Source organism: Delphinus delphis, chromosome 5 (assembly GCF_949987515.2).
Source record: "Delphinus delphis chromosome 5, mDelDel1.2, whole genome shotgun sequence".
NCBI lineage: Eukaryota > Metazoa > Chordata > Mammalia > Artiodactyla > Delphinidae > Delphinus > Delphinus delphis.
The window spans coordinates 76,054,504-76,198,682 of NC_082687.1; the positions used below are offsets into that span (position 1 = coordinate 76,054,504).

The 144,179-nt window shown below is 40.6% G+C and overlaps 4 protein-coding genes across 7 annotated transcripts; 3 read left to right on the forward strand and 1 right to left on the reverse strand.

Moving 5' to 3' along the window:
• Positions 1-8,926: 8,926 nt before the first annotated feature.
• Positions 8,927-74,736, reverse strand: FAM114A1 (family with sequence similarity 114 member A1). Of its 2 annotated transcripts, none has more exons than XM_060012695.1 (15): positions 74,684-74,736; positions 73,969-74,120; positions 65,852-66,207; positions 55,779-55,866; positions 42,877-42,990; positions 42,651-42,754; positions 39,697-39,831; positions 34,777-34,929; positions 28,135-28,258; positions 24,503-24,594; positions 22,088-22,249; positions 21,104-21,243; positions 18,485-18,557; positions 14,255-14,308; positions 8,927-13,038 (listed from the first exon to the last, which is right to left on the reverse strand). In XM_060012695.1, the coding sequence occupies exons 3-15, from the start codon at positions 66,197-66,199 to the stop codon at positions 12,937-12,939; spliced, it is 1,689 nt and encodes a 562-aa protein (XP_059868678.1). In that variant the 5' UTR covers positions 66,200-66,207; positions 73,969-74,120; positions 74,684-74,736; the 3' UTR covers positions 8,927-12,936. The 2 variants fall into 2 exon arrangements, with proteins under 2 accessions (XP_059868678.1, XP_059868677.1); XM_060012694.1 differs by having other exon boundaries at positions 42,651-42,757.
• Positions 74,737-75,013: 277 nt separating this feature from the next.
• TLR1 (toll like receptor 1) lies at positions 75,014-118,442 on the forward strand. Of its 3 annotated transcripts, XM_060012697.1 has the most exons (3): positions 75,014-75,094; positions 107,323-107,421; positions 115,850-118,442. In XM_060012697.1, exon 3 carries the CDS (start codon positions 115,917-115,919, stop codon positions 118,305-118,307), a length of 2,391 nt encoding a protein of 796 aa, XP_059868680.1. In that variant the 5' UTR covers positions 75,014-75,094; positions 107,323-107,421; positions 115,850-115,916; the 3' UTR covers positions 118,308-118,442. The 3 variants fall into 3 exon arrangements, with proteins under 3 accessions (XP_059868680.1, XP_059868681.1, XP_059868682.1); XM_060012698.1 differs by lacking the exon at positions 107,323-107,421 and having other exon boundaries at positions 75,054-75,094; XM_060012699.1 differs by lacking the exons at positions 75,014-75,094; positions 107,323-107,421 and adding an exon at positions 84,747-84,785.
• Positions 75,054-101,875, forward strand: TLR6 (toll like receptor 6). Its single transcript, XM_060012696.1, has 2 exons — positions 75,054-75,094; positions 98,884-101,875. The coding sequence occupies exon 2, from the start codon at positions 98,953-98,955 to the stop codon at positions 101,344-101,346; it is 2,394 nt and encodes a 797-aa protein (XP_059868679.1). The 5' UTR covers positions 75,054-75,094; positions 98,884-98,952; the 3' UTR covers positions 101,347-101,875.
• Positions 118,443-133,939: 15,497 nt separating the features above from the next.
• On the forward strand, positions 133,940-140,304 carry TLR10 (toll like receptor 10). Its single transcript, XM_060011764.1, has 2 exons — positions 133,940-134,018; positions 137,294-140,304. The coding sequence occupies exon 2, from the start codon at positions 137,382-137,384 to the stop codon at positions 139,815-139,817; it is 2,436 nt and encodes an 811-aa protein (XP_059867747.1). The 5' UTR covers positions 133,940-134,018; positions 137,294-137,381; the 3' UTR covers positions 139,818-140,304.
• The last annotated feature ends 3,875 nt before the right edge of the window (positions 140,305-144,179 follow it).

Genomic DNA, 144,179 nt, shown 5'->3' on the forward strand with positions numbered 1-144,179 from the left:
CGAAAAGACAACCCTCAGAATGGGAGAAAATATTTGCAAATGAAGCAACTGACAAAGGATTAATCGCCACAATTTACAAGCAGCTCAATATCAAAAAAACAAACAACCCAATCCAAAAATGGGCAGAAGACCTAAATAGACATTTCCCCAAAGAAGATAAACAGAGTGCCAAAAAACACACAAAAGAATGCTCAACATCACTAATCATTAGAGAAATGAAAATCAAAACTACAATGAGGTATCACCTCACACCAGTCAGAATGGACATCATCAAAAAATCTACAAACAATAAATGCTGGAGAGGGTGTGGAGGAAAGGGAACCCTCTTGAACTCTTGGTGCGAATGTAAGTTGATACAGCCACTATGGACAATGGTATGGAGGTTCCTTAAAAAACTAAAAGTAGAACTACCATAGACCCAGCAATCTGACTACTGGGCACATACCCAGAGAAAACCATAATTCAAAAAGAGTCATGTTCCACAGTGTTCATTGCAGCTTATTTACAATAGCCAGGACATGGAAGCAACCTAACTGTCTATCGACAGATGAGTGGATAAAGAAGATGTGGCACATAGATACAATGGAATATTACTCAGCCATAAAAAGAAACAAAATTGAGTTATTTGTAGTGAGGTGGATGGACCTAGAGTGTGTCCTACAGAGTGAAGTAAGTCAGAAAGAGAAAAACAAATACCGTATGCTAACACATATATATGGAATCTAAAAAAAAAAAAAAAAGCTTATGAAGAACCTAGGGGCAGGACAGGAATAAAGATGCAGACGTAGAGAATGGACTTGAGGACACGGGGAGGGGGAAGGGTAAGCTGGGATGAAGTGAGAGTGGCATGGACCTATATCTACTACGAAATGTAAAATAGATAGCTACTGGGAAGCACCCACATAGCACAGGGAGATCAGCTCGGTGCTTTGTGACCACCTAGAGGGGTGGGATAGGGAGGGTGGGAGGGAGACGTAAGAGGGAGGAGATATGTTTATATGTGTATATGTATAGCTGATTCACTTTGTTATAAAGCAGAAACTAACAAAACATTGTAAGGCAATTATACTCCAATAAAGATGTTAAAAAAAAAAAGAGTGCTTAATGATTATATCACAGTGAGATTTCTTTTTCTTACATTATTCTTTATTCAGAGTGAAAAATTCAATAGAAAAAGAGGTACTTTAAAAATTGTCTATTTTATTCCAGCTATCTAAATAACAGACTAATACTAGACAAAATATTTATTATTCAGTAGTAGTTGTTGCTTTTTTATCAGAATAATTAGATCAATGTGAGCAAAAATGATCTCTTTCAATGGCATGTGTTACTGACAGAAATGTCATCAGAGACAGAATTCACACAGGCTGTATTCCTGAGAAACTGCTGGTATGCATGGGATGGGTAGGGGTGGAGGAGCAGTAGGGAGGAGAGAGGAAGAGGAGGTAGGAGGCTTCCTACCTCCCTTGGGAACTGGTTGTATGAGCCCTGGGCGTGTAGGCCTCCCCTCCCTGGGGACCCAGGTTGGCCTACCTGTGCCCCCAACAAGCTAGTGTCTGAGCGCCAGTAACTAATACTGGTATCTGATATAGAAATTACCCATTAAGTGTTTGTGGACTTAATGAATGGAGTGCTATGGGAGCCCAGACAAGGGGAACCTAAATCAAGGAGGAAGAAGTGAAGGAAAACTTCCTGGAGGAGGGGACACAATCTGAGATTGAAAGGAGAAGTTGGCCAGGGTGTAAAGAACACATATGAAGGCACTTGGGCAGTTGTGTACAGAAAAGTGGGGGCCTAAATTAAGATCTATGTGTCTAACACACACACACACACACACACACACACACACACACACACACACGTGAGCTCCTGTCATGCAGGAGACAGAAGCATGCTCTCTTTGAAATAGTAATAACCATGCTATTCTCTTTCAAGGACATTGTCGTAATTAATGTGGGAGAGGATGGGCTTTGTTAAACTTGATAATGTCAGGGTTCTGCAGGGGAAAACTGACAATACTGTGATCTATTGTGATATTCTTCACACTCTATAATTTGAGCTTGTAACTGCTTAACCAATTAAAGATTAAGCAGGCAGGCCTTAAATGCTACTGCACAACTGAAAGAATGATTTATTACTCACAAGGTTATTGGAAGGGAGGGAAGCCAGATTGCATTCAGAGGAACACCACTGGAGGTGGCTGTTAATTGGGGCTCCAGATCTAGGCTTCCCTGTTCAACCTGGAGAGACGCTGCACCTTCAGTCCACCTTTTGGAGAGTTTCAATACACAATAATAAACAGAAAGGTTTGGGAATTCACTATAGTTAAAAAAAAAAAAAGGTTTATTAATGGTTAACACTCTTCTCAGGAAAATTCTTTTTTTTCCTTCCCAATTATCCCTGACTACCAGTTTTTGAATCATTGCAGTAAGAGAAGATTGAGACACTGGAAGAAATTTCATCCCTCTTTTGGGGTTATATTATAGCCAGATTTTTAAAAATCCAGTCTAAGATAAATTCCATGAAAGCACAGTTTGTGCTAATGATGCTATGCTGACTTTAGGAATGCCTATTTGCTGTTTTTCAAGTGCCTACAACTCAAAGTAATCAACATACCAAAGCAGCATATTTGGGGATGGCATGTCCCGAACTCCTACAGTTATATACTGCAGTGGCATATGCTGCAACCCTTCAGTATCTATTACACCAGTTCACAGGAATGATGAGAAGAAAGGGAAACAAGACTGAGGCAATGGGATTGAGGAAGATATACAAAGTAACTGATAGCATTTGGAAACTGATTGGGTGTTGAGGGTGTAGAAAAGAAAGAGCCTAGGGTGACAGCTAGGTTTCTGGTAGAAGTAACACTGTGCATCCAACTAAGACAGAGAATGTAGGAGGAGGGGGAAAGGTGATGAATTCAATTCAGACATGTTCAGATTAAATTTACTAGGACACCCAAATATTGATGTACAGGTGTCTGGTAGGAAGCTGACTCTATGGCTAGAATCCAGGAGTGATATCAGGGCTCCAGGTAGAAATTTGGGTGTCATTAACATATAGGTGGGTGGTTGTAGAAACCATGGATATACCTAGTGGATTTTTTTGCACAAACAGATTTATATAATTTTGGATAAAAGAACTGCAAAGTCAGTTTCAGTTTGAATTTCAAATTGAACCCTATTTTAATTACTAGAGGGTAAAACAGTTGCAATAAATGTTATGCACTGACTGGATGAATATATGGATGAATGGATAATTGAATGAATGAAGGGTAGAGCTTCATGAAAATCAATAGATGTTTTCCTTTTTTACTTTAGCTCATGATTTGTTTCAGTTTTAGCTCTGGAAAGAAGAAAAATATGACTATCTCAAAGATGCAAGAAGGCCACAATGGATGGGTTGTTTAGATGCAATACATGGAAGACTGCATTCCTGCTCTTAAAAGCCAATGAGCCTTTCATTTTTATGCCAACTAAGTTCAGACCATTGATGTATATTATTCCCATTAGGTATTGATGCCCTAGCAGTGACTGATCGACTGCTGCCTTTGCAGCAAATCCAGATGGAGATGACCAGTCAAGTGACAGACTTGTTACTGTTCAGTAAGCAAACATGTTATTTTGCACATGACTTTCTTTGAGTAAATGTGAGTCTTCACTCTATATTCCTTGCCAGAGATCAACTGGCTTTAAAAGAAAGAGATGTGGGATACCAAGCATTGGATTGTGATGCCCATATCTTATATAAATGGCCATACTATGGTCCCAGGGGGCTGAAGAATAGTCCAAGACTCCTTAATAATCAACCACACTGCCGTCAAGGCGATAGACAGGGCAGGTTGGAAACAAGTCTTCCATTACCACTGATGGATGACTTTTACTTTTCCATGGAAAGGTAGTTCTGACTCTTCATGAATCATCAAGGAAATACTTAAAATGCATGGTCCTGGCCCCGAATGGTCAAAATGTTTTCACACCTCACTACAGGCACCAAATGGTTTGGGCAATGCCAAGAAAATCCATTTTATTGTTCAGGAAGGTCATTAGGACTCAAATTCATTACCTGCTGAGACTTATGTTTCCCATTCATTACTGTCCTTTGAGTGAAATGGAGCTATAGGAACAGAGCACAGACCTCAGTTCACTCATCCCTGACACATTATTCATGTCTACAATTTCGCCATAAATTTGGAGAGGGAGAGACAGAAATTGCAAATGCAGGGATTTAAATCCCCTTGTGCTACATTTGTCAAGATGAGCAGATTGTAAACTGCCTCTTGCAAACATGATATGCATTTGGGCATCAAACTAATAATTGTGAACCACAGACTCATTCATTTGTGTGGTGTTTCCCTCCAGAAGTTTCTGAAATTGCTTTTGTAGTCATTACATAGACGTAGAATTGTTCAGGTTTAGTAGGAAGATTAGAGAGACTATCCAGCTAAAGAAGTTGGCTTTTTCCAATGAGATAGAAATGACAAATTTTTCTGTTTACATCATCACAGTCTTTACAAACTATGCATTTGGAATACTTGGTTTTGGGCTTTTTTGAGGAAAGGAAGGAGAGATTTGTATAGTCCTCAAATTTGTCTTAGAACTTTATAGGAACATTGATGACAAAGAAATCCAAATCATTTAGATGCTCTCACTCACACATTTGGCCCTTCTGTTGAAAAATAACCTGTGTATTTTATACTTTAAGGCTCTGGCAGGGCCCTATCCTCTCCTCTCTCTCATCAGAAGCTATGTTCTTTTGCTTCTTGTTTTGATTTTAAAATTTTCATTATATAAGTCATCCATTAATATATTTTCATTATAAAAATATTTAAATATTACGAACAACACTGGAGTTTCCTTTGATTACTATGTCAAATTCTGATGTTCTCCCCACCCTATTGCAACCTTTTCCACCCCTGATCACAAGCATTGTTAATAGTTTTGTGTGTATCTTTGCAGATTTTCTTCTAGGAATGTGTGCGTGTGTGTGTGTGTGTAGTATATTTTTGTGTGTGCACATGTTATTTGAGAGAAAATATACTAGAAGTACCATACTGTAGCTTTCTTTTTTCACTCAGTGATACATTTTGGATCTCCATTAGTACAGAGATCTCTTCCACCTTGCTATGGACTGAATGTCTGTATCCTCCCCAAATTCATGTGTTGAAGCCTAATCCCCAATGTGATGGTATTTGGAGGCAGGGCTTTGAGGAAGTAATTAGGTCATAAGTGTGGAGCCCTCATGAATGAGATTAGTGAACTTATAAGAAGAGACATAAGAGAGCTTGCTTCCTCTCTCTCTTCGCTCTCTGCTGTGTAAGAATGCAATGAGAAGACAGCCATCTGCAAACCAAGAAGTGGGCTCTTACCAGACACTGGATCTGCCAGCACCTAGATCTTAGACTTCCCAGCCTCCAGAATTGGAGAAATAAATGTTTATTGTTTAAGCCACCTAGTCTATGGTATATTTATTACAGCAGCTCAAAGAGATCAGGACACATTCTTTCCATTCTTTTTAACTGTTGCATAATATTTCACAGTATTGGTATACCATAGTTACTTATTAAGGTGGTTCTAATTTCTCACTATAGTCTACCCTGGCCTGATGAAGAGTCCTGAAAAATCCCTTACAGAGTGAATTCTTCTAAGTAAAAAAATGTAAATTCCATTCACTTTAATGGAAAAAATGTTTATGTACTTCTTTTTTGCAGTACGCGGGCCTCTCACTGCCGTGGCCTCTTCCGCCGCGGAGCACAGGCTCCGGACGCGCAGGCCCAGTGGCCACGGCCCACGAGCCCAGCCGCTCCGTGGCACGCGGGATCCTCCTGAACCGGGGCGCGAACCCATGGCCCCCGCATCCCCAGGCGGACCCCCAACCACTGTGCCACCAGGGAAGCCCGTTTATGTACTTCTAAGCCCTCAAATCATGCCCATTTACGTTACAACACCAAATACCATTAAAATGGACACAAGGACTTCTATAGTTAACATTAACTCGATCAGATATTCTCCATCATTAATTACTCCATAATATGGCTGTTCCCATTCTCTTATTCAGTGTTTACAGATTGCACCCTTAAGACTTTGATGTATTTGTTCATTCAACAAATCATTACTGAGCCCCTACTATGAGCCAAACACTGGTATGCATGCAGGGAATATGTTAACAGACAAAAAAATCCCTGTCTTATGGAAATTACATCCCAGTGCAAGAGATAAATAATAGACAAGTAAGATGTAAAGGATGGTAGATAGTGATATATCCTAAGGAGAAAAAAACAAAGCAGGGAAAGGGAATATTAGGAGGGTTGCAATTTGACCCGGAGGTACCTCACCAAGAAGGTGTGCTTTTGAATAAAGACCTAAAAGAAGTGAGGGAGGGATGTGTGAAGCTGTCTGGAAGAAAATTATCCTATGTATCCCTGACTAAGACGCCCTCTAGGACCAAATAATTCTTTCTGACAGAAATGACCAGTCTTTTTGCCCTGCAGTGCATCATTGGTTTCTCATCCTTTATCACATTTCCTAGCATCGGATTTTTCCCCAAAGAGAGTAGACTAGAGCTTTCTTGCAGAAGCGTTAAGAGGCAATCACAGTTTTCAGTGAGAAATGGACCACTCAGCATGAGATTTATAACATGAGGGAGAATGGTATACACAGGCTACCCACTTTCTCTTGGGATCAGAAGCATGAGCAGGAAAAATGTGGTTAGCCTTCTAACAGGGAGATTTGTGGAGCAATTTGTCTCTGCCTGAGGCCACAGGGTAGAGAGAGGAGAGCCCAGATATTAGCTGGAAGAAAAGAACTCAACCTAAGGGAAAATGAGCAACTTTTCCTTTTTATGACCAGGTATCTGCTTGTCTGTGGGCTCTGACTAGCATTTTATACACTGCCTGGATATAAGTCCTATCTCTTGCGAGTATCAGTTGGATAACCTCAGGCAGATTATTTAATCTCTCTGTGTTTCGCTTTTCATCTGTAAAATGAGTATGATAATAGTCGCTATCTCATAAGGTTGACATTGGGAATTAAATTGAGATCATGGAGATAGTGTCTGGGACATAGTAAGTACTTGTGAATAAGTTCATCATCACCATCACCATCACCATCATCTCTATCACCACCACCACCATAATTTCTTGGGCTTAACAGGGAACAGCAGCAAGTTCAGGGACAAGCAGGTATTATTGAGTGCATCCTTAAAACACTTATCTGTATCTCACAGCACCTGGTATTGAAGATTCAGCAGAGAGGCTGCCTAAAGTCAGTAATCTTCTAGGCAAGGGAAGCATAAAACAAGCCCAAGCTTCAGGCAAATAGTAGAGGGTTAAGGATTTTCAGGAAGGGTGGTGATATGAAAATGGGCTTCCTTGGCACCAGTGAAGGGGGAGGGGGAGGGGGAAGTAGAGCCATTTTAGGACAAAGGCACCTGTGAGACAGGCTGCTGTGCTGAATTTGACCAGGAAGCTACTTGATGTAAATGTCTGTGAAGCGGTGAAGAGGCCTGCGGTGAGAACCATCCAGGGGGTCCATAACCTCGCCTGGCTTCATTCTGTGTCTCTTTGGCCCCAGTGTGTCCTCAGTTGTGTGGAAACAACCCAAGCTGACGACCAAATCTTTCAGCTACAAATCCACCTCACGGCGTAAAGAGAACTAAACACGTAAGTGTTCAGACGTCTCTAAAATAACGTGTTACTTTTCTCTTTTGTTGGGAAGTTCTACATAATAGTTTATAATGTTAGCTGGTCAGGACGAACTGCTGACATGGATTTGAATCCTGGCTCTGTTTTACTAGTTGTGTAAGATTGGATGAGTTCCATAATTCCTTGGGTCTAAATGTTCTCATTTAGACACTGGAAATTGTAATCATATCTACCCAATAGGGTACTTATGGAGATTAAATGGGATAATGCATATAAAACACTCAGCACAGTGCCCAGCAAACAGTAAATACATATGATGATCATTATAGAAATCTTTTGGCTGGATTGTTTTCTGGTGAGGTAAATGGGGAAAGGAGAGTATAAATGTAGAGAAAGAGAAAGGATAGAAGAGGAGACATGAAAAGGAGAGGCAGGATGTGAAAAGCTGATCCTGGAAGAGAGGCACTTAACGACTGTCAAAAAAGTCCTGAGAGAGAAAAAGGATAAAGATGGCAGGGACTCGAGGCAGAGAATTAGCTTTGCTTTTTTGCCAAGGTTTCATCCATCTGGTCTTGGCTTCTATGCTTGCTTTTTCCTCCAAATGCAGCTCTAGAAACCTAGTGGTGAAACCCAGGGCAAGGAGACAGACCATTTCTGAATTACCCTAAACTTCTGTTCTCAGGGAAGGCATATATGAAATGTACATATTAGTCTTTTGCAGTACGTAATTCCTTTGAGACTAATAGAAGAGACAGGCCTGTCAAGTGAGTCAGCAGTGACCAAAGGCAGACATAAGCCTTTTGCTTTTTGGCTGACAGCTCATGCAGAGAAAAATATTCTCTGGTTCAGACAAAGGTAAATGTAGCTTCAATTCCAACACAAAATTCTTTTTTTTTTTGCGGTACGCGGGCCTCTCACTGCTGTGGCCTCTCCTGTTGCGGAGCACAGGCTCCGGACACGCAGGCTCAGCGGCCATGGCTCACGGGCCCAGCCGCTCCGCGGCATGTGGGATCTTCCCGGACCGGGGCACGAACCCGTGTCCCCTGCATCGGCAGGCGGACTCTCAACCACTGCGCCACCAGGGAAGCCCCCAACACAAAATTCTTACCCTCCATAATCAGCTTCTATTCCCAGTCTACGATGACAGGAGACACTAGAAATATCAGAAACACCACTGATTTCTTACTGTTGGGTTGTAATAAGTTAATCATTGCTAAAGGTAAAATGCCCAAACGATAGAATAACTCAGATTATTTTCAGGATCTAAGCGTGCACACACACACAAAGAATTTAGATTTGTTTAATAGCAGATATTGTAGTGGAGCATCTATTTATAGGTAAATATACATAAATGAACACAAACCTGAATAAGTTATGAGATACCTAGAAAAATACAACAAATGGTTAACTTTCTTTAATGTGAAGAATGGCTGGTCTGAATCCACTCCTAGACTAGATTTTTGAATTCTAATCAACTACAAAATCAAGGCAGAATTGCAGTTCTGAACTGAATTTTCATTATGATCTCTTCTGATGTGCCTTTACAAACACAATAATTTAAGAAGCCAAGTTGAAGCCTGGATCTGAATATCAGAACGTAGGGCACACTTAAGAGGAAGACCAAAGGGTAATTTTTACATTACAAAATTTACCTTGACCTTGAAGAATAACTGCTTTTATAAAATTAAATACGGATTGAAGTCATGTGTTATGATCCACCCCATCTGTTCAGCATACATACATACATTTTTTTTTTTAGGAAAAAAGAGAAATATGCTTATTTCACATTTTTGCTGAATTACTTCATAAGATGTTATATCCTGGACCTCTGAGATGGCTGTGACTGGAATCTGCCTGCTTTTGTTTCTAGCTTAAGTGCAGCCTGGCTGGCCTGTGCAGAAGGTAATTTCCCAGACATGCAAGCCCCTAGGGGCAGCTGACTTCTACAAAGCACTGGAGACACTCTCATTTCTCGGTTGGGACTTCTACCATGTAATTCGCACTTTCCTTTGCCTTCCCAAGGCTGGTGCTTCTTCGCCTTTGAGTTCTGCAGCTGAGGTCCATGGTTCCTTTGTGGGTGCAGCTGAAGCAGCTCATTCCTGGCACTGCCCCAGTGAGCCACACTGCTCATTTAACCACAGGCTTGATGTACAGCCCAGTGTGAGACCCAGAGGAAAGAGAGGCTTCTGTCCTCGGTGGGACAGAATATTTACGCTTAGGCCTTTGCTTTAGGATTTGGGATTTTGCCCTTCAGAGCTGTATGTATCAATACCCCAAAGCAATTTTTCTTGGATGCATTTTGCTTTGAATTTGAAATATGCTTTTTATTTAATAAGGCACAGGCACAGGACTACATTCATTATTTAGACTAGAACATCTTTTGCACCTGATGTAAGGAAAAAATAAAAAACTGGCATGCATGTTCAGGGTAATTGCATAGAGTAAAATGAACCCAATTTATGTAAAGGATTATTGAAGGAATACAAAACCTACAAAGTAAGCCTGCTAAATCATTCATTCAGTAACGGATTGACATGTGCCCAGATCTGGATCCTGTGCTTTGCTAGCTTTTAAAGCAAAGCAAAGAAGCAGTTATTTAAAAGTGATGGTGGGGGCTTCCCTGGTGGCGCAGTGGTTAAGACTCCGCCTGCCAATGCAGGGGACACGGGTTCAAGCCCTGGCCCGGGAGGATCCCACATGCCGCGGAGCCACTAAGCCTGTGCACCACAACTACTGAGCCTGTGCTCTAGAGCTCATGGGCCACAGCTGCTGAGCCAGTGTGCCACAACTACTGAAGCCCACACGCCTGGAGCCTGTGCTCCACAGCAAAAGAGGCCGTTGCAATGAGAAGCCCACGCACCGCAACGAAGAGTGGTCCCCGCTCACCGCAACCAGAGAAAGCCCGCGCACAGCAACGAAGACTCAACGCAGCCAAAGATAAAAAAATAAAAAAAATAAAAGTGATGGTGCAAAACAGTATTGAAAGAGAGCAATCCTGGAGAGTGGATACATTTTAAGTGATGATTCTCTCTTAAATAATATAATTCACAGACCATGGAGCTAGGCCCCAGGAATCATCTCTTGGCCTACGTTTCCATTTGGCAACCCTTGACATTCTATCATTAAAAGATATATAAATGCAATGTAAATAATGTCAACCACTTTTAAACAAATAATTATCTCTCTTGTTCTTTCGCAGATTTCTATTTCATTTTATGATTAAAATTTTTGCTATGCACTAAATGGGTGCAGTTAGGCTTAAAGTCTAATTTTGGGAATCTAGCCCCTTTGAAACTATTGGTTTCTTTTACATTTCCAGTTATCGTCTATAAATCCATCTGATGCTAAAACATCTGATGTGAAGAAATTGTAAATCTAAACCCTTTCTTCTGCTCTATACACAAAACGTCTAAAATTTATGATGAGGCAAATGGAACACTTTCATGAGTTAACTGTTCTCTAGACTGAATAGCAGAAACATTTCAGGCAATCAAAAAGCAAGTAGGGGGACTTCCCTGGTGGCTCAGTGGTTAAGAATCTGCCTGGCAATGCGGGGGACACGGATTTGATCCCTGGTCTGGGAAGATCCCACATGCCGCAGAGCGACTAAGTCCGTGTGCCACAATGACCGAAGCCCGCATACTCTAGGGCCCGCGAGCCACAACTACCAAGCCCACGTGCCACAACTACTGAAGCCTGCGTGCCTAGAGCCCATGCTCCGCAACAAGAGAAGCCACTGCAATGAGAAGCCTGTGAACCACAATGAAGAGTAGCCCCCGCTCGCCACAACTAGAGGAAGCCCACGCACAGCAACAAAGACCCAAAGCAGCCAAAAAAAAAAAAAAAGCAAGTAGGAAAACCCAGCTTTAATTGATTCCTCAGAGAATTTTTTTTCCAGATTATAAATTCTTATATTTTCCATTTTGTTGTTTCAGGAGATACACAAATGAAATGCAGGATATTGGAAAATAAAATGCTGAGAAGTAGGATGATACAAAAATATACCTACTTTGCCTGTATGGAACTCTATCAGGGGAATAAAACCAAAAGTGAACGAGGGATTTTTTCACCCTGGCAAAAGTATAGGCTTCATCTGGCCTGGAGAGAGCCACTGTGCAAGACACCTTGTGACAGTACCTGGAGGGATGTCAGTGGGGCTCCCAGATAGGAACATTGTACAGACCCCTACCCAGAGTGACTATATGGGGCTCGGGGGGAGAAATGCCCATTGACAAGGCCTCTCCTGGCCGCAGGGTCTTCTGTGCAGCTTCCTGGATTGTGACCAATTAGTCATCCACACATCAGCATTTTCTGTCTTTAGAAGCAATCATTACATTTGCCATTGGCGAGTGTGATCTGTGTATTCGTGGAACAGCTTGACTCAACTGTAGTAGATTTAGAAATGCAGTCCTGGGGGTCTACTCTGTTGTAATTCCCTTAATTTTCTATCTGAATACTTACAAGCTTTATGATTGTGCTATTATGTACTTATAGTCATAAGAATTCAATTTTAAACAAAATATTCTTTAGTATCCTTTTTCATATGTATTTTCATCCCATATGTAAAGCTTGGGATAAAAAAGTACAATCAGTTGAAGGGTAGAACATTTTAAAAAACACTAATTTACCTTGTTCTTCAAATTTTTTAAGGTTTAAACTATTAGTATTTTAAAGCATTTTAAGAATTATTATAAATCCCCTCTCAGAATATCTGTCTCTACTGGGGTGAGATCATGTTCCTCTATTGTGAGCACACAGTAGGAACTCAATAAATGCTTGTTCTGAGAGTACATGACTATAAACAGATACTTACGTTTCTCTTTCACCATAATAGGTAATGTCTATGAGTAGTGTTATCTCTGACAGTGGCATTAATATAACAAAACTAAGTTTAGGATAAGAATTGATTTTAAGTCATACTAGAAGAATGGGAAATTTAAAAGTGGAAATATAAAGTCTAGGGTCTGTCCATGAATTTCCAAATATAACATGCTTGACCAGGAAAATAGAAATGAATATTTTGAGTGAACTCCAGATAAAGGAAATTATCAATACAAAGCCATGTAAATTTAAATTAACATAAAGGAAACATAATTACTTGTAAAAACAACCGTATACATTAAGAGAAATGATACTGTCTTTGAACTTGCATTCTCAATCTGTCTGTGCAAAATTGCTTGTAGTGTCTCCAAACAGGCATCTGTGGTCAGATGCGTCGAAAACATTCCATGAAATGGTATATGTCAGAGCAACAGAGCCTGCTGTTTCCTTTAACTAGATGGAGTCTGGCCAGGTCATGGCTGTGCTTTGGAACGACTCGTCTGGATGTGTGAAACCTGCAGGACAGGCAGCAGCAGCTGGAAGGCATCCTGTATGTATGTGGTGCTATTGCAGCCCTATGAAGGGAGAAAATTGTGGTTGGAGGGTTATTGTCAGAGTTCCAGCTTGACAATTCCTCCCATTTGATAATGTTCCTTCTCCTCATACCCCACACTATTTTAGAATATTTTTCTTTTAATGTTGGTGCTTAAAAAAGATATAAACACATTTCTTTGGATGTTTCTATTCTGTCTCTGACTGCCTGGGTTTCCTTTTAGCTGCGTCCTCCAGAACCTGCCTCTATGGTTCCTTGTCTCTTCTTGTCAACTCCATCCCCCTCTGTGGCTTTGTCTTAAACGATAACATTTGTTGTCACCACATTGTTATTCTTGTACCTTGGTAGTTTCCCTTAACGATAACACCCAATTCCTAAACGCATTGCTATAAATACATAGGTAGCCCTCCCTGACTTTTGTAATTTCCAAATTTTGCATTTGACAGGTACTTCAGACAGCAAGAAACTACTGTATATGCATTGCCCATGTTCAAACTCAACTTGTCAACACCTTGTGGCTTCAGTGGGGTGCCCTGGGGCTACAGATGTGCCAGTTCCTTAGAGATGGTCCCTAATAGAAGGTTTTCCCCACTAATTACAGGTGGAACACAGTGCCTCTAAGTCAAGAATGAGGCCTCCTGGGCTTCTCTTCTTCGATCTTACATCGTTACTTCTGGCAAAGCCACAGCTGTACGGGGCAGCTGCATGTCCATGTTACAATGTCCTGGTGGGTGGGCAGGCCACGGAGTGAGCGGTCACAGAGGGTCTTGCCTCTGGTCACTGAACGGGCAGATGATAAACATTCTACTTGTCATTTTTGCCAGTCTGGAGCTTAGACCTAGCTAAACTCAAGGTTATGTAAATGGAGGGAAGTCCCCATTTTTATGAAAATCACCACTGAGCAAGAATACCTCATTGCAGCCAGTTATCACAGTGTTAAATCTGGTGTCAAACTTGGCAGCAGAAATGTGCTTCTGTCGGGGGGAAACAGCAACAGAAATAACATGCGAGCTTAGCGTTTCTCTTTATAATCAGAATTCTTGAAAATGAGGTATTGCTGCTTCACCCGAGGGTTTACAGCTGGTTTAACTACACAAATGTACTCAGAAAAGACTGCAGACGATAAAATTTAGAATTGCAATAACACTTGCTGCCTGGGAGAAATACACACACAAAAAAAATGTAGCTCTAACATTTGCTTTGATTCAGAAGCACTTTCGCTCCAGGAGGCCACTTACCTCTAACAGTACACTATTGATCATGGGGTTAAGGACCTCAGCCTTCTTGTTGCTCTGTGGAATCAAAAGGATGAAATTGACAGATTAGGTGCTCATACTCCAAGGCTTTCCCAGAAAATGCAGATGCTGGCTTTGTTGAGGAATCTCTTAGAGAAGAAGGGGAGAAGTGGAATGCTTACTACAGACAAGGCTTCATATTTGGTGCTTCCCCTACACGATCATTTAATTTTGACAGAAATCTTAGGAGGTAGGTAGGTACCATGATAACCCCGATTTAAAGATGAGAAAATAGGGGACGTCCCTGGCGGTCCAGTGGTTAAGACTTCGCCTGCCAGTGCAGGGGGTGCGTGTTCAATCCCTAGTTGGGGAGTTGGGGAGCTAAGATCCCACATGCCTTGCTGCCAAGGAACCAAAACATAAAACAGAAGCAATATTGTAACAAATTCAATAAAGACTTTAAAAATGGTCCACATCAAAAAAAATCTTAATAAAAAAATTTAAAAAAATAAAGATGAGAAAATAGTAATCAGGAAGGTTGAGTAACTTGCTTAAGGTCATGTAGCTAGAAATTTACACTCAGACCTTTTAAACTACTTAAAGCTCGTAGCAGGTCTGGGATTAGGGGGAGGTGAGTGAGGCTGAGTTGTACAGGGTCGGATTCAGTCTTTATTTAAATTTTTGATATTTTGTTCATCATGATTTTTTGGTGTTAATTTTGATTTTTAAAATACTGCATTAAAATATTTATCTAGATGACTGAGGTTGTTTCTTTGTCTCTTTTTGTGGGGGGGGGAGTCCCCTTAAATTTGGTAGACATGTTATGTACTTTTACTTGCCTACCCTAGTTCCAGACCTGGTCTGTAGTCTTTTTTCTTTTAAATGCAAACACGGGTACTTGATTATAGGGTGTGTCTTCAAGGTTGGCAGTAAAGTTAAAACACTCTTAAATATAACTTGCAAACAGGTCAGCATATCCCAGTTTGCAAAACATGGAAAACGCAGAATACAGAACCTGATATTAAGTAGGTGTTCAAAAAGTGGGAGTCAGTGTTCATGTCGCCGTTATTATTATGTCCAGTCTTCTCTATCTAAAATGTTCAATCCACTCTTAGACAATAAATAATTACAGGGACTAGAAAGAAGAGGGCAGTCTTAATAGGCTGCTTTCCCTCACTGTACTTGAAAGACTTTATGACAAACAAAAGTATATAAATGAACTATTTCTTCCCAGAGCAGCCCACTTTCACTGACATTACTCTACCGAGGGTTAAGTAATGTCCTACTGGGGAAACCAGAATGGAGTCTTGGGAAAAACTCTTTAAAAACCCAGTCATTTTAGTAAGTAACCAGAAAATCCATTATGGTTTGCTTTCATGTTTATTTGATTATCAATAAACCTCTAAAATATAATCAAAATGAGGGCAATAAAATGGCATCGGTTTTCAGAATCAATGAGATGTGCAAGCAATTTAAATAGAGTCTGGAGAGCAATATATACTCATTAACTTCAAGTTATGAATAATGGTTCTTTTAGAGAATACAAACAATGACGATGTGAATGATTCATCACAGCACAAGATGAGAGGTACTGTTGTCGTGAGATGGTATTTCAGTAAACTCCATTTAGACTTGGCTTTTTCTTTCTCCAAACGATAATCTGTGTGTTCCTGATTGTGTTCATACAAACATTTGGACACAAGTGTGTGTGTGTGTATTTTTTTTCTTTTTTCTTTCTTTTGCGGTACGCAGGCCTCTCACTGTTGTGGCCTCTCCCGCTGTGGAGCACAGGCTCCGGACGCGCAGGCTCAGCGGCCGTGGCTCACGGGCCCAGCCGCTCCGCGGCATGTGGGATCTTCCCGGACCGGGGCAGGAACCCGTGTCCCCTGCATCGGCAGGTGGACTCTCAACCACTGTGCCACCAGGAAAGCCCTGTGTGTGTGTATTTTATGTGTGTGTATTTATTCAAGTACACATTTATCTGCTAGAGCTTTGCTACTCAAAATGTAGGATATGAATTAGGAGCACTGTTACCACTTGGGAGTTTGTTAGAAATGCAGAATCTCAGTCCTCATCCTAGACCCACTGAATCAAAATCTGCATTTAATAAGCTCTCTAGGTTATTTGCTTGCACATTAAGGTTTGAGAAGCACTGTGCTGGAATACAATACATTAAACGGAATAGAAAGCAATACCATGAATATCACCCACTAACATAAATCAATTAATGTTTAACATGAATCATATAAAACATATAACACACATAGACACAGACATATACATCCTCATCACTAGGCAACCGTAGAGAACCAAACAGTTAGCTGTCTGTCTGCTGTGTCTGATGGGCAGCCAACTGGGAGTTGAGTCAACTGGGTGAATCGTTCACCCTTCTGAGACTCAGTTTCTCAGGTAGTAAACTGGAAAGAGCGAGAAGAGGGTACAGTAGAGCCTTGGGAAGCTGAGTCGCCAAGGTCATTCCATCCTGATTAAGAGCTCACACCTCTCTGTAAATCTAGCAGTTACACCAAAGTCCATGGGCATCAGTTAACTTAGATGATGCCAATCACATAAATGTATTTTATCAAGCCTATCCTATCAATGAGCTTCTACCCTCCCCCTTCACTCTGCCTGTTTACAGTGAAGCTCTATTGCTGAAGGCCTGAAATTAGACAAATATAAAAGCTGGTCTTTTACAAAATAGGAGAAGCAAACCATATGCTTTGACAGCAGAATGAATAGTTGGTATGTAACTCATCCTTTATCAACTAAGCCACTTACAGAAGTCTGAGAGGCACACAAATCGGACAGCCCAGTCCACAATCATTTTTGCTTCTTTTGAGACCTGCTCTTTGCCTGGGGTGGGGGTGCGAAGAGGTGTACCCCAGCAGCAAAGTAGGTCTACATGATACGACCCTGTCCTCATCACTACTGGAGACACCAAGATGCATATCTGAGCCTTTCAAACCTTCTCACCCAGGATCCTGGAATTTGAATGAAGAGAACCAGGAACTGCTGTAGTTGAGTCACATTAATAACAACACTTCAGAGAGAAGGTACATGAGCTCTGGTGATGGGTCCCCCACGGCTGCTCATATACCTCCACTACCTTTAATAAGCTCCCCTTTCTGTCTAAATTATTTAGTGCTTGTTTCTGTTACTTTGTGCTAGGAAGAGATATGTTGAAGTCCTAACCTCCAGTATATCAGACTGTGACCTTATTTGGAGATAGGGTGTTGCAGATTCAATTAGATAAGATGAGGTTGTACTGGTCATACCTTAATCCAATATGACCACTGTCCTTATAAGAAGAGGGAAATGTGGGCACAGACACACACACAGGGAGGATGATGTGAAGATAGAGAAAGAAATGGGGGTTACACTGCTGCAAGCTAAAGAATGCCTGGGAAGCTGGAAGAGGCAGAGAAGGGTCCTTCCCTAGTGGCTTCAGAAGAAGCATGGCCCTGCCAATACCCTACTTTCAGACTTCTAGCCTCCAGAATGGTGAGACAATACATTTCTGTTGTTGAAGTCACCCAGTCTGTGGTACTTGTCAAGGCAGCCCTAGGAAACTAATTCATTTGTAACCCAAACACCCTAGCTAAAACAGGAAGTGAAACTTGCTGTTTCTCTTGTAAAGAATCATCTGCCTTTGCATCCAGGGCCTTAAAAGGAAAAGAAGAAAGGTTGAAAAGGAATAATTGCCACTGTCTTCTCCAATCCCATTAGGTTGAGTTACAAAACATGACTGATTTCTAAAGAAAAGAACCAGAAGCCACAGCTCCAAATGAATGCCGAACCTTTCAAAATTGTTGCCTTGGGAACAGAAACACTTCTACAGATTGGTGAAATTTTTTTCTTTTGGTCAAAGTTGAAGTGTAACAATAAAGCAGAATTATTTTACTAGAGATTGTGGAATTATATATCGCAGATGTTAAATAATAGAAGGAACCTTAGTGAACAAATAAAGGAAATGAGGCCCAGAGAGGTTTGAAAATCCACCCAATACCCTGTATGTCTGATATGGTCGCATCAGGGCTAGAACTCAGTCAGATGAGAGCCTTAAGCTGCCTATAGCTAAAGAAGATGCTCAGGTCTCATTTTAGCAAATGTCCCGGCAGAGCTTCTGCTCTGTGGAGCTATCAAAGAAGGTACTATGTCCTCCACTTCATATCACAGCCCCATGTAGGCCTTCCCCTCAAAAAGGTGAAAAAAGAACCAGTATCATAATCTTACCCCAACAGTGGTTAAAGAATTTGTGAACTTCTTTGATAAGGAGGCCACTTCCTTGCACATTGCAGTAGTTAATCTGAAAGAAGAAAAAAAGAGATTTGGGTATTTTTAATAAAGAAAAATAATTGTATTGTTAATACAATTATTGATATTAATACAGTATTCCCTTTAAAAGAAGGGCACTCAAGTTTGAAGATGCTCTGTAGAAATATTTTCCTCAGTATTCTTCCATGATTCACAATCACAGTTTAATCTAATTCTCACCCTACCTCTTTATCGAAGCAAAGGCATATGCAGGAAAATACCAGGCTTGAGCTCCACAAGGGGTATAAAACTCTTGCCAAGGGACTTTTCTCCAGCATTGTTCATTTGAAAATAATAATGAACATTCACTGAGATACTATGTTAAATACTTTGATATGCATAATCACATTTAATCTGCATAATGACCTGATTAGGGTCCATTATTATTCCCATTTTATAGATGAAGAAATTCAAACTCAGATGTCTCTTCATATCTTGATTATGGGTTTTTTTTTTTTTTTTTTTCGGTACGCGGGCCTCTCACTGTTGTGGCCGCTCCCATTGCAGAGCACGGGCTCTGGATGCGCAGGCCCAGCGGCCATGGCTCACAGACCCAGCTGCTCCGCGGCATGTGGGATCTTCCCGGACTGGGGCATGAACCCGTGTCCCCTGCACTGGCAGGCAGACTCTCAACCACTGCGCCACCAGGGAAGCCCTTGATTATGTTTTTATGAGATGCCGCAAAATAAAGATCCTGTAGAATATGTTTTTTAAGACTTACATCAAATACATCAAAACTTTACCCCAATGTTTATTCCAGCCATCACGCCTAGGACTTTACCCCAAGAAAATAATGCAAGATAGATACAAATATTTAACAAAGCAATGTTTGTCATAACATTATAGATGATGACAAAAGCTGAAAACAATCTACCTAACAATGGTGCATTTTGCCTGATTTTTTTAAACAATAAGTATGTAAGACTTTTATGAAGTGATTAAAATGCTATTGGCAAAACAATAACTCCAAGTTAAGAATCTTACATGTTAAAAGATCTAGTGATGTCAGTAGAGGCAAGTTTTGTTCTGATAAATAGGGGTTCTGTCTAAGCTATGTATTCAGGTTTGTTGAGCTATATCCATCTATCCCTCCTTCCACTCATCTATCCATCCAACTACTCATCCATCCACCCAACCATCCAAAACTTATCTGCAGGAAGGGTCAGGAGTAAGGCCAAGAGATAGCAAAGAGCAGTTCTGCCTATGTTCTTGGGCAGGTGGGTGGAAAGGCACTTACTGTACAGACATATATGAGGCCTTATTACATTTTGCTTGGAGTAGCTTGGTAAGGTTGGGACAATCAGGGGCTGAGAATCAGACAGGAGCTAAGGGTAAGGTTCTGCTTTCCATACTCAGAAACTTCTGACTTCAGCCCTCCTCTTTCCAATCAGCATGCTAATATAAAACAGTACTCAGATGTTTTCCTCAATACTTGAAACTTTTCCTATGTCGCCCTTTCCTCTTCCTTCTTTACGTCGAGACAAGTACATATTCTTTGCAGGCATTTTAAGGGCAGGATTGTGCAGTGCTTATAATATCTTGGATTTTCACATGTTTAGATAGGAAAATCTACACTAGATCACAAATCTGTACAAGTGAGGAAAAATGCCATCAGAGACACTAATAATGACTTTTTGGAAGGTCCTTCCACCAAAAATTTGCTCCCCAACCTACAATGCCAAATGTAGTAGTAAGTGAAGACTAGTTAGCTAGCAAGTGAGTGAATGTGTTGAGATGTGTGTGTGTGTGTGTCTGTGTGTGTGTCCCCATATATTTTTAGGAGGCTCTTATTTGGGCTCCTGTGTCTATATAATAATGAGAGGGCGTTTGGACCTGTGCTGATTTTCTATACCATAGCTTACAGTCATATGTGTAAAAGTTAATGGCTTATTCTTCAGCTCCATAATCAATTATTTTAATGAACGCTCCATACCAGCTATTTTCATGTGTATAACATTATATATATATACACGTTTTTATTTCACTAAACTAATAATAGTAGCTTACTGAAGAATAAACATATGATAGCAAATATGCACGCAAAAGCAATCCACGGTGAACTGGCTTATGTTAGTGACCATCATTGCCAGAATTCAGAACATGCAGAGCTTGTGTAAGTCCCTCGGAACAGTGGGGGTGTGTTTGCATATTTCTGTGAAACTAGTTGAGAAGGTCCATTAAGGTGTCTTTTATCTGTGTGGCATGTTGAAAATGTAATTATATTCAAAGGTCTGTACTTTCAAGATTCTGATCTATTAAAAGAAACACTTAGCTCTGAATGATTTAGGGTGTCTTCCCTCAAATCTCTTCATAAATAATTCCTGGAATGTCTAGCTAATTATTACTGTTCTCGCTAACTTGGCTCATTTCTTAAGAGAGTTCTTAATTCTTAAGATGACCACAGAACAATGGAATTAGTTGACATAAAATCTGAATCTTTAGTAGCTGAGGGTGTATGCGTGTGTGTGCGTGTGTGTGTGCATTTGAATGGCACGTATACATAAAATTGGAAAAATAAGAATTAAAAGTAACATTTACTTTATCAGAACTTTTGCTTGGTCGTGAGCTGGTTTTTCCTCTTCTTGTCCATGAAGAATTAATTCTGCTACTTTATGAAGCTGCTCAATACAGCGAGCTGTTACTTCTGCCAGGCTTTCGATGGACTGCATGTATGCTTCCTGAAAGCAAAAAGTACAAGTCAGAAAATTATTCATGGAGAAGATGCTTTCTAAAAAACTCCTGTGACATTAAAACAATTACATAATTCCTGGAAAAAATCCCCCAAAACAAATATGACCTGAAAAAATTTACCCAAAGATTAATGGGTGTACCTAAGACTTTTCTAAGTGGAAATACTACCATAAAACAGAAGTGTCACCAGGTCCCAGGGACATAACAAGCCTTCTTCACAGCTGGGTCCCCAGTTCTCAGAGCAGTGCTGGGCACACAACAGACATGAAAGCGTGTGGAAGGGTGGCTGAATTGAACAGACCTCAGTGGACATTTTTCTTTAGAGCGATCTAATTTGAAATTTTCCTTCTCTAAAATTAAAATTCAACGTAAAATGAAGTTATTACAAACTCATTTGTGAACATAGGCAGATTATAAATTATGCACATATAAATTTATTAAACTACAGAATAAAAACTGTGGCAATGAAATTCTTTTTTGGAAAAAGCTTCAATTACCTCATTAGTTATGGGGCATAAGGACATGTTATGGTTACAAATTTGATATGATGGAATTTTACCCTAAAGATAAATCAACTATGTTCTTAAATATCTTTTTTCCTTTAAATTATAACTGTAACGCTATGGAGGAAAGCTACAATATCTATGCTAAATCATGAAATGTCCTGGTATAGAGAAATTTTAGTGTTTATTACGTTAATACTCATATTTCTATAGTGTAGAATAGGGTATAAATGAAAATGAAATGGCTTTGCCTCACTTAAAATTAGGCTGCTAATAAAATGAACATAATATTACTGCTCTTTAGGCAGACGATCTGTAATGCGTTTACCTCAACTGTCTTAGTTTTCCTTTCTTCCTTCTTGTCTTCTTCGGGGTTTTCAGGTTTCTCTTCCTTTTCTTCCTTCTCTGTTGTGTCCTCTGACTCTTCGGCCACGTCTACTGGCACCACAGTTTGATCCTCTTCCACCCAGTCATGAGCTTTTTTCATGGCCTGCAAAGGCCCCCAACCAAAGCAATACGTTTATTGTACAAATATGGAGACACAAAAGCCAATCCCACGACTTGGATCAAACCCTAAACCGCCAAGGGTGGTTCTCTGTACATTTAAAGAGTGATGGGGCAATTCCTCAACTTCCTTAAAAACACCTTGTTATTGCTTTCTGGTAAAAAATACAGTAAGAAAAAGGGACAGAGTAGAAAGAATGTATGGAGAGAAAACTGCAGGGCCTGAAGAATTTTTGGTAAAGCATTCTAAAATGATACTCAGGGCTTCCCTGGTGGCGTAGTGGTTAAGAATCCACCTGCCAATGCAGGGAACACGGGTTCGAGCCCTGGTCCGGGAAGATCCCACATGCCGCAGAGCAACTAAGCCCGTGCGCCACAACTACTGAGCCTGCGCTCTAGAGCCCGCGAGCCACAACTACTGAGCCCGTGTGCCACAACTACTGAAGCCTGTGCGCCTAGAGCCTGTGTTCTGCAACAAGAGAAGCCACTGCAATGAGAAGCCCTCTCACCGCAACAAAGAGTAGCCCCTGCTCACCGCAACTAGAGAAACTCTGTGCACAGCAACAGAAGACCCAATGCCGCCAAAAGATAAATAAATAAAATCTTAAAATAAAAATAAAATGATACTCAGATAGGAATAAAAATGACCGTCACTTTGGAAAAGCCATAGTATATTTTTCACTTTTTGTGACCAACTGTAAAATTTCATATATATATATATATATATATATGAAATTTAGCCAGGGTCATTGCTAAAGCCAATTTCCTCATCTGCTATGTCTCATGAAGCCCTTAATATTTCATGAACCTAATAATGTATCGCACCGGAAGATGAAGGATGGCTCTGCTCCTCTCCAGCCATGCCAGAACCTCGCAGGGCGGGGTCGGGGGGTGGGAACAAGAGAAGAACTGTGATGAATTTCACTTCACATGAGTGCAGTTTGAGCAACTTGTGGCCTTAAAAGTTTTTGAACAAGCAGACACCACCTTCCCTATCTGTTACTCCCTGAATTTTGAAAGGGCGGACTTATCAGCTTTTATATTATAGTTTAAGCTGTTTGCTTAAGTTGCGTCTGAGCTTATGCAAAACTTACTTCTCATTTGAAAGCCTGCATGTCAAAGTTTAATGTGTCATGGTGTTGATGGCAAGTTAATGGGGAGAAGATTAGGGGAGACAAAACCTAACAAACCATGCTTGGTGTGTCCTCTTTTAGGGACAAAGGTTTACCTACGTAAATAAGCCAGTGAGACCTCGGAGGCACCACACACACTCTCTGAGCTGCTGCAGGTGCTGTGTGGAGATGAACGAGGCAATTTCCCTGCTGTGTTCAAGTCACTGGCCTGCCAGAATCAGTGACCTCTATCAGAGATAAAGAAATTGCTCATCTCTCCACCTCACTGCCTCAGTCTGCCCTTTCCTCACCCACCTTGATGAGTGAGGACCTGTGTCAACCACCGATCGCTAAAGAGAAGAAAGAGAGCGGGTGGTGGTGGGATGAACTGGGAGACTGGGATTGACATGTATACACTGATGTGTATAAAATGGAGGACTCATAAGAACCTGCTGTATAAAAAACTAAATAAAATAAATTCAAAAAAAAAAAGAGAAGAAAGAGAGAATGGGAAAAATGACAGTTTTAAGTAATTAATGATCAGTGACCTCATTAAGAAATGCCATCGCAAGACCTTGTAGGAACTTGCAAAACATCCAGTGTTACTCTCAGAGGAAGCCAGACAGCGAAAACTCAGATGGTCTTAGACACGACGAAGCACCGGCTTTCCCGTGGGAGGGGTTGTGTGAGTGGCCTGGCTCTGGCAGATGTGCTTTCTCTGCCTAATGCTGGCATGTCACTTTCGAGGGGAGGGGAGATGGAATTTGAAAAAGCCCTTTGGTGATTCTGCACCTTCTTTCCTCCTCTAGGCTGAGGGTAACCACTGATCTGATCTAAGACCCTATCTTAAGGAGAAATGACTTGTTCAAGGTCACAAGGTAATTACCAGTGAAACTGCAACTAAAATGCAGGTCTCGCGACACAGCCTAGCAGGTTCTCCGCAGCCACATTTCATGATGTTGCCTCCTCGAATCTTAATTACTGACCTGGGACTCCCCTCCCGCTATGTGCCATTGGGACTTGGGGTTTTTCTATTTCAGGTGGATTTCTGGATTTTACAACCGAGACCTTTAAAAAAAAACAAAAAAAAACCAACGAGCAAAAACTGAGATTCATATGGTGCTGACCTTATTGAGTTTGTCAGGCGTGGCCGCAACATGCAATTCAAAGAGAAGCTCTGTAAGCATGCTAGCAAATTCTTCTCCCTCTTCTTCTATCCCTGGAAATAGAAAATGACAGAAGTAAGAAGCATGATTTATTTTTCATCCTTCAGAATGTGGCAGCTCCCCCAACCTTACAGCCCACAGTCAGAGTATAAGTGGGGGCAGCAGCAGCCCGCCCTCCAGCCGCTGGGCAAAGACGAGTTGTGCCCATGTATGAGCACAGAGGCGAGGCAGCAGGCTGCAGCTGGGCGAGGGGCTGGTGGAGCCTTGCTGCTCGCAGCTCTAGCTGGGGCACCCCTGGGCTGGCCCGAAGGGCACGTGAGGGCAGGGAGGGACCTACTGGTCTTGTTCACAGCTGTAGGTGGTCAGTAGCTGTTTGCTAAATGACTGAATGAACAAATGAATGACCCTTCTCAGGCTTGAGAGCCCTGGGACAACACTGTGTTTATGACTTACAGTACTGTTATGCTTAGCATTGCAACCCTTAATGATACTCAGGGTACCCTTTTAGGTCCACAAAGCCACAGTACTGAGCAAGCAGAATTTTGTAAACACTAGAGTCTTATATAAACTATATTGTTAAGTGTTACAAAGATATAAACATAGGGAGATTAAAAATATTTGAGAGTAATCAACACTAAATTAGGATACACGTACTCTCTGTAGCTCCAGCTTTTAAATGTGCATTCGTTCTATAGGACAGAGAAATACACCAATAACTTGTAGCAAATGTTTTAGGAAAATCATCACAGAGAAAAATGGATATAAATAAAAAACAGATGTTAAAGAATGTTGCAACAAAGAATACCTATGACTACAATTCTTGGTCTGTATGTGTGGCCGAGAAGATCTGCACCAAGTCAATAAAAAGAGAAAATATCTTTTAAAAATCTTTTCACAATAGTGGTAAACCAAATTAGAGACCCACGGCAGTGTGATAAAATTACACTCTGCTGGTAGGACAAACATGCAAATCATTAGCTAATGTTATTAAACGCAGAGGAGCCCAATATTAAATTTATCTAAAAATGATAGTTCACTACATTTTCTAAGACTACCAAATAAATTATTTAGGTGTTAGGGGGCTTTTAGGAATGCAAGTGCTTACAAGAAAAAATATGATGAGAATGCTGTGGTTTCTCCCAGAATTTTGCTCCTGGATTGTCTGCTCTCCCTCACTAATGAGATTGCTCTCGACAGCTTTTAGTTAATCCCTCACCTTTCTGGAGTTGTAACACTCCATCATATTGGATTGATTTAATGACAACCCTGCTATTCTTCTCTCCTATTCTTCTTTAGGTGTCTAAATGACATTTATTTATTAAATTAAGTTAATTAAAAGTAATTGTGTTTTGATAATCTGGAACTGCCCTTTAGGAAAATGGACATATTATGGGAGGTAACACGGTTCCATCACTTAAAGAGAGATTAATCTACCATTTCTTTCTTTTTTTTTTTTTTGTGGTACGTGGGCCTCTCACTGTTGTATCCTCTCCCGTTGCGGAGCACAGGCTCCGGATGCGCAGGCTCAGCAGCCATGGCTCACAGGCCCAGCCGCTCCGCAGCATGTGGGATCTTCCCGGACCGGGGCACGAACCCGTGTCCCCTGCATCGGCAGGCGGACTCTGAACCACTGTGCCACCAGGGAAGCCCAATCTACCATTTCTTAAGCATGCTGTTCAGGACTTCAATTTTTTTTTTTTTTTGGTCATATTAAAAAATCTCCATTTACTGAAGCTCTATATTAACACCGGAACATAACACATATAGTAACATTTTCTATTTAACAGTATTGAATCAAGTTTTCTCTCCAAGAAATTGCACTAGTTGGGGATGCCATACTGCATTCACTTACACTGGAAACAATATTTCTTTGATGTTAGGGAGAATTTGGGATCCTGTTTTTATCCGTTCTGAATGACACCCCCAGTAAGGCAAAGGTCTACCTCAGGTATCATAAACTGAAGAAAAATAGCCTGTATCTTTTTGGTGATTGTTACTCTGGAAAAGAGGCATCTACATTAGCTCATCTTGGGTTCAGAATACTAGTTGCATGACCTTTGACAGCTAGTATCTTAGTTTCTTCATTATTAAAGCAAAGACAAGATTGTCATCCTTTGTGACTTTGTAGAAACACACAAATGCTCAAAACCATTGTTCTCCATCTGTCTCTTTGATCTTGACCTTTTCCTATGCTTCAGTATAATTGATTCTTCTATTTTGATGCAGTGAGCATATCTCATTAAACTGAAGGCACATGAGGTCAGCATGCGGGGCTAAAGCGGGAGATAGTATTTAAAAGACAGTTTGCAAATGCTTAGAACAATTTTGCCCCGAGCATCTAGGCTGAAGCATTTGAGCTCTTGTGTTTGAGCTTTGATTAAAGATATGTAACACGTCTGGGCACAAAATGCTTCCAGAGAGTGATGTACATGCTATGCATGTACACTATCACAAGTACAATTGTAAATAAAAGTTGTAACTTATTGCATCTTTACTATTTTCCTGGAATTGTGTTAGCACTTTTAATAATAATAACAGCTAACACTTCGAGCAGTTCTGTGTGCCAGGCTCTGTAATATGTTTTTGCATATATTATCTAATTTGATCCTTACAATAGCCCTTAGGAATAGGTATCACTGTCTCCATTTTACAGGTAAGATACTGAATTTCAGAAAGGTTATATAACTTGTTCAAGGACAAATAGCAAGTAAGTAGTGAAAATGTTGCAAATAAGACCCTTCAGATGATCCCAGGAGAAGCCAGCCTTGTGTGTCCAAGGTTGCTTAAGTTTTCAGCGTAACCTACGTGAAACAACTGTCTAGTGCCTGGTGATGACGTCAATCACTCTCCATGTACACAACAAATGCTTTACTATATTCTGCTCCCAAATGGACAACTTCATCATTAAGCACGTCCAACTTTGGGAACCTCTTCTCCTCTCTCAAGGAAGCCTTGCTTCTCACAAAATACGTTCTAGTCTCCTTGGGGTCATGTCATCGTCTGGCTGGAAGAGCGTGTACCTGGCTCACTTTAGTGATTGACTAAATCAATCAAACCTGACAAATCATGCCTTGATGCACCCTGTGCCTTTGTATTTTTTGGGTGACGTGTAGGCCACTTACAAATACACCCTAACTCCTACACACAGAAATTAAAAGGAAGAAGAAAAATATGAAAAGAAATCCATTGAAAGACCTGCCCACCATCAAGATCAACCACATTCAACAACTTCCACGTGCAGGTAAAAAATCAGACACTGGAGCATAAACTCCAGTCATCAGGGCCCTGTTGAGTGCACTGTGCTCTTTGTTCACTTGACCAGATGCATTTGCTGTGTGCCTGTGACATGACAGGGACACCAGAGAAATAAAGGTGCCTCACTCAGCAGTTCCCACCCAAAGGACAGGAGGGCTATAGGTCAATGTGACCAGCTCCTGTAAAAAGAGCAGATGCACAGAGAATTTGGAAGTGAGCAGGAGAAGCACCTGAATTAAGTAATTCTCTCCTGTTCAAAGGGCTATGCTTATTAACAGCAGTTTCTAAGGACGGCACCAATCGTTTGTCTTGTTATTTAACTGGCTACTTTCCTTTACCTTGCACTTCTTGATTCTCTTCATTCTCTAATTCTTTGGCTGCAAAGATGTCTTTAATGGAAATTAGGTCATTTTTTAAGACTTCCAGCTTCTCTCCATCAAGTGATGCTAAAAATGACTGAACCTGAAAAAAAGAAATAGGTCAGCATAACTCTCATCTTTTCTTCTCATTAATGATGTTTACGTACAGCTGTGCCCAGTTCTCCCAGGTGATTCATGGTGTGGGAGTTAACACTGGGTTGAACGTTGGATTTAACTGCCTAGTAACTGTGCAACTTTGGGTAAGTTACATAAGCTCCTTGGGCCTCAGTTTTCCCATGTTTTTAATTGAATATATTTGACAGATAACATAGTGTAAATTTAAGGTGTATAACGTGTTAATTTGATACATGTGTATATTGTAATATGATTGCCACTGTAGCGATATTTAGCACCTCTATCACATTACATAATTATACTTTCTTTTTAGTGGCTGAGACAATTAAAATTGTAGTCTCTTAGCAAGTTTGATGATTATAGTACAATACTGTTGTCCGTATGCCTCATACTACACATTAGATCTCTATGGCTTATTTACTACTTTTGCAAGTTTGTACCCCTAAGTAACATCTATCTTATCCTCCCCCCAGTCCCCTGCTAATCACCATTTCACTGATTTTTATGAGTTTGACTGTTTTGAGATTCCACATAGAAGTGATATCATGCTTATCTCACTTAGCGTAAGGTGCTCAAGGTCCAACCATGTTGTTGCAAATGGCAGGATGTCCTCCTTTCTCATGGCTGAATAACACTCTATTGTGTATATATCTCACACCTTTTTTAATCCATTCATCTGTTGATGGGCATTTAGGATGTTTCCATATTTTGGCTATTGTGACTAACACAATAAACATGGGAGTGCATATATCTCTTCAAGATCCTGTTTTTGGCTTCCTCACAAAATTAAAAATAGATCTACCATGTGATCCAGCAATTCCACTTCTGGGTATACACCCAAAGGAAATTTTATGTTTTAAACGGAGAGCCACACTTCATTGTGATCCTTTGTGGGATAAATGAAACAACGAATGTGAAAAACATTGCATAAGTGCAAACAGCAGATGCTAAGTAAATGTTGCTGGTAGCTCTTCTGTCATAGTGGCTGAAAACATACCTTGGTGTCAACCCTGGATTCAAATATCAGCTCTTCGCTTATTAATTATGTGACTTTGGGTAATTTGCTTAACCTTTCTGTGACTCAGTTCTCTTATCTCTAAAATGAGAACTTATACCATCTACCTTATAAGACTGTTTTGAAGGTTAAATGAAATGATGTACTCAGGAGTATTTATCGTGATGGTCAATAAATTATATATATAATGTAAACAAACATATATGTAAGACAGAAAACAAACTTATGGTTACCAAAGGGGAGAGGGAGGGAGGAGTACGGGATTAACAGATACAAACTACTACATATAAAATAGATGAGCAACAAAGATTTACTATACAGCACAGGGAATTATACTTACTATCTTATAATAACTTATAATGGAATATAATCTGAAAAAAAAACTGAGTCACTTTGCTGTACACCTGAAACTAACAAACTAACAAACAAACTTTAACAATATTGTAAAGCAACCATACTTCAATAAAAAAGTGTATGTAAACAAAATATAAATAAATATATAAACAAATATATAAATAAAAAAGTGTATGTAAACAAATATATAAATAAATAAACAAACAAACAAATAAATAAATATATAAATAAAAAACAAATATATAAATAAATATATAAATATATAAATAAATAATATAAATAAAAACAAATATATAAATAAATAGTATGTATATTACAGACATACATACAAATACACTTGCTAGATGTTTTATTGTACTGGGGTTACAAAAGCGTACAAGATACATTTTTCTTCTCAGAGATCTTACAGTCTCAAGGAGGGAGGCCCATGTGAACAGATAACAGCCACACCAGGTGTGAGTGTAGTGACAGTAGGGGGTTCCCAGCAAGGGGGCTGCAAGGCTCCTTGGGGAGGCGAGAGGGTGGGCAGGGATACTGCACAGAGGATGATGCTTAAACTGGTGTGCTCCCTGTTCACTGTCTTCAGAACCCCTCTTTTGAAACTGTCCTTCATAAGCACTTAAAAATTATTTGTACAGATGGTCAGTCAACCTCTGTGAACCTGAAGACCATTTGAATTTCCAAAATGGTCACAGTGCATGGAGAACCATATAAAAAGTGAAGTCTGACTATAAAGTAGTAAAGTTTTAAATTTTCATTCTGCAGGTCAAACACTTGCTCTGGAGGGAGAGCCAGCAGAGAAGCTGCCATACTCTTTGGATTGTGTTTTCATATTGATTATGGCAGTAGACTTGCAGTCCAGACGAGTGAGAGAGTTAAAGAGGGCATCACCGAGGCCTGACACCATTTCCCTAAAAGTTGCCAATGCACATCATCAGGACATAATGCAACTGGCATCAAGGCTCTGAGAGGAAGTTCAGGGGGAAGTCTTCAACACAAAACCCATTAGGCGCCGAGTTCAGCAGGTGGAAGTGATGCTCCCTGCATGCTGGCCGCCCCCACTCCCTTCTGCCCTGACCTCTTCAGAGTCTTCATTTCAGTTCATACACTCATGTTTAGGGCTCGCGGTCCTAGATATGCCCACATCATATCTTTATGCTTCAGATATATTTTCTGAACAGCACTTTTCTCAGAGTAAAGAAAAATGGGTAATTGAATAAATGTTAAAGTACAACGCTTAGTGAAAAAGTATACACACATGTAGGGCCTCTTGGTTTCTCTGTGTCTTCTGCGGGTAGCTATCCTCCAGGAGTGAATGCATTGGGGTTTTAAGATTAGGGCATCTCCCAGGAAGGGTTCTTTTTAGTGAAGTACTCTTTGGTCAGCATCTTTCTATTACAGCATCTCTTTTGCTTCCTCTAGTTCATTCCATTATGCTAGCACGATGTGCATTAAATCTTTACTTCAGTCTGATAATAAATAATAAATAATCATGCACTCCTCAATATTTATGGAATGCTGACTATATGCTTGGCACTGTGCTTAAGCGTTGTCAGGGACACAAGGGTAAACAGTCTGCCTTGTAAATCTTTTCCCTGAAAGGGGGTGTGGGGTGTCATTTTGAGGATTCTTGTTTACTGTTTTGGTTAAGTATTGAGTATAATGACAATAAAAATATCAGTTTTTCCTTAAGATTTATAGTACAGCACGTTGCCATGCCTGTTGCCATCCTAGAATCAATCTAGTAGGTAGTAATGATTCCTTATAATTCTGTACACCCTGTCTAAGTTTCAGCCAGTGGAATGTTAGCAGACGAGATGTGTACCATTTCTGGGTTAAAGTTTTTAACAAATGGGAACGTCCCCTCTATATTCTCTCTCCTTATGCTGGTGGGATGAAGAAGACAACAAGGCCCTAGAGGAGAGTGAAATCCAATACATTAGACTTGGTCATAGGGGAGTCCACAGGGCCAAAGGGATGTGCCCACCGAGAACCCACACTCCCACTTCTAGATCACTCTCCAGGTGACTGAAGTTTCCCTTTCATGATCTGTATGGACCTCTTCCCCAGGCTGTATTCCCTATGGCGGGACCATCCACTGGAGCGTGCACTCCTAGGCCCAAGGGATGGACAAAGGTGGCCGTTTGCAGGGGATGTGGATGGTGCTTGAACTGGGGCATCCTCACTCGTGCCAATGAGGGTCCTTGAAGCAACAGACAGCTGGAGATAAAGGGAAGAGAGCAGGCAGGAAGGTGATATGAAAATTTGAGGAGTCTGAGAATTCTAAATGGAAACCTGGCCTTCCAGGCCATTATGAAAGTACATTTGTCAAGGAAGGATGACAGAATATGTTTTCTTTAACAGTTTGTTTCCAAAACTCTTTAACTTTGAAATAGTTGGTATGTGCAGGGTTGCCAGATAAAATATAGGATGTCTGACTGAATTTGAATTCCAGATAAACAATGAGTGTTTTCTTGGTATAAGTGTGTATCTCAAATATTGCACAGGACATATTTATACTAAGAAAGTATTCATTGTTTATCTAAAGTTAAAATTTTATTAGTCATCCAGTATTTTTATTTGCTAAATCTGACAACCCCAGTAGGGTCTCCATTTGTATTCTTGCCAGGAGCCTGTGAATATTAGGATGGGACTAGTGGAGCCATAAGATGGACAGAGCCCGGCTTCTGGATCCCTAAATGCTGGAAAGCTGCCTGCTGACCAGACACTCATATCTTGGGCTGTCACAGGAGTGAGCAGAACTCTTACTGGTTTTGACCCATATATTTTTAGGACTATTTATTATAACACCCAGTAACTATTATTACTAAGCCAGGAAAAAGTTCTGCATTTCTCACTATAAAAACTACGAAAATCTCCAGGCTGGGGAAAGAAAGCAGAGCTTGTGGGAGCAGTATGCCAACAGAGGGAAATGCCCCCCTCCAGGGACCAAACTGCCTTCCTGGCAACATCAGTCCTTTGGGGCTCTTTTCTAGAGGACTGGGGCTGTTTTACAGCTAGACCTGCATTGGAACCAGCCAGAGTGGAATGTCTCTCTACCACCGTGATAGATTCAAGGGGCCATGCTCCCCTGTAATGTTTTCAACAATAATAACATGTATATATAAGAATGCAGATAAAAATAAAATGTCATCAACATTATATATGCATATGCACGTGTATGTAAAAATGGCAGCTAACGTTTATTGACCACTTATTATGTATTAGGCATGCTGCAACTAGCTTCACATGGATTATCTCATTTAATTCTTTTAATAATTTTACGAAGTTGGTTATCATTCCCATTTCATCGATAAGGAGATTGAGGTAAGACAGGTCCAAAACCATACAGCTACTGAGTGGCATTTGATCACAAAATGTCTGACCCCAAACCCTGATTTTGTAGGGAAAAGTTTGTTTTTTAGTGGAAAACTACATTTTCCAGATCACACTTTACCAGATTATTGGATTCTGATTCCATGGGAGTAATTTTATAACTCCGTAAAATGTAGATAGCTGATAGCAGTGCAAAACAATAACGAATTTTGCCCAGTGGAGGGACAACCTCTCCTTCTATGGAAAAACCAGGTTTGTGTCCACTTGTACATTCATTTCAAAATTGCTTTATTTCATATGAATTTGTGCTTCTTTGGCTTTTCCTCTGAACCAGTTATAACATCTGTCTGGTTCTTTCATTTAATTAATGAGGTAAGTAAATTCTTTGATTTGTGTTCACTTGGTATCTGCATGAGTCATGATTTTGCTTTAAAAAAATGATCCGTTAACAGCTTAACCACAAGACTGTCAGTGATGGCTGATGGATAACGAAAAAGGAAATAAACACAGAGTAACTTGTAATTCTGTAATCTTGTATGTGTGTGTGTGTCCATCCTGTTTGGTTCTTCGTTACCTGTTATATGGCAGAGGTCATCTTTCCCTGACTAGGTGGGCTTCAAGAATGTCTCAACCCCCCAAAGTCCAAATGTAAGAAGACAAGGCCAACAGAGAGTTAAAAATCACTGTTCGCTTCTAAGGCTTACTTCCAAGTTCAGCCTCCTGTCTGAGGACCTGCCTCTCCCCCAAGTAAATGTCACTGGGATGGCCCATGGCCCCTCCCAGCAAGTCCAGAGGGTACTGCCCTGTGGCCTTCACTGCAAAAACACCCCAGACTACAGTAAGTCTGACTCACAAAAAGAGCAGTATATACAATTAAATGAGTTAATAGTTTTAAAGTGCTTAGATTAGTGATTATATAAATGACATATAAGTGTTTGTTAAATAAAAACACACACATTTGGGGACGGACACACACACACACACACACACACACACACACACACATCCTTTTAAAAAAAAAGAAATCACCAACAACCCTGCTGACTTCCACTATTCATGTTTGTTTTCTTGGGATCAGACAGTGTGAATGTGCAGGGCTGTTAGGTAATTTCCCAGAGCTCTGTTCAGGAGCATCACTAAATAGAGCTTTAATGCCCAGTAAGATAATCCTGCCCTTTGTGGCCCAGGCATTCTAACACATGGGTGAATAAATAACTATATCACCCATGAAACTAAATATATTAGAACCCTGCAGTCTGGGAGAAATACCAGCTGCTCTGTCTCCGCTGGGTAGGAATGAAGACATGGCCTGGCAGGGCACCTCTGATCTGGGTACTACATCGAATGGAGGCACAGGCCAGGTGCTGACAGCCAGGGTTTGCAAGGCCTTTTGGGCCGTGAGTTGGGGGTGGTGATGACTCCTATCATGCTGGCCCTCCTGGGGCTGGTGAGGGGGAACAGCTAGGCACAGGATAGAGAGAAAATAATATGGAGCCTGAGGGGGGTCATCAGGCTGGACAGTATCTGTGACCTCAGCACAGTAATGAGGCTCTAGAAAGGAGGCTTTCTTTCGTGTTTAAGAAGACGTATTCACTCCAGGTACTTCTAATGTAGTAGACAGTCCTCAGACCCCAAATGTGGGAGATGAGTACAGGGACCCTGTTTGTGTGTGTGCGTGTGTGTGTGTGTGTTTTTAATAATTTTTTTTTTAACATTTAAAAAAAAAAAAAAAGAAGACGTATTCATGAGCATACTACTTCAAATGACCAGGACAGACATACCTTGCTTTCGCTTTCATTGGACAGAATTTCCAGGGCTTCCAGGTGTGACAAACCCTGATACTCATCAAACAGCATCCCGTAGTGTGCGGTCCTCTCGGCCGTGAGCTGCTGTGCCAGCCTCTGCTTCTCCTTCTCCTTGGCTTCCCGCAACATCTGCACAAATACACAGTGTTTGTACATTAGGTGTACGCTTAAAAGCCGCATTTCCTGCGGAAGATGTTGGGGGAGATGAGCACTGACTTGGTACTTGTGAAGAGTAGGTTTTAGTCACTGTGGAATTTCTAAAAAAATGACTTTTTGCATTGATTTTACTCACAAGTTTTTACATAATATTCCACTTTGAACTTTTCATGTTCATATGTACACAGCAAAACAAAGCAAAAATTCTACACCCAGGAAGAGGATTGAAAAGAAGCAAAACAAAAGCTGAACAGTGGTTTCTACTGAAGTGTTTTCCATGTGTGTGATTAATCTTATTTTTAAAATGTCCAGATTTTCTATAACGAGCAAATTTTACTTACACTGGGAAAGTTGAATCTATTGTGCCAGGATTAATTGCAACTTGTGCACCTAGGCACTTCAAAGCAAAAATAAGCTGGTCTGATTTTATTTGAGTTATTTAAAAATTTTGTGTGTGTGGTTATTAAACATCTTTGATGAAAATGATTAATAAAATATAAACTCATAGTGTATTCCTCACCAGATACTTAATATTAATATAAATAAGAATGTTAGCTTATCAGTTCTTTGATAAGATTGGTTTCTAGAAATACTGTGAACCGAGTTCCTCTCCAGGTTGATCATTTTTCTCCAGTTATTTTTCTGCTGATTAAATAATAAGACAGTAAAATAAACGCAAGTCCACCAGTTACTCCTAATTTCCTGCCTTTGTTTTCTTCGATTCTAAGCATCTTTTATTTGATTCCTCATCAAGGTGACAGTGGCATTTAGTTTATAGGGTTCTTTAATATCTGTGAAGAGCACCATAAATGCACTGGCCACCACAAGGTCACAAGGGGAAGATCATGAAATAATAGATTTTGGTTTTTATTATGTGTCAATAAACAATCAGCTTCACTCTCCTTTTTGGTTCTTGAGGTTGTTAACCCCAAACCCACCAGGCTGCAGACAGAATTCTCCCTCCTGCCTGTCTTTAAGACTAAATAAGTATAAGATCTGAAAGTTTTCAAAACAGCCCCATCAAATCATCCCTGGGAATTGTTAACATTTACAATAAAACCCAGCTACTCCCACGGATCTCACTGGCTTGGTGGTGGTGAAATAAAGTAACAAAGTGACACTGAAATTGCTTTCTTTCCTACACCAACTTCCATCTCTAAATTCTGATTCAGGTTAGAGGGAAAAAGGGATGCAATAAAAGGTAAAGGGAAATTGTCACTTTGGAACGATGTGGATTCACCCAAGAAATGAAGAGTGAAATTAAAGTGGCCTAAAGAAGAATTAACTGGCTTTCGGGGTGCTGCTGCTACATTCCTTCCGGAGAAGAAAAGGAGATTGGTTTAAATAGCAGTGAGTGATTCTGGCGTGGAAGACTTTGGGACAGAAGGGCAGCTTTGGAAACTTACACCAGTGGGATCTGAGAATCACCCTGTCCCCACGTTATTCAAAGAGTAAGATAGAATGCATGAGAAACTTAGGGAGGGCATGCATGAACATTTCTGATGTCTAGAGTTATTTAGTGTGGATTAGGAAAAACGTAACAGATGTCCCTCTCTCAGTTGATGGCAGCTTCATCCTTGTAGCTGCTCAGGCAAAAACCCTGGAATCATCCGTGCCTCTTCCTTTTATGTCATACTCCATACTCAGTCCACCAGGAACTCTGGATTGACCTTCAAACTACACCCAGAACCAGCCTTCATCACCACCTTCATGGCTTCACACTGCTCTGAGCCACCATTATCCTTTGTTTAGATACGTGCAAATGCCTCCTGAGGAGGCTGTGAGAGGGGAGCATAAATGACCAAGAGCCCCGAGGGTGCGCTTTGAAACCCACTCTTCATTTTCACTGAGGTCATGCCTCTTACCACCTCCCCCTGCCAATCACTGGTGCAGCAGGGATGTTAGGGCAGACCTTCTCCTGAGAGACGGAAACTCCTGTCAGTGGACTTTGGCTGAAGGACTCTCCCATGGCTTTGCCAAACCTTCCTTAGACTGCACAGCAGTCTAGGATGATTGCACCCAGTCTCCTTTCTTGTTCCCCTCCACTGGGATCAGACTTGCATTGTGGTCTTATGGCTCTCCCCCAACTCCCACAATTTTCTCTCACATTGTCATTTCTACCAATAAAATCCTTGCACGTTTAAACTTACCTTGGCATCTGCTTCCGGGAGGATGTAGGCTGATACACACTCTAACTGGCCTCCCTGCCCTTCACCCTCCCCCCAACCTAGTCTGTTTTCAACACCATAACTAGAGTGATACTTTTAAAATCAGATCTTGTCACTCCAAAACGTTGCAATGGTCTCCCTTTTTCACTAATAGTGAAGTCAAAGGTTCTTACAAACGCCCTCCACAATCTTCCATCACCTGCTCCCCATGACCACACTGGCCTCATCTTCAGCAACTCTCATCCTGGCTCACTCCTCTCCCACCACACAGCATCCTTACGCTTCCTTGTTCATACCAGACACTCCTGCCTCAGGGCCTTTGCACAAGCTGCTCTTTCTGCTTGAAATGCGCCTCACCCAGATTCTGCATAGTCAAGTCTTCATCTCCTTCAAGTATTTGCTCAAACGTCATTCATCTATCTTCATGAAGTTCTCCCTCACAATCTGACTTAATACTTAACCTGCCCCTCACTCCCATATTCCTGATTACCCTCTTTCTGCTCTACTTTTTCTATTTTTTTGACAGCACTCATCATCTTCTAAAATATGAGATACTGTTTATTGTTTGTTTGTCCCTCCTCACTAGAGCAAATCTCCATAATGCAGGGATATTTACTCATTTCGACCACTGATGTATCTCAGGTGCTTAGAACAGTGCCTAGCACATAGCGGACATTCAGAATGCATTGTGGAGTGAATGACCGAATGAAAAATTACTGTTCGGAAGGAAGCTGAAGTGGGCAGTGGCCCCCCACGTATTTTTCTCCCCTTTCTATGAGGCTGGAAGTAAAGGATTTTAAGATGGTGGAGCCACAAGACGTGGGCTGCCCACGAACGCTAACGCTATAGGAATGAAAGATAAAACGTCTTCATTTTAAGCCACATTGATACTTGGGTTATTATTATTATTTTTGGTTTTGTTTTGTATTTGTACAACATCTAGTGTTAATGTCCTGATTAATACAAAATCTATTTTCTTCTTTAAGGATCAGGAGGGTGATGGTCTAGCTGATCCTACCAAGTCCCTACCTGGGCTATAATATCACAGTGGTTATATGTGGGTTATTCTGGAAGAGCCAAGAAGAAATAACCTAAAAATCAAACTTTTCAGGAGCTGCCACTCACCTGTTGCCAGTGATAGCTCTTTCGTGGCTTCCCAGCACTGAGCCATGGGAAGATGTGTTTGTCCTGCCTGTGAAATTTGTAAGATCCTGCATCTGCTGCTCCTGATTTTGATAAGACATAGAGAGACCTGGTGTATCAGACTCTTAAGGGGGAAGGGGAAAAGGGGCATGATTGACACTATGGGGTCTGAGCTGGTCATGTGTCAACTGAAAGAGCAAGTTCAGTATTAGAGTTTTGTATTTGGAAAATAAGATAAACATTATTTTTAATTTTACTGACTACTGTAAGTAAGCAAAACATAGATTAAATTCTTCATACCATATTTCTCAAGGAGGAACACTTTAGAGCTGGAAGTATGAGAGGAGAAGTCTAGCCTTGCACATAGTAAGAGAAATATAAATTAAAATTCCAATGAGATACCATTTCTACCTATCATCTTGATACATAAAAAAGACAATGACCACAACTAACATTCTTGGGTGCTAACTATGAGTCAGGTTCTATTCTAACTCATTTCATCCTCACAACAAAGCTATCAGTAGGTATTGATGTTCCCAGTGTACAGATGAGTACTCTGAGGCACAGAAGGGTTAAGTCGTCTGCTCAAGGTCATGTAGCTAGAACGTGGTAGAGCTGGAATATAATCGTAATATAGACTGAATGTTTGTGTTTGCCCAAAATTCTTATGTTGACACATAATCCCCAGTGTGATGATATTTGGAGGTGGGGTCTTGGGGAGGTGATTCAGTCATGAGGGTGGAACCCTTACGAACAGGATTCATGTCCTTATAAAAGAGACCCAGAGAGCTCCTTTGCCTTCTTCTACCATGCGAAGAAACTGTGTGAAAACGTCTGTCTATGAATCAGAAAGCAGGCCCTTACCAGACACTGAATCTGCTGCTATTCTGATCTTGAACTTCCCAGACTCCAGAAGTTTGAGAAATAACTGTTTGTTGTTTATTAGCCCCCCAGTCTGCAGTATTCTGTTATAGCAGCCCGAATGGACTAAGACAAATGGCATCAATGGAATCATCCTCAAGAAATTATTAAGTATAATTTATACTTAATAAAGCAAGGTACAAAGGAGCATGGTTAGTTTGCTAACATTTGGTTGAAAAAGTTGGTATGTATATATGTGCACATGTATATATATGTATATGTTTAGCTACATCTATCTATATAGTCATATCTATATCCATATCTATAGCTATATCTAAATCTGTCTGTATAATGTCTCTGATAGAATCCGTAAGAAGTTGTTAACAATGGTTGTCTCCCATGATGTGTGGCTGGGGAAAGGGGTGTATTAGAAACTCAATTTTCACTCCCTGATATTTTGTGTCATTTGAATTTGACATGTGCTTTAAAACATCTATTTAAAAAGGTAAATAAAAATGTATTCACTTTATTGACTGAAAGAACGAATCACAAAAGTACATAATCCCACCTGAGATAAGGAAACGGTTCTCTCCATGAGTGTCTTGGTCCGCTTAAAACCTGGGTCACTTTCTGCAAGGACGTTCATAGTTTTCTTGCCAATGAATTCCAGAGCATCAAGACCACCTGTTAAGACGCTTTTACCCTGCCAATGAGATAATTGCATGAGATTAGGTTTTCATGTTTTGCTGTTCCGAGGCAGTCAGCACCTCCTAGACTGCACTATCTTCAAATATGAAAAGCAATATAAAGTCACAGTTTTTTCTCATCAGATGTATCATCCATTTAATCCTATTTTCTTTTCCGTGGAAGAGCGTATGTCATATAACTTTGTAGGACATGCAATGTTATTAAATAAGGATGCTTAAGAAAACCAAAGCACATTAGGGATTAATTTTATTGGCTGTGTGTATGAATAGATATGTTCCTAAGACAAAAAATTAATAGGTGACCCAATTGCTGTTTTTGTTTGAAAAAATTTTAACCCAAGTAGCAGAATCATTTGGAACAGTCTATAAAAATGTCAAATACTCTTGCCAGTTTAGGGAATTCTTTAATATAGGGCCCTAGAGTGTAGGACCCTCAGGCTGTTTCAGTGGCTCTTGCATACTTTCAGAAAGTAGCAATAACCGCCTATAATTAGTATTTTCATGAAATAAGACAGGTTGATTCCATGTGCTTCTGGCTTTAGAAATTGTTCTATTATGTAGTTAACCACTGCAAATTCCTTTGCCAGTCACTGTTTCTCTTTCTAAAAAAAAGAGTAAAACAACCAAGATTTACTCACATAAACTTACATACACATACACATACACATACACATAACATACACATACACATAAACATACAAACAGAACTGCTTACATTTCTTTGCAACATCTTCTTTGCCTATACCCCAACTATACAACTACAATTACAATATGCATATATCTGTGTTTTTTTCTCACCTTACATGAGTTTGCATAGGTTATATTTATTATTACATTATTCTTTATATGCATTATCCATTTTCATAATTGTCACTTCAACAGCAATATTTGATTTCACTGATTAATATGCTTTATTAGTCATCTCCATCTTGAACATTTAGACTGTTTTCCGATTTGGGAGCCAATCAATAATCACACTACAAAACAGATTATTATTATTATTATTTTTGGCGGTACGCGGGCCTCTCACTGTTGTGGCCTCTCCCGTTGCGGAGCACAGGCTCCGGACGCGCAGGCTCAGCGGCCATGGTTCACAGGCCCAGCCGCTCCGCGGCATGTGGGATCTTGCCAGACCGGGGCACGAACCCGCGTCCCCCACATCGGCAGGCAGACTCTCAACCACTGCGCCACCAGGGAAGCCCCAAAACAGATTTTTAAATGCACATATTTTGGGAGGACTAGGGGATATCAGCAATTCACACTTTTGCATAATTTGATTTACTTTCTCCTAACATCCTGTGAGGGATTACTTCAGTAGAGAATAAGATGGGAGAAGGAAGGATGAAGGGACTTTGAGTAAGGGCAGACTTGGTGGGGGAGCGTCTGGAGCTTGGGTAAAGGGAGAACCGGAAGGTTGGAGAGCGCACAGAAAGGAATGTGAGGATGCTGAGAACAAACTCAGAGGGCCCTGCCTCGTAGCTCAGGGAGACCATGGATTTACTTCCTTTTTTTTTTTCTTTTCTTTTTTTTTGGCCGTGCCTTTGTAGCATGAGGCATGTGGGATCTTAGTTCCCTGACCAGGGATCAAACTCTCTTCCCTTGCATTGGGAGCGTGCAGTCTTAGCCACTAGACCACCAGGGAAGTCCCCACGAATTCACTTCTTACGCCAGAGGTAATGAAAGTGCTCTGCCCCATCCCCAGCCCTACAACCCTCCCCACACACCTGCCGTGGGCATACTGGACTTGTACTGCTATCCGACTCCTAAAACATACTTGCTGACCCCCCTTCTCCCTGCTTAGTCTAGAGGACCTCAAGTATCAAGGAAAGGAACAGTCATTTCCTATTTCTGGCATACCCTGACCTGAAGTCTGGCTAAGACACCCCCATACGTGTGTCCACAGCCCCCTCTTCTTCCCATACAGCATTGCATTTGATAACTGTTAAGTTGCCTCCACCTTCCAGGATGTTATGCCCTCTTCCAGCTTATGCCCAGCATCTAGCATAGCTCTTGGGATATAATGAAAGCTAATTACCTTTTTTTTTTAAATGAATGAATGAATAAATTGGATGTGAGCCATATTTCTTAAAAAACTAGTTATTTGGTTTCACATAGCAGAAAGTAAATCTTTTCCTTCTGATCCTGAAGACCAGCTAACTGCCTTATCTCAGTTGGGGTGCATCCCCCTTTTTTCATTATTCATTAGTGTTTTGTTGTCAATAACAAGCTTCTTAAGCTTCTTTAAAAGGAAGGGGCCTGGGAAGGAGGGATGTGTATTAGGGCTATTCAAGGAAAGAGGAGAGTGGGAATTGGGAGGTAGGGATGGAGGAAGAATGTTGGTCTTAGTTATCTGGAAACACTTTAGTAACATGTTGGGGAATGTTCCTGATTCTTTACTGATATATATATATATATATATATATATATATATACCTGAATCACTTTATAATTTTTCAAATTGAAGGTTAAGAAACATAGAGCATCTCAGAAAAACAGCTCTAAGAAAGAGCCCTCTCTCCCCGCAAGCAGAGGCTGTCCTTGCAGCCATTGGAAAGGACACTGTTATATCAGACTGAACAATGTTCCTTCTAAGCAGCTCCCTTCTTTTAAACATAAAATATATTTCATTTTGTTCTTATCATTTTGGTTCCAAGGTCACGCCTACTCCGTGGGAGAAAGCATAACAAAATCATAATCCAAAGTTATGAGCAAGACCATCTTTTCTCTGATGTATCTAGGTCACTGGTAAATAGAAATATCAAAAAAAGGCACTGGCAGACCTCAGGGAAAACAGAGGAAGCAGCCAACGACTCACTGTGTTCTGAACCGCATTGGTGATGGCTGACAGCATGCCCCGAGACCCCGATGAAGGAGAAGTGAGCGGGCTTTCTGCAGGCCTCTGATCTGCGGCTGCAACTGCTACTAAAGAGAAAAACACCCTTTTAGAGTTCGTTTTGCTGATGTGAACTTGGAACTCTATTTGTGCACGTGGTGTAATGCAGCCCAAGTCCAAGAAATCCCCAAATAAATGCGCCACTCACTGTGAGGGATTTCATTTGCAGTATCAGGTTGGGCCCCTTCGGAAGAGGCAGAATTCACACTATGAATCCGGAGGGTGGCCCCTGCTTTTTCCTTGACCGCTGTCAACCCATGACCTGTCAGGAAATAAAATATGGCTCATAGATACAATAGAAGCCCACGGTCTGCAGGTTCCACAGCTCATCTCCCAGAGCTCTTCTTGTAAGCTGTAGGTGTATATCCTGACTGTGAGAGAACGTGGTGATTAACAGCACAGACTTTGCGAGCCCTCAGATGTGGGTTCCAGTTCGAGCTCAGTTTCACCATCACCCAGCTGGGTGACTTTTGAGAAGTTACCACCTCTCTGTGACTCAATTTCTCCACTGTGTTGTTGTGAGGAGCAAATAAGTGCGTGTACAGGGCTCCCAGATGCTTTATTAGTCCCTCTTACTTCTCACACTATCTAACTAGCAACCTGGGGTTTCCAACCCAAGGTATTATCTGTGAATGGTATCCCTGTCTTACCCTCTTTCCTCTTTTCTAAGCTTCTCAAGGCAGGTACGTGTCATTCATTTTTTGATTCCTTGTAGGCCTATCCTATTGTAGGTACTCAATTACTACTTGTTGAATAGAAATCAGCTGAGCCTTAACAAAGTGTCAGTCATTCCTTTAGTATGGTCTGTATGTGTGAGAGCAGGGTCTGGAGATGACATGTCATGATCCAAAGGCAAGCCAGTGGGAAAACCAGAAAGGGCACTCAACAGCTCTGATAGTTATCTTAAGCAGTAACAGTCCAAACACAAGATGTAAGAATAGTCGGCCAGGATGAGGGGCACTGATTTTACTCTATCTGAGCCGGGACAATCCCTATAATTCCCTGGAGCCCAGCACAGTGTGCATTCAATATCAATAACTGTTTAGTGAATACAGAGCTGACCTTCTCATTCACTACCCCCGCCCCGCCACTGACACATACACACAAACAAACTTTGGCTTGACAGAGAAATAGCTCTGTCTACATTTTATTTTGGAGCCATTTTTTTCTCCTTAGAAAACTAATAGTCTAGTGATGTCCTAAGTGGCTGTTTGAATTCTTGGAGAAGCAGCCTGGGCTGCCATCGTCACAGCACTCACCTCTCCCTTAGTGCTCGGGGAGAAAATGAAAGATTCACTCAGGACCCTAGGCAACCTCAGGATGTTAAAACCCAAGGCAGCAGCAATATTAATATCTGGGGGAAAAAGGCCCAAGTCACAGCAGGATTTGAGAGCCAAAGAGAACCATCTAGTTGTAGAGGGCACCATTCAAATGACTGACCGTCCATCTCCTGAATAAGAGAAAGACATGGATGAACCCCAAACCCAAAGAGTCATATTTCATCAATCGTAAGCTTGCTTATCAGAGGGGTCTTAACTTAATCACGGCACCGAAATTTGCCAAACTGATAGAGGACTAATTAAATCCAGTGGGAATCACCTGTTATTATACACTATCTAGAAAACACTGAAACTTAGGAAACAATATTTACAATGTTTACAACATTAATTACATACAGAAACATATGACTATATTCATGTGTAGATCATTAGACACAGTCCAAATTCATTACTGAGTTACTATTTTTGTTTGTTTGTTTGTTTTGTTTTTTTTGCGGTACGCGGGCCTCTCAGTGTTGTGGCCTCTCCCGTTGCAGAGCACAGGCTCCGGACGTGCAGGCTCAGCAGCCACGGCTCACGGGCCTAGCCGCTCCGTGGCAGGTGGGATCTTCCTGGACCGGGGCACGAACCCGTGTCCCCTGCATCAGCAGGCAGACTCTCAACCACTGCACCACCAGGGAAGCCTTATTGAGTTACTTTTAAAAAAAGATGCACTATAACTGCTAAAAGTAAGACTTGATTCTCTCTAGCTTCCAATTAATTCAAAGCATTTCAACGGAAACTCACTGAAGTTTCAGTAACACATGTAAATTATGGGATATAATTATCTAACTTTATTATATACTGAGCTCATATTCCTCGACATCCTTTAAAAGCACAAATATTTTCAAAAAGGAAATAATGTACATCCAAATCTCCATCCATGATTCTCATTTAGATTTCTGAGAGCTAAAATCAAGGGATAAATGAGTTTCAGAAGGCTGGTAGGCATCTGCTATATCTTCTTTGTGTAAACTGTACAAGAGAGATGATTCCATATCCTTCCCTGAGACCATTCAGGGTTTAATGAACTTCACTGTCATTACCTCCTCTTTCACCTCCTCCATCCCTTTGCAGGTTAGAGCCATGTCTGAATCTTTTCCCGGGGAAGAACAGCTTCTCACCATCTCAGCTTCTCACAAATGACTGTGGATATGTATGCACTACCTGCCTCTAGAAAAATCGCTTTGTTTCTGGAAGGAAATATCATTTTACGTGTATAATAAGTAGAATGTGTCTTTTTAACAGACATGACAATAGGCTGCTACTCCACCTACACACACACACACACACACACACACACACACATACACACACATACACACACAAACATACACACACTATTGAGGTATCATGGATGTACAAGGATTTGCACATATTTAAGATTCCTCCAATTATATTTTCTAATTAACAGTTCTTTTTTTCTGAGTTCTTCTGTTAGTGAAAGTACATCTTTAACTACATTCTACTAGAAATATAAAGCTATGGTTTTTCATAGCTAAGGTTTAGACTCTATGCCACACCCTACTTTGAAGAATAACTTCTAAAATTTTACTTAGTGTGACATCTAGTGCCCAGACAAGGAAGTAATTATACGGAGCCACTGCTGCCTTTTGACTGAGAGCGATTCATTCTCAGAGATACTGATTTTGTTCTACCAATAACAGAGAAAAACAACCAATATGAATAGTACTACAGGGTAGAGTTCATGGATTCATTTCTTCACATGTCGTCATGAACTCTAAGTATCCCCAAGAAATGAACCCATCCAAATTCTATCGTTCTAAAGACGGAATATCCTCTACTCTTTGACTTACTGCAGTAAAAAGGTGAGTACTGCAAAGAAAGTAAGATAATACATGCCGTGATACTGTATCATTTAAAAACAAATGTTAAATGATTGGCTGGTGTTTAATTTATCATCCATACTCTAGTGGAAAACACCCTAAACTTAGGAGTCAGGAGTCTTGTGGAGGAATTTTGGTTCCATCAGTTATTAGCCATGTGGTCTTGGTGACCTTTCTGAGTCTCTGCTGCTGTGTCTTCTCTGAAAGGAGGTTTATAACATCTACCTCCCAGGGTTTTATAAGGTCACTGAGAAGAAATATGTGAAACCTTTGGTACTGGTCAACATTATTGAGCACTTACTATGTCCCAGGCACTGGACTAAATATTTTCAGTGTAGTAAATTATCTTATTTAATCTTTTCATTATGAAGTAAGAGATACTATTATGCCCATTTCACCATTGATAAAACTGAGACCTGGTGATGTGAAATTACTTGCTGAAGGTCCCCAAACCAATAAGTGGCAGAGGCAGGATTTGAACCCCATATTTCTGACTCTAAAACTCACTTGCTCAATCACTATGTTATGTTAAGAAAGTCTTACATGCCATTTGTAGTTGATTAAATGTCATTTTAGTCCCATTTCTATAACTCCTTGGAGATCAGATACTTAATCAGGAGCTTCTTCATCTTTAAAATATTGGTTTATGTTAAAATTAGCTTGAGTTACCTTACCTTGACCAAACAGCCAGGTGAAGGTCACCCCTGCAGTGAAACCTTCCTCTAACCCTGGCCCTCCCAGCTGTGCCTTGGGTTGGCACAGCTTAATGTTTTTAGGATAATCCCTGTGCTGTGCAGGCACGGATCCCAAGACACTGTGTGGTGCTGTCTTCTACCTCCAGTTTAATTTTTTCTCAAAAATTATTTACCAACCTCGCTTCTTGTTGAGAAGATCAAAACCCCATTGAAGGGAGGTCTCCCCTCTCTCTGGAGGATGAAAATAATCTGTTGTTGGTGGGAGGGTCTCTCTGACCAAGTGGTAACTTAGGGGAGCAAGAGTAGTTCTACACAGCACCCTGGATGACTGGGTAGCCTTATGGGTACTTTCTGCTGGTCCCTTATGATAAAGGACCCCCCAGGAGGGCAGCAGCTAACTTGTTCAGAGGGTTCTCCCCTTTTAGGTTGCTTTAATCTTTAATATACCGTTTCCTTCTTTTTCATTTCTTTCTTTTTCTTTTTAAAAGGTGGATATATAGAAAAGAAACTTTAAAAAAATCCCATAATCTCATTTCTCTATATGGTTGATTTCTAAAAATAAACATTTATTAGGTTAATCTATATCAAGGTACTGTGAGAGTTCATTATAACATTTTTGCAACTCTTCTGTAGGTCTGAATATTTTTCAAAACAAAACTTTTAATTAAAGTGATAAAAAATGTAAAATTAAATAAATAAGTAAAAATAAACATTTATAATGTTAGCAAAATCAGAGTATAGAAACATAGACAACAGAAGGTGGGCCAGCCTCTTTCTCCCTAAACAGCGCCTATTGACCTAACAGTCAATACAGTCTATGAGCTTACAGGGGCCTATGGAATGATTTAAGACCTGAAAAGAAGTATTGGTTCTAAAAGACAAAAAAGAAAATTTGTAAATTAGAAATTAAATAATATTTACTTAAATGTATTCAAAAATGTAATACTTGGTCAACTGGTCAACTATAGTTCAAGTAAATTCAACTCTTCCACAGTTATATACAAATTACATATTTAATGAGGGATGTGGGTGCATTTTATTATATTTGTTGTGATATGAGGGGGACTTCCAAAAGGAGAGGGCTCTTAAAAGACTTAAAGGGGCCCTGCCTTCCTTCCAGTCCCACCCCCTACACCCCATTTCCTTCTAAGGATAACAAGTCTGATTTGTTTCTTGTTGATTCCTTTCAGGGAAAAGTTCTGAAAAGCACATCCCTACATATAAGTGTCTTGGACCTGGCTTCACCATATACAGTGGAGGTCTCAGCATGTGTAGGTGGTGGTGGAGGCTGTGTGTGCTGCCTGGGAGCCCAGTGCTCCTTCACCCCTGCTGACAGCTAGCTCTCAGCTAAACGCCTCCCTTTGAAATGCCCTTCACCAAAGGGAATTGGCTCCTTCAAGACTGTACTGTAATGACTGGTCAGTGGGGAAGTTGGTGATACAAAAGCCTGGTCCTGTGCCTTATGCCCTGGGACAGCTCTGAAGAGTCATCCCAACCCCCAAGCTCCCTGTGGGATGGGCTGTGGCCTCTGACGCAACTGCATTGCAGCCCAGTTCTTGCAAGGCTTGCTCCTGAGGGTCCTTCCTAATAAAACTCCAGGACACTCATCCCTGCCTCAGTTTCTCCCCGGGCATCCGACCTAGGACACTGATCTACCTCATTCTTTTTAATGGTTGCATAGAATCAGAATTCCACTGAATGGCTCTGTCATGTTTCACATTCTCTGTGGATGGATACTTGGGTTGTTTCCAGTTTCTCATATATGCCTGGTGAACTCCCTCAGCTCTTTCAGGTCTCTGCTCAAATACCATTTCATTAAGATCTACCCCACACCACCTTTTTTAAAAGCTTAACCTGTACTCCTGGCACTACCTTATATTTTTCATAGACTTAACACTTTATAACCCTCTCTATAATCTTCCTACTCATTATGTGTATTGTTTAATTTTTAAAAATTTTAATTTTTTTGGAGTATAGTTGATTTACAATGTTGTGTTAGTTTCAGGTGTACAGCAAAGTGATTCAGTTATAAATATGCATATAATCATTCTTTTTTAGATTCTTTTCTCATATAGGTTATCCCAGAATATTGAATAGAGTTCCCTGTGCTATACAGTAGGTCCTTGTTGGTTATCTATCTTATATATAGTAGCGTGTGTACGTTCATTCCAAGCTCCTGATTTATCCCTCCCCCCAACATTTCCCCTTTGGTAACCATAACTTTGTTTTTGATATCTGTAAGCCTGTTTCTGTTTTTGCAAACAAGTTCATTTGTTTCAGCCTTTTTAAAAATTAGATTCCACATATGAGTGCTATCATAAGATATTTGTCTTTGTCTGACTTACTTCACTTAGTACGATAATCTCTAGGTCCATCCATGTTGCTGCAAATGACATTATTCCATTCTCTTTCATGGCTGAGTAATATTCCATTATATAAATATATACCACATCTTCTTTATCTATTCCTCTGTCAATAGACACTTAGGTTCCTTCCATGTCTTGGCTATTGTAAATAGTGCTGCAATGAACATTGGGGTGCATGTATCCTTTCGAATTATGGTTTTTTTCTGGGTATATAACCAGGAGTGGGATTGCTGGATGTATATTGTTTATTGTCTGCATCCTTCCACAAGTCTGTAAACTCTACTACAAGGTCTTCATCTTGTTTACTCACTGCTTTACCTCAAGTGCCTAGAATAGGGCCTGGTAAGATATGTCTTTGCTGAGTGAATTCCATATTGAACATATACATTAATGAACGTTTGCAAAGAATCAACAGTGGCACTTCTAGACAGAGGACACATGCATCTAAAATTTTATAGATAGTGTTAATTGTTCTTCTGAAGGTTGTGCCAATTTCTACTCTTCTTTGGGTGAATTTTTGAGAAATAGAACCATTTAAAAATATTGGCTGTAAAACCGATAGCTAGTGGGAAGCAGCTGCATAGCACAGGGAGATCAGCTCTGTGCTTTGTGACCACCTAGAGAGGTGGGATAGGGAGGGTGGGAGGGAGGGAGACACAAGAAGGAGGAGATATGGGGATATATGTATATGTATAGCTGATTCACTTTGTTAATACAGCAGAAACTAACACACCATTGTAAAGCAATTATACTCCAATAAAGATGTTAAAATAAATAAAAATAAAAATATTGGCTGCATTTCAGACTCTACTATCAATGAATTCAAGATATTATAGTTGTGAGAAGTAGTTATTTAGAAAAACACATAGATGGTGTTGCTGTGCTCAACTAAAGCCAACTTCAGGGCAGCAGAACCTGCAGCCAATCAACCTTCCTTTTGGAAAAGTCTTCTCTCTCCGTAATGATGGTTGATGCCCACTCTGTAATCAGATACTCACTTCTCTTCAGGTTCAAAATTGACAAGAAGAGTTTCTCAACTCATAGTGTTTGCCTTGCCATCACATAGGAATTCATTAACTTATTCATAGATTGTAAAGGATTGTGAACAAACTCCAAGCATTAATCCTATTATCTTTTGTATCAATGATCCTTGAGAATTTTCACATCATCGGCAATGCCACCTTCAAAAATAAACCCATGTGATATTGATACTGAAATACCTAGTTAAGAGTTCTTACTGTAGTATCATTCTGACAAGTTTGCCGTTCTCTGTGATAAAAAGACATTGTCATTATTTCTGACAGTGCTGGTAGAAGACTTTCATTAAAATGTGCTGAAGGAAAAAATTGTGTAACTCAGGAGAGGATGGGGAAGGAGAACAATGGTAACTCTGAAAAGGTAAATATGCAGATCAGATCTCCCTCCCCCCCCTCAGGTGCTCTTATACAAGGTGTTGAGCTCATAAAACTGTCAAAACTAGAATTTTAAATAAACATGTAGGTCATTTGTAGTATCTGGAAATAAGTTGATCTATTCTACTGTAGAATTTTTACCTTGGTATATTTGTATATATCTCAGCATTGTTGACTTTCATTTTGATTACTGGTCCATCACTTAACTTAGCAATATATTCTATGATTAAGTCAGGTCTCTAAGGTGCTTGTGGGAAATCACATCTGGTTCTCACAACAGTACTTTGAAATTATCATCAAAATTGCTTTTTCTTTTTTTTTTTACATTTTCCTTTCCCACTCAGGTTTCTTCCTGGATCTTAAACAACAACCGTTTTCATTGTATCTTACGAACTTGTCCAAAGGCATGAATGGCAGCTGATCAAGTCTTCTTAGAATGTGATAATAGCATGGCTGTCAACGAAACTAATGCAGGAGATATGGCTTCTCCAAAAACAATTGTTGGCTGAGAAATGTTGGATTTTATATAAGCATTGGAAAGGTTGCTTTTTCTCATTTTCCCTTAACCTTGGGGGTCAAAGTAGTGAGGCAAAAGATAAAATATAAAAATACAGTGTAGCAAAAAGTCAATCAATTTTCTATATTTTTCTACTTAGCACAGTGGTTACAAATATCTTTCTCCTGCTATATACAGCCACAAACTATGGAATCATCATATTCTGGAAGTTGGAGGGAATCTTAGAATTTCTCAAGTTCTTCCACCCATACTTTCCCAAGTAAGGAGCTGAGTCTGGAGAGGTTCAGTGCATAGTGTAGCTAGGTAGTGACAATCCTTTGTGATCACAAGTTAGTAGCAGTTGGGACCGGGTCTCAGGTCTTATGACTTCTGATACAGTGTTCTTTCCAGGACAGAATCATCTTCTAAATCTTTCCATTCTCCAGTTACTCTCCTGCCAACTCTAAACAGTTCTAATGATTGTGACTGCAGTTTTTCAACAACTGTAAGAAGTATTGGTTTCTGTTTCTAGTGCTCAATTGACAGCTCTGAGTTTTGTTATAGATGCTGTCTTGCATAGAATTCCATCTGCAACTGGAATTACCCCGGGGGTAACATGAGGTTTCTGAGTGGGAATTAATTGCAATAGAATATATGGTTATTTTCTTTCTTTACTTTCCACAGGCAATTTATAAACCTTCAAGAGCTTGTCTGCTGCTGTGAGTGCTCTGTTTTCCAATAAGTTTTTTCACCCTGTGATAATAAACTGTTAATGCTGCAAAGCCCTGGATGGATATTATTTGCCTGTACATAATGGAAGGTCTGCCTTGCTTGCCTCTCTCAATCCAAAGATAGTAGCTCAAGATAGACCACAACCCAGGACGGTGCCCATAACTTTTTCAAGCTTCTGTAAACAGGTGGTTGAACCCTATTCTAACCGTCTATTTCAGGCTGTGAGCCTGGCTGTGACACTTCTCCATTTGTGGCACACTTGTGATCCCTGTTATGTTTTGGGAGTCAAATTCCCAATCACCACCACTGCCTGTTTCCAGCCTTGGAACCTAAGCCTCCCCTTATGCTTCAAGTCTTAGTTCTCTATCAGGTCCACCAAAATACTTATCTCGTTTTCAAGTATATACTGCTATTAGTTTAGCTACTATTACTTTGTAAAGTTAAAGCCCATCCTGACCAAAAATCTCCAAAATGTACCTGGAGAACAACTTAGGGATGGCATTCAGCTATCTTGTTATTGCATTTATTGGGGTTGTGATGACCAGCGGTGATGAACATATTTAGTCTCTACATCTCTAAATATAGCTCCAATTTTTCCAAAGGGATTCTTAGAATGAGTATCAATATTTCAAACTTTCTTTGCTCTCCCTCATGTGCCCTTTGGTCATTGTGGGTGCAAATAAGAGAAAAATGCCAAGATTAAAATGCTTTTCAAACTTCCAACATATATCAGGGAGATAGTGTTTTGGGAAGGATCCCTGGTGTTCTCCTTACTTACTGCAAGTAATAATAAATCCTTCCTTCTCCTGAAAAAAAAATTCCAACATGTAGCCAGAGCCCTTAAAAAATACTAAGTTTCTGGCATTGGTGGTATAACTGATGAGGTTTTCAAACGGAAAAGGGAGGTCTGTTAGGGAGAATTGAAAGATCACCCTAAGATTCTCAACCCTGGCATATACAACATGCAATCCCCCACTTTTTTTTTTTTTTTTTTTTTTTTTTTGCGGTACGCGGGCCTCTCACTGTTGTGGCCTCTCCTGTTGCGGAGCACAGGCTCCAGACGCGCAGGCTCAGCGACCATGGCTCACGAGCCCAGCCGCTCCGCGGCATATGGGATCCTCCCGGACCGGGGCACAAACCTGTGTCCCCTGCATCGGCAGGCAGACTCTCAACCACTGCGCCACCAGGGAAGCCCAATCCCCCCACTTCGAGTGTGGACAGGATTGTGAATATGATGGGATTCATTCCCATGATTAGGTTACATTATATAGTAAAGGTGAAGGGACTTTTCAGAAGTAATTAAGGTCATTAATCAGTTGAATTTGAGTTAATCAAAAGAGAGATCCTGGATGAGCCTGAACTAATCAGGTGGGCTTTAAAAGGGATTTGGGCCCTTCCTAAAGGGAGAGATTTGAAGCATGGGAGAAATTATTCTGCTGGCTTTGAAAAAGGATCGGAGGGCAGCCTCTAGGAGTTGAGCGACCCTGGCCAATAACCAGCAAGAAAACAGGGGTGTCAGCCCTACAACCGCAAGGAACTAATTTTGCCAACAAATTGAATAACCTTGAAACTGACCCTGAATGTCAGATGACAATGCAGCTAGCTGACACCTTGATTTCAGCCTGGCAAGTCACTAAGCAGAGAACCCAGTTATCTTGGACCTGAATTCCTGATCCATAGAAACTGTGAGATAATCACTGTATGTTGTTTTAAGCCTCCACATGTGTGGTAACTCGTTACATAGCAATAGAAGTGAATACAAGAGGGTCTACTTGAACTTCATTCTGATATTTGATGGGGCAATGTGTGACTGTCAGATCATCTCAGAGGAGCCCTGTCTCCACCAACCATAAGAGGGAAATGGCAGTAGTGATGGCACAATGATCCTGCTGGTCCACAGGCAGTTATCTCCCCAGGTTCTTCTGGATCAGTTACTGCACAGAGCCAGGTGAGAAGCACCACAAGTTTTAAGTGGTTGCAACATTAACAAGACGCAACATTTATTCGGGGTGCCTTAGGGAAACCTCAAGAGTAACCCCAAACCCAAGCACAGGCTAAAGATTAAGACACTGACTTGAGGTCAAATTAAAAGATGAGTGCCTACCAGTATGGGCTGGGACCTGCCATCGGAGTCACAGCCTGATTTTTAAGCAGTAAAGCCAGCATCATCTACTGGTTATACCTGAATCAGGTAACAAAATCTAGAGGTCTTGGAGCACAGTCCACCAGAAGAAGGCTGCACTAGGCTGTATATGTGCAAAGGTCAGATTACAACAGGACACTGAAAAAGATAATGCACAGTAAATTCAACAGGTAAGCCGCCAGTTGATGGATGGAAAACTTTATAAAGGTCCAGCAAAGCCCAAAGTCAAATGGTGAGGTGTAGTCGCTGACTGATAAGAAACAATAGCAAAGAGTCAGACCTACGAGGAGCAAAGCAGTCACAGGTGAGTGCACCTGTAAGTGTACCAAAAACACCTGCACATGACACCCACAGGGCGGCTGATAGCTGTCTTTACCGTGGAAGGAGCTTATATTTAAATTTTTAACGAGAAAGTAAATCCTTTGTCTATAATAGAACCTTCTGAAGCACCAAGTTCATTATAAGCCAGGGCAGTTCTGGACACCATTATAACTGGAAGCACCCAAAACACTGTACTGTTTTATGACATAAACCATGAGGAGAGCCGTATAATTTGGTGACCATATAATTTACTGTTCCATGACTTATCACAACTTCAGAAACTTTTAGACTGCACATTTTTAATTTTGGTTCAGAAAGCTGGCAATCCTGAGTGTTGCCAGAGGCAAGATGCATTTGAGAGCCACTAAATCTCAAACATTTTCCCTAGGAAGTAGGATGCCTTCAGGTTCCTGTCCTCACTCTTATGAAAAGACTCTGTCCTGTTCAAAAAACAAAACAGGCTCTTCTACTTTAATCTGATTAATTTTTCCATCTGCATATGTAATATTCATGGCATACCTGGCCTTTCAATTAGCAATAGAAAAAAATTTGCTTTCCAGGCTCTCATGCAGAGGGCAACGTTTATTTGACCACCATCTACTTCTTGCCAGAGCTCTCCTGATACTTGACAGACATGGAATTAGGAGAATGCAATCTATCCATTCTTCCAGGGAGTCTAAGTTCTATCAGATTAGGTATCTGGCCCTTCAACTGTTTGTGACCATGGTCCATTAGAGTGGGGTCAAAGACCTCAGCCCTGCTGGTTTTAGGAGTAACAGTGAATTGGACCAATTCATGGCCCATCACAAGATCCTCATGCCACAGAGATACCTTGAGAACACCTGAGTTAGATGATCTGCAAGCTGTGTTACCTGTGACTTCCCCTGTCCTGCTCTTCACTCTCTACCCTCAAGATGAAATGCTACGGCTACATTATCATAGACACGTTTAGGTTGTACCTTCAGTTTTCATGAAGAGTGGATATAAGAAATGGTCACATGAAGAATATTCTGACAAACCTTCACTGATGAAGACATTGTCTATTATATTTTCTCTTTGTATATGAGCCAATATGGGACATTTCTTCAAAAGTTTAATACAAGGAAAATAAATTTATCTAAATAAACTAAGTCTTGTTTTATCACTCAGTGAGATAGATAATCTACTGGTAGCCAAGAATCTCAGAGTTAAGGTCAATGTTCAATTATATTATCCTTGATATATATCTCCTCCCTACCTGCATATTTCTTTTTGTATTTGTATTTTAATACCCTGTGATGAATGCCTTTTATTGAGATACCTCAAATCCTTTTAGGGAGTAGGCTATTTATATAGTTTAAAATGTTCATGCGGGATGATAAACACAAAGCATTAAGGATATATTATAAAAGCCTAAATCTTATATTCTAAGATGCAATATAATATAATGGTTAAAAGCCAATTCAGCCACTCCTGACTTTGGATAATGTTTAACCTCTCTGTGATTCAGCTTCCTTACCTCTAAAATGGAGAAAATAAGAGTGCCTCCTCATAGGGTTATTTTGAAGAATAAATATATTAATATACAGGAAGTACTTAGAACAGCAAACACGAAAAACAATTTGCTCTTATTATGTCATGAGCTAATGTTAAACTCTATCAGTACATGGTATGATCAAAATGTCATATCCTATTTGGCTCCTGAACTTTATCCATTCAAACGCAATGTGTAATGCTTACCTACTGTGGCAGATGCTGATGAGAGCAGAGATTTGCCCCAGGAGCCCCAGCCTGCCCAGCCCCCTCCACGTGGAGAGGAATCCACGGCCTGCAAAAAACCAGATTACCCACAAGGTCAGCAATTTCATTCATCCCTGAATGGAAAAACACCCATTCATTTGAAACAAAGAGAAGATTTAAAAAAAATCACCAACAACCATATCTCATTGGCTTATAGTTTATAAGGGCCATAAAATATACCAGTCTACATTGCAATGTGTACTTTGGAACCAAATTGGTTTGTAGTGGTGTCGGCTTCTGAGGGCTTAGCTTGAGGTGAGAAGGGAATTTGATGTCAACTAAGACCCAAATCTCCCATTATCTGGAAGACAGGGATAGGGCTGTGGAGGAGAGGGAGAGATTTAGTATTTTAGGGTACACAGTGATTTGTTAAAACTCCAAAACAACCTTGACTCATGCAATTTTTACAGAACTAAAATAATGTGCTCTTCAAGGTAGGGTTAACTTTCAAAAATCTGGGGTGGTAGGAGGGAGCTTTGGCATGGATGGTAGTAGGCAAAGTGTCTAGAAAAGCATCAAGAAGCTTGGAGATGGCGAATAGCAACAGGAAGCCTTTTGAGGTAGGCAACTTTCAAGGTGTCCACTCCACTCACAACGACCCCCTGTAACTATATCTCTCACTGTCCCTGGGCTCACTTGATTCAAATTCTTTTTCCTAGGTATTTTGATTGGGACTGAGAGATTCTGGTTCAGCTTGAATAGAAGATAAAAACTCAGACAATGTGGGGTGACCATATTCTACCCACCATGCAGACTAAGAATTAAGAGAAAGCATAGTGAGCAGAATCCTCTCTGAGATACGCTCAGAGAAACTGTTTGGATTCCAGAAAGCTTCTCAGCCTCTGCTTCCTGTCCCTCTTCAAGGCCCTACCGCATTCCTACTTTTGGGTTTTATGAGATTCCAGCACAGTGTTTCTCTCTCCTTTAATGTTTTGTTCACTGTTATGTCCACAGAGCATAGAATTCATGGCGTATAATGAGTGCTTAATAAATTTAGTTGTTAAATAAATGACTGAAATTCATCCATTTTCTTAGGTGTGCTTAGTTTCTGTTACTTGCAACCAATGCATCCTGACTCGGTGGAACCACAGCTTTCCCTTAATATCCAGGAATGCATTATAGAAAATGAGGCAAGAACACATTAGGAGATGAAGAATAACAGCTCTTTCACTCCAAGAAAAGAACGGAAGAAGTTAAGAAGGAAATGAAAAATTCCTACAGAGTTTCTAGATTCTATAACTTTTGACTCAAGGCTGGTCCATCATCATCCCCAACTTCCTTCTGCGTGCAGTCTTCCACTCTTATCTTCCACTCTTGCAGATAAGGGTGGCCATGTGAAACAGTTTTGACAAGTGAGATATAAATGGGAAAGGTTTTGCTTTCATGATAAAATACACAGTTTTGTCTGGTGCCGACTCTCCCCTCTCCTTTTTTCCTACCCTGAATGTGGACCTGATGCTTGAAACTGAAGCAGCCATTTTTGCTGCCATGAGGGAAAGGCCAGGGAATCACAGAGTCACTGGTCCTGGTACTGCTAAGCTACTAAACAAATGTGAGTTGTTGCATATCTCCATTCTTTCTGTTAAGTGAGAAAAAATTAATTGCTATTTTGTAAGCTAATATATGTTGGGTTTTAGTTACTTGCACCCAAATGCATTCCTAAGCGATTCACCGCGTAAATATCAAACATCATCCATGAGCATAGACTACTGGTCAAGAGTAAAGGTTATGGAATTAAATTGCTTGGGTTTGACTCCAGGCTCTGCCACTTGGACATGTTAGTTACTCAAGTCTTCTAGCTATCACTGACTCATTACAAAAATGCAACCATAAGTATAAGAACCAATAACCTCACAGGGTTATTGTGAAAGTTAAAAGAAATAATTCGCTTAAAGCTGTAAGCATAGTGCCTAGCACATAATAAATACTCCAGAAATGTTAACTAGTAATAATAATAATAATAAGTAACTACATTTTTAACACTAAGAAGCAAAAAGTTTTGAAAGTTGGCTGACATTATTTTTCTGTTTGGAAACAATGAGAAGCTTGTTAACATGAATGGAAATACTCAAGATTCATGACAGTCTGCTTTCATTTTTGGTGTCTACATTGATTTACTTCACTTCAGCAATGAAGCCAGTGGCCATTTTATACCATCATGAAGACATATGTAAGTTGGTGATTAATATAGTTCTTTCATGGGACCAATCTCTACCTATGTGATTAGGGAGAGTTAATACACTTAGGGGTGACAGCTTCTGACTCACATTTACAATACGTAATATGCCGTGACAGCTGGTAATTTGACTAGCAAATGGAAATTAATGTTAAATGAGTCTAGAACTTTTTGCAGTGTGACTACTTCAATTGCTTTATTAATAAAGCTCCTTTGACATTGAGCTGTGACTTCCTGATCAGCTAAAAAGAATATTTGTTATCAATGGCAAATACTCAAATAACTAAATGTGCACATTTAATATAAAACCACAAAAACTAAATGTTTGACATGAATTATAAATATATCTCATCTTGAGTATTGTCTCCACTTTAAATAGCTTTAATGTCACATGCTTATGAGACTACAAATTAGGCAGCATGGATCTATTCAGATCTCCCATTTTCATATATGGATATTTTAAAGCTTTTTTCTCACCCTCACCCATGTAACCCCCACCTCCTTTACCAGAGAACTTCACATCCTAATTTACAGAGAAAACAGAAGCCATCAGATAAGAACTCTCTCAACTTCCTGTCCCTTCCTCATAAACTCACAGAAGAGTGACCGCATATTGTAACAGCAAATCAGACTTGGTTTGATCAAGAGGGATCTCCAAAACTCAACTGGAGATCATTTAAACATCTATAACTGTTGTGTGGTCCTAAGAACATGAAAGAGTGCAAGATTCTATCAAGTTCGAAGTTCTTTAAATATAAAAGACATTTATTTATTTTTAGGCTATCAAGTTCAAAGGTATCATTAGATAGAAAAATATGCACAAATCTTAGAATTCCATCAAATTCAAAGGCCTTTAACATTTAGATAGAAGATATATGTACCTCTCTTAAAGGATAAAGACCAACCTGGTTGTCCTATTTCCTTGGGTAGATCAAGAATCAGATATTGTGTATAACTTTGGTCTTGGGATGTGGACAGTAGGAGTTATGAGACCAAAGCCTTTTTAAGTTTTGTAACTTGTGACACAGCTGTTCTAAAAAGGGCCCAGTGTGACATTTGGGAGGATGTAAATTACTCTGGAGGCCTGCAGCTCTGTCGAAATATTTGCTTGAAAATGGCCTCAGTTATTCCCAGGTAATCTTCTTCCTTGGTGAGTATGCATCACTCAACTCTAGGAAGATTTAACATCAAATATGGAAAGGTTTAAAGCGTGAAATATGCTATTAATCATTTTGTGCATATTTGGTCTTTTCTATACTACTGATGTTTAAGGAATTTGACTGATTAGAGTGACAATTTTTTGAAAATCAATTTAAAATGAATAATTGAATTATTAGACTTCTGATTTTTAAGTTGAAATCTTCCTAAGTTTATGCATAATGTTATGCCACCTAAGGGGTTGTTTAGTCTACTCTATAAATTTAAGATTTACAACAATTTTTAAGTACTCAGCAAGATTTTGTTTAAGTAGATAAATGAGGTACTTAAAATGTATATTAAGTTTATAGATGTAGTTTAAAAATATTTGACAGTGTTTAAGTTGGCAAAAAGGACCAAGCATTAATCAAAAGCCCCTTGAAAGTGACTGTTCAATTATGTTAGGCTTCTAAATACAGTAAGATTTGTGAGATGAATGTAAATACTAGGGAGAATTGACATTGTGAATCTGTAACCTTAATATATTGAACACTAATTGTTTAAACCAAATTAAAAGTCTGAGTAGCTTTTTCTTATGGACAAAACACAGACTAGCCTACACCAAAAACCTATCTCAATACAAATCTAACTTTACTGCATCCCCAGTCACAATTACTTCCTCCCCTTCTATCATAACGGAAATGATATCTTCGTCTTAGTTGTAATTATCACCTCCATCTGAACTCCTCTGGGCCTGGGAAGGTTGGTTCTCCCTTTTTTCCTGGTTTTTCAACCTTTCTCTCTGGCTGCTTCCCACATTTAATGATGTGCACGATTCCTCCATCTTAAAACCAGCAAATGAAAATCACGATGACAAAATGTTTCTTTCGAACTTCTCTGGCTTCTGCTCCATGTCCTTCTTTCTTCTTCAACTCTTAAAAAAGATGCCTGCCTTCTGTATCCACCCCCTCCACTCCTCTACCCACCATGGTGACTCTCCCATGGTCACTATTTCATGAAACCATTCTCACCAAGATCACAATGGCTTCCTCATTGTCAAAGCCATGGACTCATTTTAGTCATTTTATTTCTTGACCTCTCAGTAGCATCAGAAGCTTAAGCACTTTTCAATTCTTAAAAGACTCTTCTCATGGCTTTCATGACCTATCTTTTGACTCTTGCTTTTTTTGTCCATCCCTTATTATGATGATTTCAGTTTACTTTAGAAAGTTTCCACATGCATATTGTGATATTATGGAAGCTCCTTAGATTAAGATACAACCCAACTGCATTCCAATAAAATACACACAGTCCAGGTGGTCAGCTGGCATCCTAATCAGGAAAGCCATACCTCAAAGGCAGCTATAATGAACACTTCTATTATTTGCATCTGTATTAACGTATGATGCTTTGCTAATTAGCATACTGAATTACAGAAATGGGCTTTAACTGGTAAACATGGTGGACTGTTGACTAGCATTTTAAATATCTGAAAGGGGTTCTCGATGGTGAAATTAAAGGTATTAAACACTTGTAGATGGTTAAATATATTTTAGAGCCTCTTCCTACCTTTACATGAATAGGGTGCAAGAAAGGGTTTTTCCCTGTACTAAATGATCTTCTATCCATCTCTGAACTCTGGAGAATTCTGGTTTCTGATGCCAGGTATAAGGGAAGAAACCCCTGCCCCTAGAATTCTAGACATTTGTGTTGAATGCACCTTTCACGCAGGGTAGTGGTCAAAGCACCTGAAAGTCCAAAACAATGGCACATTCTCAAGCCTACATGAGTTCTCACAAGCTATCTTCAACTTTCTTGTCAATTAATGTTTAATTTTAAAACGTCAGTGTAGTATAATGTGATTTGAGATTTGATTTCATTTATAGAATGAACTTTGCTGGCAATCACAACTTATCAAAGAGCGGTCCATGACCAAAGTGGCTTAGAGACAGGAGACTTCAGGGCCAGGTCCTTGGCCTCTGTTCTTTATTTATATATAACACCTGGGCAATCTTACCCACTCCCATTACTTAAATAACATCCAGTTGCTGCTGGCCTCCAAATCTCTCTCTATCCCCTGGGCTCCAGACCACTATAACCAACTGCCCACAAAATATCTTCACTTGGATGTCTCATCTCATGTTCAATATGGAACTCACCATCTTCTCAATTGTACATGATTCCCGTATTAGTGGTTCCCAAACACGGGTCCACAGACTGACTGCAAGAGTATTATCTGGGGGAACTTATTAAAAATACAGAGTTTTGGCTTCTACTGTGATCTTTTGAATAAAAATCTCTCGGGCTTCCCTGGTGGCGCAGTGGTTGAGAGTCCGCCTGCCGATGCAGGGGACATGGGTTCGTGCCCCGGTCCGGGAGGATCCTGCATGTCGCGGAGCGGCTGCACCCATGGGCCGTGGCCGCTGAGCCTGTGTGGCCGGAGCCTGTGCTCCGCAACGGGAGAGGCCACAATGGTGAGAGGCCCGTGTACCGCAAAAACAAAAAACAAAACAAAACGAAAATCTCTCAGCAGGCTTCCCTGGTGGCACAGTGGTTAAGAATCCGCCTGCCAATGCAGGGGACACGGGTTCCTGCCCTGGTCCGGGAAGATCCCACATGCCGTGGAGCAACTAAGCCCGTGCACCACAGCTACTAAGCCTGCGCTCTAGAGCCCGTGCTCTGCAACAAGAGAAGCCACCGCAATGAGAAGCCCCACACACCACTATGAAGAGTAGCCCCCGCTCACCGCAACTAGAGAAAGCCCGTGCACAGCAACGAAGACACAACGCTGCCAAAAATAAATAAAGTAAATAAATTTTTAAAAAAGAATCTCTCAGGGTTTCTACCCTGAGAATCTGAATTTCTAACAAGCTTCCCAGGTAATTCTAATATACCACCAGATTTAGGACGCACTGCCCAATATAGCCATAAGGCAACAGCATCCACCTGGTTGCCCAAGTCAAAAATCAGGTGCCATGATGGAGAGAGGCTTAAAAGGAGAAAAACTCCAACAGAATTGGAGCAAACTCTACTCACTCATTTAAGAGGCAAAAATCTATCATCAGCATGTCTTGGCCTATGTTCTCTCATCTTTGTCTCTGTTGATAGCAATTTTATTGCCCTTAAACACCCTGCTTTTCCTTTTCCAGGGACAGAACTATTGAGTGGTAGTCTATGTTTTCCTTTGAGAGTACTTTTAGTTGTAACATTGCATTCTTTACCTTCTTCATAATTGGTCTTATGCACTGGTGTAGGACAGTAGGGATGAAATTTTTTTTACTCTGGGAAATATTTCTTGGTGCTAAGAATTTAGAGAAATTTTATCTAGATTAGATCTTTTAGGGGCTGATAGACTAGTACATAATAAGGTCCCACAAGATCTCTGGGAATAAATGTCGCTCCAGGCTAGCACTCAAGACAAACATCTCTGAATGGAAGCTTAGGACTTCACTGACTCCTTAAGATTGATTTGAGTGCTCTATCTAAGGCTACCTTGTGCCTGTCCTATCTAGTACTATAAGACATGCTATAGTTGCTTTTATGCAACACTGCCTTACCCATCTAGGTGGTAGGCGTCCTGAAGATAGTTGTACTACTCAGATTCTGGGGCATAACTCATGTATCCTGAGGCTGGTTGAGGCCTTAAAGGATCTAGTACAACCTTCAAAGTTCAAGGGAGGCTGGGGACCATCTCTTATGGATGTGGTAGAGTGGAGTCCTGAAGGAAGCCTTAACTCAATGGCTTCTGAGTCTGTACATCAGAATGGATGAGAAAGGGGCCCTAAAGACAGAAATAGCTTCTCTGAGTGCATCAACTGTGAACGGTGTGATCCTTCAAGGTAGAGGTGCCAGCTGAGTAGCTGGCAGAACCGCTGGCCCCAGGCTCCCTCCTTGTCACACCGCCCTACCTGCCAAGTTATGGCCCCCATGCTGGCTCAGGCAAAGGTGAAGCTAATAATGTGGATTTTAAGGGAACTCAGACCACTTATAGAAAAATATATACATTTAAACCCATTATCACAAAATCTAGTGTGTCCTAGATTATATAAGTTTACGTCTTCAAAGACTATTCTGCCAGGTTTTTTTTAAGCAGGCATTTTCCCTTAGAAACGTTTTTTAAAGGTGATGAGATTCTTTTAGGCTCAGATACACCTGGAATCAGATAGGTTTTGGAGCTTGACTACACCTATAGGACTTGACATCCCTCAGGGGATCTGTGTTCAAGATCCAAACAGCCAACTTGTAAAAGAACTTTTCATTGAAGATTTTTTGTAGAATTCATTATCTGCTGGATCAACAGAAAAATGGTTGTTTTCATCACTGCAAAAGGACTTCTTATCAGTGTCCAACAAACAGCAAATAAAACAGCAAACGAACAATGCTTGAAGACGAAGCACAAAACCGAATTCTTCTATATTAACCTAAGATACAAGGATAGGCTGCCACGAGAGATAGCAGAACCCCCTTTTCTGGTAATTATTTAAAGGAGACTATATTTGTACCTATTTAGAAGGGTTTAAATGGAACCTGGGTGAAAGAGATATATCCCTTCCCTTCAAGGCCCTTCCAGCCACCCATATCAGCTTTCTGCCTTCTTAGAACCAATATACTCACAAGAATTCCTCCTACACCCCATTTCTATCTGAGCTCCTGATGCAATGCCACACACACACATGCAGAGCCATGGCCCCAACTCTGTGGCTAATATTTGTATTTCCATCCAGGTACTTTTGTGATGCTTCATTATGAGGAAATGCTCACCTTTTCAAAGTCCTTGAAAGCTATCAGTGGTGCTGGGAGAGGAGGGGAGTACCTGTCTGCCAGTTGGCTCTCTCCCTGTAGCACTAAGGAGGTTTATAAAGTGCTTGCAAGAGCAGGATTCATTCGATTTGCTCAAAATTTAGGAAGATGGATGTGTAGGAGCATACTGAATTTTTTTGTGCTATCTTTATTGGCAATCTTGTTATAACTTTCAGAAGTCTGAAATTGGAATGTATAATCTAGCCTTCATGAGCTCACGTATTTTGAATCAGTGGAGCTTTTGTAGTTTCTTTAAGTCGTCTTCGGTCAAAATGGTGTGGCTAAGACATAGTGTCTTAATATGTATCAATAGTAGCCCTTACAATAACAATTGGGAACCAATGGTCCCCCAATAGAAAGACAGCATGGAGGGAACCCAGGTTCCAGAGTCAGGCATATAGGTAAATACAAGAATAGGGTATATCCTATTGGTTCTGTTTCTCTGAGAATTCAGGCTAATATACATCCTGGCATCATTATTTCTTAAAGCTCTCTCAGTGGTTGAAATGTTCAGCTAGGGTCGAGACCCTCTGGTCTAGGAGTTCCCACAGGGGGGTCCATGGATGGCTTTAAAGGGTCTGTGATATCATGGAACTTGTAAACAAAATTTTACACGTATGTTTACATATCTGATCCAAACTCCCATCTGGTCCTCAAATGCCTTCCATGACGTTCCTGCAGAATGATTGTTTGCTTTTGTTTAAACATCTCCAGTGATGGGAACCCCCCTCTTCCCTGAGGAAGCTCATATCATCTTAGAATAATTCTAAGAGTCGCTTTGAGGAAACTGTGGCTAAGAAGCTTGATTCTGAATAAAAGAATCACAAAACATTAGTTGGAAGGATACCTCGTGGTCTTCGTGTGCAAAGTCCTCATTTTACAGAGGAAAAACTGAAGCACAGAGAAATTAGGTGTCTTGCTCAAACTAACAAAGTTAACGATAGATGGAGGATGAAAACCAGGCCCCCCCGACCCCCTGCTTCATTCCCGTCCCTCACTGCTTGGAGCAGAGTCACCTCAAGGCGGTGATCTGTGTGGTACACTCCAGGAGAGCAGGGCTGGGCCTGGCAGAGGGAAGACTCTCATTTCCCCTATACCGTAGCATCCTTCTAGAAGGGAGGATTGGAGGACAGGGCCTCCCCACCCTTTCCAGTCCCCACAAGGATGGAGGGGAAAGTGTCAGGAAAACCCAGCTTGATGGTCATACTGATGTGGAACCAGGTACCACCTGGGAGACACTGGTCTGTCTTATCGCCCAGAGAGACAGGTGCAGGCACTGAAGGGAAGCATGAACGTGTTCTGCCTCTGGTCCCCTGGACGGTGGTATGTGATAATAAATGAGTGATCTGAATGTTTAAGATCTTCACAGTAGATTTGTAAATATGTATTAAAATTTGAGTGATGTTAAAGAAACATTGACTTGTTTAGGGTGGAATCAGGTTCATTAATAATTTGGACTCATTACGTTCAATATTACAATATCTTCCATATACTACTGAGTAGCTTAATCTTACTGGGTTGCTTAATATCTCTGAGCCTGGTTGCCTCATCTATAACTTGAGGTCAATAATATCCAGCTTAGAACCTCAAAGAACTGTTGTATAGAGTGAATTACATAACATATAGAGTAGCTAGCAGAGTGCCTGGCACACAGGATGTGCCCAATAATTGGTGATTGTTATTATTAATAATAAAACAATTATCAAAATGCAAATATTATAATGACCAATTACTCTCATATATGCCTTTTCTCACCACACAACACATCTTTGACGACAGAGGTAATGTCACAGTATATACTGAACTTCTAATCCCTACCCAAAGAGCCTGGCACAAATCTATGGCCATGGTAGTATCAGTAAGAACTTAGGTTGAACTGAGTCAAGTGAACCACTCCTACCGGATTACTCTGCTCTTTCAGGAGTATTTCGGATCCAAGTTCTGCCTCGAGGTTGACGGAGTCAATGCATTCAACAAGGGTATCCTCAGTCACTTCTCCATTGCGGGGGTGCTCCATGGGACAGGGGTCTTTGGGCTGCTCAGTGAGTCCAGTGTCAGCAGTCTCTGCACCCTGAACAGCCGCATTTTCATGTACATCTCCTCCGGGGTCAGCTGGCGTTGGCTCATTTGAAATCGTAGCTGAATCACAGTGCGCTTCTGCATCTTTGGGTAAGGTATCACTATTGGGCATGTTGGTGATTTCTGCTTTGTCTCCAGTGGCTAAGGTATCGTCACCATCATCAGACATTTTAATATCTGTCAACATGATTACAAACAAACATCTTATGCTTTAATCCGAATTGTTAAACGTTAATTCAAAGCCCTGAATAATTAAGTTAAATCTGGTGGGGGTAACCTTTCTTCTACCAAGAAGAAAGTTTATGTAACCTTGGGGTAGGCTGAATAATGGCCCCCCAGAATATCCATGTCATAATCCTTGGAAGCTGTGAATGTTACCTTATATGGCCAAAAGGACTTTGAAGATATGATTAAATTAAGAAGCTTGGATTATCTGGGTGAGCCCTAAATGAAATCACAAGTGTCCTTATCAGAGAGAGGCAGAGGGAGATTTGACTACAAAGAGGAAAAGGTGATGTGATGATAGAAGCAGAGACTGGAGTGATGCATTCTGAAGATGAAGGAAGGGGCCACAAGCCAAGGTACACTGGTGGCCACTAGAAGCTGAAAAAGTCAAGGAAACCATTCTCCCCTCAGAGACTCCAGAATTATAAGAGAATACATGTGTATTATTATAAACCACCATGTTGGTTGTACTTTGTTACAACAGCAATAAAAAACTAATACAAGCCAACCGTGCTCTCTTTAAACTTTCATGGATCTCTTACTTGGCATGAAGAAATAAATATGCATATGGGAACTAAGAGCATTATCTGTATCTGTGAAAGTACTTATTTAATATGACTTTATTAATTATATTTTTAGCCATAATGAGAATAAGCATGGAAAATACCTGAGAGCTTATAAAAAATATTTGACATTTGGCTTTGCAGTGTGGTCTGAAATTCAAATTGAGAGAGACATACATACACATAAGTGTGCCTTGTTGGGTACCAGCCCATGAAGGCCTGGGCTATATTTGGACAATAGTTTAGATGGAAAAACACAAGGATGAAACAGAAAAAAAAGAAGCCAATATTAAGCCAAATAAGGAATGTAGCCATTACAAAATAATCTACGAAGTAGAAAACTCTTTATGAAGCTTGCAAGTTATTGCTATCATATCGAACAGTGCAGTTCAACAGAACTTTCAGTGATGATGAAAATGTTCTGTATCTGCACTGGCCAATATGGTAGCTAACAGTCACCTGTGGCTATTGAGCACTTAAAACGTGGCTAGTGCAACTGAGGAACTAAGTTTTAATTTTAATTTTAGGGAATTCCCTGGTGGTCCAGTGGTTAGGACTTGGCGCTTTCAGGGCTGTGGGCCTGGGTTCGATCCCTGGTTGGGGAACTAAGATCCCACAAGCTATGCGGTGCAGCCAAAAAAAAATATTAATCTTAAATAATGTAAACTTAAATTTACACAGGTATGTGTGGCTAGTGGCTATCTTACTGAATAACACATATCTAGAAGGCTTATTCAAGATGATAATTTTCTTAGTCTAAAATAAAGACACAGTGTTCTCACTATACAGGAAGCCAAGTCTCAGGAAAATCAGTGGGTATTTTTGTTGACCTCAGTGTTTACCAGTTGGTCAAATCTCTGGTCACTGCTAAAACCACAGTATATGGGAAGCCATTTAACATACTGGCCACATGATGGCACAGACTTAGAACTCACGTGCCTATGCCAACCCTCTTGTCCCCTCAAATAGCCATTCCCTAAAGTTGTCTAGCTATTTTCTTTTCTCTTGCTACCTTCTCTCCCTTGGTGAATCACATTCCTTTCTCACAGTTTTACACACTTGTATGTTGTGACTCTCAAATATCTACCTCCATTCTATAGAGACAGAAAGTAAATTAGTGGCTTCTAGGGGCTGAAGGGAGGGGAAATGAGTAATGGCTGCTAATGGGTATAGATTTCTTTTGTGGGTGATGAAAATGTCCTAAAACTAGATAGTGGTAATGGCTGTACAATTCTGTGAACATGTTAAAAACCACTGAACTGCACATTTAAAAAGAGTGAAGTTTTAGTATGTGAACTTTGTTATGTATGAATTATATCTCAATACACTGCCATAGAAAAAATTCCACCATTGGATAAGCAGTTCTAATCGTCAGCTGAACATCTCTTTCTATCCCAAAGGAAACCTGTTGTCTTGCCATTAATTCTAGATCTTCACTTTGACCTTTGTGTTTCTTTTAATGGCACCTAGATTTCTCCAATAACCCAGGCTTAAAATCTCAGAGCTGTCATTGACCAAACCTTCACTTTCTCAAGAATATATAATATCAATAGCTATCATTTACTGAGTGCCTATTAAATCCAAGCTCTTTAAATGTGCTATCTCCTGTGAGTTAGCTACGACGAGCTTCATTTTACAGATGAGGCAACTGATGCTCAGAGGTCACACTTTAAGAAACAGTGGCAGATTTGAGATCTGAACCCACGTCTGACTTTGAGATTGAGCCACGTCGGAGCCCTATCTGCAATGCCACTTGCCTCTTCTCTTACATTCAACCAGTGCTCAAATCCTAGAGGCTCTTTATTCAGAATCCATATCCTTTCTTTGACTTCTATTTTCCCTGCCATCACCTTCAGTCAGGTCCTCAATTTGGTTCATGTTGATGATTTCAATATTGGGGTTACCTCTCCACTGTTCTCCCTTTCACTTCCCCATCCTTCCCCACCCTTTACCTCACTGCTTTAATTACATCACCTCCTGCTCAGACATCCTCAGGGGCTTCCCACTTCCTATTGAGATGAAGCTACATCCTTCAGCTGCCATCCAAGGACCTCTGTGCTCTGATCCCACTAGGTTTACCTCCCATGATGCCCTTCCAAATCCTTAAGTGAGACAACATAAGTATGTGAAAAATGCCTGACATTCACAAAAGAACCTCAGATGGCTGTTGGTTCAGTATGTTGTTTTAACATATTTAAGGCCCATTTAAAATAACCGCCTCCTCTATTTTTGTTCTTCCCAACTGGATATAACTTTTCTTCCTCTGAACTTCCCAGAGTGCTTTGCATCTGTCTCACTTTGGAGGGTTACAATCATCTTTGATCAGTCATTTGAGTGTTTTCCTACTATACTGTAAATTCTATGAAGACAAGGATCTTCCTTGTTTTGTCTTCATATTTTATATAGCACTTAACATGGTTTCTTGAACATAGTGGGAAGCTCAAGAAATATGTGTGTTGAGTTGTATTAATATTTTTGTGGAGATTTAAAATTAAAGTGTAATTTGGAATGAAAGCAAGCAGAAAATGTCTTTACCCCATTCACTACTCAGGAGTTATCTTACAGCAAGTGGTTCCAAATGACCCATATTGTCTTTCCTTTGTTCCTTCACCTCCCAGATAACTGAGTTAGAATGTCTCTTTTTAAACAAAAATACTTGAATTCTCTGATAACACACCTGTAAACAAGTCTACAGATGGGAAAGGCAAATAATGCATATTTCCTTTTAGGTGGGATATTAAATTTCAGATATTCAAGGTTGGATATGGTCTGTCAATGAGTATGGTCAATGCCTAGATGAAATAGTAAAGAGTGAAAAAGGCCACTGTACAGAAAAGGAGTAGTTACTGTGGTTCATGGGAGGGGGATGAGATTGAGGGAGGGTACTTGAAAAGCTATCATCACATGGAAACTTATAAAATCTTTATGAAAACCTTGAGTCAGGACTGGCCTAGGAGAGGGGCTGCCAAACTACAGCCTGCTGGCTAAATTTGCCTTCCCTCTGTTTTGGTAAATAAAATTTTATTGGAACACAGACATGCTCATTTTGTTTATGTACTGTCTATGGCTTCTCTAGTACACCAGCGGAGTTGAATAGCTGCAACAGAGACCATATGGCCCACAAAATTGCAAAGCCTAAAATATTTATTAGCTGGCCGTTTATAGAAAATGTTTGCTAACCCATGGTCTAGGACATTGCTTGACGGCCATGGCCTAGAGTTCTCTGTCCTAATTTGCCCTAACCCCGCCTGGGTCCTAGGGGCACAACCATAAGGAGAATGGGTCCATATTGGACATCACTTATATTCCCATTTTTTTGTTCATCAACAGCTGGTCATAGGCACTGTCTGATATCTTAATTTCTTTGTAAGATAATTTGAAAATCCTTATTAACCTGGATTATTAAGAAGTTCCAAGTTATTTCACTTCTCTATAAGCAGGAACATGAGAATAAACCTGGTTATGATAAACATTCATGGGTGAATAAAAAGCATTATAAACACTTTGTTGTATCTGCTTCACCCTCAATTATTGTGATACTGTTCCCAGTGCTAAAATATTTCAGCACATACCATGTGACATCTATGTGAGTTAGCTGGATTTTATGCCCTGAGGGTGGCTGGTTAACATTTGAAGCGCCCTATTCAGGAATATACTCTCCAGGGTCTTTACTTACTTAGCATTTCAGATTCTGTAATGAAGTGTTCACCTTTTGAGAGGGTTCAATTATCCCTCTCTCTGATCGCTATTTATCAGGGGGTACTACTTATCCTAAGGGGTATTAAAAGCATTTTTCACTGATAAAATGGAAATAGTGCTTAAAGTGGATTGGCAAGAAATTATGCACAAGTGCTTTCAGCTCTTCCATTTCCAGGGCAGAAGATTATATTCAGTCCAGCAGCTATTGAACTTTGCAGTAGAGTTTTTCTAGTTCTTCTGCTAATTGCAGGAGAACATCAAAGCCTGATTAGAAGGTTAGCTGAGTCCTGCCACCAGAGCAGTCCTAAAAGCAAAGAGAGCTAGGACTTCATCAACCTACAAGAACAAGCTACACAACTGAGCCTGGTCGCTAATATACATGTGGGTGTGAGGCAGAACTCCATCTGAGAGGTGGATTCATAGTACAATCAGTCTTGGTAGGGATGTTGCACAGAGGAGCCCTACAGCCCTCATCCATCTCTGATGGCCAAACTGCCCTAAGTCAGCTCACCTCAATTGTGGAAAAATTATCGAACAAAACCTCTCTTCCCTGCAGCTGCTCTGTATTCAAGCAACAACATGAAGCCATTCCTTCAGAAACACGCCCAAAGTTCATCTATCAGGTGCTGAACCAATACTGTTAGGAAATATTTATAGACAACTTATAAATTTCAGAAATACTATATTTTTACATCTGTTCAAATAATGAAAATGGTCACCATAATATTCAGCCCTACTTTAACTTCTAATTGTACATGAACTTCTGCCTGTTACAGGTCCACATTTTCCCTAAACCAAAACCAAAAAAGAATCCCCTCCCAAACCTTTTTTGTCCTGGTAGATCTTTGTCTACTCTGGATGTTATTATGACAGGAGATATGTAATCTTTTTTAAGGCGGTGCCCTTTTGTCTGAAGCCATTAGAAATTGTGTTCTAAAGACACAGCTGTTTCTATGCAGTGACTGTTGGTGTCCAGAAGGACCACAGCTGTGATACATGCTCTTTCCTGGGACAGCCCCCACCTCTGCCTGGATGCCCCAGAAGCAGTCAGACTTAAAATCTCCCGATTTATGGTTTGGAATGTTGATCGCTGCAGCCATGTCCTGTGGCTTTGATGCTAGGGAGCCTCAACCCACAGAAACAAGGAGGCTTCTTCAGTAGATTCCAAGGAGAGGAAGAGTGGCATATAAAGAAGCCTTTATGGGCTGGGAATAAGTTAGTTTTTCATGAGTAAATTCATTCATCACCTAGAATGCTCCCAGAACTATACTAGGTATTGGAGCAGCAACATCATAGCTCCAAAAATAAGTTTAAAACGGAAGACATGGTTACTATCCTTCAGAAAACAAATAATCTGTTTTCATTTTATTCCTGGTCAGTGAAGGCCCAGGAAACTATTGCATCTAACATGAAATGGTTAAGTGATGATGCAAAACAGCACATCAAAGCAGGGAAAGATGTGCCTGAACAAGACTGATCTCATACATGGGAGAACCTTGATAGCGGCTTTGATAGTTATTCAGGCATGATGGGATAAGAGTATGTGCAAATGCCCAAGAATGAATGTAGATATTCAGAACAGATGCTGTGTGGCTGGACCAAGAGCGATATGGAGGAATAGCGAGGGATGGGAGGGATGGACGCTGAGGCGCAAAGAGCCATGCTCTGGTCCCACCATCCCTCTGTGGGCGTACAGCTCATTCTTGTTGTTGTTCCTCACTCCCTCCTACGTAGAGTAAGGCTGGACAAAGTGATCTGGATACTTTGTTCCCCAACACCAGACTGCAGGACTGGAACCAGTCCATGATGACAGAGGAAAATGAGGACAAGATAGCGAGTTTTTCATCAATCTAAATTTATTAAATGTAAAGCACTGCCTTCATCTTGCAAGTTTAGCCTTCGTGCTTTTCCTGGTATTAAAATGTCTTTCATTTTACGAAATAGTGGTGTAGTGCATGGATTTTTTTTTAATGATCTCACTTGGCAAAATAAGAATTTGGTAATACCATACCCTGTGTGAAATCACTGCTCCCAATTTCAAAAAGTGCCAGTAAGTGAAAGACCAGGAACAAAAACTGTGGATGACAGGCTCTTAACCAGGCTGCAAGAGTTTCTACGGTGCTTGACAAGTACACGTGCCCAGAGCCCAGTCTCTTTATCCTCCCGTCCGGCCTCCACGTGTCTGCCAGGTAATTTTATGAAACACGGAGAGGACCTACCTGCTCCCCTGTTTAAAAACCATTAGGTTTAAACACCTTTGCATGGCATCCCTGGCCCCGCACAATCCAGCTCCAATCTCTCTATCCGCTTCTGTAACTCTCAACACACCCAACACTCTTCCCTCACCAGATGCTCCATCACTGCTGGCACAGCTCATAAACATCCCCACCTCCGCTTATGCTGGTTTCTCTGCCCAGGATGCCCTGTCTCCAACTGCCTGGCAAGTTCCTATTTGTTTCTCAATGTGTAATGTCACTGTTTACTTTGAAATTTTCCTGAATTTGTCCCACTCCTTCCAAAGAATGAATTACTCTCTCTTCCATGTTTTTCATGATACCTTGCATGGACTTCTATGGCATTTATAAGGAATATTTATTTCTCTGTCATTCTCTCCTCCAGAACTGTGACCAACAAGCACATAGTTTGTCTTTGGACCCTCTAATATTTACTGAACTGAAATATATTGTTTGATATTGATTAAAAAGAAACAACGTTCCATATAAGCCTGGTCTTATTATTATTTTTTTCAAACTGAATCCTGCTTTAATTGAAGCTTGTGGAGTATAAAGTCCTACAGAAACATTACAGAGAATCTTCTGGAAAACAGGAGTGATGACAACCCCTGTGGAGAGGCAGATGAGAGTAATTCATAGCTCACCAAGGCCTCCCTGTATCGAGATCCCAGAGTACCCAGAAGATCTCTTCACCATCTCAGTCCTGTAAGCCTGGTCTTATAAATAAATGGCTGCTTATATGGTCTGAATCCCTGAGATTCAGCAAGGTCCCTTCCTACCCTCAAATTCCTTCTGGACTGGCTCCGTGGAGCCTCAAATTCCACCCTGAAAGTTTCCTTCTTTTGCTTAAAGCTTATGATGTAAGGAGTTTATCAGTCTTTCCTGAGCTCAGGTTTTGATGGAGAAAGGAAGGAGAGAGCAGGGAATGGATATGGGTGAGGTAGGAAAGGAGCACTAGGTGGAAAAGAAAGCAGAGAGAGGCCTCTGAGGAGTAAGCCTGCCTCATTCTCAGTTTCCTCAGGTTGGCTGAGGTCTTCTGGAGTTCAAGAGACATTGATTTTAAAAAGCTACCTGCCTGCCTCTCTCCGTGTTTAGGATGGGAATTGATAGGATCGGTAGGACAGAGATCACTCTTAAGATGATACAGAGAGGTCTCCTACTCTAGGAAAGGGCAGTGAAGTTTAGGCGCCTGATCTGAGATGGCTGGAAATACTCACCAGATTCCAGGGAAGAAGATGAGCCAACTGGGTGGGCAGGTTGGGGGGCTGGGGAGCTGGCGTAGGGAGTAGGACTCAACCTGGGAGCTGTGAATGGAGGTGCTGCTGGCTTAGAGTGTTGGCTGGGGTGGAAGAGCCAACACGGCCGGCGTCTGCAGGGGGAGAGATGATGAGCTTGGGTGGGAGGTCAAGGCCTGAGCTCAGTTTTCCGAGGCCAAGGGCAGCGAACCCCGGGATGGGACTTGTTTCCTCTGTGTCCCCCGCTGCGGAGACCCCGCAGCCTACCTCTCAGTCGAACCTAGGACCTTGGGGAAACTTTTTCCGACTTGCATGGTGCTGGACCGGATACTTCGGGAGCACAAGACAGGCTCCGCAGAGGTTCTCGCCGGCCGAGGGGGCAGAGCCAGAGTGCGGGCGTGTGGGTGTGTGCATGAGCGTGGACCCGGAGCGACACACACTCACACACACACACTCACACGCCCGCACCCACGCAGGGCCCTCGGCCGCAACGCTCGCGCCGCCCGGGACCCTCACCCAAGGCCGGTCCTCTGGGTCCTGCGCCCCGTGCCAAGCCCCTGCCGACTCCGGGAACAGGACAAGCAGCGACGACAGGGTCTCCCCACCACCCCGCGGCGGCTGTCCCCGCATCCACCCCCCCCCCCCATCTGCCCGCCCGGGGAAGGGGATGACGGCGAGAGTTACCCAGGGCTCTTACCGCTCAGGCGGCCGAGTGCGCGCGGGAGCGCCCGCCGGGTCCCGCCCCGCCACGTCGGCAGGGCTGGCGGGGACGCGGCCTGAGGGCGGGCCAGGAGGGGTACGGGTGCTGACGAGCCGAGCTGCCCCGCCCCGCGGCCCCGACAGGGCCCCGCCCCCCGTGACCCCGCCCCAGCCCAGAGCGCGGCGGAAGTCCCGGGCACCTCTTTCCTCAGGCTGCGGGGGTCGCGGGCGCGCTTCAGACCAAGCTTGGGGAACTTGGCTTTTGTGGCTTTGCGCCTCCGGGTGAACTGGAGGGGCGCCCACCCCCACCCAGGGCGGGACTCGGGGTTCTCCGGATCCCTTTCCTTCCTTTAAAAGCGCCCAGGAAACACCGCAGACAGTTTCACCGAGAAGGGGCCGCTCAAGTTCAGTAAGAGTTTGCGATCCCCTGGTGGTGCTTTAAACAGCTTTGTCTTACTCTGTTTGTGGGAGTGTAATTTGATTTAAAACCAATCAACCGAATAAAAATACTTTCTAGAAGGCCAGTTTAGAAATGCGGATCAAAATTCAAATGTATTAGCTTTGGCCCAGGAATTCCACATCTGCGAATTGTACTAAGTAAACAGTCAAATGTACAAATATGTATGTCCAAGGATGTTTATTGTGGTTGTTTATGCCGGGGAAAATAACGCGGAAATAATCTGTCCCCCAGTAAAAAGATTGGTGAAGTAAACTATGGTAACTTCAAACAATCGGACATGCTGTAGTCATTAACTATAACTGTACGTCCAATTTGTTGATATGGAAGGAAGGCGGGCCATAGCCGAATATTAAGTTGAGAGCAAGGGAAGCTTACAGAAGTGTGTATATAGTATAAACCTATTCTTGTGAATATGTATGTGTATTGTAATTTTTTGTATAAAGTTTAGGGAAAATTTAATTTTAAAAACAGTGATTCTTTCTGAGTTCTGCCATTGTGAGTGTTAGCAAATTGTATTCCAGGTGTGACAGGTGTGTTTTGGTGTACCACAAACACCATTGCCTGTGACTTCTGTGCCTGCCTAGGGCATAGCAAATACCTTTGCCACACCTGCCCCTCCTTGCCCTGCTGAAAGGCAACAGCCCTATCAGGCATTCCTCCCTTTGTGTTTTTTTGTTTGTTTGTTTGTTTGTTTGTTTGCGGTACGCGAGCCTCTCACTGTTGTGGCCTCTCCCATTGCGGAGCATAGGCTCCATCTAGATGGGCAGGCTCAGCGGCCATGGCTCACGGGCCCAGCCGCTCTGCGGCATGTGGGATCTTCCCGGACCGGGGCATGAACCCGTGTCCCCTGCATCGGCAGGCGGACTCTCAACCACTGTGCCACCAGGGAAACCCCCTCCCCTTGTTTTTAAATTTAATTTAAATTTTATATTGGAGTACAGTTGATTAACAATGTTGTGTTAGTTTCAGTTGTACATATACATGTATCTATTCTTTTTCAAATTCTTTTCCCATTTAGGTTATTACAGAATATTGAGCAGAGTTCCCTGTGCTATGCAGTAGGTCCTTGCTGGTTATCTATTTTAAATATAGCAGTGTGTACATGTCAATCCCAAACTCCTAATGTATCTCCCACCACTCTTCCCCCCTGGTAACCATAAGTTCGTTCTCTAAGTCTGTGAGTCTGTTTCTGTTTTGTAAATAACTTCACTTGTATCATTTTTTTTAAGATTCCATATATAAGCAATATCATATCTGTCTTTCTCTTACTTCACTTAGTATGATAATCTCCAGGTCCATCCATGTTGCTGCAAATGGCATTATTTCATTCTTTTTAATGGCTGAGTAATATTCCATTGTATATATGTACCACATCTTCTTTATCCATTCATCTGTTGATGGACATTTGGGTTGTTTCCATGTCTTGGCTCTTGTAAATAATGTTGCTATGAACATTGGGGTGCATGTATTTTTTTTGAATTAGAGTTTTCTATGAATATATGCAAAAGAATGGGATTGCTGGATCATATGGTAACTCTATTTTTAGTTTTTTAAGGAACCTCCATACTGTTTTCCATAGTGGCTGCACCAATTTACATTCCCACTAACAGTGTAGAAGGGTTCCCTTTTATCCACACCCTGTCCAGCATTTATTATCTTTAGATTTTTAACACCATTCTGACTGGTGTGAGGTGATATCTCATTGTAGTTTTGATTTGCATTTCTCTAATAATTAGTGATGTTGAGCATCTTTTCATGTGCCTCTTGGTCATCTGTATGTCTTCTTTGGAGAAATGTCTATTTAGGTCTTCTGCTAAGTTTTTGACTGGGTTGTTTGTTTTTTTGATATTGAGGCACATGAACTGTTTGTAAATTTTGGAGACTAGTCCCTTGTTGGTTGTATCATTTGCACATATTTTCTCCCATTCTGTGGGTTGTCTTTTCATTTTGTTTATGGTTTCCTTTGCTGTGCAAAAGCTTTTGAGTTTAACTAGTTCCCATTTGTTTATTTTTGTTTTTATTTCCATTACTCTAGGAGATGGCTTGAAAAAGATATTGCTGCAATTTATGTCAAAGTGTTCTGCCTATGTTTTCCTCTAAGAGTTTTATAGTATCTGGCCTTACATTTAGGTTTTTAATCCATTTTGAGCTTATTTTTGTGTATGGTGTTAAAGAATGTTCTAATTTCTTTTTTTATTTTACATGTAGCTGTTCAATTTTCCCAGCACCATTTATTGAAGAGACTGTCTTTCCTCCATTGTATAGTCTTACCTCCTTTGTTGTAGATTAATTGGCCATAGGTGAGTGGGTTTATTACTGGGCTTTCTATCCTGTTCCATTGATGTATATTTCTGTTTTTGTGCCAGTACCATACTGTTTTGATGACTATAGCTTTGTAGTATAGTCTGAAGTCAGGGAGCCTAATTCCTCCAGCTCCGTTTATCTTTCTCAAAATTGCTTTGGCTATTCAGGGCCTTCTGTGTCTCCATACAAATTTTAAAAAATTTTTGTTCTAGATCTGTGAAAAATGCCATTGGTAATTTTATAGGGATAATATTGAATCTGTAGATTGCCTTGGATAGTATAGTCATTTTGACAATATTGATTCTTCCAATCAATGGTATATACAACATGGTATATCTTTCTATCTGTTTGTGTCATCTTCGATTTCTTTCATCAGTTTTATAGTTTTAGGAGTACAGGTCTTTTGTCTCCTTAGGTAGGTTTATCCAGTTTTCTTTCTCCTTTGACCCAAACTGTATCTTTACAATAAGAAACTATCAATCAAGCAACAGGTTTTGTTGCCAACTGCTAATTATGCCCTTTTACTCAAATGTTGCTGCTTCAAGCCCACCTGGTTTATTTCAAAACTTTAATTTTTGGCAATGTAAGCAATTTTTATTTAAAAAACTCAGGAGTAGTTAAAATATATAGAAAACTAGAGAATAATATTGAGCCAGGCTGGGACCTGGGACCTGGGACCCTTTCCTGCACTGCTTGTACCTGGACACATGTCTCCTCAAGCAACAGAATACAAAGAAACTATGAGGGACTAAAGATAGCTGCATGCATGTGCAGTTGGGGCAAAATATGAACAATAAGATACAAAAAAGCCAAAACCCAACTGCCACTTTTGAAGTGCCAGGAGCAAAAGCAGGGTCCTGAGCATGATCCCTGCATGCAGCACCACCAAGGGGGTAGGCAAATGACCTAAGCCACCCTCCAGCCCAACCCACCAATCTGCCCTCACCCTCACCCCATTTAAGGGACCAGCTCACCCACCTTGGGGCTCGAGCAAGGGCACCTGTTACTTGTTTTCAATCCCTCGTGCTGCAGCACGAGTCCCCATAAAGCCTTGCCTGAATTCCTCGTCTGGCCTCTTAGCAATTTCTATTGATTAAAGAGTCCAAGAACCCAGGTTGGGAACAATATGACAAATACTTATGTGTGTGAAGAAAAGTAGAGAATGGTATGAAAATATGTAGATTTAACAAATTTTATTTTTTGCCACATTTATTTTAGAACCTTCTTTTAAAAAGAAAAAAGTTACAGATATGTTTGAAACCCTGTTCCTCCTAGTCTCCACCTTCTCCAGAGGTAACGGTAACGAGTATCCTGAGGTTGTTGTGCATCCTTCCCACCCATAGTTCTATTACATTTGACTGCACATATCCTCATTCATCAACACTATATAAAATTGTTTTTCAGTGTTTTAAAATGTTATAAATAACATCCTGTACACTTATTTACTCAACATTATATTTTTGAGAATCATTCATATTCATACATGTAGCTCCAGTACATGCATTTTTAAGTCTTCATGGGATTCCATTGTATGAATGTGCCACAATATATCCATTCCCCACACAATGGACATTTAGTGTGTTTCATGTTTCACTATTACATGTTGTTACATGTGCTGAATGCCAATATAGTGCTACCTACTATATTGCATATAGAGCTGCTATGGTCAACTTTGTATATGTTTTCTTGTATCCCAGGCTAGAAATGGAATAGCCAGTTGACCATCACTAGATATTATGAAATCGTTCTACACTGTGGTCCCAACCATTCATTAAACAAAAATTTTTTTTATTTTTTTAATTTTTTCTTTGCTGTACGCGGGCCTCTCACTGTTGCGGAGCACAGGCTCCGGACGCGCAGGCTCAGTGGCCATGGCTCACGGGCCCAGCCGCTCTGCAGCATGTGGGATCTTCTCGGACCGGGGCACGAACCCGTGTCCCCTGCATCGGCAGGTGGACTCTCAACCACTGCACCACCAGGGAAGCCCCTAAACAAAATTTTTTTGAGAGTGCGCTACGTACCTAAAACTGATCTAGGTACTAGGGATGATATAAGGAGCAGAGCAAAGTCCTGCCCTCCAAGAATTTATATTCTGTCACAAGGCAGATAGATCCTAACTAGATAATGTGCAAGGTGGTGGAATAAAGCAGAATATAGTCTATAGGGTCTAGGGAATGATGGGTGGGAGCAGCTGTGGTCAGGGAAGGCCCTGCAGATAAAGCGACACTTCAGTGTAGACTTTAAGGAAGTGAGGGAGTGAACAACGGCGATATGTGGGGACAGTTTCAGGCAGGGGGAACAGCAGGAGCAGTGTGGGAGCATGCTTGGTGTGCTCACAGCATGGTAAGATGGCCAGTGTGGCTGGAGCAGAGGGAGGATGGGGCAGAGCGGAAGGAAATGAGGCCACAGAGGCACTGAAGACTGAGAGATGGGGCAGACCAGGCAGTGCCTTGCAAACCATGGTAGGGATTTGGCTTATGCTTTGAGTGGCAAGGGAATCCTTACAGCTTTTGAGTAGGAGTGTGCCATGATTTTAATTGGGTTGGGATGGGGTTGGGGGGGATGGAGGGAAAGGTAGAGCCAGATAGACCAATTAGGGGTCCACTGCAGTTACCCACGTGAGGGAATTGATGGTTTGGCCACGTGGGAGTGGTAGAGGGCCTGAGAGCGGTTTTGCTTGTGGATATAATTTAAAGAAAAACTCAACAAAATTTGCTCATGGATTGGGTGTGGAGTTTGAGCGAAAAGAAAGAAGTCTCAAATTACTCCAAGGAATTTAGCCTGCAAGAATAGAAGTATCATTTACTGAGATGAGGAAGGATGCAAAAGGGACAGGTTTGGGGTTTGAGGTAGATGGTGGATGGACCTAGAGATTATCATACTAAGTGAAGTAAGTTAGAAAGAGAAGGACAGATACCATATGATATCACTTATATGTGGCATCTAAAATATGATACAGATGAACTTATTTATGAAACAGAAACAGACTCACAGACACAGAAAACAAATTTATGTTACCAAAGGGGAAAGGGGGTGGGGGAGGGATAAATTAGGAGTTATATAAAATAGGTAAACAACAAGTCCTACTGTATAGCACAGGGAACTGTATTCATTATCCTGTAATAAACCATAATGGAAAAGAATATGAAAAAGAATATATATATATATATATATATATATATAGAGAGAGAGAGAGAGAGAGAGAGAGAGAGAGAGGATTTGAGAAGATGGGAGGAGAATAATTGCAGTTAGTGAGTAAAACAACTTTTTCAAGGATTTTTAGTGCAAAGAGGAGCAGAGAGGAAGAGGTTGTGGGTTCAGAGGAGGGTTTTGTTTTTTACTATGAGAGAAATTGTAGCATTATATGCTAATTGGAATCATACATCAGAGCAAAAAAAAATGATGATGCAATGTAGAGAGGATAATTGTAAAGGGATTTCCTTGAGTAGATAAGCAGGAGTGAGGTTCAGTGCTTAATGGGGAGGAATTGGCTCGACACAGAGAGTTCATTCAGGAGAACAGAGGAAAGCACAGATAGAACAGGGACAAGTAGGCACTAGTAGAATTTTGGAGGGAAGATGTGGAAATGCTCTTCTGGCTGCATTTATTTTCTTCCTGAAAAATGAAGCATCAGCAGCTGAAAGTGAGGAAGGAAAGGAGGTGTTGGAAGCATAAGAGGAGGATGTGTATGACAGTGAGAGTGAATGGGCTAAGGAAGGGGAGCAAAAAGGATAGTAGAATGGCTTCTCCCTCTTGAGGTTGGGATCCAGTCATGAATTTCAAGTGAGACAGTCAACATAGGTGTGTATTTTCTCCAACTATGTTCAGCTGGTCAGGCTCAATATAGTCCAGTGGCGAGTTGGATTTAACCTGGGTTGAGGAGAGAGGAGTAAGGTAGCTGAGGGTGAATTCAGAGAGATGATCAAAAGGGTGGACCATGATCTTTCAGTCCAGTGCAATGGGACTGAGGAATTGATGGCATCTGAGAGAAAGAGTTAGAGGCGCTAGTTGAAAAGCGGGATGCTGGCAAGAGAGGTTATGGAGAGAGCACAGCCATTGGTAATAATAATATGTAGGGTACAATAAGGGAATGCATGGCTGAGGTAGGTTTCAGGACAAGCTCATTAGAAGAGAGAATATCAAAGAACTAAGAAGCCAGGGGAATGAAAGAATCTCTACATAGCTACTGAAATCACTAGAATTATGACAGTGGTGGTGTTAGACTCAGACAGTGAATGGTGCAAAAATACTCAATGAATGAGGGAGTGATGGGCCTGTGGATGACTGCAACCAGGAGGGGTAGGTTTCAAGGGCTGGAGGGAAGAACAGTGATCTGGAAGTAGCAGTGAGAGTCAGGGAAACCTACATCACCTCCAGGCCCTGAGGTGTGAGGAAAAGAGGGACCACTGGAGACCACTAGGGACCACAAGAGGGAGCGGTGTTCAGGATGGCGTTTAGGTCTCAGGGCGCCCTGATCCTCACTGGGTTGGAGTGGAATCACCTGAAGAGCTTTCAAAATAATACTGATGTCTGGCCCCATCCTGGACTATTTAAGTCAGAATCTCTGGACATGTGTAAGAGGTCCTGTTTCCTCACATTGTGACCAACACTTGGTATCATTAGATGTTTTAATTTTTGTCCATCCCAGGGGTATACAATGGTGTCTCCTGGTTGTCTTAATGTTATCCTGTTATCCATTTGATTATATCCTTTGCTAATTCCTACCCCCACCCCCATTGGGTTTGTTAGCCATTTTATTAATGATTTGTAGGAATTCTTTATATATTTCAGATATTAATCCTTTTGTGGTTATATGTGTTACAAGTATCTTCTGGAATGTGTTTTGTTTTTTCTTTTTAATTCAGCAGAAGATTTTGGTATTAATATTTAATATCTAAGTTATCAATTTCATTTCTAGTGGTTTGTATATTTTATGATGCTGATCATTTTTATATAACTTGTTTCAAACCTATTCGTAGGCAATTGATTTTTTAATTGATTTTCCAGGGAAAGAGAAGTTTTTTTAAAGAACAAAAATCATTAAAGTAATGTCTTGCTTCTGTTTGTATGGGGACAGTATATTTGCTGGCTTTAGACTATTTTACTTATCCCACTATAATGCTATTTTATTTTTTAAAAGTAAAAGTAATGCATGTACATAGTAAAAAAAAAAAAAATCAAACAGGACAAAAGAGCATAAAATGATGAGTAAAAATATCTCCCTCCCTTGGTTCTTTGGCTCAAAGGTAACAGTTTCTTAAGTATCCTCTCAGAAAAAAAGATTTTTATGCAGATGTCAGCATAAGTATGTAGACCCTTGTGTTAGATGCCTGTGGCTGCCATAACAAATTCCCACAAATCAGGTGGCTTAGAACAAGAGAAATTTATTCTCTTACACTTTTGGAGGCTGGAAGTCCAAAATCAAGGTGCTGGCAGGGCTGCTAGGTACTGGTGATTCCGGGCATTCCTTGGCTTGTGGCTGCAGAATTCCAATCTCTGCCTCTGTTTTCACCTGGCCTGTTCCTTTCTCTGTGTGTGTGTGTCTCTCCTCTGTGTGTGCCTTACTCCTGGCAAGAAGATGACCTGTGCAGATGTCTGAGGGACCGGATTTTATGCAAATGCTGAAACACTCTCCATACTCTTCTGCCCTTTGCTTTTCTTCATTTCATAGTCTTTCCACCTCAGCATAAAAAATGTGAGGCTTGCATAGAATTCTAAAACTCCTTACTATAATGACTTGTCTTCTATGGAAATCACTATTCCAGACACTTTTTATTTATTATCTTCCCAAAAAAGTCACAAGCACTCCCATTTTGTGGATGAATAAATGGAGTCTTTGAGGTTAAGCCACGTGCCCAAGGCCATACAGCTAGGACATGGCATTTGGAGGACTTCTGCCCAGCACTGTCTGTTTGTTTGTTCCACTGCCATGCCATCTTGCATATTACCTGATTTTTGTGGGTTTTCTCATCTCCTTAAAGACATTTCTCAGAATTCTAACAGCCTCAACAAGAATAGCCTCTTTGTTCCCGAAAACCAGCATTATTGTGCAATACCCTAATGAGCGTTTGTGACCAAATGCTCATAAACATTTTGTCACTGTGTGATGTGACCAAATCTGCAGCCATGTATGTGTGCTTATTTCTTAAAGACTTTGGCTCAGTGTTGTTTGAAATTCCCTCAAACCCATAGCTGGTTCCTTTCTCTTCTGCCTGTTTCACAAAGCTGGTTTCCCAGGGTCACAGGCACCCACTCCACTCTAGCTGTCTCCTCTGCTCATTCAGCAGAGATCCAGCCACTGCTTGTTGACCCTCCCCAGGCCTGTGAAGGCTTCCTGTTATGTTTGATGAGTAAGAATGTATAGTAAGAAGTTGGCCTTTCCTTCCCTGTGAAAGCAGAAGTGATTCTAACCCTGATGTCCAACTTTGTCATGGGTCAGACTGTACAGTCTTAACTTGTTTTTTTAACGATGAAATAATGCCAAACAGTGGGATTAATTATAGAATGATTATTTAACTCATATGTTCAGTTCTTTACAGAACCTCAGTTAAGGGAAAGTCTTGGGAACAGGGTATCCTGGCTGCCTGAAGTATCTGGTTAATCAGACATCCTCTTTTTGTATCATCAAGCTTTGTTGATATTGTTCTAAAATTATTCTAAATGGCCTTTAGAAAATTGATTTTTAATTAGTCTTGCAGGGTCTCAGTGGCATTTATTATTTTAGAATTAAAAATGAAAACATCTAACAATACCAAATGTTGGTCAGAACATGGAGAAACAGGATGTAATTTCCCCCGGATGTGGTAACTACTAAACTTTCCTTAAAAGTTGATTTTTTAAAAACCAATTCTTGAACCTAAGTTCATTTTATTTTAAAGTATCCCATCCAGCTAAAATAATGCTTCAAAACTGATTGATCATGGTAGTTACAATTATATTGAAAATATTAAAAATGGTGATAAAACAGGCAAAGTTCAATAACTTTCCATTGTGGTGACAATTTAACATTCAGACTGCAAACTTTTACAGATAAATATCACCTTAGAAAAACATTTTTCTTCATACTGAAATTGTCATAAGCTGCGTGATCATATGAATTAAGAAATTTGATTACTGTTTTAATCTGTAGCCCAGAAAACCCTACTGACCACATGCTTTGCTCAGGACCTTTGAAGGGGAAATTCATGTGCAGGGGTAATTCCAGTAATGTCCGACAGGTGGCGCAAACCGTCTTTATGGTATTGCTTTACTTGAACTAAGGACTTGCGTTTTGTCAAGCACTTATTTTTCCGTGCATTTAGAAGTTATTTTCCCTACTTCTGAGAAAGAAATCTTGGTAAGTAAGAAGCCTTTGTGGCTTTTTCAAATTATGGAATAATTACTTCAAATAAGCAAGAAAATGCTAACGATTGTATAGGAAATAGGTAAAGTTTCTTTTAAGTTTTTGCAAAATGATTTTAAGGTTGTTTTTTTTTTAATGTTGCAAGCGTTCTTTTTATTAGACAAGAAAGATAAAGATATGGCTATCTTGAAAGATATAAAAATAGCTAGCACTTGTCATAGTTAAGGAAAAAACTAACTGATGTTATTTCTTTCTTCTGTTTTTGTCTACTACATTTTTTCTTTTCACCTTTCCCTATTTCCTTGTTTTCAGTAAGATTTACAGTAGTTTCTGCCGCTGATATGGCGCCTATCACATGTTATGTATTTTTACCACAGACGTGAGTGTTTGATCCTTCCTATCACATGGTTCTATAATTGTTTATTTGTGTCTGTCACTAATTTATAAGCTTTTGAAAGCAGGGATTATGCCTTTGCTATTCGTATTTATATCCCCAGCACTGGACGTCTGGGGCGGTTCTGGCACATAGTACACTCTGAATAAACATTTATTAAATGGAGGAAGTGGCGGGGACTAGCCCAGAACTTGCCTTTTTCAACATTCTCACCTAAGCTTTGACAAATAAAACAGTATTTCTCTTGCATATTTGTTGATTTGATTATGGAATTGCACGTTTTACCGGTCTTTCCTTTTTCGTAGTTTTTATTTTCATAGATCCTATCCATCATTTTCTTTCTTTCTTTTTTTCTTTTTTTTTTTGCGGTACGCGGGCCTCTCACTGTTGTGGCCTCTCCCGTTGCGGAGCACAGGCTCCGGATGCACAGGCTCAGCGGCCATGGCTCACGGGCTCAGCCGCTCCGCGGCATATGGGATCTTCCCAGACCGGGGCACAAACCCGTGTCACCTGCATCGGCAGGCGGACTCTCAACCACTGCGCCACCAGGGAAGCCCCCTTTTTTTTCATTTTCTTTCTTGATATAGAGCTTCTTCCCTCTGTCTCCCCCACCCACACCTTTCATTTGATGCATTAAAGAAAAAAAACAAAACAAAAAACCTTTTACCTTTTATCTCTTACACTTCCTTTAAAAAAAAAAAGTTGTGACCTCTGTAATCTTCCGCTCTCTCGTCTCCCTTTTCCCCCCCTCCATATTTTTTTTTTCTTAAATAGAGAAGCTCCTGGCTTAAATGTAAACACTAGGAAACGCTTGAGGACATAAATGATCGGGGAGGAATATTTGTGTTTTGGAGGCAGGGTGATATACAGGAAGCTTATCAACTTTCCTACGTAGTGGCTAAGTTTCAGTCACCTGAACACAGACACCATCCAGAGACCTCTGAGTGGGTTCTCACTCACCGATGTCAATTGTCTGTCACGTGGAAGAAGCTCTCCCTCTCTCTCTCTCCACACAAATGCAAGTGTATTATATTTCTTTAAATATAGATAATTTTATATTAGCTATATTTCCAGACAAGCCTTTCAACTTATAAAACATGTTCAAAATTAGAAATTTTGGAAATATAAATTCATCTATGAGTTAGAGATCTAGAGATAACCAGTTAGCATTTTGTATATTTCTTTCCATTCTTTTTTTCCCCTGGACTTTTTGTACATGTCAGGTTTTAATCATATTTAACAAAACTAGAGTCCTACTGCACACACGATTTTGTATTCTTTTGTCCACTTAACATTATGTCATAGAAATTTTTTTTCCGAAGTGCAGTATTTGAGGCTGCATGCTATTCCGTGGTATGGGTGTACCATAACTGATTAAACAATCTTCTCTACTAGTCATTATGATTTTTTTCAATTTTTCATCTTCATGAGCAACCTCATAGTAATATTTTTATGTGTATTCCTTTAGAAGAAAATTCTGAGAAGTGGAATTGCTAAAATAAGGGTAAGCATATTTTTAAGGAATTTATACATGGGACCAAATTGCCTTTCACAAATGTACTAATTTTTCATTCCTGCCAGCAGTAAGTGAGAGTTCTTATTTTAGTCCCACCTGCCAACACTGGGTACTATATTTTTGAATTTTCCCAATTTGGTAGGTGAAAATAATCATGCCTTTAAAAAAATATTTAAGAAAAAAATTCCCATTTGATTCACTTTATCTTTTTATACTTAAATATCTTAAATTATAGGCGTGCTAATAATTCACCTCTAAATGCTTCATTCTGTATTTCTAAAAAAAGTACATTTTCCTAACATAGCCAAATAACATTATCAAAAATTAACATTTATTTCTTAATAGAATCTAATACCTGGTCCCTCTTAAAATCCTTTCTCCCCTTGATACTCAAGTAACGTTTACAGCAGGTCTGTCTAAGTTGAGATTCAGTCCAATATCACAAGTTTCATTTAGATGTTATACACTATTTTGATTTAATATGATTTTTGTGTGACTGGATGTTATTCATATTATTGACTATTGATTTTTGGGGGGATAAATTTTCTGAGCAAATCACGTGATCTACTTAATTTTAAATGTCCAAAATTTGAAAAATATAGGTAACAACTAAAAGGAAAATAACCCCTCCGCTTAAAATTTTACCAGATAGAGATCATCACTGTTAATATCTTGGTATGTATCTTATTAATTTTTCCATATGCATGTGTACATATTAACTGCTGCACATTTTATAAATAAGCTACTTTTTGTCACATATATATAGTGAGCAATTTTCCATGGAATTAGATTTTCATTATTTTTAAAGGCCACACAGTAATATTTAATTATATGGAGATACCATAATTTATTTGAACAATCTGCTATTTTTGGACAGATTTCTTTTTAAAAAAATATTTTTGTACTGGCCCCTTTATTGTACTCTTTTACTGGTTCTAACAGTTTTTTAATTACTTCTCTTGGATTTTCCACATTGACAATCACATAATCTAAAAATAATGATAATTTTATTTCCTCCATTCCAATATTTCTGTCTCTCATTTTCACCCCTTACTTACAATGACTAGAACTTCTAGAACAGTGTTAAATAATAGTGGGCGTCCTTGATATTGACTTTCATGGAAATGCTTTGGGGGTGGGATATTGGTTTAAGTCAGATACTTGATATATTCTTTATCAAGTTTTTTTTTTTTTTTTTTTTTTCGGTACGCGGGCCTCTCACTGTTGTGGCCTCTCCCGTTGCGGAGCACAGGCTCCGAACGCGCAGGCTCAGCGGCCACGGCTCACGGGCCCAGCCGCTCCGCAGCATGTGGGATCTTCCCGGACCGGGGCACAAACCCGCGTCCCGTGCATCGGCAGGCGGACTCTCAACCACTGTGCCACCAGGGAAGCCCTATCAAGTTTTAAAAGTATCTTTTAAATGTATACTTTAATTAACATGTTTTTAGTCAAAGATGAATGCTGAATTTTATCAAGTGAATTTTTAATATCTATGGAGATGCTCTTCTGTTTTTCTTTCCTTTTATCCACTGCTGTATTATTGTCATAGATTTGCTAATAATAAGTCATGCTTACAGTCCCAGAAACATCCAAATTAATCACAATGTATTATCCCTTCAGCATAGAGCAAGATTGATTAGGTTTTCTTCAATCTGATCTTCTCCCTACTACCAAATAATTGGAATTTATCTTTTATTTATATTTTAATAATATACATACTCTTAATTTTATAATACACATACTTAAGCTTATATTTTTCTAACAGAATCTTGAGTTAATTGGTATCTATAGCTTCTTCTCAGTCAGGCAAGGATCTTTACATGCTTTCAGTCCACTCTCTCCCTCTCCCTCCACTATCCACTAACTCCCTTGTTATCATTGGCAATTTAAATTCCAGATTGTTATTAAAATTTTTGTCATCAATCCTTATTGGGACTTAGCAATAAATTTTCTACTTTTTTTGCAAAGTATTCCTTCTTGATTCCCAATTTTTTTTTTTTTTTGAGTCAGTTTCTCTTTCAGAGGATAGAGTCTATCCTTTAGTAATTCATATAGTGGATCTGTCTTCCACATCTTTTAGCATTTCTTTCATATATTTAATCTCTTTGGCCTCTTGGACTGTATTTTGGGAAAATTCCTCTTCTTGGTCTTCTATCTCACTCATGCTCACATCAGCAGTGCCACTTTGCAGTTCAACTCATCCAACGAGTTTTCCATTTCAGTTATTAAGTTTTTAATTTTCATGATTCCTACTCCATTCTTTTTTAGAGTCTTACCTCTCTGAGGATCTCTATCTATTAAAATGCCTATTCTCTTTTATCTCTGTCTCCTTGGGTGTTAATGTCTGTTGTATCTTGAGTCTGGTTCCTTTCTATCACAGGGTTTGCTTTGTAAAAGTGTCATGCTTCTTGTTTGTGCAACCCAAATTGTGCTTGAGGCTCCATGTAAAACTGCTTGTTGATCTGTTTTCACAGCCTGCTTGTTGGGCGGTTAGACCAAACTAGTCTGTATTAATTCTATATTGCTGCTGTAACAAATTACCACAACTTAGAGGCTTGAAAAACACACTTTATCATCTTACAGTTCCGTAGGCTAGTAGTCCAACATAGGTCTTATTGGGTTTAAAGTGTTGGCAAGGCTGCATTGCTTCTAGAGGCTCTACAGGAGAATCCACTTACTTGCCTTTCTGAGCTTCTAGAGGCTGCTTGCATACCTTGGCTCATGGCCCTCTTCCTCAAGAAAGGTCACGTCCTTCTCATATCACATCACTCTGACCTCTTCTGCCTCCCTTTTCCACTTTTAAGGATACCTTGATTACATTGGGCCCACCTGAGTAAATTTTAAGGTCAGCTGATTAACAATCTTAATACTACCTGCAACTTTTAATCCCTTTCTCCATGTAACAGCATATTTACAAGTTCTGAGATTAGGAAGTGGACATCTCTGGGAGGCTACTATTCTGTCTATCGTAGTCCAATCTGCTTGTGGATTTCAGAGACTTCTCTTAGTTTCAGCTCCCCTAAAGACTTCCCTTTCTGCTTTTAAGTGTGTGTGTGTGTGTGTGTGTGTGTGTGTGTGTGTATTTCATTATTTTGGGGATTTAGAGCAAGAGGCGGTGGCTAGCGCATGTGCATATCACCCTGTTGACTCTCATCATTTTTAATGTTTATAATTGAAAATGTGATTTTCTTGATCTAGAACATATTTAGAACATTTTAAAAAGTGATCTTAAAAGTTTATTTTGTAGTCAGAAATACGACTTTATGAATTTCTGCTTTGGGGTATTTGTTTTAAAATTTATTTGACCTAAGAAACAATTTTAGCAAATGTTCCATGAACCCTAGCCCTTAGATATAAAATATTCTCTTTTTGTAGGGTCAAAGTTTATAAGTCTCTATTAAATCCTTTATTAATTATTTTATTCAAACCCTCCTTATATGTTTATTTTTTTGCTACTTGATCTAACTAAGACCCAGAGAAATATATTACTTTCATTATCAATGTCTCCTTATGTTTTCAGCATTGTTACTTTGTAAATTTTGATGCAATGTTATTCATTGCATAGGTGTCCTTATCTGTTGTATTTTCATTGTGAGCTATTTGTTTTAACCAGTATTAAACAGTAGCTTCTCTTATTCTCATTGCCCAATTCTCTGATACTTTGACCTAATGGAGTATTATACATACAAACTGCAATTTCTGATGAATACACTTGCTAAAGTTCTTATTTCTGCCCCATTTACAAGTATTGTTGTATGTCTTACACCATTCAGAATGAAATATACCCCCTCAAATCCCTCCTTACCTCTTGCCCAGTTCTTTTTATTTTCCAGCGTTATTGAGATATAATTGGCATACAACACTGTGTAAGTCTAAGGTCTACAATGTGACAATTTGATACATGTATATTGCAAAATGATTACCACAATAAGGTTTGTTATCCACATCCATCACACACACCTTTCTGTGTGTGTGTGGTAATAATATGTATGATCTACTCTCTTAGCAATTTTCAAGTATATTATACAGTCTTGTTAACTGTAGTCCTCAGGCTGCATATTGGATCCCTAGACCCCATTCATCTTACATCTGGAAGCTTGTAGCCTTTGACTAACATCTCCCCATTTCCTCTGTTTCCTGGCCACTAACTTTCTATTCTCTGTTCTATGAGTTTGGCTTTTTTAGATCCCACATATAAGTGAGATTATACAGTATTTGTCTTTCTCTGACTGACTTACTTTCACTTAGCATAATGCCCTCAAGGTCCATTCATGTTGTCACAAATGGCAGTATTTCCTTCTTTTTATGGCTGCATAATATTCCACTGTGTGTCTGCACCACATTTTCTTTACCCATTCACCTGCTGATAGACACTTAGGTTGTTTCCATGTCTTGGCTATTGGGAATAATGCTGGAATGAACATGGGGTGCACTATCTTTGAGATAGTTATTTCATTTCCTTCAGATAAATACCAATAAGTGGGATTACTAGATCACATGGTAGTTCTATTTTTGATTTTTTGAGGGACCTCCATACTGTTTTCCATAGTGGCTGCACCAATTTACATTCCCACCAACAGTGCACAAGGGTTCCCTTTTCTCCACATCCTTGCCAACATTTGTTATCTCTTGTCTTTTTGAGAATAACCATTCTAATAGGTGTGAGGTGATATCTCATTGTGATTTTGATTTGCATTTCCCTGATGATTCGTGATGTTGAGCATTTCTTCGTGTACCTGTTGGCCATCTGTATATCTTCTTTGGAAAAAATGTCTATTTAGGTCTTCTGCCCATTTTAAAATAAAATTATTTAAGTTTTTGTTTTGTTTTCACTATTGAGTTGTATGAGTTCCTTACATATTTTGGATATTAACCCCTTACCAGATAAAATGGTTTATATTTTCTCCTATTCTGTTGGTGATTTTTCATTTTGTTGATTGTTTCTGTTGCTGTGCATGAGGATTTTTGGTTTGATGTAGCCCCATTTGTTTATTTTTGCATTTGTTGCCAGATCCAAAAAAAATCATTTCCAAGACCAAAGTCAGGGAGCTTTTCTCCTACTTGTTTTTCTAGGAGTTTTATGGTTTCAGATCTTACAGTTAAGTCTTTAATCCATTTGGAGTAAATTTTTGTGAGTGGGGTAAGACACGGGTTCAATTGCATTCTTTTGCATATGCTTATCCACTTTTCCAAACACCATTTATTGGAGAGATAACCCTTTCCGCATTGAGTCTTCTTGACTCTCTTGCCAAATATTAGTTGACCATTTATGTGTGAGCTTAGTTCTCTGCTCTTGATTTTGCTCCATTGGTCTGTGTGTCTGTTTTTATGCTAAATTTATACTGTTTTGATTACTATAGCTTTGTAATATGTTTTGAAACCAGGAAGTGTGATGCCTCAAGCCTGTCTCAGGCTTGTTTGGCTATTCAGGGTCTTTTGTGGCTCCATATGAATTTTAGGATTTTTTTTTTCATTTCTGTGGAAAATGCCTTTGGAATTTGTTAGGGATTGCACTGAATCTATAGATGGCTTTGGGTGGTGTGGACATTTTAACAATATTAAGTCTTCTAATCCACGAACATGGCATATCTTTCCATTTATTTGTGTCTTCTTCAATTTCTTTCATCAATTCCTTATAGTTTTCAGTGTACAGGTCTTTCACCTCCTTGGTTAAATTTATTATTTTTCTTGCATTTGTAAATGGGATTGTTTTATTTCTTTTTCATATAGTTTGTTGTTAGCATATAGAAACACAACTAATTTTGTATGTTGGTTTTGTATCCTGCAACTTACTGAATTTGTTTATTCTAACAGCTTTTTGGTGGAATCTTTAGGATTCTCTACATATAAAATCATATCATTTGCAAACAGAGATAATTTTACTTCTTATTTTCCAATTTGGACACCTTTATTTCTTTTTCTTGCCTAATTGCTCTGGCTAGGACTTTCAGTACTGTGTTGAATAGGAGTGGTGATAGTGCTTCTTGCTCAGTTCTTACCTGATAATGTCCATCACTGACTAGGTGTAGAAATCTTGGAGAGCTGGGGGGGGGGGGTGGTCTGTAGAAGGAAAACTCAGTATTCTGACCTACTAACATCAGTAGCATTGGGGTAAAAGAAATGCTACTTAATTGCCTGGTTGTTACTTATCCTTGGTGTTTGAATCAGAGACAAACAGGTAGAGGGACAAAATTCTTTCCTACCTTTCAGAAGGGAGTCTGTTTTCCTGAAACAAAGCTTGAGTATGCCAGGTTTTCCTTAATACAGCTCCAGATATTTCTTCATGAGTGTAAATACTTTTGGATCCGGCCATTAATTTTCCATCCTTCTTTGGTTTTTGTGACAAGGTGGGTTTTTGAGAGTTTCTGTGTTTTCTGGGTGTTTTGATGGGCAGATGGGAAATGCTTTATTGGAGGAGCTGGGAGGGACTTTTAACTACTATATGCCATTTTGTAATGAAATTTCCCCAACCCAGAAGAGTTTTTACTCTTCCAAAGTATGACTAGTTAAAACTATTCATCTCTTAACTATTTTGCTATTTCTGTGTGCCCTCAAGTGATGAACAGTGGATCCTTTTGTTAATAAAACTGAACAACAACAAGTAGTCAAAATCTGTTCTCAATTATTCCTGCTACACAGGACCCTGTTGCCTGCTCTTGTCCCCTGGGGCCTCCTAGATGCTTTTTTGTGGAGATCAGATCCTAAATGGGGTTGAGCAAGCCTCGAAGTTCTAGCCCTTTGTCTTGGTAGCAGATATTGAGTCCATGGGTGCATACACCTGCCTCCTCCCCTCAGCCAGGTAATCTTTTCTCATTCACTCAGCATCATTGTCCTGAGAGGCAATGTCTTGTAATCCATTGTAGTACAGTGAGACTTTCTGAGCTCTGGGAAGACTTTTGTCTTACATACAGCAGCTTTATCCTGAAGTGCCTTCCAATTTCTTCAGTGCACTTTTTAATATTTCTCCATCTTCTCCTGTTTTATCAGTGTGTCAACTGTAGGAACTTGATGATTTCAGATTATCAAGTGCCGAATCCTGCCTCTCTGAATTTGTTGCTTCTGGTCTAATGTGAAAGGGAAAAACGTATTTCCATGTTTATGAGAATTGTGTCCAAAAATGAGATCCTGCAACTAAAAAAAAAATCCTGTGACTGGAAAGAGCAGAGTATATGTGTTATCTCAACGGACCCTCGCCAGTCTGTGAAACACTTCTAACCTCTGCCTATAGGTGGTTCCAGGCAGATGTGGTGTGGACACTCCAATGTAGGTGCAGGAGGCTGCCCTGTGACCATCACAGCTGCCACTGCTGCTCTCAGGATGCTGCTGAGGGAATTAGGTGGCTGTGGATCCTGGTGTGTCCTGGCCAGCTTTTGTTCCCTGCTGGGGCTCATAGATGTTTTTCTGTGCAGATCAGAGCTGAAGTGGCATAGACTCACGAATGTGTGTCTGAATTTCTGGGACTGGCTTCTTGCTTGACCTTTTGCACAATTTTAGCTCCACCCCTTTGTCTCAGTCACAAGCATGATGTCTGTGGGCTGGTGAATCTGCTTCCACCTCACAATGGTCATCAATGCCCGGCTTGGCCTGTATTAATCATATCTTCTCAAATGGCTCCATGAACGGTAGTATCCTCTCTGCCAGCCCAGCTACAGCTGGTTTTTTTGAGGTCCAATTCATGGAGGTAAAGAGTATAAGTAGTTCTTCCTTGTAACACAAACTTGGCCTCATTCCTATCCTCATCTACCCTCACAAGAGGATTTATCCCCTGTCTTATGCCATAGAGATTTAGCCATCAAGCTACAGGGAGATGGGCCTTCCAACCAGGCCTCAGGGACTTGTCAACCACCTTCCTCCCCATCCTTTTCATCTCATGTTGTTTTGGCCAAATTGAGTTGAGGATCTGAAGGTCTAGCCTACTACTGGCATGACTCTGCAGTGCCCACCAGGAGGCCCTCTCAGGCTTATCTGAACATTCAGACGCACAAGTGCTAATAGGCCACACTTGGTCCCAGTTTACTCAGGAAGATACAGGAGAGGAAATAGAGCTCAGGTTTCCTACTTGGTATTTATAGTTCATACGCAGTCCTTTCAGCCTGGATGCTATTTACCGTTCAATGGTCATTTTTAAAAAAATAAATTTATTTATTTGTTTTTATTTTTGGCTGTGTTGGGTCTTTGTTGCTGTGCACGGGCTTTCTCTAGTTGTGGTGAGCTGGGCTACTCTTTGTTGTGGTGCGTGGGCTTCTTATTGCGTTGGCTTCTCTCATTGTGGAGCACAGGCTCTAGGCGCGTGGGCTTCAGTAGTTGTGGCGCGCGGGCTTAGATGCTCCACGGCATGTGGGCTATTCCCAGACAAGGGATCGAACCCATGTTCCCTGCATTTGCAGGCGGATTCTTAACCACTGCACCACCAGGGAAGCCCCTCAATGGTCACTTTTATCATAAGTGATTCTTCCTGATAACACAGCTGACATTCTCCCTGTATCAGGTTTCCAGAAAAGAGTTAGATCAGATTAGTCCATGGAGAAGGAGAGAAATGAGTTTGTTAACCCTTCACCCATGAGGGGTCACTGGTTGCAGCAGATGGCTGAGCGTAGTACCAAATTGAATACTGGTGTAGACTCGTGAGAATGTCTTGTAGTTTTTTTGTTGTTGTTTTTTTTTGTGATACGCGGGCCTCTCACTGTTGTGGCCTCTCCCGTTGAGGAGCACAGACTCCAGATGCGCAGGCTCAGCGGCCATGGCTCACGGGCCCAGCCACTCCGAGGCATGTGGGATCTTCCTGGACCGGGGCACGAACCCGTGTCCCCTGCATTGGCAGGTGGACCCTCAACCACTGCGCCACCAGGGAAGCCCTGTCTTGTAGTTTTTGGCAATAGCTCCTTGCATACCATTTTGTACAATTTTAGATGATCAAACTGACTGACGGGTAAAACATTTTGAGGGGATAAGAGGACTGCCCTTTGAAAGAGCAATAAAGTATTCTGAGTCCAATGAAAAGAGACCGTAGTCATGTAGTTAACTTTTAAGACAGTTGATTTAAAGTTTTTGTCTAGCAAATCAATGTCTGTGCTTCCTTGGGTACCATTTCTATTGACTTTTCTTCTCCTTTTTTAAAATAGACTTTATTTATTTATTTATTTATAATTTGTTTTGTTTGGTTTTGGTTTTTTTGCGGTACGCGGGCCTCTCACCACTGTGGCCTCTCCCGTCGCGGAGCACAGGCTCCAGACACGCAGGCCCAGCGGCCATGGCTCACGGGCCCAGCCGCTCCGTGGCATGTGGGATCCTCCCAGACCAGGGCACGAACCCGCGTCCCCTGCATCAGCAGGCGGACTCTCAACCACTGCGCCACCAGGGAAGCCCTAATAGACTTTATTTTTTAGAGCAGTTTTCGGTTTACAGAAAATTTGAGTAAATGGGCTGGAGAGTTCCCATATACTCCCTTTCCACTGCACACAATTTTCCTTATTATAACATTTTGCATTAGTGTGGTATATGTGTTATAATTGATGAACCAATAATGATATATTATTAACTAAAGTCTATACTTTACATTAGGATTCAGTCTTTGTGTTGCGTAGTTCTGTAGGTTTGACAAATGCATATGGTCATATATCCACCATTACAAAATCACATGGAATAGCTTCATTACCCTAAAAGTCCTCTATACTCTGCCTATTCATCCCTCACTCCCCCAGCCTCTGTCAACCACTGATCTTTAATGTCTCTTTAGTTTTGCCTTTTCCAGAATGTCAGAGAGTTGGAATCATACAGTTGGTAGCCTTTTCTGATTGGCTTCCTCACCTAGCAATCGCATTTTGGTTCCTCCATGGCTTGACAGCTCACTCCTTTTTATTGCTGAATAATAATCCATTGGATGGATGTACCACAGCTTGTTTATCTTTTTACCTATTGAAAGACATCTTGTTGCTTTCAGTTTGGGGCAGTTATGAATAAAGCTTCTATCAACATCCACGTGCAGGTTTTTTTTTTTTTTTTTTTTTTGCGGTACGTGGGCCTCTCACTGTTGTGGCCTCTCCCATTGCGGAGCACAGGCTCTGGATGCGCAGGCTCAGTGGCCATGGCTCACGGACCTAGCTGCTCCATGGCATGTGGGATCTTCCCAGACTGGGGCACGAACCCGTGTCCCCTGCATCGGCAGGCGGATTCTCAACCACTGCACCACCAGGGAAACCCTCATGTGCAGGGTTTTGTGTGGATATAGATTTTCAGTTCATTTGGGTAAATATCTAGGAGTGTGATTGCTGGCTCATATGGTAAGACTATGTTTAGCTTTGTAAGAAACTGTCAGACTGTCTTCCAAAGTATCTGAACCATTTTGAATTTCAATAATGAATGAAAGTTCCAGTTGCTCCATATCCTCACCAACATTTGATGTTGTTTCAGGATTGTTTGGCCAATCTAACAGGTATGTAGTAGTTCCTCATTGTTTTAACTTGCAATTCCCTAATGACATATGGTATTGAGTATCTTTTCATGTCCTTATTTGCCATTTGTATATCTTCTTTGGTGAAATGTCTGTTCAGATCTTTTGCCCATTTTTAAATTGTGTTGTTTATTTTCCTGTTGAGCTTGAGTTCTTCATTTATTTTGGATACAAGTTCTTTAACAGATATGTGCTTTGCAAATGTTTTCTCCCAGTCTGTGGCTTGTCTTTTCATTTTCTTAATTGCAAAGCAGAAAATTTTAATTTTAATGAAGTCCAACTTAACATTTTTTTCTTTCATGGATTGTACTTTTGATGTTGTGTCTAAAAGTCATTGCCAAATTCAAGGTTACCTAGATTTTCTCCTATACTAACTTCTAGAATTTTTATAGTTTTGTATTTTACAATTAGGTCTATGGTCCGTTTTGAGCTAGACCTTTTTTTTTTTTTTTTTTTTTGCATGTGGAATGTCTAGTTCTTCCAGCACTATTTGTTAAAAAGACTATCCTGTCTTCACTGAATTGTCTTTGCTCCCTTGTAAAAGATCAGTTGACTGTATTTGGATGGGTTTATTTTTGAGCTCGCTATGCTGGACAGTTGATCTATCTGTCCATTCTTTCACCAATACCACACTGTCTTGATTGCTATAGCTTTATGTAAGACTTGAAGTTGGGTAGTGTCAGTTCTCTAACTTTGTTCTTTTAATTTTTTTTTTCCTATGAATGAACAATACTTTTTTATTTCTCTGCATGCCTCATAGTTCTTTTACTTCAGTCAGACATTTTGAATATTATAACGTGGTAACTCTGGAAATATTAGGATGTGGTAACTCAGATTCTCCACTTTCCCAGGGTTTGTTGTTGCTGCTTGCTGTGGGATGTGGTTGTTTATCTGTTTGGTGATGTTTCTAAACTATTTTTGTAAAGACTGTATTCCTTCTTGTGTGTGGCCATTGAATTCTCTGTTCCATTGGCTTAGTGGTCAGCTAGTGATTTGACAGAGATGTTCTTAAACATCTGGAGAAAAAAAACCAAACCAAAACAAAACAAAACAAAAAACACCTGATCTTTGCAGATTGGCTGTTTTGAAGCACTTCCTCAGTGCTTATCCAGGCTGTTTACAACTCTGCCTTAGCTTTTACTTTCTGCTTGCACAGAGCCTAAAAGCCAATCAGAGGTGAATGTTTAGGATTTTCTCAGGTCTTCTCTGAGCATGCATCCAGCCCTGGGCATGTGTATGGCCTATAGATTACCTGGGATACATGGAGATTTCTAGAGTCTTTTTTCTCCCATGTATCTCCTTTCCCAGCTTCCTCCTTCTCTGGCTTTCTGGTGTGTCTGCTGCCTGCCCCATATCTTATCCCTTGCTCCAGGTGGCTGTGGCTAGTGTTTGTGCCTTTAAAGGTTTTCGAAACACTGTCCAGGAGGCTGCTGCAGCCCTGGGAAAGTTCTGAGTTGGATGGGGTGAAACAAAGGCGCACTCCTGAGTGGACCTCTCAGAAAGCCACCAGACAGGTTATAACACACAACTACAATTCTTTGCTAACAAGGTCTGTATTGCCTTTCCTGGCACAAGCAACTTGTATAACTGGAAAAAATAACACATTAAATTATGGGGACAGAAATGATTCTGATAATGAATGAAGAACTCATTGAGATTTTGTGTTTAGTAAGCTGAGGTTTGAGAGCAATCATCCAATCTTTATACATCTTAATGTATATTATATTTCTAGAATTTGGATTCATAGCAAGATGTTCTGAAGAACAGCAACAACCCTCTAGGGGATAGCCACTTCAACATCATGACCAAAGGCAAAGAATCTGCTGTCAGAAACCTTCATTTTGTTTACATCCTGACCTTAGTATTTGGAACCATAATCCATTTCTCTGATGAAAGTGAATTTGTGGTGGACATGTCAAAAATAGGCCTTATTCGTGTTCGCAAAGACCTGCCACCAAAAACCAAAGTCTTAGATATGTCTCAAAACTACATATCTGAGCTTCACTTCTCTGACATCGGCTTTCTCTCAGGGCTGAAAGTTTTGAGACTTTCCCATAATAGAATCCAGTACCTTGATATTAGTATTTTCAAGTTCAACCAGGATTTGGAATATTTGGATTTATCTCACAATTGGTTGCAGAAGATATCCTGTCATCCGATCACTACAAGTCTCAAGCATTTAGACCTCTCATTCAATGACTTTGATGCCCTGCCCATCTGTAAGGAATTTGGCAACTTGACTCAACTGAATTTCTTAGGATTAAGTGCTACAAAGTTACAGCAATTAGATCTACTACCAATTGCTCACTTGCACCTAAGTCGCATCCTTCTGGATTTGGAAGGTTATTTTGTGAAAGAAAATGAGAAAGAAAGTCTTCAAATTCTGAATACAAAGGAACTTCACCTTGTTTTTCACCCAAATAGCTTCTTCTCTGTCCAAGTGAACATATCAGTGAATAGTTTAGGGTGGTTACAACTGACTAATATTAAATTGAATAATGACAACTGTCAAGTTTTAATTAAATTTTTGTCAGAACTCACTAGAGGGCCAACCTTACTGAATTTTACCCTAAACCATATGGAAACAACTTGGAAATGTTTGGTTGGAGTTTTTCAATTCCTTTGGCCCAAACCTGTAGAATATCTCAATATTTACAATTTAACAATAGTTGAAAGCATCAATGAAGAAGTTTTTACTTATCATGAAACAACATTGAAAGCACTGAATATAGAACATATTATAAACAGAGTTTTTATTTTTTCACAGACAGCATTATACACAGTGTTTTCTGAGATGACTGTTACGATGTTAACCATATCAGACACACCTTTTGTACACATGCTTTGTCCTCAGAAACCAAGCACATTTACATTTTTGAACTTCACCCAGAATATTTTCACAGATAGTGTTTTTCAAAATTGCCACACTTTAGTTAGATTGGAGACACTTATTCTACAAAAGAATGAATTAAAAGACCTTTTCAAAGTAGGTCTCATGACTAAGGATATGCTCTCTTTGGAAATACTGGATGTTAGCTGGAATTCTTTGGAATATGATAGACATGATGGAAATTGCACTTGGGTTGGGAGTATAGTGGTGTTAAATTTATCTTCAAATATACTTACTGACTCTGTTTTCAGATGTTTACCTCCCAGGGTCAAGGTTCTTGATCTCCACAATAACAGAATAAGGAGCATCCCTAAAGATGTCACCAGTCTAGAAACTTTGCAAGAACTCAATGTTGCTTCCAATTCTTTAGCCCACCTTCCTGGATGTGGTACCTTTAGCAGCCTTTCCATACTGATCATTGACTATAATTCAGTCTCCAACCCATCAGCTGATTTCTTCCAGAGCTGCCAGAAGATTAGGTCCCTAAAAGCAGGGAACAATCCATTCCAATGTACATGTGAGTTAAGAGACTTTATCCAAAGTGTAGGCCAAGTATCAGGTGAAGTGGTAGAGGGTTGGCCTGATTCTTATAAGTGTGATTATCCAGAAAGCTATAAGGGAACCCCACTAAAGGACTTCCATGTATCTCCATTATCCTGCAACACAGCTCTGCTGATTGTCACCATTGGGGTCCCTGGGCTGGTAGTGGCTGTTACCGTGACTGCCCTCTGTATCTACTTGGATCTGCCCTGGTATCTCAGGATGGTGTATCAGTGGACCCAGACCCGGCGCAGGGCTAGGAATGTACCCTTAGAAGAACTCCAAAGAGCTCTCCAGTTCCATGCTTTTATTTCATACAGTGAACATGATTCTGCCTGGGTGAAGAATGAGTTAATACCAAACCTAGAAAAAGAAGATATAAGAATTTGTCTCCATGAGAGAAACTTTGTTCCTGGCAAGAGCATCGTGGAAAATATCATAAACTGCATTGAGAAAAGTTACAAGTGCATCTTTGTTTTGTCTCCCAACTTTGTCCAGAGTGAGTGGTGCCATTATGAACTCTACTTTGCCCACCACAATCTCTTCCATGAAGGATCTAATAACTTAATCCTGATCTTGCTGGATCCCATTCCACAGGACAGCATTCCTGGCAAGTATCACAAGCTGAGGGCTCTCATGGCCCAGAGAACTTATTTGGAATGGCCCAAGGAGAAGAGCAAACATGGACTTTTTTGGGCTAATATTAGAGCTGCTTTTAATATTAAATTAATACTAGTCACTGAAAATGATGATGTGAAAGCTTAAAAAGATCAGACGTCCAACTTAAGAAACCATCATTAACTTGAATTCTGATGGACACTGTGCTTTCAAGTTATTGTGTTTGCTGCCTCCATTATCTCTATGCATTCAGGAAACACTTAATGAAAACTGTGTTTCAGTTGAACTGGGAACCAGACTGGGGGCTGTGGTGGTGCTCAAACATGCTGATGACAGGTAGCTCAGTCTCTTCTGGTTGAACCATTCCGTTTCAAATTGAAACAAGCTCTTTTGAGTAAATGCTCTCTTCTCCTTTCCCCAGAGGATTTTGTGTGAGCAGGAGTTTATGAGACTTCATGGAAGGAAAGAGTCAACCTCAGAACTGTATGCAGTGGAGTGTCCTGTGGATCCTCATCGGCCTCTGGTCGGCTCTGTTATCCTGCTCTACTTTGGGGCTGGGGGAGAAATTAGACCAGATATGGAAAATAAAGATACTTTTTTTTTTCTTCACATCTGAGTAATAGTTTATAAAATGTTTGACTTTGCTACACAAATATGCAATTAATCATCAGCGACTCATGGCATTGGTAGTCTATGTATATAAAGGGAAATAGAGTCTTAGTCATAGGCTGTTGAGGTCAAAGACATGATTTACTGGCTTGCCAAGGAAACTCAGAGCCAGATTTATTTGTAACCGATTGAATAGGAGTTATCTGGTTGTGTTAGAATTTTGGCGAATGCCTCAAAGCTGACAAAAGGCCGTAAATATCACCACATTTTAAACAGATATTAGACACAGCCAGGCTGGAATTATAAAAAAATAGCAGAAAGAGGTCAGTAACTATCAGTAACTATCAACTCATATTACCCATTTTCAGAAGACTGGCTTCAAAAGGGTGATTAGAGAGTCATTAAGTAGAGGTTCTAGACTTATGGGGAAATTGCTTTGGATTTCTTCCAAAGGCAAACGAGATGGGCTGTAAGCTTAGGAGAACAGTAACCTTACATCCTACTCCCAGCCTGAAAGCTTGCAGAGTAACAGGAATGCACAGGTCCAGTGAGGCAGACAGAGTATGGAGTGACAGCTCTTGGAAGAGCTGGATGAGTGTCACCTATTGGCAAACAATGCTTTACAAATATAGGTGCTTGATAAATATTTGTTGAATGAATGCATGAGTGCTTCTCACCTAGAGAATTCAGGAGGTAAGAGGGTGGCTTGGGCAGCCCGAAATAGCAGAATGAGGAAAGAAAGGAAGCAGTGATTGCAACCTACCCTTCCATTATTTGGCATGGCAGAAGTGTTGTGGATTTCCTGTGGGCCATAATGACCATGGGAAGGGTATCTGGGCTTGAGGTGTCATGATATGACCTTAGCTAATAGGGCAGCCTGTTGGGCAAAGGGACAATACTGCTAAGAGGCAAGGGGTTAGGGAGAAGAGGCGTATGACTTGGGGAGTCAGGGGGGTGCTGCAAGAGGTCAGCCAGAGAATGTGCCACTTGCATCAAAGAGCTGTGCAATGTGGGATCCCCCCAAGGCCTCTGAATGACCCACAGATGCATCCTGTGAAAGAGCCAACATTTGGACTCCGCCATAATCAGAGGCAGAGGCGTGATGGCCTGCCTGCCTTATCCAGTTGTTAATTGCAGGGAGACTTGCTCCTTTTTCTCTAATACTCTCTTCACTTGCAGGGGCCTGGGAACATCCAGAATATAGAGAAGGCAGAGAAGATGGAGGAAGAGTGATGATATTGACCACACTCCTTCCCCGCTTCACTGCAAGAAAGGCCCGAGCCAGGGCCAAGCAGAATTTTAAATTAGGTGTGAGACTGATGTTAAACTGGACTGGCCTGGACATTTCAATGCCTGAAATAGAGGTGCAATTACTAAAATGAGACTTGTCACTAAAATCTGTGGGATTCAGGATTCAGGATAGATCCTGAATAGATCCTTATAGAGGGAGAGATTCAACAAAACTTGCTTGTAAAGCTATGGTTAGAGAGAAAAATAAAGCCCTTTCCTTCTGGACTTAGCTCATTCAATAAACTAGTTTCATAATTAATAGTTATAAAGAAACTAGCCTTAATGAAATTGTAGTAGAGTCATCTTCTCTCTGCATTAGCCCTTCCTTCTCTTCAGGAGAGCACTTACTTTCTTCCACAGGCCCTTTCCCAAATGGTAAATTTTCTCTAGCCCCTGTTGGACTTGTTCCCTAAACTAAAAAATCCCCAAGCCAACAAACAAAACCAAAACAGCAAACAACAACTGGGACTTCCCTGGTGGCGCAGTGGTTAAGAATCCGCCTGCAAATGCAGGGAACACAGGTTTGATTGCTGGTCTGGGAAAATCTCACATTCTGTGGAGCAACTAAGCCCGTGCACCATAACTACTGAGCTTGCGCTCTAGAGCCCGCGAGCCACAACTACTGAGCCTGCATGCCACAGCTACTGAAGCCTGCACATCTAGAGCCCGTGCTCTGCAACAGGAGAAGCCACCGCAGTGAGAAGCCTGCTCACCACAAGGAAGAGTAGACCCCGCTCGCCGCAACTAGAGAAAGCCCGTGCGCAGCAACAAAGACCCAACACAGCCAAAAATAAAAAAATAAATCATAAAAAAAGCAAACAACATACTATGTCACACCTTCTAAATGATCAAATATTTTTAAATGGTTCCAATATGTTTCCCACAAAATACTGTTGACAGTATTTAGAAAATATAGAATATATTTTATATGAAAATATAGAATTTTGGCATTTTCAAATAGAATTAAACAAAACCTGTATTTTTGCCACGTATGAAACCATACACATTTCAGACATATGAAAGCTCTATCATAAGAGATCAGTTTGTTTTTTAGATAAAGATGTTCTATCTCCAGGAATCCTCTGTTTCCTCTTTTGAATTCTTCCAGTTGCAAGTAGCAGATACCAACTTGGGAAAGGGCGTGTTTATTTCAAGGATACAGAAGTGTCTCATGGACCCACGCAGCTTTTGTGATATTCTTCCCTCCCTTTTTTTCTACTGCCACCCCCAGGTGAGTCTGCAGGCCATCAGGGACAGAGTGTGCATGTTCCACTCTGTAACCTGGAGCAGAGCATCTGCTGTCCCACCAATATCTCTCACCTGTATGACTGCAGTAAACTCACTGGCCTCCCTGCTTTTACTCTTGCCTCATACATTCTCCAAACAGCAATCAGAGTAATTATTTTTAAAGTATAAATTATTTTAAGCCACTCCCCTGCTTAAAACGTTCTAATGACCTCCCCTTGCAGTAAGAACAAAAGTCAAGCTCCTTGTCATGACCTGCTGTCATGGTGGTGAGTGAGGACGGGGATTGAGGAGTGGGGAGCAGGGTTACCTGCCTCATGACCATTATCGAGAAGAGTGGTGTAGGGGTCTGCTAAGGCTGCCCTGACAATATACCACAGGCTGGGTAGCTTAAACCACAGAAATGTATTTCTCACAGTTCTGAAGTCCAAAAAAGGGAGAGATTGGCAGAGAAGATGGGATGGAGGGGTGTGAAAGCATGGCTAAGAGACAGTGACTGGATGACTGGGATATAAATGGAGGAGAGAGTGAGTCTTAATGAGAACACAGAACACAGCACTGGGAAAGGAGGAAGTCACTTTCTGTCTAGATTTCTGGAGATTGGTTTGATCGGAAGAGAATTAGAATAAATTACAGGCAGATAAAGAGACTTAAAGGGATTTCTAAAGCCACAGGGACTTTCTGTTTTTTGTTTGTTTGTTTGGCCACATGGCATGTGGGATCTTAGTTCCCAGACCAGGGATCGAACCCACGCCTCCTGCATTGGAAGCACGGAGTAAGGAATCTCAACAGAGTCAAGTCTAAATATGAAGTAACTTTTGTGAGCAGATTTCAGACATCTTCAGCCCTTTTGAGGTATTAACAGTGCACTCTAGCTTAACATTTTCAATCTCCAATTCCATCTAAAGGTCTCCTTTCCCCATATCATAGGGTGTAGCCTTACATCATAAACACTGGTATCTCAATGCTGCTGACTCTCTCACTGCTGCCTCTTTATGTATATGTACCTGGGAAATGTGAGGATGGGGTGATGGTGGGGATTGCACTGTCTGGTTTAACTGCTTTAGGAAGTGCTTGGCCCGAATTGTTGGGAGCTCTCCTTAGAATATGGGGTAAGTAACACTTCCTAGTCCTTGGTTTTGGACCCAAGTCATAGGAAAAGTTCCAGTCAACACCCTATACCATAATCAGTAGAACCAACAGAAGGGAAACCAAAATTGTCAGTAGGCTATTGAATTATATGGCAGATGAACAACCTAAAAATCTATTCTAAATTTGGATTAAATCATTTAAAAAAGACATATAAAAAATCAAAAAGGCATATTCATAGCAATAGGCAGAGAAAAATGGTATGGATTTATGTCAGTTGTTTCAAAGAGTTCACTTCATGGAATGTATCCTAAGGAAATAATTGCTCATACACATCCTAAGAAAATGGGTGAACATGATGCTTATTGCAGAGTTGTTTATGATAATAATGTGAAGTTTGGAGACAACTTAAAAAGATTGCTTGAATACATTGTTAATTAAAATATTTTAAAAATACATTGTAAATAAAATGGAATATTATTCAGCCAATAATAACAAAGCTGTAGGTGGATATTTACTGATATAAACAGACATTTATGACGCATTATGGATTAAGAAAAGCAGATTAGGGCTTCCCTGGTGGCACAGTGGTTGAGAATCTGCCTGCCAATACAGGGGACACGGGTTCGAGCCCTGGTCTGGGAGGATCCCACATGCCGCCGAGCAGCTATGCCCGTGAGCCATAACTACTGAGCCTGCGTGTCTGGAGCTTGTGCTCCACAACAAGAGAGGCCGCAACAGTGAGCACCGCGGTAAAGAGTGGCCCCTGCTCGCCGCAATTAGAGAAAGCCCTCGCGCAGAAACGAAGACCCAACACAGCCAAAAATAACAAATTAATTAATTAATTTAAAAAAAGAAAAGCAGATTACAAAACAGAATACTTGGTCCAGTGCCATCTGAGGGGGCGGATATGTGAATAGCAATTTGGCAACAGGTATCAAGAGCCTAAAGCATGTTTACATATATATTATAATGTCTGGGGCTTCCCTGGTGGCGCAGTGGTTGAGAGTCCGCCTGCCGATGCAGGGGACGCGGGTTCGTGCCCCGGTCCGGGAAAATCCCACGTGCCGCGGAGTGGCTGGGCCCGTGAGTCTGCGCGTCCGGAGCCTGTGCTCCGCAACCAGAGAGTCCACAGCAGTGAGAGGCCCGCGTACCGCAAAAAAAAAAAAAAAAAAAAAGTCTACATGGTTGCTCCAAAAGTGATATTGGTGTATCTCTATATGGTAAGTTATTATTGATTTGAAATTTTGTTTTTATTTATTCATATTTCCTGTTTTCTTCAGTAAACATTTATTACTTGGATAATAAAAAAATCAAATTAACTGAAAAATTATGTTTGAGGAGATCATATACACATATATCTATCTGACCTTGTTATGAAGAATAACTCTCTAAACCTAAAAGCAATATATAGCAGTAGTCTGCTGGAGCTGGTTTGTACACACTTGTGAGAACCAGTGGTTAAATATTCAGAAATTTTGCAGGCAGGTCAGTTGGTAACTAGAAATCAGCTATACTGGAAATACTTACACCATAGATATTGGCAAGTGCTAAAAAATCAGGCTTTTTATTTTTGTTTTGTAACCTGGTTCACCAGCACACAACTAACTGATAGTAGTAGCAAAGAGAAAGTCAACTTACCTGTTTATATAAAACGTTATGTACTTATTGGTTCAAAAGATCATGGGATAAAAAGATAAACAATGAGGGAAGATGTTTGCAGAAAGTTTGATGGAGGGTTAGTGTCAGTAACATAAAAGAGAATGTATAATTAAATAGTAAAATCATAACCCTGATATAGGCAATGACGTGAACAAGTAATTCACAGAAGTGATAGAAATTATCAATAAACATGAAAACCCATCCAAAACATTTATTTACTCCTTCCAGGAATTTATCCTAAGCCAACAGTAAAAAACTTGGACCAAGATTGTGTACGAAGTTGCTGGTTAACATTTCGTGAAGCTAAAAGAGGAACCCTCCCCTCAGGTCAGTAGCTGGAGACAGGTTGGCCTTAGCCTAAGATTTACTCAGGTGGCAACTTAAAAGAAAATTGCTGGAAAATTTTAAGTAGTTAAGGGAGAATTAATTAAATGCTAAATGTCCTAGTGATGTCATCTTTCATTCCCAGCCAGCTTCATGGGGCACAGTTTGAACTCTGGGGTCAGGTTGGAGGAATTATACTTTCTGTCAGGAAAATAGGGAGGGAAGGAAGGAATGGAACACAGCTGACCCTTGAACAAGATGAGTTTGAACTGCACTGGTCCACTTACACACAGATAGTTTTTCAATAAATATGTACTACTGTACTACACTATTTGCGGTTGGTTGAATTCAAGGATGCGGAACCACAGCTACAAAGGGCCAACTGTAAAGTTATAATCATATTAGGCACCCTTAACACCTGCTTTGTTCAAGGGTCAACTGTACTAACTCCACTGGGAGAGGCATCTCCCGAACTAGGACACTGTGGTCAGAGCATTTGTTTTCTTCCTTGTTGATTAAGAAACAATACTTCTGCCTCTTCCGGAAAAAAAAACACTCACAAACTAGAAACGGATGGGAACTTCCACAACCTGATAAAAAGCATAGATGGAAAACTCACAGCTAACATCATACTTAATGGTTCTCAAAGCTCTTCCCTAACATTTGGAGCCAGACGAGGATGTCTGCTCACACCACTTCCATTCCACATTGTACTGGGAATGCTAGCCAGGGCAGTTAGGCAAGAACATGTTATAAAAGGTATCCATCTTGGAAAGGAAGAAGATGACATTTTGCAGATGACATGATTTTAATTGCAGAAAATACTTAGGAATCCACTAAAAAGCCATTAGAACTAATACACAAGTTCAGCAAATTTGCAAAGAAGATATATAAATGGCTAATCTACACATGAAAAGATGCTCAACATCATTAGGTATCAAGGAAATGCAAATTAAAACCATAATGAGATACTGCTTCATTCCCAGTAAGAAGGCTATAATAAAAGTCAGATGATAACAAGTGTTAGCAAGGATATGGAGAAATTGGAGCATTTATACACTGTTGGTGGAAAGGTAAAATGGTGCAGCTAGCCTGGAACTCCTCAAAAGGCTAAACACAGTTACCATACGATGCAGCAAGTCCATGCCTAAGTATCTAAGTATCCACCCAAGAGAGAGTATGTCTACCAAAAACTTGTACGTGAATGTTTATACATTCATAAGAGCCATAAGTGTAAACAACCCAAATATCCATCAGCTGATGAATGGATAAATAAAATGTGGTATATCCATACAATGGAAAGTTATTTAGCAACAAAGAAATGAAATCCTGACACATGGTTCAACATGGATGGATCTTGAAAACACTAGTCTAAGTGAAAGAAAAAAAACCACACAAAGAACCACTTCTAATATGATTCCATTTATATGAAATATCCAGAATAGGCAAATCTATAGAGATTAGTACAATCTGTAGTGATTGTCTAGGTCTGAGGCAAATGGGGCATTGGAGGATGACAGCTAAGGGGTGTGGTTCTTTTCAGGGTGATGAAAATGTTCTAAATTGCTTGCGGTAATGGTCGCACAGTTCTGTGAATTGATCTGAAGTCACTGAATTGTACACTTTAAATGGGTGACATTTTTTATGGTATATGAATTACATCTCAATAAAACTTTTGTTTTAAAAAAACAAACAACACATACAGGTCCCATCTAATTGGCAGAACATTTACATTGCCCTGGATCCAAAAAGAAACACCTGGGTATGGAATCAAGAGTGGGCAGAAACTGCTATTGAGAGAAGTAAAGAGGTGCCTAGGCTCTAAGATATGGAACCTCTGTTTTGAGTTAGCTCTTTGAGCTGCTATTGACTGGACTTAGGCTTGTACTTATTTGCATGGCTGTGATAACTCCATCTAGGCTCAGGCCATCCAATGTGGTAGAGCCACTAGCCACGTGTGCCCATGGAACACCTGAAATGTGGGGAGCCCAGATGAGATGGGCTGTGAATGTAGAACACACACTGGATTTTGAAGACTTAGAATGAAGAATATTATAGATGATATCTTATTAATAATGTTTTATATTGATGGCATGTTAAAATGATATTTTGGATATACTGGGTTAAGTAAAATATTTTAAAAAGTTAAAAGAAAGCATGTTCTTTGAGAATTAAAGTTTTTCCTTAGGAGAGGTGGATATATCAATGCCTGGGTGTACATAATTACAAGTATGTTTGGCCCCTGTTTACCTATTACAGGGGTCCCCAACTCCCGGGCTGTGGACTGCTACCGGTCCGCAGCCTCTTAGGGACCGGGCCGCATAGCAGGAGGTGAGTGGCGGGCAAGTGAGTGAAGCTTCACCTGCCGCTCCCCATCGCTGGCATTACTGCCTGAACCATCCCCCACCCACCCACTTCTGTGGAAAAATTGTCTTCCACGAAACCAGTCCCTGGTGCCAAAAAGGTTGGGGACTGCTGACCTATTGGATAATAGGGAGAAAAAAAAAGAGGCGGGTGGGCAACTCAGAGTGGGGATGAGCTTGTGAGTGCTAAAGTGCTTTCTTTCTGCCCTGCTGACTTCCCTGTCCTGGGCATTAGTTTCTAGATTTGGTTCACAAAATCAAATGCCTTTTGGGAGCCAGGAACTGAATTGTTAATCAAAGAGCCCCCTTATCTCCATTTATGGACCTGGGGGAAGTAATGGTAAGTGAGAGTGGAAGGGGGGAGGACGTTCATTCTTTCAGTCACAAAAATAGATTTATAGACATGCCTCCCGCTTAAACAAATTGTGAGGGGCTAGGAGGAAACAGAGAGAGACAGAATAGTACAAGTCAAAAAGAATCTCAGGGTTCTTAGGGAAGTTGACTTTGCTTGCTGTGGGAGAAAAGCTGATTCCAGCAAGAATTGCATCCAGCTTGTATAGGACATCATGCAGCACCAGGCTGAGCACAAGTTCAGAGGAAGACAGCTAGCTAGCATTTCTTAGCTTTATTTGCCCATTTGTTGTTTTGTTACTGTTGTTTTAAAAGACCAGAGTGGAGTTATGAGGTTGGATTCCTTGAGCATGCCGACAACAGCAACGAACCCACAGGAAATGTCTTAGACCTTATCGGAGAAAAGAGATTGTTAGCTAGCGTGTTTTTCACATGGAGATTTCAAAAATCACTTTTTGAAGAAAGTTTGAAATATCCATGGAAAAAACTTTGAGCACCAGATTTTCTCTGAAATCCAGTTTGTCGGAAAAGACATGATTAGCCTCCATTTGGTAAAAGCCCATGAGTGATCTTCTCTATGAATGAGTTTTAGCAAAACTTTGATCTTGACCCCTCCCTCTTCCCACTTTCAGCCACCTTTAATAGTGGCCTGATCAAAAGCCAATTAGATGACCTTCTCTGGTGGCACAGTGGTTAAGAATCCGCCTGCCAATGCAGGGGACATGGGTTCGAGCCCAGGTCCGGGAAGACTCCACATGCCACAGAGCAACTAAGCCCGTGCACCACAACTACTGAGCCTGCGCTCTAGAGCCCACAAGCCACAACTCCTGAGCCCGCATGCCACAACTACTGAAGCCTGTGCACCTAGAGCCCATGCTCCACAACCAGAGAAGCCACCACAATGAGAAGCCCACACACCGCAAGGAAGAGTAGCCTCCGCTCGCCGCAACTAGAAAAAGCCCGTGTGCAGCAACGAAGACCCAATGCAGCCATAAATAAATAAATAAATAAATAAATAAATGTATGTATGGGAAAAAAAGCTTAAAAAAAAAACCTAGTTACAACAGAAGTATTATACTTAACATTGATGACTCTTACATGTCTATATTAATCAAACCAACAAGCTTAAGCCACCTTCAATACCAGATATCAGTTTAGTAGTGAATATTATCCAGATAACATGAACCTGAAATTCACTCTGGCCAGATTATTTTCTATTTCTGAGTATTTATATAAGCACTTAATTTTTTTTAAGCCTATTAAGTAGAGCTCTTTTACAAATTCATTTTTTTGCAATATCATACACCTACAACACACGTAGATACATATGAACACACAAACAAACACAGAGGCCTTATAGTACCCATTTCAAAATTTCAGCCCTCAGTCAGGTATAACATAAAAGCCATCAGTTACAAGGGGCTGGATTCAAACTGGGTTTCTAGCAGATGAACAAACCCATTTTACTAGTGTTTACAGAAAAGGCACTTAAGATTTCTATTTATCCTTGACAAGTCAAGTTCTAAATTACTTTACCCTCTTTTTTAAAATTTCCATTTAAAAAGATGTCAGAAATTAGGGTTCCTGAAAAGACCAGATAGGACATTTGCATCTCAAAGGTACAGGCAAGTTCCTCCTAGGATGATTTTGTTTCCCCTTTGTTTAATACTTTCAAGGCTTTGGGAGTGGCAAAAGGATTGGTGAGTTTTGGATTATTTTTGGAACCACACCTCTGGTCCTGTAAAGACTACATTTATAAAACAAGGAAGTTTTGTTTTCCTTTTCAAAGAATTGGGTGGTTACCTCAATGATATTGAAGGACTGACATACCCATTCACCTATGTTGGAAAGTTTTACTTTTCCTCATTTAGCTTAGGGGAGAAGGCCTCTTCCAAAATTCCTATCAGGGTCTGAATATCAGCTATGGTCAGTTTAGTCAGACCAGTGGCCTCCTATTTTGTTAATCTACTTCCAAACATTTTTGAAGATCTTCCTTAGGTTTAAGAAATTTGTACCTTATATTTAGACACTGTATAACCCTTTTTACTTAATCACTGGCTGGATATCTTTGGCCAAGCCCGGAACCTCGATATTGCACATTCCAGGGTCTACTAAGGCTTCTATTTTAGCTTCAGAATTTATCTGTTCCTTTTTGCTTTTTGTTAGAACCGTTTGGTGATGAGGGTGGTTCCCTTGCCCCTGGAGAAAGAGTGGCCCCTAACTTAGTTAACAAATCTCTTCCCGTTAAAGGGATGGGACAGTCAGGCATAAACAGAAAGGAATGTAAAAAGAGCTGGCCATTCATCTCAGGTGTAATATGATGGTTTCATAAATTGAGTGCTTCAGATAATGACTATAAATGAAAGGGCAACATGGAGGTTGAGCAAATAGAAGATATTTGAGTCAACTAATTAAGCTAGATAGAAAACTGAAGCCATGCTTTCATTAAATGCTTGAAGACAGGCAGTTTTGATACTGACCAGGGTTCTTGGACTTCCCCAATAAATAGAAATTGACTAGAGGCCAGACAGGAAACTCAGGCAAGGCTTTATTGGGGCCCCTGCCACAGCAGAGGGGAGCAAGAACAAGTAACAGTTTCCCTTGCTTGCTGGCCCGAGGTGGAGGGGGGTGGCAAGCTGGTTCCTTATTTGGAGTGAGGTTAGGGGTGTATCCAGGGGGGTCGCTGGAGGTGTGGCTTGGTGGTTTGCCCGCCCCTTTGTGGTGTTGTGTGCAGTGGGCATGCGCAGTACCCTGCTTTTGCTCCCGACACCATGTTTTTGCTCCAGGCTCTTTAGAAGCGGCAGCTGGGCTTTTTTGGTCTTTTTGTGTCTTTTGTCCAGAATTTGCCCCAACTGCACATGCACGCAGTTATTTTTAGTCCCTTATAGTTGTTTTGGGTTTTTTTTGTTGCTTGAGGAGTCATTTGTCCAGATACAAGCACTGCAGCACTGCCACAAAGGGTCCCAGGTCCCAGCTTGTCTCAGTTTTATAAATTTAAATTTGCTGTGATGGTTGCCGTTGTTAAGCAAACAAAGACCGCTTTCATCTTGCTTGTGATGGGTTCACTGTGTGCTAAGCACTCACGTCTGTGTGTGGGATCCTGTCTCTGCCCTTTGTCTCTCCAGTCACACGCTGTGCACCATACCTGATGGTGCTGACCACTACTTCCTTGAACTCTGGAGTTTGGCCAGAAAGTTAAAAGATCCCCAGATTTGGATTCAGGTTTAGGAATAAGTAGGGAAACCCACTCGAGCCATAAGCCCAAACCACTTTTACTTCAATATAGCTTATACAGGATGGTTCTGTTCTGAGATAGTAGGCACTGGCCCAGGCAGTAATTGAGTATTATTTTTATTCTCATTGAAATATTTCTCCTTGTATGAGTAGCTCTTTCAGGAAGCTAGAGAGGAAGACTTGGGTCATGTCTGGGTCTTTCAGCCAAATACAAACAATGACATAAAAATACCACCCTTACTTTTTTTTTTTAATTAATTTAATTTTATTTATTTTTCACTGCGTTGGGTCTTCGTTGCTGCGCATGGGCTTTCTCTAGTTGCGGCAAGCGGGGGCTACTCTTTGTTGCAGTGCGTGGGCTTCTCATTGCGGTGGCTTCTCTTGATGTGGAGCACGGGCTCTAGGTGTGTGGGCTTCAGTAGTTGTGGCACGAGGGCTCAGTAGTTGTGGTGCACGGGCTTAGTTGCTTCTTGGCATGTGGGATCTTCCCGGACAAGGGCTCGTACCTGTGTCCCCTACATTGGCAGGAGAACTCTTTTATTTATGGAACTTTTGAATTTTATTTTATTTTTTATACAGCAGGTTCTTATTAGTTATCTATTTTATACATATTAGTGTATATATGTCAATCGCAATCTCCCAATTCATCCCACCACTACCACCCCTCCCCCCGCCACTTTTGGTTGCAATGGTGAATGGGATTGTTTCCTTAATTTCTCTTTTTGATCTTTCGTTGTTAGTATATAGGAATGCAAGATATTTCTGTGCATTAATTTTGTGTCTTGCAACTTCTACCAAATTCATTGATTAGCTCTAGTAGTTTTCTGGTGGCATCTTTAGGATTCTCTATGTATAGTATCATGTCATCTGCAAACAGTGACAGTTTTACTTCTTCTTTTCCAGTTTGTATTCCTTTTATTTATTTTTCTTCTCTGATTGCCATGGCTAGGACTTCCAAAACTATGTTGAATAAGAGTGGCGAGAGTGGACATCCTTGTCTTTTGAATAAGACCAAAGTTAGGCACCAAACTGTGTGTAGGTAACAAAAGGTAATGCAAAAAGAATCCTAATTCAACCACACAGGGATGGAACTCTCAAAAAAGCCATGGGGAGGTACGTATCAAATATAGAAAGTACACCAGCTGTGAATCCTAGCGTGAGCTCTAAAGGATCTTGGGGAGGTTGGGGTCAGAGGACTCGCCTTGAATGTGTAAACCCCTCTGTATTAGTTTCCTGTGGCTGTTGTAACCAGTTACCATAAACTTGGTGGCTTAAAACAACGGAAGCTTGTTCTCTCATAGATGTGGAGGCCAGAAGTCTAAATTCAAGGCGTCAGCAGGACTGCACTCTCTCCAGAGCCTCTCCGGCTTCTGGTGGCCCTCTGGCTATTGGCATTCCTTGCCTTGTGGGTGTATCATTCCACTCTCTGCCTTCATATGGCCATCTTCATATTTTCATATGGCCTTCTTCTCCATGTCTTTGTTGTCTCTGTCAAATATTCCTCTGCCTTTCTCTTGTTTATAATTTTTTATGCTTAAAAAATTCTAATTATTATTTTTAACTGAAATGTAGTTGATGTACTGCCTAATGATTTGACATTTGAATACATTATGGAATGATCACCATGATATGTCTAGTAACCATCTGTCCCCATACAGAGTTATTGCAATATTATTGACCATATTCCTTATGCTGTATATTACATCCCCATAACTTATTTATTATATAACTGGTGGTTTGTACCTCTTAATCCCCTTCACCTATTGTTCCCACCCTCCATCCCCCTCCCCACTGGCACATATTTATTCTCTGTATCTGTGAATCTGTTTTCATTTTGTTCGTTTTGTTTTTTAGATTCCACATATAAGTGAGATCATGTGGTTTTTGTCTTTCTCTGTCTGACTTATTCCACTTAGCATAATACCTTCTAGATCTATCCATGTTGTTGCAAATGGCAAGGTTTCATTTTTTTTTTTTTTTTTTTTTTTAGCGGCTGGGTAATATTCCATTGTATACGTATACCACATCTTTATCTTTTGTCTATTGATGAACGCTTAGGTTGCTTCCGTATCTTGGCTATTGTAAATAACGCTCCCTCTTTCTCTTATGAGGATAATTGTCACTGGATTTAGAGACCACCTAGATAATCCAGGATGATCTTCTCAAGATTCTTAACTTAATTATCTCTACAAATACCCTTTTTCTAAATTAGATAATATTCAGTTAGGAGATTAGGACATGGTTAGGAGGCAGACATATCTTTTTTGGGGGGAGGGTCACCATTCAACCCATTACATATCCATATTAAAAGTTATTTGATTAGAGATAATATAATTGTTTATAGATATGTACATTTTCCTGGTTTCAGGTTGTGTGACTCCAAATAATGTAGCCTTCATTTAATGAGTCTCTAGTAAAAAATGTTTAATGTCAGCCATGCCTAATTTAATACAGTCAGTTAATGTTGATTTTTTTCCCCCTAGGATCTGTATCTGTATCAAGATGCTCTGAAGAATAGCAACTACTCTTAGGATTGTCTACTGTTACAAAATGACTAAAACGAATTCGAGCATCTTCCATTTTGCCATCATCTTCATATTAATACTTGAGATCAGAACCCAGTTATCTGATGAAAGTGAATTTTTAGTTGACAGATCAAAAACAGGTCTTACCCATGTTCCCAAAGACCTGTCCCTGAACACAACAATCTTAGATATATCACAAAACTACATTTCTGAACTTTGGACTTCTGACATCATATCACTATCAAAGCTGAAGATTTTGATAATTTCTCATAATAGAATCCAGTATCTTGACATGAGTGTTTTCAGATTTAACCAGGAACTGGAATACTTGGATTTGTCCCACAACAAGCTGGAGAAGATTTCTTGCCACCCTACTCTGAACCTCAAGCACTTAGACCTCTCATTTAATGCATTTGATGCTCTGCCCATATGCCAAGAGCTTGGCAACATGTCTCAACTAGAATTTCTGGGGTTGAGTGCCACACAGTTACAAAAATCCAGCATGCTGCCGATTGCTTATTTGCACATCAGTAAGGTTTTACTGGTCTTAGGAGACACATACGGGGAAAAAGAAGACCCTGAGAGCCTTCGAGACCTTAACACCCAGAGTCTGCACATTGTTTTCCCCACAAGAAATGAATTCCATTTTATTTTGGATGTGTCAGTCAGCACCGCCGTAAGTCTGGAACTGTCTAATATCAAATGTGTGCTAGATGATAATGGGTGTTCTTCTTTCCAAAATGTTCTGTCAAAACTTCAAAAGAATTCAAGGTTATCAAATCTTACTTTAAACAACATTGAAACAACTTGGAATTCCTTCTTTATGATCCTCCAGTTGGTTTGGCATACAAACATCAACTATTTCTCAATTTCAAATGTGAAACTACAAGGTCGCGTTGACTTCAGAGATTTTGATTATTCTGGTACTTCACTGAAGGCCTTGTCTATACACCAAGTTGTCAATGAAGTGTTCAGTCTTCCACAAGATTATATCTATAAAACCCTTTCAAATATGAACATCCAGCATCTCACAGTGTCTGCTGCACACATGGTCCACATGGTCTGCCCATCCCAAATTAGCCCACTTCTGTATTTGAATTTTTCCAACAATCTCTTAACAGACATGGTTTTTAAAAACTGTGCAAACTTAGCTAATTTGAAGACACTCAGTTTACAAATGAATCAGTTAAAAGAACTTGCAAATATAGTTCATATGACCAAGGAGATGAAGTCTCTACAACAATTGGATGTTAGCCAGAATTCCCTAAAGTATGATGAAAGTGAAGGAAATTGCCCTTGGACCAGAAGTTTATTAAGTTTAAATATGTCGTCAAATATACTTACTGACTCTGTTTTCAGATGTTTACCTCCCAGGGTCAAGGTTCTTGATCTCCACAATAACAGAATAAGGAGCATCCCTAAAGATGTCACCAGTCTAGAAACTTTGCAAGAACTCAATGTTGCTTCCAATTCTTTAGCCCACCTTCCTGGATGTGGTACCTTTAGCAGCCTTTCCATACTGATCATTGACTATAATTCAGTCTCCAACCCATCAGCTGATTTCTTCCAGAGCTGCCAGAAGATTAGGTCCCTAAAAGCAGGGAACAATCCATTCCAATGTACATGTGAGTTAAGAGACTTTATCCAAAGTGTAGGCCAAGTATCAGGTGAAGTGGTAGAGGGTTGGCCTGATTCTTATAAGTGTGATTATCCAGAAAGCTATAAGGGAACCCCACTAAAGGACTTCCATGTATCTCCATTATCCTGCAACACAGCTCTGCTGATTGTCACCATTGGGGTCCCTGGGCTGGTATTGGCTGTTACCGTGACTGCCCTCTGTATCTACTTGGATCTGCCCTGGTATCTCAGGATGGTGTGTCAGTGGACCCAGACCCGGCGCAGGGCTAGGAATGTACCCTTAGAAGAACTCCAAAGAACTGTCCAGTTCCATGCTTTTATTTCATATAGTGGGCATGATTCTGCCTGGGTGAAGAATGAGTTAATACCAAACCTAGAAAAAGAAGATATAAGAATTTGTCTCCATGAGAGAAACTTTGTTCCCGGCAAGAGCATCGTGGAAAATATCATAAACTGCATTGAGAAAAGTTACAAGTGCATCTTTGTTTTGTCTCCCAACTTTGTCCAGAGTGAGTGGTGCCATTATGAACTCTACTTTGCCCACCACAATCTCTTCAGTGAAGGATCTAATAACTTAATCCTGATCTTGCTGGATCCCATTCCACAGTATTCTGTTCCTAGCAGCTATCACAAGCTCAAAGCTCTCATGGCCCAGAGAACTTATTTGGAATGGCCCAAGGAGAAGAGCAAACATAGACTTTTTTGGGCTAATCTAAGAGCATCCATAAATATTAAACTGATGGACAAAGCAAAAGAAATAAATCACACACAAATATAAAAATATTCCTCTGCTGCTTTCAGAAAAAATGTTGCTGCTTTTGGAAGCTCCAGCAATGACTTTATTTTGCATCAATATGGATATAAACATGATTCTGAATTTAGGATGTAGATAAAAATGGGTATGTCCTTTCAGGCCCCAGGTTCCCATGTATATGTGGTAATAAATTTGATGAAATGTTATAATTTCTATTTAAACAGTTAATTTCTACCACATGAGTGATTCACCTAATTCTTTTTTTTTGTATTTTTGAATTTAATTTAATTTATTTTTTTATACAGCAGGTTCTTATTAGTTACCTATTTTTTTAATATCTTTATTGGAATATAACTGCTTTACAATGGTATGTTAGTTTCTGCTTTATAACAAAGAGAATCAGCTATATATATACATATATCCCCATATCCCCTCCCTCTTGCGTCTCCCTCCCACCCTCCCTATCTCACCCCTCTAGGTGGTCACAAAGCACCAAGCTGATCTCCCTGTGCTATGCAGCTGCTTCCCACTAGCTATCTATTTTACATTTGGTAGTATATGTAAGTCCATGCCACTCTCACTTCATCCCAGCTTACCCTTCCCCCTCCCCGTGTCCTCAAGTCCATTCTCTACATCTGCGTGTTTATTCCTGTCCTACCCCTAGGTTCTTCAGAACCTTTTTTTTTTCTTTTTTACATTCTGTATATGTGTGTTAGCATACGGTATTTGTTTTTCTCTTTCTGACTTACTTCACTCTGTATGACAGTCTCTAGGTCCATCTACCTCACTACAAATAACTCATTTTCATTTCGTTTTATGGCTGAGTAATATTCCATTGTATATATGTGCCACATCTTCTTTATTCATTCATCTGTCGATGGACACTTAAGTTGCTTCCATTTCCTGGCTATTGTAAATAGAGCTGCAATGAACATTGTGGTACATGACTCCTTTTGACTTATGGTTTTCTCAGGGTATATGCCCACTAGTGGGATTGTTGGGTCATATAGTAATTCTATTTTCAGTTTTTTAAGGAACCTCCATACTGTTCTCCATAGTGGCTGTATCAATGTACATTCCCACCAAGAGTGTAAGAGGGTTCCCTTTTCTCCACACGCTCTCCAGCATTTGTTGTTTGTAGATTTTCTGATGATGCCCATTCTGACTAGTGTGAGGTGATCCCTCATGGTAGTTTTGATTTGCATTTCTCTAATGATTAGTGATGTTGAGCAGGTTTTCATGTGCTTCTTGGCCATCTGTATGTCTTCTTTGGAGAAATGTCTATTTAAGTCTTCTGCCCATTTTTGGATTGGGTTGTTTGTTTTTTTAATAGTGAGCTGCTTAAGCTGTTTATATATTTTGGAGATTAACCCTTTGTCCTTTGATTCGTTTGCAAATATTTTCTCCCATTCTGAGGGTTGTCTTTTCGTCCTGTTTGTAGTTTCCTTTGCTTTGCAAAAGCTTTTAAGTTTCATTAGGTCTTATTTCCATTACTCTAGGAGGTGAATCAAGAAAGGTTTTGCTGTGATTTATGTCATAGAGTGTTCTTCCTATGTTTTTCTCTAAGAGTTTTATAGTGCCCAGTCTTACATTTAGGTCTCTAATCCATTTTGAGTTTATTTTTGTGTATGGCATTAGGGAGTGTTCTAATGTCATTCTTTTACATGTAGCTGTCCAGTTTTCCCAGCACCACTTATTGAAGAGACTGTCTTTTCTCCATTGTATATCCTTGCCTCCTTTGTCATAGATTAGTTGACCATAGGTGTGTGGGTTTATCTCTGGGCTTTCTATCCTGTTCCACTGATCTATATTTCTGTTTTTGTGCCAGTACCATATTGTCTTGATTACTGTAGCTTTGTAGTATAGTCTGAAGTCAGGGAGTCTGATTCCTCCAGGTCCGTTTTTTTCCCTCAAGACTGCTTTGGCTATTCGAGGTCTTTTTTGTCTCCATACAAATTTTAAGATTTTTTTGTTCTAGTTCTGTAAAAAATGCCATTGGTAATTTGATAGGGATTGCACTGCATCTGTAGATTGCTTTGGGTAGTATAGTTATTTTCACAACGTTGATTCTTCCAGTCAAGAACATGGTATATCTCTCCATCTGTTTGTATCGTCTTTAATTTCTTTCATCAGTGTCTAATAGTTTTCTGAGTACAGGTGTTTTACCTCCCTAGGTAGGTTTATTCCTAGGTATTTTATTCTTTTTGTTGCAATGGTAAATGGGAGTCTTTCCTTAAATTTCTGTTTCAGATTTTTCATCATTAGTTTATAGGAATATAAGAGATTTCTGTGCATTACTTTTGTATCCTGCAACTTTACCAAATTCATTGATTAGCTTTAGTAGTTTTCTGGTGGCATCTTTAGGATTCTCTATGTATAGTATCATGTCATCTGCAAACAGTGACAGTTTTACTTCTTCTTTTCCAATTTATATTACTTTATTTCTTTTTCTTCTCTGATTGCCATGGCTAGGACTTCCAAATCTATGTTGAATAATAGCGGTGAGAGTGGACATCCTTGTCTTGTTCTTCTGATCTTGGAGGAAATGCTTTCAGTTTTTCACCATTGAGAATGATGTTTGCTGTGGGTTTGTCGTATATGGTCTTTATTATGTTGAGGTAAGTCCCCTCTCTGCCCACTTTCTGGAGAGTTTTTATCATAAATCGGTGTTGAACTTTGTCAGAAGCTTTTTCTTCATCTATTGAGATGATCATATGGTTTTTATTCTTCAATTTGTTAATATGGTTTTCACATTGATTGATTTGTGTATATTGAAGAATCCTTGCATCCCTGTGATAAATCCCACGTGAACATGGTGTATGATCCTTTTAATGTGTTGTTGGATTCTGTTTACTAGTATTTTGTTGTGGATTTTTGCATCTGTATTCATCAGGATTCACCTATTTCTTTGGTAGGACTGAATTCATTGAATTTATCATGTAATCAAGAGAAGCATCTATTCAAACAACTTCAGTTGATAAATGTCCCTTTGTGCCAGGCTCAATGTTAGAAAACTCCATGCATTTTATACTTGTAGCTGGGTTTCTAAAGCAGATTTCTAAAGCTATTGGTGTCCTCCTCATTTCCAGTCAGCATTTGCCTCTGCATGTTGAAGGCTGTTTATTGCTAATACTGGACACTCTTTGCCTGAAGGATTTTCTTCTTGGCCATGAGAAGCCACTTAGTCCACACAAAGGGCAATTCAGAAGTGCTGGAAGTTGTCCTTGGAAGCAGCCATCAACCAATGCCAGAAAGGAATTGACAGATAAATACCACAACTTTCTCACCCATTTTGGGGGAGACAAACCTGAGATATACTTTACATTCTCCCTGAATCCCCCAGTAGGATGGAATTCTGATTCTCTATGGTAGAAATGGCTTTATTGGCTTCTTTTCTATTTTTATTTCATATCCTCATTCCTCCAAGGGTGTTTCCTGGGAACACCTCTGAAATAAACTACTTGCAGTAGAATACTTGTCTCAGGGTTGCAAACCAAGAGTGTGTTGCACTTCAGGCCAAATGGAAAATGAGTCTGGTTTTCTGTGGCTGGATATCTTGCTAAGATTCTAGTTGTCTGAACTAGCATGCAGGAGAGCCTTTGCTCTTTTGATCAGAGGGAGGAATATAGTTGATGTGTACTGCTTCTATACACAGCATCCCTGTCTTTGGGGAAACTATTAAAATAGGGCATGAGCAGATTAGAGCAGTGCAAGGAATGAGCTTTATCAGACTTTATTCCCCCGCTTTATGATATCAGCTATTTTCCATACTCATCAGTCAGTCTCTAGAGACTCTTACTCTGGCAGCCAGTGCTAGGCAGGTGTAGCCCGGCAGCACCTTGTCATAGCTGCACCACCTACTTCTCACTTTATGCCCCATGATGTCACTAATACCACTCCACAGGATGTTTGTAGAGGCCTGTTCAGCTATTCTGGTCTATGCACAAACCTGGAAGTACAAGAGATACCCTGGGAAGAGATCCTTGACTTCTAAAGGGATGGGAGTCATTAGATAAATATTCCTTTTTCTTTTATTCTTGGGTAAAAAAAATAAGGCATAGTCTAGACCATTCCTCAGAATCCCCCATGGGATTACAGCTGGTTACAGGAGTAACCAGCTCAATAACTCACTCTTGGCTTGGCTTTCCATTTTTCCTTGTTTCATTCTTCTCAGTCTCCTCACACTTGAGCCCTGAGATTACATCTTCAGAACAAATGACCCACACACAATGCTCTTGTCTGAGTCTTCACTTTTGGGAGGAGAAACCCACGTAACACTTAACCTGTGCTAGTTGTTTCTTGCCCTAAAAAACTTACAGTCAATCAGAGGACATTACATGTATGCAGACAACTAAAATAAAAATAATGAAACAAAAACATAAATGGAAGTTCAGAGACCATTTAGATTGAGTGAAAAAAATCTTAGGAGTGACGGTTTTTCCACTGGGCCTTGAAAGAAGACTGTTGGATTTTTCAATGTGTAATTATGAAGAATGAAAAGGCCATTCTAAGTAGAAAGATGTGGAGAAGACAGGAATACCCAGGCCTATTCTGGGACTGGTGTCTTAATTTGACTGGACCATGAAGTTTATGAAAAACAACAGTGAGATATAAGCATGGCAAGTTAGATTAAGATCATATTGTCAAGGGTCTCGAAAGTCAAGCTATGGAGTTAAAATTTAGGGCTACAGAAAAGTCATCATTTATATTTCATTTATAATAGAAAGCAACTTAAAACCATGAAATATATGCTAAAATGTATGAAACCTCTCGTTCTGTAATGGAAGTTGCAACAGTTGTTAGAACTGGATTTTCCTGTTTTCTCTAGGATGAATGCCCTTCCTGTATTGAACTTCAAGATTTCATAACCAAGTTTCAATTGTTCAGTACTAGTTGTATATCAGTTTGCTAGGGCTCCAAATCTGGGTATCCTAAACAATAGAATTTTATTGTATCACAGTTCTGGAGGCTAGAAGTCCAATATCAAGTTGTTGGCAGGGTTGGTTCCTTTTGAGGGATGGAGGGATCTACTCCAGGCCCCTTCCCCTTGGCTTACAGATGACTGTCTCTCTCTATGTTTCTTTGCATGGGTTTCCCTCTATGCCTGTTTGTGTCCAAATTTCCCTTTTGTATAAGGACACCAATCATCCTCAGGCCCATGAGGATGTTCACCTCTCTTTCAGGACAACTTGAAGATACAGGGACTTCTTAGAACTTAAATATGATAGTCCCCTCCCCCAAATAAATTGAAACATTGGAAAATACACTAAGGGAATTTCTAAGGAATTAGAACAAAAAGATAAATTGCGAATGCAAGAGAAAAAATAAGAAATAAGAGCTAAATCCGGGGGCTTCCTGGTGGCGCAGTGGTTAAGAATCCACCTGCCAATGCAGGGGACACGGGTTCAAGCCCTGGTCCAGGAAGATCCCACATGCCTCAGAGCAACTAATCCTGTACGCCACAACTACTGAGCCTGTGCTCTAGAGCCCGCAAGCCACAACTACTGAGCCCGCATGCCACAACTACTGAGCTTGCATGCCTAGAGCCTGTGCTCCACAACAAGAGAAGCCACCACAATGAGAAGCCCATGCACCACAACGAAGAGTAGCTCCTGCTCACCACAACTAAAGAAAGCCCGCACGCAGCAGCGAAGACCCAACGCAGCCAAAAATAAAATAAAACAAATTTTTTTAAAAAAAGAGCTAAATCAGGAGGTCAACATCCATCTAATGGGTGTTCCAGAAAGAGAAAATGGAGGGGAAGACATTATCCAAGAAATAAAATTGAGAAATTCCATGGGAGGACCTGCATCTCCAAACCGAGCCCAGCAAAATGAAAGGAATAAGCCACTTTCCCTTGAAATTTTTGAACACCAAGGACAAGATTCTAAAAACTTCCATAGAAAGAAAGAATGAGAGGGCAGGTAGGATTGGGGGTGAGGGAGGGAGAGATGGAGAGGAGGGGAGGGAGGGAGTGGGGGAAGAGAGAGAAAGAGAGAAAGGGAGGAAGCATGTACAAAGAAACAGAAATCAAAATGGCATTGCACTTCTCAATACAATACTATAAGCTATAAAATAGAAAAATCTCCAAAATTACATGAGAAAATTATTTGCAACTTAGAAATTTAGATCCAGCCAAACAATCAACCAAACATGAGGCGGGACATTTACGTTCTTTCTCCAAATTAACCGTCAAAGCACTCTTTCTTAGGAGACTATGGGAAGATGTGTTCCACTACAATAGGTGAAAATCAAGAAAGAAGATGCCACGCATTCCAGGAAACAGACAATCTAATAAATCTAACAGAGGAGAGAGGGGCAAGGACGTTGCAGAATGGCAGCAACTACAAGTCAGACTTAAGTGTAATCGTGGAGTCGTAATCATAGTATACAATGTAGTTTTCAGCTGTGCCCCAATATTTACATACCACAAGAATGTAAACACTGAACATGATTTAACCAAAAGTAAGAGATAACTTTTTTTTTTTTTTTTTTTTTTTTTTTTAGTGGTACGCGGGCCTCTCACTGTTGTGGCCTCTCCCGTTGCGGAGCACAGGCTCCGGACGCGCAGGCTCAGTGGCCATGGCTCACGGGCCCATCTGCTCCGCGGCATATGGGATCTTCCAAGTCGGGCTTCCCTGGTGGCGCAGTGGTTGAGGGGCCGCCTGCCGTTACAGGGGACACGGGTTCGTGCTCCGGTCCGGGAAGATCCCACATGCCGCGGAGCGGCTGGGCCCGTGAGCCATGGCCGCTGAGCCTGTGCATCCGGAGCCTGTGCTCCGCAATGGGAGAGGCCACAGCAGTGAGAGGCCTGCGTACCGCAAAAATAAAAAAAATAATAAAAAAAGAGTTAATCATTGAGTTAGAGACATGATTTCCTTTCTTTTCTTTTTTTTGCTAGATATAGATGATACCAGAGGCAGTGGTGTGCTGGTAAATGTTTAACAACAGATTCTCCAAAAATAATTCCAGAAAATTAACAAAACAAAGCCCTGATTTATAATTTTTGCCAATTTCATGGTGTAAATACTCTCAGTGTGGTCATTTTCAAGGTACCAATATGATGTCACTAAAGGTGGGGTTGGAAGGAGATGTACCAGCAATATACCACAGTGTATATTTCCACCATACAGATACTACAGATGTAAATAACTTCAAGAGCATAATAATAGTAAATATATAGTAAAATAATTAGGAAGTGATGGGTTTTGAGTACTTATTACTTTTGTTTTTAATATAGTTTACTTAATTGCAAGTATATACAATTTAATTTTTTTTAATTTATTATATTTTTAATTTATTTTTGGCTGCGTTGGGTCTTCGTTGCTGCGCACGGGCTTTCTCTAGTTGCGGCGAGCAGGGGCTACTCTTTGTTGTGGTGCACAGGTTTCTCATTGTGGTGGTTTCTCTTGTTGCAGAGCACGGGCTCTAGGCACGTGGGCGTCAGTAGTTGTGGCATGCGGGCTCAGTAGTTGTGGCGCACAGGCTTAGTTGCTCTGCAGCATGTGGGATCTTCCCGGACCAGGGCTCGAACCTGTGTCTGCTGCATTGGCAGGAGGATTCTTAACTACCAGGGAAGTCCACCAAATTCTTGAAAATTAAAAATTGGCTCTCATGAGCTGGAGTAAGCTGGCTCTAGCAGACCAGTGGATGTTTTGGAACATATCTTAGTAAGCATGATTCAGTGTGTAATTTTTTCATATTCAGCCAAAACAGTGGCATGTGGTTTGGATGCAAACAAGGAAATCCAGGGAGAGTCCTACGCTGACGTGTCTTATAGGACGTTTATTATTGGGTTGGCCAAAAAGTTAGTTCGGGTTTAACATGGAAAACACGAACGAACTTTTTGGCCAACCAATACATCATTGAATTTCTCTATAACTTTGTCTAAGATAAACGCCAGGCAACTCACTAATAAAGCTATAATAATAATTAGCACCTGAATCAGAAATCTAGACTTTCCTCTTTCCTTCTCTACTGTGCTCCTTTGCCACTCCCTTCTTTAACCTATATATTTTATTTTCTCCCTTCTTTTGGTCTCTCTTCTTTCCTGTCCCTTGCCTTCCATCCTCATTTCCTCCATTTTCTTGTCCTCCATTCTTTCTCCCAGCTCTTTGATTTTTCCTTTTTAAATCTGCTGTCCTTCTGGCTTTTCCAAACCTTCCATTTTTCTCTCTTTTCCTCTTTAATATTTCTTTAGTCTTTGCTTATCCTCTCTCTTCTCTCCCCATTCCAATATATCTATCTATATACCTATATAGATTTTTTTCCCTTTCTTGCCCCTAAAGGCTTTGGGATAATTTCTGAGGACACAGGTCCTGATAGATGTTCCTAGAACAGGATCATTTGCAGAGTGAACAGGGTCAGATGAGAAAGGGAGGAGCTGGAATCAGGGACATGAGGAAGTGAGCAACAGCAATATTTGGCATTACCAAGAAATATTTTGTGGTGAATTAGGGTTCCAGTTTGTTGGTTAATTGTAGGATGGTCATTTATTAACTTAAGACTCTAGCCCTATCTGTTCAACATGGTAGCCACTAGCCATGTGTGACTGCTGAGTTCTTAAAGTGTGGCAAATCTGAATTGAAATGTGCTGTAAGTGTAAAATACACATCATATTTCTAAGACATTCTATGAGAAAAGAATGTACACTATTTTGTTAGTAGTTTTTTTTTCTGTTACATGCGAACATTTTGATATAATGGAATAAATAAAATATATAATCAAAATTAATTTCACCAATTTCTTTTTGTCATTTTAAACATGTTTACTAGATAATTTAAAGTTACTTGTGTGACTTGCATTCTTTCTATATTCTATTGGACAATGCTGCTATAGTCCTTGGTAATAAAGTACCAAATCTCTGCAAAATTATTAGGTTTCCACTGCTTATTTGTTTGAATTAAAATTTTCTCCCCTCCTTATACTCACTGAGTGTAGTAAATGAATGATAAATGATTTGAATTTCCTAACCATGTGAGAATTTTATTCACTTATATTTGTTTTTTAGAAATTCAGAAAAAAACTTCTGTCGCTATTTTCTCTTACTGATACTTATAACTAAACTAGAGGAGCTCTACCCAAATAACATATGTTTCATACTAGACTATGTGCTAGACTGCAAGAGCTTTATCTTTAAAATAAACCTCCATCCACTTGAGGTAACCCAAAGCTCTCTGTTGGTTGCAAATTTTATATGAAGGCAGAAATACGGCAGGTAGAAGTCTAAACTCAGGGGAAGGCATAAGGGAAGAAATGTATGTGAGTGACTGAATGACTATGTGGGGGGGGGGCGGGGCGGCGAGGTGGAGGGATATCAGGGCACATATCTCTGAAGCCCAGAGTAAGAGGAGAGGGGGAAAAAAAGGAAGGAAAACGGAGAAAGTTTTTTTTTTTTTTTTTTTTTTGCGGTACGCGGACCTCTCACTGTTGTGGCCTCTCCCGTTGTGGAGCACAGGCTCCTGATGCTCAGGCTCAGCGGCCATGGCTCACGGGCCCAGCCGCTCCGCGGCATGTGGCATCTTCCCGGACCAGGGCACGAACCCGTGTCCCCTGCATCGGAGAAAGACTTTTGAAGGGAATTAAAAAAATTCCTAGCGCTTCCCTGGTGGTGCAGTGGTTGAGAGTCCACCTGCCGATGCAGGGGACACGGGGTCGTGCCCCGGTCCGGGAGGGTCCCACATGCCGCGGAGCGGCTGGGCCGGTGAGCCATGGCCGCTGAGCCTGCGCGTCCGGAGTCTGTGCTCCGCAACGGGACAGCCCACAACAGTGAGAGGCCCGCGTACCGCCAAAAAAAAAAAAAAAAAAAAAAAAAAAAAAAAAAAATGCCTAGCCAAAGATATCAGCACATATGGTTCTGAGCATACTATTAGGATTTAAAGATTTTAGAAATTCCAGGTGAAGGCAGAGGAAATAGTATACAAACTCTTAGGTACCTGAAGTAGTGAATATTGTGGGCTTTGGAGCCAGATAGACTCAGTTTTATTTATTTTTAAAAATATTTATTTATTTGGCTGCATTGGGTCTTAGTTGTGGCATGTGGGATCTTTAGTTGCGGCATGCAGGATATCTTAGTTGTGGCATGCAAACTGTTAGTTGCATCGTGTGAGATCTAGTTCCCTGACCAGGGATCTAACCCAGGCGCCCTGCATTGGGAGCACGGAGTCTTAGCCACTGGACCACCAGGGAAGTCCCTAGACTCAGTTTTAAATCTTGACTCCATCTCTTACCAGATGATGGCCTTGGGCAAGTTTCTTATTCTGACTGAACCAGATTCATCATCTGTCAAATGGGAATCATATATATGTTCTATGTCCTTTGTAGTGAGGATTAGCCAATATCTTATTTGCAATACTTTCTGCACTTAGGAAGAATGCAAGCTATAGTGATCACAACGACGATGATGATGACGACACAGAATACTACTCTCTAACTTGGCTTGACTTGTTTCTGGAAATTAAAAATGAGTAAAGAAAATTCCCCATTCACTGAGAGTGTAGAGTGTTTAAAAATGTTGGGCTATGAGAAAGGGAAGAATATGTCTTTGGACATGAAAAGCTCCAAGTGATTATTTTTTCTTGAGAGGGCTGTATAGAATATGTGTACCAATCAGAGTCGTTTGAGAATTTCTGAGATGAAAGAAATTTTAGAGCTTATCCAACAAGCTAACAACACTCTCTCCAATATTTCCGACGGGCATGCATCCAGCACCTGACTTCATGTATACGTGAATGTAGACATGTTTGTATATGTTTACGTGGGCAGAAGAGCAGATTGTTTTTTTGTTTTTCTTTATAGTTATTCATTGTATGATTTTATCCCTACAATATATGCAGAAATACATACATTTTTACTAAAGAACCTCAACATAACTGTGAAAAAAATTTTGTGTTAAGGACCCCCTAATTTTACATTTACATAAACCTATTATAATTATCCATTTAAAAACTGACCATCACGCACCTGTCGACAAATCCATTTGGAAATTTTCATCTTCCTTAGTGATCTCCAGCAGTGTCATCTGAACCTAAAGTCAAGTATAAATAAAACCTCAAAAAGTGTTGCTTTGAAAAAATTGATCTGTTCTCTGCAGTCTACATTAAAAAATGTCATGCTTGTTTTACCACTTCGTTTCAAGACAAGCCTCTAATTAACCCCTTCCCACTCTCTTCCAGTCAGATTGCTGAAACTTTGGCGCCACCATTCCTATTTCTTCTTATTATCACTTGGCCTTCCCACCCAATTTGATGGGCGGCATGACTGATTCGAACCTTGAAGTAAAGCAGCATCAAAGTGCTCTAAGATGCTGCGGGAAACAGTATGGCAGTTCTGCAAAAATTTAAACGTAGAATTGCTATATGATCCAGCAATTCCACTTCTAGGTATCTACCCAAGAGAACTGAAAGCAGGGACTTGAACAGATATTTGTACACGTCCATGTCCATAGAAACATTATTCACAATGGTCAAAAGGTGAAAACAACCCAAATATCCACTGATGGATGAATGGATAAACAAAATGTGGTATATACACACAACAGAACATTATTCAGCCTTAAGAAGGGAAGGAAGGAAACTGTGATACATACACCACATGGAAGAACCTTGAACACATTATGCTAAATGAAAAAAGCCGGTCACAAAAGGACAAATATTGTGTGATTCCATTTATTTGAAGTACCGAGAGTAGGCAAATTTATAGAGACAGAAAGGAGAATAGTGGTTACCAAGGACTGAAGAGAGGGAGAAATGGGAGTTACTGCTTAATGGATATAGAGTTTCAGGGAGGGACGATGAAAAGGTTCTGGAGATGGGCGATGCTGATGGGTGAACAACTATGTGAATGTACTTAATGCCACTGAACTGTGCACTTAAAATGGTTAATTTTACATTACGTGTATTTTACTGCAATTCTTTAAAAAGTCATCTAAGATTGTATGAACTCACGCAACGTGTAATGCCACCAGTATGCAGTAGAGGGCAAAGGAGCGTACGCTTCACAGAAAAGCTTGATTCAATCACTGCTCCAGCCAATTCTAGTCCTGTCTATGAATCATCCACACCTGCAGCTCTGACGGAGACGCTGCAAGCCTGAGGGTAAGAACTCTTTAGTTTTGTTTGCTGTTAACACTCATGAAAATGAAATAAGGGCTGCATAGTCTTTTCTAAAGAAAATGGGAGGAAAGTAGATTTGTTCAGATTTTCAGTATTTATTATTTTGCCTATACTAATCTAAATATTAATGATTAGTGAGTGACCTTGGGCTTACTATTGATCACTATTGATCTGAGGAATTGTCTTGCAAGTGCTTGAGGGTTTGGGTTTCCGGAAATTTATGACACCTAGCAGAGTATAAATAGCTTCGGAGAGAGGCACATAAGGTGGGAAGAGAGGAAGAGGCCACAGTGGCAACTAGTCCCGGCAACGGAATTAGCCTCGGTAAATCACACCCTAAGCTCTTTCATTTCAGAGTTTGAAATGCCTTCCATTTGGGTTCCAAAGGAACCAAATAGGTCTGGGTTCAAATTCATGCTCTACCGCTTATTCACTGGCTCGCCTTGGGCAAGTTACTTAACCTCTGAGTTTTAGCTCCTCCATTTGTAAAATGGGGATAAAAGTATCCAACATTTTGTTGGGTTGTTGAGAGGATTGAACAAGATAATGAATGTATGGAAAGCATTTAGCTCCGTGCCAGGCAAACAGGAAACGCTCATAAAATGTCAGTCTTTCTTACTCTTACGTTGTAAAGATTATTCAACATTCGATGGGTTTTTAACCCCTTCTCCATTTTTTGTTTTTGCATCATTGGGAAAAGAGAAATTAGATGTTTAAGTATTCTTTGGCAAGCCACCAATAATCATTTCATGGTGTCTTTTGACTTGGACTTTTAAATCATAAACTGTTAAAGAAAGTCATTCTGTTTTTCACCTGCTTTCAGCACCCAGTAACAGTAGCATGACTATGATAGTAACATATTTATTGACTGCATCTTTCATCAAAAGTTTGTCCTACTTTTAAAAATGTTTAAATGAAATGCCATAATTTATATGCATTGCCTGAGAGAGAGGACCTTTTTATTTTATTGTATTAAGAGAAGTTCAGAAAGAGTTAGTTCCTCTTACTTCTTTAGAATAAGTTTCAGATGAGGTTGTGGTATTGGGCAGAGAGAAGAGTAAAACATGGGTAAAACATGAAAGCTATGACATCTCAACTCAGGGGATTCCAGATAAAGCAACTGGGTTGCTATAGCTCCTAGACATAGTATTTTTCAAGGGCCATAGCTCCTAGACATAGGAGCAACTTAAAGTAAGTCGCTATGAACTGAAGTACTCTGTGAGATAATAATGTTAAAAACACCTCATCTTCTTAATGACTATAACTGCCAATGTCCCACCAAGCCACACTGGAACCTGAGACAAGAGGAAAAATCAGTAATACTAACCCTGTCTTTATGAAAAAATTTGATATTTTGTTCATTATGGATTTTATATTAATTTTAAAATATTTTATTAAAATATTATTTATCTTGATTACTGAGTTTCTTGGTGCCTCTTAAAATATGTGCCTGAAATCACCCTAGTTTTAGCCCTGATAACTGCTACCATTTGTGATATGCTAGGTGTGATACCAAGTGGTTTATATACATTATCTCTTCTATGCCTTAGTGATCAATTCCTATCACTAAACTCATTCTCTGATTATCATGCACTGCATCATAACAGGAATTCATAACTCCAATTAATTCATCCGATACATATTTTTGAGAGCATATTATGTACCGCATTGTGCTAAGGAATAAAAAATTGAGATAATTCATTTACTCATATATACATTAATGTATTTACTGAGCACATGCGATGTACCAGGCACTATTCTCTGTGCTGGGAATACAGAGATGAGCCAGATTGTCGGACCCCTTCTCTCATGGGTGTGAGCGGTGGGGAAGTAATCAACAAACAAATAAATGAACAAAAGTTTCAGATAGTGGTAAGTGCTCTATTTTGTACAGAAATAAAATAGGATGAAGGGAATGAACACCAAGTTAATCTAAACGGCATTTTTTTCCCATTTAAAAAAATTATTTATTTTGTTTATTTATTTTTGGCTGCGTCGGGTCTTCGTTGCTGCACGCGGGCTTTCTCTAGTTGCGGCGAGCGGGGGCTACTCTTCGTTGTGGTGCGCAGGCTTCTCACTGCGGTGTCTTCTCTTATTGCAGAGCACTGGCTCTAGGCGCGCAGGCTTCAGTAGTTGTGGCTCGCGGGCTCTAGAGCACAGGCTCAGTAGCTGTGGCGTACGGGCTTAGTTGCTCCGCAGCATGTGGGATCTTCCCGGACCAGGGCTCGAACCTGTGTCCCCTGAACCGGCAGGCGGATTCTTAACCACTGCACCACCAGGGAAGCCCAAAATGGCCTCTTTAGATTAGGTGGTCAAATCAGGTTCCTTAGAGGAGATAAACTTTAAGCCAAGACCTAAATGGTAAGAATGATCCAGCCAAGGAAGGATGAGAGAAGAGCATCCCAAGCTGAGGGAAAAGCTAGGGTAAAGGCCCTGAAGTTGGGGCAAGCATGATGTGGCCAAGGACCAAAGAGAGGGGCAGTATGATTGGAGTGCAGAGGGTCAGGAGAAGAGTTATGTGAAACGAGATCCCAGAAGGAAGCAAGACCAGCTCCTGGGAGACGTTACAATCCAGTATTGGGAGTCTGGATTTCATTCTAAGTGCAATAGTACATTAGGTAGGACATAGGCAGGGTGCTATAACAAGCGACCCCAAAATACAGTGGCTTCAACAAGACAGTGCTCTACATAACGGCTCAATCCATGCCAATCCTTGTAAGTAACTGACCTAAAACCTAAGCTGGGTGGCACTTGCAGACTTATTCACTGGGTTCCTTGAACTGTGTATAAGGAAACGTTAAAGACTCAGTATGATGTAGTGAGCTATAATTTCATTGATTAATGTATTATAGTGTATTTTGAAAACAGATTTATCTCGACTCACCCTAGAGAGACAAGATAGCAGAGTGGCTAAGAGCCCAGGCTCTGCACTCACCATGGGTTAAGTTGTGACTGTGAAGCGGTTACAGGGCCTCTCTGAGAGCCACCTTGTCTACCTGTAAAGGCTGAACAGTGATAGCACCTACCTTACAAGGTGGTGGTTGTAGGAATCAATCTACAGAAAGTCAGTGAATGGTAGTTGTTATCCAAAAAGATATCAGGTGGCCACTGCCTCATTTGCATGAGAGTCAATATGGCGTGGAGATGCTACTAGACATGCTGAATATATGGATTAAAATTATGGTATTGGCAACTAATTTATTTTGCTCGATTCCTAAAATCTGGAAAATAACCATGGACATAAAGTTATATCACAGAGACTCTTTTTTTTTTTTTTCCCGGTACGCGGGCCTCTCACTGCTGTGGCCTCTCCCCTTGCGGAGCACAGGCTCCGGACGCGCAGGCTCAGCGGCCATGGTTCACGGGCCCAGCCGCTCCGCGGCATGTGGGATCTTCCCGGACCGGGGCACGAACCCGCGTCCCCTGCATCGGCAGGCGGACTCTCAACCACTGCTCCACCAGGGAAGCCCGAGACTTTTTTTTTATGTTGGTATTTGTTCTTATTTTGATCATTGGATGGTATATTAAATGTTACAGAAAAAGGAGATGACCAAGAAAGGGCTGCATGGGATGGACTGGAGGAAACAAACATGGAGGGACTATCTCAGTGGAAAAGTGAAAGGTCAGTTCTGGGCCTGCCCCTCCTCAGCCCCACCCCCAACCAGTGCCTTTCATGGTCCTCTTCCACTGAGGGCACAATGGACAAGGAGTATCAAAAATAAACATTCTCTTTTCACACTCACGTCACAGGATGCTTGACATGACATTTCTGTTTCCCTTTTCCTATTTTCTATGAAACAATTTTATAAAGTATTTTCATTTGTAAGTTATCTTAGGAAATATCAACATGTTTTCTAGAATTCCTTCACTTCAACAAGAACAACCACAACAATAAAACCAGACAGGTTCTAGAGAAAGAAAAATCCAGATGAGAGCAGGTAATATTCCAGGAATCCTTTTGTGTTAGCTCTGCCAGTTTTTCTCCCCACCATCCCTGCATGGGTGCATACACACACACACACACAACACACACACACACACACACACACACACACACACACACGCACACACACACACACGCGCACACACACACGCACACGCACACGCACACACACACACACACACACAACACACACACACACACACGCACACGCACACAGCTTCTCAGAACAACGGGACAGCATGAACAGTACAGAGAAGTCTCACTACACCGTGAGTTTGTCTCTTGTTCCTCCTGCTTGTCTATGGGAGTGACCAGTCTGAGGGAGACTGAGGGTCCATGAGTATTAGACACATGCAAGTAGAAGCAGGAAAACTCTCACCACTGCTAGTTACCTTCCCTTGTGTTTTCAGAGTTCCTGGTGTAGGAGGACGTAAAGTCGAAGAATTTACTAATTTAATAGTAGAATCTAACCACTTCTCACCACCTCCCTCTCAACCTTCTTTCTTGCATGAATTATTCCATAGTGTCCCGGGGCTCTTCCCTGCCAGGTTTGTGCCCTTCCAGTCATTTCCAACAGACAAGCAGAGGACTCATTAAGATGTACGTCAGAATCTGCCACTCCTCTACTCTACGTCCTGTACTGGTTTCTTATTTCAGTCAGAGGAAAATCCCCAATCCTTACAAGGTCTGACGTCTTGAATCCACCTCCCCCAATTCCACAAGTCATTCCTCACATTTTCCAAACATGTCCCCCCGCCATCAGGTCTCTGAACTTGTACCTGCTCTCTCTCTCCAGAATACTCTATCCCCAGACAACAAGTGGCTTACTTCCTCACTCCCCTTAGATCTTTGCATGAAGGTCCTGTGAGGCCTTTTTAGACCATTCTGTACAAAATATCACTCCCCAGTCACCCTCAGGTCCCCTCATTTAGTTACTTTCTTTCTAGCCCTGATCACCACCTAACAGATAAATTTATTATTTTGTGTATAGTCTCTCCTTTCTTACCCCTTACTAGAATATAAGCTGAGTCAGAAGAGAAATTCTATCTGTTCTATTCACTGTTATATCCTCAGTGGCTAGAAAAAGTGCCTGGCAGAGTAGGTACTCAATAAATATCTTGAATAATAATATGAAATTCTTAGTTCTCCAACCACCTCTGTTCTGTGTCTAATCAAACACTTGAAGCCTGGTTCTTCTCTCAAAATCCTCAGAATTCTGCATCCATGAGTTTCTTCATCTATAAAATGTGGGTAATAGTACTTCTCTCCCAGAGTTTTGTGATGGATAAGTGAGATAATATACGTGAAGTGTTTAGTATATCTCTTAGCACCTCAAAACGCTTCAAGAAATGGAAATTGTTTCTATCATTATCCCTATTTGGCAGTGATCCAGATTGCTTTTGCCACCAACCTAAAGACATATGGAGGCACAAGGACAGGAACCATCATGTTTATTTCCGTGTTTTGGACTTTCTATACACATGGCCAAGTGTTATTGAAAGTCAGATATTCACTCAAGAGACTCTCTATGTTCACAAATACAAAGTTGAAGAAAAACTTCATGGCATTAATTCAGGGGCCCACAGCATTCAGTGATGAAGAATTACTTTCACTGAGAACTTATGTCCACACAAAAACCTGTACACAGATATTTATAGCAGCTTTATTCATAATTGCTAAAACTTGGAAGCAACCAAGATGTCCTTCAGTAGGTGAATGGATAAACTGGGGTACATCCAGACAATGAAATATTATTCAGTGCTAAAAAGAAATGAACGATCAAGCCATGCAAAGACATGGAAGAAACCTAAGTGCATATTACTATGAGAAAGGAGCCAATCTGAAAAAGGAACATACTGTATGATTCCAACTATATGTCATTCTAGAAAAGGCAAAACAATGGAGACAATAAAAAGACAAGTGGTTGGGCTTCCCTGGTGGCGCAGTGGTTGAGAGTCTGCCTGCCAATGCAGCGGACACGGGTTCGAGCCCTGGTCCGGGAAGATCCCACATGCCGCGGAGCAACTGGGCCCGTGAGCCACAACTACTGAGCCTGCGCGTCTGAAGCCTGTGCTCCGCAACAAGAGAGGCGGCGATAGTGAGAGGCCCGCGCACCACGATGAAGAGTGGCCCCCGCTTGCCACAACTAGAGAAAGCCCTCGCACAGAAACGAAGACCCAACACAGCCAAAAATAAATAAATAAATTTATTAAAAAAAAAAAAAGACACGTGGTTGCCAGCGGTTGTGGGGTGGGCGGAGGATGAATTGGCATAGAGGATGTTTAGGGAAATGAAAATACTCTGTATGACACCATAATGATGAATACACGTCATCATGTATCCATAATGTATCCAAACCCTTAGAATGTACAACACCAAGAGTGAATGATAGCATAAACTATGGACTTTGCATGATTATGAGGAGTCAATGTAGGTCCATCCGTTGTAACAAATGCACCACTCCAGTGTGTGTGTTGATAATGGGGGAGACTGTGCATGTGTGGAGGCAGGAGGGATATGGAAAATCTCTGTACCTTCCTTTCAATGTTGCTGTGAATCTTAAACTGCTCTAAAAAAATCTTCATTTTTAAAAATTTCTTTTCATTTTCTTAAAGCTTTCGGGCTATCAAAAGAGGATGTGGCAGGGGGGTGTTGAATATGACCTAGCAACGCAGTTCCTAATTTGAACTGGGTGAGAGGAACTTCTGCCAGCTATTATATATCTATCTCCCTTCTGGGAATCCTGACTTGCCTCAGTGATGGGGGTGTGACACAGTACCTGGCTTGGAAATCTATAAGCCAAGCTCTGAGATCAAGTCAAAGACTCAATAAATGGGTTGGAACCCTAATCCAGATTCTTGGTGAATACAGTCAGATGTTGGCATTAAAAAAAAAAAATCCTACAGGGTTTAACAAATCACATAACCACTTAACATTATATGTTGTCTTTCCAGGATTTGAACTCATCTTCCTCATTCATATGAGGTGATGTGTGAAAAAAGTCATCTGAGGTGAATCAGTGATAAAATCCTCAGAATTACAATGAAACAGATCAGAAGCATTTACGTATTTTGTAGTATTGTTACGTCAGTGCATAGTGGGGCTTCAAAGCTGCCAGAAGAAACAGAATTGACCACCAACTGCTCAAACGCGTCTTTAAGAAAGGTTCCTGAAGACTTGACCCCAACCACAACCGTACTGGATTTGTCCTACAACCTCCTTTTTCAACTCCAGCGTTCAGATTTTCATTCCCTCTCTAAACTGAAAGTTTTGATTCTATGCCATAACAGAATCCAAGAGCTGGATATCAAGACCTTTGAATTCAACAAGGAGTTAAGCTATTTAGATGTGTCTTACAACAGACTGAAGAGTGTAACTTGGTTCTCGCTGGCAGGTCTCAGACATTTAGATCTGTCCTTCAATGACTTTGACACCGTGCCTACCTGCGAGGAGACTGGCAACATGTCACACCTGGAAATCCTAGGTTTGAGTGGGGCAAAAATACAAAAATCAGATTTCCAGAAAATTGCTCACTTGCATCTAAATACTGTCTTCTTAGGATTGAGAACTCTTTCTCATTATGAAGAAGGTAGCCTGCCCATCTTAAACACAACAAAACTTCACATTGTTTTGCCAATGAACACAAATTTCTGGGTTCTTTTGCGTGATGGAATGAAGACTTCAAAAATATTAGAAATTACGAATATAGATGGCAAAAGCCAATTTGCAAGTTACGAAACTCAGCAAAATCTTATTTTAGAGAATGCCAAGACATCCATTCTGTTACTTAATAAAGTTGATTTACTCTGGGATGATCTTCTGCTTATCTTCCAATTTGTTTGGCATACGTCAGTAGAATACTTCCAGATTCAACATGTGACTTTCGGAGGTAAGGTTTATCTTGACCACAATTCATTTGACTACTCGAATACTGTAATGAGAACTATAAAATTGGAGAATGTACATTTCAGAATTTTTAATATCCCACAGGAGAGAGTCTACTTGCTTTTTACCAAAATGGATATAGAAAACCTGACGATATCAGATGCGCAAATGCCTCATATGCTGTTCCCTATCTATCCTACAAGATTCCAATATTTAAATTTTGCTAACAATATCTTAACAGATGACGTGTTTAAAACATCTATCCAACTGCCTCATTTGAAAACTCTCATTCTGAAGGACAATAAATTGGAGACACTTTCCTTGGTGAGTTGCTTTGCCGGCAACACATCCTTGAGGCACTTAGATCTGAGCGAAAATCTGTTACAACATGAAAATGATGAAAATTGCTTGTGGCCAGAAACCTTGATCACCATGAACTTGTCGTCCAACAAATTTGCTGATTCTGTTTTCAGGTGCTTGCCCAGAAATATTCAAATACTTGACTTGAATAATAACAAAATTCAAACTGTCCCTAAAGACATTATTCACCTGACATCCTTGCGAGAGTTAAATCTTGCATTTAATTTTCTAACTGATCTTCCTGGGTGCAGTCATTTCAGAAGACTCTCAGTTCTGAACGTTGAAATGAACTTAATTCTCAGCCCATCTCTGGAGTTTTTCCAGAGCTGCCAGGAAGTTAAGACTCTAAATGTAGGAAGAAATCCATTCCGATGTACTTGTGAATTAAGAGATTTTATTCAGCTTGAAAAATACTCAGAGGGCATGATGGTTGGGTGGTCAGATTCATACATCTGTGAATACCCTTTGAATCTAAAGGGGACTCAGTTAAAGGATGTTCGTCTTCCTGAAATATCTTGCAACGCAGCTTTGTTGATTGTCACCATTGTGGTTATCATGCTAGTTCTGGGGACGGCTGTGGCCTTCTGCTGCCTCCACTTTGATCTGCCCTGGTATCTCAGGATGCTAGGTCAATGGACACAGACATGGCACAGGGTTAGGAAGACCAGCCAAGAACAGCTCAAGAGAAATATCCAATTCCATGTGTTTATTTCATACAGTGAACATGATTCTGCCTGGGTGAAGTATGAATTGATTCCCAATATAGAGAAAGAAGATAGTTCTGTCCTGATTTGCCTTCATGAGGGAAACTCTGACCCTGGCAAGAGCATTACTGAAGATACCATAAACTGCATTGAGAAAAGTTACAAGTGCATCTTTGTTTTGTCTCCCAACTTTGTCCAGACGGAGTGGTGTCATTATGAACGCTACTTTGCCCACCACAATCTCTTCCGTGAAAGTTCTGATTACATAATGCTTATCCTACTGGAACCCATTCCGCTCTACTGTATTCCTCCCAGGTATCCTAAGCTGAAAACTCTCATGGAAAAGAAAGCATACTTGGAATGGCCCAAGGACAGGCGTAAGTGTGGCCTTTTTTGGGCAAACCTTCGAGCTGCTATTCGTGTTAATTTATTAGAAACCAGAGAGATGTGTGAACTGCAGACATTCACAGAACTGAATGAAGAGTCTCGAGGTTCTGCAATCTCTCTGATAAGAACAGACTGCCTATAGAGTCCCACCCACCCCTAGGGAAATCGGGACCTGAATATACTGTTAGGATATAAATTGACACAACCTTTATCATGGCAATTTGGCAATATCTATTAAAATGAAAAACTATCATTCCTTCATGTCAGTTCCTTGAAGGAGCTCTAAGAATGTATCCTATAGAAATGCAATTTGCAAAGGTTTATGTAAAGAAGGTATTCATCCTGGCATTGTTTGTAATCATGAAAAATTAAAAACAGCTCAAATGTCCACAAAATAAGGATTGATCTAACAAATTATAGTACATTAATGTAACAGAATATTACACAGCCATTAAAAAATGAGGTAGCTCTATATTTTCTGGTATGGAGAAAGTTAGATCTTGGTTTATACATTGAAATAGGAGTCTAAAGGAATATATACCTGTACATTGGTGTGGTAACAGTGGTTAGGGTCTGGAAGTTTGGATTACAGGAAGCATTTGGTTTCTACGTTGTATATTTCTGTAATGTTGGAGTTGCTTAGAATGAATCTATACTTCTTTTGCAAGCAGAGAAAACAATAAAGATAATGTTAAAAGCCTACACATCCTACTCATGTTGTTTGATCGTCCCTTCTAGCCTCACAGTTCATTGAAAGAAAACAAGCTCTCTTGAATTTTGCAAAGTTAAATTTCAAAAACAAACATCAAGAACAAACATGTTCTTTCCCTATTGGCTCACCCACATGATAAAGGAAGGAAATGCCTTTAAGATCTGACACCAATCACCTCTTGCACCCTTGCAACCCATCATTGAATCCTATCAAATTATTGGCCCTTTCCCAGAACACTCATCTCCTTTCATGCCCCCAGACTCTAGAACTTGGCATCATGTCTGCCTGTGATACCTTTCCTGACTTAGTTCGTTTAGGAAATCTTACATATCCTTGAGGTGCAATCCAAATGTCGACTCTTCTTTGAAACTTTCCTCATTTCTTCCCCCAAGCATGATGTTCCTCTATTCTCTACAACACTTGGGACATATTTTCATCACCAAACTGATGCTATATCTTTAAAAAACATCCCTTTCTTACTCTTCTATGAGCTCCTCAAAGGTGAGGACAGACTTCCCTCTGCCCTTGTATCAGCGGCAGTTTGCTCAGTCCGTGGTTCAGAAAAGATGCTCAATGAATGTTTATGGAATGGACATTGGGTTAGCTAGAGGAACTTAGTAGGGACTCAACTGGCTTCAGGATAGAGAGTGGAATTTGAAGGCAAATTCTGAGAACCTGAAGAGGAAGAGCAGGCATAGGTGAAAGGAAGAGAAGACTGAGAACCCAGAATTGACGGATTCCTGAGTACAGCTTCAATCAGGTGAATTTGCCAATATTTGATTGTTCTTGACTTACAAAAATATCTGTTTCAGCTCATTCAAGCTAATAAAACCAATCTAAGCAGGCTAAAATTGGGCTCGGCATCTACTGTATTTCCTTATAGTTTGTGGTCGTACGAATTCCTCACACTAGTAGCCATTAAAAAAAGTGGACTCGAGAAGGTCAGCCTGAGAGTGTAGGGAGAAGGCTGGTGTCAATCTAGAAGCCAGGTTGTACTTCCATTTGGTCAATGGCCAGTCTGCTCTGAGGAGCTCGAGTTCAGCAGCCCTGAGGCTGAGTGTCTCTCTTCTTCCTTCCTGGCGAGCCTTGGTCTGTCTGGTAGAAGGGGAAGCCCGAGGGAACCTCAGTGGAGAGATGGCAGAGGATTAGGAGAACACCTCTCCTCCCAGGCTCCCAGCAGCCGGGCTGCTGATATTAGCTTCGGAAAGAGTCAGACAGACACTGTATGAAGACTCTGTCGCTCTTGCATGAATTAGTGTGAGACTCTTACCTTTACAGATTAATTAACTTGGAACAAACAAAGAGGATAACATCAGCCCTAAAGTTGTCAGGATTGGGTTATTCATGGCAGTTATTCCAGTCTTCAGTTTAGTAATACAGTTTTTTAAATAGACATTTTATTATAATTTAAAAAAAATAACACATTAGGCTTAGTTCTCAGCGACTTCTAATTTTAGCAGCTGGACAACCCCTAAATCTTCCCCACAATTATTTGAGATCTAGATTCTATCTGCAGTCTCTCCCTACTCACCAGGGCGTCCTGCATGTGCAACCTGATTCACATTCCTAAAACAACGACCTTGTTCTATCAGTAACTTATGACCGGAGGCAGCTTCTCAGATTAGCCACCCTTTGTCCACAAGCCAGAACGTGTTCTTTGTATAAAGGATGAAGAATAATTGGGATCCCGGTTTCCCCTGGAGGTTGTGAGGACAACTTCACCACTGGTACTCTGCTGGGGAAACTTCCCATGGTCCCTTAGCTCCGTTTTTCACCTGTGTGAAGCTGGTACTGATCTCAGCCCTCCATTATCATTTTTCTATTTATTTGGCTTATTCCAACTTCCCCCACTAGAATGCAAACTCCTTTAGAGCAGAGATTTTGTCTGTTTTGCTCACAGATGTTGTTTCCACCTCTGCCCAGGACAGTGCTTGGCACATGGCTACTCTCCAAGGATTTTCCAAAGGAAATATAGTTTGTCTGTAGACACTTTGTTGATTGGCCGCCTCTGCTCTTCTCAGGTCCAGCAGGGCAGCCAAGGCCACCCACTTCAGTGTCACCCCTTGTTGTACATCAGGCACATAGGTTTACTCAGCAGGGAGCCTTCTTCACCTTCAATAAGTATATTTTGCTTACACTTTCTGGGACCAGCCGACCCTGGGTCGTCTCCCTCTGCCCCCCACCTTTGGCTCTTCTCTTTACTTCCTCCTGTTGGGATCCGCTTCATCTCAGGGGCTTGCTGTGGACAGCCCTTGAATTTCAGAGTCTGCAGATTATATGAATCCCCACAAATGGGTTTTATGGTCCCCCCACAACCCCCATCAGTGCCCCTCTTCTTGTTGCCGTATCAGCTTTTCAAGAGGAGAAGGGGAAGTTCTGGGCCAATAAAGCCTCTGCTATGGCCCACTCCTCAGACCCCTTCCCCTCTCCCCCACCCCCAGGTCTTGGGAGAGACTTCCTTGAATTTTCTGATAGGTCTTCTTGCTTCTGTAGTTCCCTGGTAGCATGTCTTTAATGACGGGTATGTTCTTAAGCCCTGGTATGGCCAGGCCTGACAGTGTCCTCCAAGCAGGATGTCCCCAGCCCACATCCAGACCCACATGGATCCTGGTCTTCACATGACCCTTCAAGGTACTTCCTGACCCTCTGCCTTGCACATGAGGCCAACCAGGTATCCTACGGAGCTCTGGATCTCGCACCTGTGGGGTCCTCTCAGAGACTGGTGGGTGGGCCTCCATTTGAGGCGGACAGTCTGGCAAGAAGATCACTTCTGCTGGCTGAAACAGCGTGGGGTCACCCAAGATTGGGCCACCAGAATGGTGCACACGTGCTGATTTGGGGTGACTCTCATATCGACCACAAGATGACGTCGGGGGTCTGGGCTACCAACAGTCTACCACCAACCCTTGGGCTTGAGCCAGCCGTGTAGGCCTGTGTCCATCTGTGATTTGATTGTGGTGCCACCTCCTGTCTTCAGTACCTGTGGCAGGTGTGACAGCAGATGCTGCCCGCTTCATCCCCCAGCCCCCAGCATCCCGGGTGATAACCACCATTGCTGCAGCTCTGTGCCATGTATTAGGTAGTCCTTGGAGGATGGCTTTCAAGACTGAACGCCAATGGGCTTTCCGGTCAATGTGCTCTCTCACCTCCCATTGACATGGCGACATCATGCTCTCCCTGTCGTAAGCCATGTTCATAAGGGAAGGACATATGTTGTGGGAGTGGAACTGAGCCTCTCTCTTCTTGCATGGACCCCTCACTACCCTCCCCACTGGCGATGGTGTGTTTTCAGTCAACACTGAAAGAGCTCCCATTCTAGGGAGGCAGTGATCACCACCTCAAGAGTCCAAGAGAAGACACGACTGGAATATGCCTTATTCTATGTCTCCACCATAAAATTCTGAATGTTAGACTAAACAGGACCAGAAAACAAATATCAGTTTATGTTTTCCTACATGCTCTGGGGAAGACTTGCATCAGTGAGGCACAGCACCCAGCTTTGAGTCACTGTAAGGCATCGTGGACAGATGCAGTGACATGAGTAATAATAAAACCATCATTACAGACAGGCTATCAGGGAACTGCAGAGGCAAGAAGATCTATACTGTTTAATGGAAACAGGTTCCGAAGAGCCATGTGGTTTGTGTGGTTAATTACAGCATTGCTACGTTTTGGGGGGGTTTTTTGGTGGAAATGAACCAGGAACAGTACATTGGACAATAAAATGCCTGAAGAGATGGTTCCTGGATTTGAACAGGGCGAGATGGTGCTTGGACCCTACAAAGAATCTTC

Excerpts from the sequence above, each read along its gene's own strand:
- FAM114A1 (XM_060012694.1), bottom strand. The coding sequence starts at position 66,199 with ATGTCTGATGATGGTGACGATACCTTAGCCACTGGAGACAAAGCAGAA. Across the intron at positions 42,758-42,876 it reads TGCAAATGAAATCCCTCACA|TAGCAGTTGCAGCCGCAGAT; the intron begins GTGAGTGGCGCA and ends TTTTCTCTTTAG. Across the intron at positions 39,832-42,650 it reads CCAATGCGGTTCAGAACACA|GGTAAAAGCGTCTTAACAGG; the intron begins GTGAGTCGTTGG and ends TCTCATTGGCAG.
- TLR6 (XM_060012696.1), top strand. The coding sequence starts at position 98,953 with ATGACCAAAGGCAAAGAATCTGCTGTCAGAAACCTTCATTTTGTTTAC.
- TLR1 (XM_060012697.1), top strand. The coding sequence starts at position 115,917 with ATGACTAAAACGAATTCGAGCATCTTCCATTTTGCCATCATCTTCATA.
- TLR10 (XM_060011764.1), top strand. The coding sequence starts at position 137,382 with ATGAAACAGATCAGAAGCATTTACGTATTTTGTAGTATTGTTACGTCA.